Source organism: Phaseolus vulgaris, chromosome 6 (assembly GCF_000499845.2).
Source record: "Phaseolus vulgaris cultivar G19833 chromosome 6, P. vulgaris v2.0, whole genome shotgun sequence".
NCBI lineage: Eukaryota > Viridiplantae > Streptophyta > Magnoliopsida > Fabales > Fabaceae > Phaseolus > Phaseolus vulgaris.
In genome coordinates this window covers 4,215,297-4,359,475 of record NC_023754.2, presented here as the reverse complement: position 1 = coordinate 4,359,475, position 144,179 = coordinate 4,215,297, and the positions used below count along the sequence as shown (strand labels likewise).

Sequence of the window (144,179 nt, the reverse complement as noted above, 5' to 3'; positions counted from 1 at the left end):
ATTGTATTAACCCATGTATTTACTGGTCTATAAATGGAGTGGAGGATGAGTGCTGAATTTCACCAGCGTGCCTCATAAATTGGATCCAAGCATATTAGGTACCAAATTAAAGTTACATTCCATATTCAATTTTTATTATGTGTGTAATTAACATTAAATTGATTAACAAGCCATTGTTTGTCATACTTTTTTAGCCTCTCCCTATAGAGAATACGAAAGACAATGCAATGAAGACCTTTTAGGGGTGTTCAATTATAGATGGCACCACATTGATATAGTGAAATTACAATTTGGTCTATTTTAAAATGTACCTCATTCTCCCAAAAGTATGGACATGTTGCACAAATTTGACATGGGTGGAAGAGACGAAAAAAATTTGACTTACAAAGCTTGCTAAGTGAATTGACATATGAAACAACAAACGTGAACAATTTCTAAATAGTCAATACCTAAGGAGTTGGTAATAAATCATTAAAGGAAATTCAAACAACATTAATAAACTAAAATGCAGGACTTGAAACAACGTTATTTTTCACGTGTGACGATTTATTCATAGGGGCATATGTGATGTTATTATTTATGAATGAAGAAACATTCACTAGGACACACAATGTTACTTTTCACACATGAGGAACCATTCACCATGACACACATGGTTGTTATTAACAAATGACGAATCTTGTAACAAGTCACATTATCACTATTTTGAGATAAATGTGTTTTTATACTTTTGGTGAGATCTACAAAGTTAACTTTTTTGGAAAAATCTAGGTTGTTCATTTTGGAAGGGCATAAATACAAAATGCACACAATCTCTAAGTTTTAGAATTTAAAATGAAATGACCATATACAACTAACACAAATACACATTTTAATTCATCACATAATCATAATATGGTGGAATTAGGCATCACCAATACTTTAAATTTCTCAAATTCCTTCCTTGCAATAGTTTATTTTAGTGGTGAAATAATATAAAATAATGAAGAAAATTACTTTCAAGGTGTTACTCTTAAAATGTTTAGAATATTTTACGACTACCCCTTACAAATCTAAAGAGAGGAGTTTGTTGTGTACACATAAAAAAATTGTATTTTCAACAACTAAGTGATAAAAAAGGATGTACTTGTATATTATGTGACTATAAGAAGAAAAGGTTTTAACGGAGATTATTTAGCGGAGGTTAATATAATCCTAGGCATTGATTAAATTACCTGAGGTTTTTTTAACCTTCGTTAAGTTTCAAAGGTTATATTCTAAAACCTCAAAAAAATAATGGAGGTTTTTTTAACCTTCACTAAATTTCAAAGGTTTATTTTAAAACCTCAAAAAAATAATGCAGGTTTTTTTAACCTTCGTTAAATTCCAAAGGTTTATTTTAAAACCTCAACAAAAGAACATAGGGTTTTTTACCTTTGTTAAATTTAAAGGTTTATTCTAAAACCTTAGCAAAATAATGGAGTTTTTTTTAACCTTTGCAAAATTTCAAAAGTTTATTCTAAAACCTCAACAAAATAATAGAGATTTTTTTAACATTTATTAAGTTTCAAACGTTTATTTTAAAATCTCAATAAAATAACGAAGGTTTTTTAACCTTCGTTAATTTCTAAAGATTTAGTGTATTCAATAAAACACTCCAAAATTTTCAAACTTCAATAAAGAAATATAATTAAATCTATTTATAAATAAATAATTAAAAACTATATAATTTTAGTATATTTATATATTTTATAACTAAATTCTTTAAAATTTTAAAAGTGTAACATTACAAATAAGTTTTCTTTTGAAGTTTCAAAAATTTATTTTAAAAATTCAGCAAAATACTCTTGGATAATAAGTATGTCAAAACAACTAATTTTGGATAATAATTATTTCAACAATATTTGCATATGTCTTATGATTGACGGTAGTTGATTTATATAATTTTTAGTTTGTTTTGTTACGAGCTCATACTTCAAAAAAGCTGACTTATTTTGTTTTAGCTTTTGATGTACATATATTTTATGTGCAATTTTAGTTTTAGTTATAATTGTTAGTATTTAATTCTCATATTTTTGAAATATTTTAAATTAAGGTCTTTATTTTATAATGCATTCAATAATTAAATCATTGTGAAAGTGAGAAGTGACAAAGTTAATTTCTCTTCACAATATGTCCTTGCAATCTTTGAAGCCCTCATCATAGCCAAGAACACACATGGCTTTAAAGCCCACATCTTACAGATAATGTAATTATTTAGGATATATAAAAAAGTGGTAAACACTAGTTGTTGCCGAACTAGGTAACGATGGCTTGTGACATGAGTTAGGGCAGTAAGGTGATGGAAGAAACAATATTGGTGTAAGAAGAAAATAGTGCCTTATTTAGTGTTTTTTCTCCTTAGATATAATAGACATAAGTGTGGCTAAAATGTGATGTCTTGATAGACATAAGTGGTATTTTACGGCACCTTCCCCAGGATGGAAGACATAAGTGTTATTGTTTAGCGGGGGAAACTGCAACCTAGATAAATGACTTAATAGGGTTTTAACCCAGAATAATGTAAAAATAACCCTATTAAAACTATTTTTTCTTGTAATAGATGTTGATATATTACATATGATTGATTTGAAGTTCCAATTAAATTCTTTAAAAAATATTTAATAATATATTATATTTATAAGATATATGCAACATAATGGATTTACATCAAACAAACTTGTAACTACCTTATTACATTTCATCCTCGTTTCATTCATTTATAATATTATTAATTTTTATCTGTCATTGTTGTATTATCTTAACATTGCAGGAACACGAAACTTTGGTAGTTTTGTTTCATTGTCTAGTAAAAACCATAAAGATTTTCAAGAAACTTGCTAATATGTTATACCAATCTTTAGTCATCACAAAAATATGCTAGATGTGAGAAGAATCTTTGCTAATATACTTTACTTTAGTTACAGTAACGCAAGAGATTAAACAAAGCATAAACATATTCCTAATCAAGTTTTATTTTCCTTAACTAAGTTGTTCCAAACTTTGTGTAGGTTTATTTTGACAATTGCATAGTTAAAGTCACTAGTTTATAACCTTTCAAAAAAATTCCATATCTCTCATATGGACTCACATTTTAATAAAAATTTATTTATGATTTTACTTTTAGATTAAGGGTTATATGTGCATGTTATTGATCTTGCATTATTTTATAAATGTCATGATTTGGTGAATGAAATGGACCAAAATATTAAAGCTTGTTGGTGTTGTATCTCACTTGAATAAGCACAAAAAATAGAATCCACTAATCCCGTATAAAAGAAGAAAAAGAAAATAAAGAGGAAAGGGAAAGAATAAAAATATGAATTTCTATAATATATTAAAAAATGGAAAAATAAATAAAAGAGTATGGGTTTCATTATTTTTTAAATTTAGAAAATAATTATATCATTAGCAATTCTGAACTCTTATGAAAATTTTAATTTTTGATAAATAAAATGTGTTAAAATAATATAGTGAGTTTTATGAACATCACTATATATAAATCACTTAGATGGTTTTATACGGCAATAAAATATAAATGAGCGTATCATATTTCTTTACGTTGTGTTCCTAATTTCACCAAAATATTATCATTAAAAATTTATAAATATTCAAGACACTAAATTATACATTTTAAAATAAAAATATGAATTTTTTAAAATTAATAGAGTGATAAAAAATAATTTAACCTAAATTTTTCAATCAAGGGACACAACCCTATTTCAGTGAAAATAGTTTCAAACACGATTCCAAATATTCCTGTCAATATTTAAATCATATCCTTCTTTCAACTGTCGTCACATATTTTTGCACCACAATATTAACAAAGATTCATAGGTAAACCAATATAAAAAAAATTAAATTAATTTATTAAGTTAAAATTAATTTATATAAGTTTTATCTTATAAATTTAAAATTTCTAATTTATAAAAATTGTAACTATTAACTTGTGTGCAAATTAATTTTAATTTATAAAAGAATTTATTTCATATTTTTTAATTTTTTATAGAGAATGTCATTTGAATAAACTTAGAAATACAAAATTCATTACTCACCAAATATGAATAATCAACTTCTGAAATTTAAATTAAAAATAAAATTTTAGATATTTTATGTCTTTAGTGTTATATATATATATGTAAGGGTCTAGAAAATAACCTTAGAGTAGAAGTGGTATATTTTAAATGATACCTGAATATTTTATTATTAAAATGAAAATGACATATAAATAGAAAATTCACTTATTCAGGTTTCATTTTAAAAGAACCACCATCTTTGTAAAAGTTTCCTTTTTCCTTTCTATCCCTTCTCTTTAAGATTCCGATCTCCTCGCTTATCAGTTTGGCAATCGTAGTCTACCGATGGACTCCTGACAGCGAAGACTACAAGACGGCCCGATCAGAATCTCTTATATAGTAAGTTCAATTTTGTTCCTCTTTTTCCTTTTCTCTCCCTTCTCTCTAAGATTCTGAACTCCTTGCTTATCAGTTTGGTGATCGGAGTCTGCCATTGGACTCCTGGCAGTGAATCCTATAAGATTGCCCTATGCAAATCTCTGATAGAGTAAGTTCAATTTTTACCCTTCTCCGAGTCAAATTTTGAACTTGTAGGTCTATCTCAATCTAAGTGTATGCATGTGCCTCTTTTAGTTTTAGGATTAGTCTTTAGTAGATCAAAGTCTTAGAGATATAGTTAGATTTTTTATCAGGACTCTATGGTGCAGGTTAAGCTACTTTTAAAGATTTTGGTAGGTTTGGAGTTCTTCATGAGCATATGCTCAAGTAAAGGTAAGGGAAGCTAGTTTAAAATCTTCAATAGAACCCTAGGTTAGAAGATTTGAATGTGAGTGTGACGGGGTCACCAATTCCAGATTTTTGTTACAAGATTTCTTGTTCTGAGTAGATTGTAGTTTGATTGAAATTGAAAGTGTTGTGATTGAGAATTGGTTGTTTGATTTAAATGGTTTTGGAATTAGAAATCATATATATGTATAAATGGACATAATAACCCAATGATTCAATGAAAGTGATTGGATCATGCTGAATAGGAACTGTGAATGTAATGTGTAGATTTATAATTTATGAATTGAATGAGATATTGATTTATAATCTAATAGGTATATTAAGTTATGCAGAATTTTTCTGCATATTTTGCTCAAGCTAGCAAGTGCTAGCTCAAGCTAAAAAATTTGGGTGCTCTTTGGAGGATTTTAGCCAAGCTAGCGAATTTTAGCCCAAGCTAAAAATTTTGGGTGCTCTCTGGAGGATTTTAGCCCAAGCTAAAAATTTTGGGTGCTCTCTGGAGGATTTTAGCTCAAGCTAAAATTCTGGGTGCTCTCTGGTGGATTTTAGCTCAAGCTAGCGAATTCTAGCCCAAGCTAAAGTAAAATAAAATAAAAATAAAAATAAAATAATAAATAAAAATATTAAACTAATTTTTATTTGCTTTTAAAAAAATTATTTATTTATTTCTATATAGTTTTTCTTATAAAGTATGTAAACTTTTATTTCATGTATAGTTAATTGAAAATCTCTTTAATTAGACATTTATATGATTAGTCAATGAATTGTTGTGTATTTTGGATATTCTAAACATTGGTATGATTTGATTGTTTGATGGTCGATATTATGAGGTTCAAAATATGAATTCTAATCGAGACATGATATTTTCAGGAAACAAAATACAGTGTTAAGATTGTTTAGGATGTGCATTGACTAGGGATTCGTCTAGAAGGAGATATCCTGACTCTCCTGAGATAATGGAATCATATAGATGAAGTTATTGAGGTGGTGAGAGTCGAAGGAGGTTCATATGAATGGGTAAGTTGTTTGAAACATAATTAAATTGACCTGTTATATGAATTAACCCTGTCATACTAGGAGAGAGATGATATTGAGATTAATTATGCGCATAGCTGTGTGGATTTCACAGTGATGTAGTATGACAGGTGCAGATCTCTGAGTCTAAGTCAACGCACGAGTCTTCCGGAAGTAGAGTCAAATGTCTATGTGTTATGAGTCAGTAGAAGTCTGACATGTGAAAAGATGAATTATGAAATTTAATAGACACTCGATGATTTGAGAAATTGTATGAGACTTGATGAATTATGTTGATTAATTTGACATGAAATTATATAGAAATTTTTATATAGCTAGCTTACCCTGTTATTTGTTTGTGTTTATTTCTTTATCTGTGATGATCGTGTTTTACACGGGAGCAGATGAGATTGCAGGTAATAGAGCTCCTCAGTGAGAAACTTGAGTATTGGGTAGATTTACCTTTGAATGCTTTGTTTCTTTTGGTTTTTTTTTTACTTTTGATGTATATATTAACTCCCTATGAAGAGGGATATCTTTTTGAGATACAAATATGATAACCTAATATATGTTTACATGTTAATTAGATATTGCATGCATAATATATTAACAAATATGCGAAAAAAATAGGGATGTTACAAAATATATATATATATATATATATATATATATATGTGTATTTTTTTTTTGTATAGAAAATAATATTTATGTTTTAATTTTATTTTCTTAAAAGTGCTTATAAAAGTATTTATAAATTCTGGTTATTGCATCTACACTCCATATAATTGATGTTGCACTCTTATAAAAAATATTTTCTAATTTTACTTTTTAAAAATATGTATTTTAGATTATACATTTTAAAATATGTTTCTAAATATAGAATTAATATGAATCTAGCATGTATTAATGTATTTTGAAATATGTTTATAAATACGAAAATACATTCCAAAATATAAATTAGGAAATGTACACAAAACTTTAAAATAGGTTCTAGGTTATGGGAGCATTTTTGACATTTCAACCTCTAGGAGGTGCAGCTTCACCACTTCTATGGGAGGTGTAGTATCAAACTATATGGGTGCAGAATGCAATGGCCAGAATGTACCCAAGTCCTACACTATGTACCCAAGTCCAAGAATGGGTATCCATCACTTCACTCAAATTCAGCTTTTTCTTACTTTGATTTGTTAAACAAAATTGGATGGTGAAATTTGACTCATCTCATTAAACGGGTTTAATTTAAATATTTAAATTTAGTTTTTTTTTTAAAATAAAAATTACTCTTAAAATTTGAGCTATTTAACTTACTTATACTTAAATTATTTTTATATTTTATTTTAATACTATTTTTTTTTCTCATTATAATTTTCCATAAAGTTTAACAAAAGAATATATAAAAAAAAATTCGTAAAAATTCTTAATAGAATACATAAATACACTATTCAAAAGTTTTAACGTTGATTTTTTAAAACTCATTGGATTTAATTAAATAATTTAACCTAATAAAACTTAACTTGATCTATATGACTAAATAAACAAATATAAAAATCACTTAACTTATTTACATGTTAATTACAAGCCATTTGGGACATCCAACTTCAACTAAATATATCAAATGCATAGATAAAATTTTTAAATTAAGGTTGCCACATCCATATATATAATCATATAAGCATGATTAAACAAATCAATACCCTGCACGAATAGTGACTCACAAAATCTAAATAAGAAACACTAGTAATGCTTTGATAAGTTGGACTAAACGCGAGATTATTTACAATAGGTGACCATCAGTGCAAATAATGTGTCATAAATTCTTTGGATTAAAAAGTCACTGGAACATTTAATTGAAGCAAGCCCAAGAAGACTTGATGAAAGTCAATGGTGAAACTTCTCTGCAGTGAATAATGACTAATGACGCGTTCACAATAGCAAAAGTGAAAGCAATCAAACCATACCTCAATTGGATAGATTTCTCACTTGTATATGATTTAGCAAGAGTTTCAATGTTGTAATTCAATTTGCAAAACAAGAGAAGAAATGGCCCTTGGTATGGTGGGAGAGGCTCTTATCTCTGCTTGTATGGAGATCTTGATAGAAAGAATAGCTTCTCGAGAGTTTCGAGATTTCTTCTCCAGTACAAAGCTGGATATTTGTTTGTTGGATGAGTTGAAGATAAAGCTATTGGCAGTTAATGCTGTGCTCAATGATGCTGAGGAGAAGCAAATCACTGATCCTGCAGTGAAGAAATGGCTTGATGAGTTGAGAGATGTTGTCTTAGATGCAGAAGATTTGTTGGATGAAATCAATACACATGCTTTGAGCCGCACTTCTGAAGGAGGATCTAGAACATTTGCTACCAAGGTAAGATCCTTGCTTTCTTCTAGCTTTAAAAACTTCTATAAGGGTATGAATTCCAAGTTAGAGGCAATATCTAGAAGGCTAGAACATTTTGTAAGGCAAAAAGATATTCTTGGTTTGCAAAGTGTTATTAGGAGAGTCTCTTATAGAACAGTAACAGATTCATTGGTTGAGTCTGTTGTGGTTGCTAGAGAGAATGACAGGGAGAAGCTACTGAACATGCTTCTGTGTGATGATGGTGATGGCATGTCTAATGATATAGAAGTGATCACAGTATTGGGCATGGGGGGTCTGGGAAAAACAACCCTTGTTCAATGGCTTTATAATGATAGTGAAGTGCAGAAACATTTTGATTTTACAGCTTGGGCATGTGTGTCAGATGATTTTGATATTCTCATGGTAACGAAGAAAATTGTTGAATCTCTCACATCGGAAGATTGTCACATTACTAATCTTGATGTTCTTCGTGTTGAATTGAAGAATACCCTAAGAGATAAGAAATTTTTGCTTGTGCTTGATGACCTTTGGAATGAAAAGTATAACGATTGGCATCACCTAATAGCACCTTTTAGAAATGGGAGAAAGGGAAGTAAAATCATTGTAACAACCAGACAACAAAGAGTTGCACAGGTCACACATACATTTCCCACTTATGAGCTGAAACCTCTTAGTGATGAAAATTGCTGGCGCATACTGGCCAGACATGCATTTGGAAGTGAAGGTTACCACAATCATCCAATCCTAGAAGAAATTGGTAAAAAAATTGCAAAAAAATGTAATGGTCTGCCATTGGCAGCTAAAACATTGGGAGGCCTTTTGAGATCAAATGTAGATGTTGGGGAATGGAACAGAATTCTGAACAGCAATTTGTGGGCACATGATGATGTTTTACCAGCTTTGCGTATAAGTTATTTTCATCTTCCAGCACATTTGAAGAGATGTTTTGCTTACTGCTCTATTTTTCCAAAACAACATTTGTTGGACAGGAAGGAAATAGTTTTGTTATGGATGGCTGAAGGCTTTCTTCAACATGTTCATGAAGAGAAAGAAATGGAATCAATAGGTAACGACTGCTTCAATGAGTTATTATCTAGATCCTTGATTCAAAAAGACAATGCTGTTGCAGAGGAAAATTTTCGAATGCATGACCTCATCTATGATTTGGCTAAACTTGTGTCTGGAAGAAGTTCTTACCACTTTGATGGCAGTGAAATCCCAAGAACTGTTCGCCATTTATCATTTCTCAGAGAGATGTTTGATATCTCTGAAAAGTTTGAGGGCTTTTATGAGCTGAAGTGTTTGCGGACCTTTCTACCACGATTGTCATATCCATATGTACACTGTTACTTGACCAAAATGGTATCACATGGTTGGTTGCCAAAACTAAGATGTTTGAGAATACTTTCATTGTCTAAGTACACAAATATAACTGAGTTGCCTAATTCGATTGGCAATTTGTTGCACTTGAGGTATCTGGATCTTTCCTACACTTCAATTGAAAGCTTGCCCGATGAAACATTTATGCTTTACAATTTGCAAACTTTGATATTATCAAATTGTGAATCTCTTATTCAATTGCCTCAGCAGATAGGAAATCTGATTAACTTACGCCACCTTGACATCAGTGACACTAACTTGCCAGAGATGCCAACACAAATATGCAAATTACAACAACTCCGTACCTTGACAGTTTTTATTGTTGGAAGACAAAACGGACTAAGTATTAGAGATTTATCAAAATTTCCTTACCTTCAGGGCAAGCTTTCCATTATGAACCTGCAAAATGTTGTCAATCTTGTGGACGCTTTTCAGGCAAATTTACAGAAAAAAGAGCAGATTGAGGAGCTTATTCTAGGATGGGACAGTGATCCACAAGAACCGCAGTTTGAAAAAGATGTACTTCACAACTTGCAACCATCAACAAATTTGAAGAAACTCAATATCAAATATTATGGTGGCACTTCCTTTCCAAATTGGATTGGACATTTTTCATTTTCAAAGATCATAGTCCTTACTGTAAGTGATTGCAACAATTGCTTGTCACTTCCACCTTTTGGACAACTACCTTCGCTGAAGGAGCTTGTTATCAAAAGGATGAAAATGGTGAAGAAAGTTGGTCATGAGTTCTACGGTAGCAGTGTAGGCTCACAGTTGCTTCAGCCATTTCAATCACTAGAGAATCTGAAATTTGAAGATATGTCAGAGTGGCAGGAATGGCTACCATTTGAGAGTGAAGGCAGAAACTTTCCCTTTCCATGTCTTAAGACTTTGTACCTGTACAAGTGCCCCAAGCTAAAAGGAACCTTGCCAAGTCATCTACCTTCATTGACAAATGTGATTTTCTCAGAGTGCAACCAGCTGGTGACAAAATTATCTGATGTGCATTGGAATACATCAATTGAAGCAATACATATTAGAGAGGGACAAGAAACCTTGTTGTCTATGCTTGACAACTTCTCTTGTTGCGAACTATTGATTGAAAAGTGTGATAGCTTACAGTGTTTTCCCAGAATGATACTTAGTGCAAATTGTCTTCAAAAGTTGACTCTTTCAAATATCCCATCTTTGATTTCCTTCCCAGCTGATTGTTTGCCCACATTATTGCAATCACTTGACATTTGGCATTGTAGAAATTTAGAGTTCCTATCTCACAATACAAGGCCCAAATTCACATCACTTAAAACACTGAGAATATGGAATAGTTGCAGTTCCCTGACATCTTTTTCATTAGCTTGTTTCCCTGTCCTTCAAGAGCTTTATATCCGTTTTATTCCCAACTTGGAAGCAATTACTACTCAAGGGGGAGAAGCAGCTCCCAAATTAGTTGATTTTATTGTCACTGATTGTGAGAAACTTAGATCACTGCCAAATCAAATTGATCTCCCTTCCCTTGAACACTTGGACCTATCTGGCCTTCCCATGCTAGAATCATTGTCTCCAAGGTGTTTGCCTTCTTGTTTAAGATCACTTCATGTTGATGTTGGAATACTATCATCTATATCCAAACAAGAGTTAGGTTTGCTATTCCAACGCCTATCTTCTCTGTCACATCTTTTAGTCAAGGGTCTTGGTGATGAAGATCTTGTTAACAGGCTTTTGAAGGAGCAGTCCCTGCCTACTTCTCTAGAATATCTGTTCCTAAATAATTTCAGTGGCTTAAAGTTGTTGGAAGGAAAAGGGCTTCAAAGTCTCACTTCTCTCCAAATGCTTAACATATACAATTGTCCAAGTATTGAGTCCTTACCTGAGGATCAACTTCCATCATCTCTTCAAGTACTAAGTCTTAGGGAGTGCCCTTTACTGGAAGCAAGATATCAAAATCATAATGGGAAATACTGGTCTAAAATTGCTCACATTCCTGCAATCAAGATAAATGAAAAAGTCATAATATGAGTTATTGCATGAATAAGAGTCATCAATAGGTAAATAAATGCTTCAATTATTTTGAAAAAGTACGTTGTTAAACTGTTAATGTTACGCCACTTCTATTTTTATTTCTTTTGCTCCGAGAGAACGAAATTTGTCTGTCAAACTTGCTGACTGCTGACCACATAAATATTTATTGATGAATTGACCTTCTGTTTCAAACTAGTTTGGATTGTTGAATATAGAATGATAATACATTTACTTCAAATTTGTTTTTATTTATTAAATAGACCTTCAGAAATAAGCATTGTAACATGTTTAATTGGATATTTTTAAAGTACTGCTAAAGCACCTGATGAGAAGAAAAGTAAGTATTCTGAGATGACAAGTGTTGGTTGATAAAAAGGAAAAAGGTATCTCGCAGAAACTCTTATCCTTATAGAGTAGATTGCATAAATCCATTGCTAAAAGGATGGCTAAATGACAGGACTCGTGCAGAAAGATTATGGTATAGAGTAGTCTGACACAGACTAAGAAAATGGTATTAGGTTTTAAGTTTAGGGTTTACAAAACTGACTTAAAATCTCCAACATACCCTGTCACGTCGAGACATATAAATCTCGAACATGCAGTTAGATATAAGTGAGGTATAACAATGGCACGATAGTAAGTGTCACAAACTTTGTTGATACCATAATAAGATGTGAGTTTTAAGTTTAACTCATTCTCATAAAACTAGTTTAGTAAGATAAGGATTGTTCCATAATTATATACTATAAATTGGTTTTATATATAGTCAACATGGGATTTCTATGTTGTTTTTTCCCCTAATTATAGATAATACTATTATATATAATCTATGTTTTATCTTTTTTTTTCCCTAATTATAGGCACCGTCGAAAGTGTTGTTAATACACTCAGGATATGTGATTAGATGAAATGGATTGTAGTGTTGTGTCTCAATAATCTACTCTTTTTTTTTATGGATTACTGTGTACTTGTCGAACTTTAAAAGATTGTTTAGAAATGACATTTGTTTTTGTTTTCATAATGAGTACAGTTGGTAGCTGAGCCGAGAAAGTGGCGACACATTTCTTCATATTTGCTTGCTGTGATGGTGACCTTTTATACCGTAATTTGCTTCTCTAGTGCCTATTTCAATCTTCTTATCACATATATTAACTTAGGAAGTTTGTTTTGGCATGAAGTATTTGTAAAACTAGAATGTTATTATGATGATTTTGTAGTATCATCAAACCAAACCATTATATGCATATGAGAAACTAGATTTTGTATTAGACTTCTTGTTTATACTAGTGTTTTGTTATACCGTGTTGATTTGTATTGTTGGTTATTAATTCGGATTTTATTAGTTTTAAATTATTTACTGTTAGTATTTAATTAGTGGTCAGTTTACAAGGTTGTTGGTATTTCTATTTTATAGTTTCCAATAATTGTAATTTTATTATATATATTATTGAAGTAAATCAAGATGGATGTATCAGTTCAGTAGTTTTGCAATTTCGTGCAATTACGTTCAATCAGTTTCTACAACTTTTTGTTTTCTGTTATTTCCTTCAATTAATTTCTACAATTGGTATCAGAGTCAGTCTGTTATCATGAACTCTACCCAATTATCAGTCTTTATCCTTGATGGAAAAAATTACAATCATTGGTGTGTGCAGATGAAAGTTTTGTTTGATTATCATGAGTTATGCGATGTCATTGAGAGTAGAGTGTTTGCATTAGCTGATAATGCAACTGAGGCGCAACGAGTAGCGCATCGTGACCAGAAGAAGAAGGTCAAAAGGCTTTGTATCTCATTCATCAAGGGATGAATGACAAGACATTTGAGCAGATAGAAGGAGCAACAACTACAAGTGAGGCTTGAACCATTTTGTCAACCAATTATAAAGGTGATGATGACAAGATCAAGAGGGTGCGTCTTCAAACCCTAAGACGCCAATATGAACTGTTGCAGATGGAAACCACAGAGACTGTTGATGTCTATATAAATAAAGTTCTTGACAAATCAGATGAAGACCAATGGTGAAACACATTCGGGGCAGGCAAAGGTGGAGAAGATTTTGAGATCTTTAACTCCCAGATTTGAACATGTTGTTGTCGCAATTGAAGAGGCCAATGACATTTCAACAATGACAGTAAGGTTATTGTACGGTTCCCTACGAGCGCATGAGCAGCGGATGAATGACAATAAGATTGAAAAACCAATTGAACAGGCTTTACAAGCACAAACCTCAATTGGTAGCTCCTATCATAAACACGGTAGTTCACGAGGCAGAGGACAGGGACGTGGTGTTAGCTATTCCAACAAAGGTCGTGGTGGCCAGAATCATGGAGGCGCTGAGCAAAACAACACTGGTTCCAATCACAATCCAAGTTCAAATAAATCTTGGCGCGGAGGACGTGGTCGTGGAGGACAAAGAGGCATGTAGAATAAATAAAATGTAGAGTGTTATAACGACCATAAACACGACCATTATGCAAATGAGTGTAGATCAAAAGGTGCCAATTGTGCTCAAGAAAATAGTAATCATGAATAAAACGAAGAGGATCATGCAGTACTAATGACACTCACATCAAATGAAACTCCAAACAATCAGACTTGGTATTTGGATACAGGTTGCACGAATCATATGTGTGGCCAGAAGGAGCTATTTGTAGATTTGGATGACTCATTTCGCACAAAAGTGAAATTCGGTGATGGCAAGTTTGTTTCGGTGATTGGAAAATGACGAATTCTTATCACATTGAAGAATGATGATCACAGGTACATCTATGATGTTTTCTATGTACCTGATATGAAAAGTAATCTGTTGAGTATGGGACAGCTGGCCGAAATTGGTTACACGATGCACATATGCACATAGTTGAAAATCAAATCTCAATTTTTGATAAAAATGTAATTTGATTCTTAAAACTTTTTTATCAAAAAAATGCATGTTTCCAATAGATTTTCATATGGGTAATTTCAAGTGCTTGAATGCAATAGTGAATAATGAACCGTGGTTATGACATTTTTACGCTTTGGGCACTTAAATTTTCAGAGTTTGGAAAATCTCTCCAAACAAAATTTAGTGAATGGTTTACCCCATATTCATCACCTTGATCAATTGTGTGAGGCTTGCATTTTTGGAAAGAATCACATGATACCATTTGTTAAGGAGCTTTGGCGTGCGAAATTTCCTTTGAAGCTTGTTCATACAGATGTTTGTGGCCCGATGAACATATCATAAATTGGAGGTAATAAGTATTTTTTAACCTTTATTAATGATTTTTCAAGGAAAACCTAGATTTATCTATTGAAAAGAAAGGATGAGGTATTCCACTGCTTTAAAATATTTAAAGCATTTGTTGAAAGACAGAGTGACAGACTAATTAAGATGGTGCGTAGTGATGGAGGGGGTGAATACAAGTCTAATGAGTTCAAGAGGCACTGTGAAGAACTTGGGTTGCAGCATAACATAACATGTCCCTACACACCTCAACACAACGGAGTTGCCGAGAGAAAGAATAGAACAATCATGGACATGGCGAGGAGCATGCTTAAAGCGAAAGGTATGCCAAATTATTTTTGGGCTGAGGCCGTAACATGTGTGGTATATTTGATAAACAGATCACCCACTCGGAGTGTTCCTAACACAACTTCGATTGAGGTATGGAGTGGATTCAAACCCAAGGTGCAGCACTTGAAGGTATTTGGGTCAATTACTTATGCTCATGTCCCCAAGGAAACAATATTGAAGTTGGATGATAAGGTAGTGAAGACCATTTTCATTGGATATAAGCATGGGGGATACAAACTGTACAATCCAATGACAAAGAAGGTGATTGTTAGTCGTGATGTTACATTTGTCGAAGATGAGTAATGGCAATGGAATGCAGCAGTTGAAATGGATTCGAAAAAATGATATATTTATGTTTTGAACGATGATGTGGAAGATGAAGTCACTATTGAAGCACCTGCAGTTCAACCTGAAGTTGTAATTCAATTTGAAGTTGTAGCTCCAATTGCAACGATGATGGAGCGACCAAGAAGGCAGCAACGACAACATGTACATCTTCAAGATTACGAAGTAAATCTTGATGATAAAGTTGATGACAATGGAAAATTGGTTCACTTTGCTTTTCTTGCAGATTCAGAACCCATGAGATTTGCAGATGTCATCCAACACCCCAAATGGCAAGAGGCTATGAATGAAGAATTGATGGGGATTGAGAAAAATAATACATGGCAACTCACTGATCTTCCAAAAGGACACAAAGCAATTGATGTGAAGTGAGTGTACAAGATTAAAGTGAAAGCAAATAGTGAGATTGATAGATACAAGGCAAGGTTGGCGGCAAAGGGATTCGTGCAAAGAGAAGGCTATGATTATGAAGAAATACTTTCTCCTGTAGCCCAAATGGAAACAATGAGATTAATCGTTGCTTTAGCTGCACAAAGGCAATGGAAAATTCACCAAATGGACGTCAAGTCTGCATTTCTAAATGACCCACTTGATGAAAAGGTTTATGTAAAGTAGTCGTCGTGATATGATTCCAATAACATGATAGAGATATTTCAAAGACATGTTATGGATTCAACTTGAGTTGGAATATGATTAGGCACTTTCTAAGAATTGGATCAATGTGCTTAACATTCAAGAACTCTCCAAAACTCAAGAAACCAAGCCAAACTCACTTAGAAACCCATAATATGGCATATGAACCGATTAAAGCAAGAGAAAACACAATTGCACCGATTAAAACACAGAGAAACTCAACCTAAACCACAAGAACAGCAAGATAACAGAAACTACCAAACAAAAACACAAACAAAGCAATTTCTATCGATTAAAATGACTAGAAACATCAAAGACATGTTTTAGAGTTTGTTTGCAAATGGAAATGGATGAATAAGATGGAAAGAAGAAGGGAACTTATGTGGTTGGAGTCCTTGGAGAGGAGCACGCCACTTGAAGGATGCAAAGCTTCAAGATGAGTGTAGATGCCGCCACTTGAGGTTCCAAGAGTGCACTCAAGATAAAACTAGAATAGGAGAAGACACAAGTCTCTCAATCACTCACCAATTTGGGAGAATTTCTATACTCAAAATATCAAATCTGTATTTGAAGGACTCAAGCCCTCCTTTTATAGGAGAAGGACCGGTCAAGAGTTTACAAGAAGCTTACAAAGGAAGCTATCCAAGGTTGCCTTGCAACTCTTCCACTTCTAGCGCCTAAAGTGGAGAATGAAGGGATACCTTTCTAGACTATTCCTAAAGCTAATATCTAAAGATGCTTTACACAAGAGGTATCTTTAGGTTTCCCTCTTAGCACCTACCTAAACACTATTCTATATTATTTACAAATTTATACAAAAGAAACTATAAAGAGAGATATTAATTGAAGTCCATTCTTGAAAGCTTGTAGTCTTCTTTTGGCTTTAGGCTTGGTCCTCTCTTTATTTTAATTCTTCTTTAATTTTTTAGAAGACTAGAAGGAAGAACTTCAAATGTTTGGGTGAATGACCTCTTCCTCCATTAGTAAAATCCTCTCTTATTTGATCTCTATCACGTCGGGTTTCATACAATTTGGCAAAGAGGAGAAGGTGTACAGACTAACTAAGGCTTTATATGGTCTTAAACATGCACCAAGAGCTTGGAACAAAAGGATTGATTCATTTCTTCATGCCACTGGATTCAAAAAATGTGCATCAGATCATGGTCTTTATCTAAAGACTACTGATTATGGAGATTTGCTAATTTTATGTCTTTATGTTGATGATGTGATTTTTACCGGAAGTAATCTCAAAATGATTGGTGACTTCAAGCATATCATGATGAAGGAATTTGAGATGACTGATCTCGGTCTTATGTCCTACTTTTTGGGCATTGAAGTCATCCAAGGAGACAATGGAATCTTCATTCATCAGAGAAAATTTGTTGCTGAGTTTTTAAAGAAGTTTAAGATGGAGGATTCAAACTCAGCTAAGACTCCAATTGAAACTGGAAGAAGGAAGGTGATGGGCGAACTGTAAATGCAACATACTTTAAGCAGATTGTTGGGAGCCTTAGATATCTCATGTGTACTAGACCCGACATATGTTATGTTGTGGGATTGGTTAGTCGATACATGGAGTCACCTCGACAAGTTCATTTACAAGTTGTACAGATAATTATGTGCTACATCAAAGGTATTACAACTTTTGGTCTATTTTACTCTTCATCTAAGAAAATTGAGATCGTCAGATACTCAGACAGTGATTGGGGTGGAGATTCAGACGAGAGGAAGAGCACAAGTGGTCATTGTTTTATAATCGAAAAGACTGTTTACTTGTGGTCATCAAAGAAACAGTCAATTGTTGCATTATCTACTTGTGAAGTTGAGTATGTAGCAGCAGCAGCAAGTGCTTGTCAATCAGTTTGGCTCAGCAATATCATAACTCAAATTGGTTTTAATCTAGATGTTCCAATCAAGATTTATGTTGACAATGTCTCTACAATTAATCTTGCAAAGAATCCGGTTTTTCATCAAAAAAGTAAACATTGATATTCGATATCACTTCCTGCGAGACCAAGTTGGGAAGAACATGATCGAATTGGAATACTCCATATCAGAATATCAGATTGCAGATATTCTCACTAAGCCATTGAAGATCGATGCTTTCATCAAGTTAAGAGATTTGACATGAAGGTTGTTCCAAATCAAAATTAAGGGAGGATGTTAGTTATTAATTCAAATTTTATTAGTCTTAAATTATTTATCGTTAGTATGCATTAGTGGTCAGTTTACAGGGTTGTTAGTATTCCTATTTTATAACTTCCAATAATTGTAATTTTATTATATATATTATTGAAGTAAATCAAATGGATGTATTAGTTCAGCAGTTTTGAAATTTCGTGCAATTACGTTCAAGTTCAATCAGTTTTTATAACTCTTAGCCTTCTGTTATTTCATTCACTTAGTTTCTCCATGTATTACTCCAATTCTGAATCAATTTTGAAGTGTATTTTTTTTACTAGTATTATAGTTTTATAGTCTAGTAGGATGAACTTTTCCTTAAGCTCGATCCTGAAGAGAAAAATAAGAAAAAAAAATTGAAGGTAGATTCTCCACAAGTTAAAATTAGCTTACATTCAAACTAATTTCTATAATTATTTTTATATAGTTTTTTTTTAACTTGTATACAAATTAATTTTAACTTATGAAACGTGTTTTTTGACAAGTTTAAATTTGGAGTTAAATTTTTATGAGAAACTACAAAATAAAGCTTTTACAAAAGTAGCTTATATATAAACTAACTTTTTAGGTCATGAAAATACTTATTTTAATTTTTCTTCTTTTTTACATGGATTCATAAATAAGTTAATATAAACAAGAGTGTAAGTAATAGTTTGATGCTCAATTTATTATTGCTTTTATTTTATGTTCTACTTTTTCTAATTCTATTTCTAATGTAAGCTTGCTTGGATGACTTACTAAAATCTCTACGATTTATTTATTATGCAAATGCTAATGTCCTATGCTTCTCTCCAAGTTTTGGTAAAGTAGAAAATGACCCACATACATAATGGTAGTTAAACATAATTGTATTTTTTGCTCAAAAAAGTATGAGAGATTTGCTCTAATGGTGGAAAAGTGTTCATATTAGAACGTCTTTGAGATAAATTTTGTTTGAAGTTAAGATCTCTAGTGTATTGGTATTTAAGTCAAGATATGGATCATAATGAATAATGAAGATTGAACAAAATACTAAAATGAAAGTCTATTTCGGAATGTTGTTATCACATGTTGTGTGTAAGTGAATAAAACAATGAGTGAAAAGTAAATATGAGTAATGAGAGTGAATTGAAGTTAATCTCCCTATTGTGGGTATGCTATTATATAAGCTTATGTACCTTATTTTTTAGTCACTTACACGATATCTTTTATCATATTATGTCATATATGTTGAAGCTATGGTTTATATATTTGATGAATCAAATCATTCTCTTGAACATTTTGAAGATTGACAATGATCATGACTATAAATATTTCAGGAACATTTTGAAGATTGGCAATGATCATGACTATAAGTATTTCAGGTTGTATTGTGTTGATTATAAAATGAATGTAAGTTTTCTTTTTAACGATTTGATCCTGCATTGCAATCAAAAAAAATTTCCAAACATCATGAAATATCTAGGTTTAAAATTTGACAACAAAATTCAAATAACTTGTTCATAACAATTTTTCCAATCCAGTGCACTTGTGAACAAAGTTTCAGGAAAGGAAACCTATTGATACGACCCAAATCCACAGGAAGACGACCAAGGATGCCAACTATGAAGGGTCATCTCAACAATTAGGAGGTGGAGACATAAGAATAGGCCCATAAGAAGTCAATTAGGGTAGAAAGGAAAACCTAGATTCTAGAATGTATAGGATGGTGCGATTTTGACCAAAGTCAAGACCGCACCACTCTTCCCTTTCCCATTCTACCCTCTTTTCTTCTTTCCAAGGCTCCTAAATCTATAAATAGGGAGGCCTACCTCATGTATTGACAAGTTGGAATTAGAGTAAAGTTACAATACACAAATTGTGTTAGAGTGTGTGAGCATTGTCTCCCTAAATCTTTGTCTTATCTTGTGAGAAATTGAGAGCTCTCAAGTGGCGGCATTCACACTTATCTTGGAGCAAATCACCAATCCAAGTGGCGTGTTTCATCTTCTCAAATTCATCTCCTATGTTTCCTTTCACTCATCTTTTTCCATTCCATTTCCATTCCAATTTCAATTCCAAAATATGTATTGTTCTTCTTTTTGCTTCCTTGTTTTCAATTTGGTCCATATTCTTGCTCACCTTGTGTTTGCTTAAATTCTACACCTTATTTTGGCATTCATATTCACATATTAATTGTGTTTTCCTTTTGGCCTTATGGAAATGAACTTTCACATCTACTTAACACTTGTTAAGTTAATGTCCAGTGAGAAATTTCCTAAATCTAAGTAAAGTGTCACCAAACAAATAAACAATCCTAAAATCAACTCACATCATCTATAGAGATCAATGAAAATTGAACAAGACTTCAAGACATGATATGATTTGATGTATTAGGAAACCAGATATGAACTAAAGCAAGTCAGAGACACAAGTCACACAAACTGAAAAACATACTAAAGCTTATACAAAAATAAATCACATAACCAATTAATCAAACACCTAGCAGATTTCATTGAGGCATTTTATCAAATGCGTGGTAAAGTCAAGCCAAAAACACGAATTCATGACAAATTTGGACATTAACCTTATCTAAATTGATTTCACCAATTGAAATTGCAAGAAAACTCAAAAAAAAATTGAAAAACAACCAGCGCATGCAAAGGAAGCCTAGATCGTGACTGCTTTGGATGGTTCAAGGAATTTCAATGAATTTGAACCGTTTAATTTTTTTGAAACTTGATTTTAATTGGTCAAAATGAATTAAAAGACATCAAACACAAAAGAACAACACAAAACAAAAGAATTAAATGGTAAAAAAGTTGAATAACAAGCTAGAACTTAGTTGGACTATAGGCTTTGCTCATGATACCACTTGGTGAAGCTACCCAAACCCTAGCTTGCATTGCAAGTTAGGGTTATGGCTTGGGCTTTATCACCCAAGCTTCCTTAAATTCTAGCTTGCATAGCAAGTTAGGGTTTCTAGAAACTCTCCATGCACTTTCTTATCTCCTAGGGTTAGGGTTTATTCCTACTTTCTATTTGACTCGTAAATACAAGGTCAGAAAATGAAAACCTTATTTACAGTTTTATACAAAGAATTCATAATGGAAAAATGTATTCTTTTGTGTCTATGCTTTGAGCCTGAGATGCTTTGTTTGGATGAATCTTCATCACTTGATGCCCCAATCATCCTACTCTTATAAAAAATAACCTTTATTCTATTAATGTTTCTTTTTTTCAGAATGGGTGATCTAGAAAAACTCTGAATTATAGAATCTAGAAGGTATTTTCGAATTGAAAATATCTTTCGAATTCTATAATTCATAATGGGTTTCTTTAAAAAATTACATTTTGGATTATAGAATCCAGAAGGTATATCCAAATTATAGAATCTTGAAAGTATTTATGAATTCAAGAATACCTTTTGGATTTGGAAATACCTACTAGATTCTATAATCCATAATGTACTCTTTTAAAGAAAAAAAGATATTTTAGATTGTATGATCTGGAAGTAAATTATACAATACGGGAGGTGTAAATAGAAAAAGTTACACTTCCAAATTGTAGAATTAAGAATGTATATTTTTAAGGACAAAATGATCTTTTGTCTGACATATGGGGTACTAAGAGAAATTATGGAGGTGCGGAAAGAAACAGCCTTAACAAACCAACTCTATTAACATTCTTCTTAGGCAATTTCTTCCAGCACCCCTATATTTTTCTTCCTGCACCCCCACAAGGTTGCGCAAAGACAAAAGTGTCCCTGTATAAATTGTACATTTTTATTTCTTTTGTATTCCGGATTATGAAATCCGGTAAATTTTCGGATTGGCGCTTCCGGCAAATTTTTGGATTGGCGCATCCGGTAATCTCCCAGATTGATGCTTCCGGTAGTACATGAATGATAGTGTTAATCCAAAATAAAAAATGCAAAACATCCATAATTGAAAAAACCATTATGGATCCACCAATCCATAATTCAAAATATGTATTCTAGATTTAGAAATCCGTAATTGAAAAAAATCATTCCGGATCCACCAATCTGTAATAGAAATTAGACTTCCTGATTCAGCAATTCGAAAATCAATAATTTATGCAAACTTTGCTTCTGGAACATCCTCTCATCCGGAATGCAACATGATTCACTTCCAGATTGATGAATCCGTAGCACACTCCCAGATCCCGAAATTGTGGTCCTCACAACATTAACACAAATCCAACTTTTAGAATTGACATTTTTTCTCTTTTTAGGCGACTATTAAACCACTCTAACTTCAAATTTTCTCATAGTGAAAAGAGTTCACAAATGAAAAAAAAAAAAGACAATACCTTACAAACTTATTTTGTATTTGTGTTTATTATTAAAAACTTACCTTACAAACTTCAATTATCAAACTTACCGTACATTTGAAATTTGTTTCTGAACATATTTTTATTTCTTAAAAGCATGCGACTTGAGTAGAGAAATTCATAATCATAACGCAAGTACTTTGAAGGAAAAAAGAGAATGAGAAAATATTTTTAATTATCTTATTTTTTATTTTTTAAAAGACTTACTTTAGAAATAAATTTCTAAATATGATTAAGCATATTTGAAAGTCTGTTCTTGACGCATTTCTATTTCTTAAAAGTATCCCAATAAATGATTAAGAATGATATATAAACTACCATAACCCACATTACTTGAAAAGAGTATTTGAAGAAAATAGAAAAAGAAGAGAAAGGGAAAAATGTATCTATTTTTTTATTTTGCTTATTAATTAAAACTTCACAAATTTCAATTATCAAATTAACCATATATTTAAAATTTGTGTATGAACACATTTTTCTTAAAATTGCCAAGTATTTTTTATTTTTTTTTAAAACACTTGCTTTTACAAAATACTGTGTAAATATGATTAAGCATATTTGAAAGTTCGTTGCAGAACACAATTCTACTTCTTAAAAGCATGTACCAAATAGTAGAGGAATGATTGATAATCATAAGTCAAAGTACAGTTTGAAGGGGAAAGATAGAATGAGAAAATATCTTGAAGTATTTTTAAAGAACTTTATTTACAAACAATTATCAGAATCTGGTTGGAAAATAATCGTAAAATAATTTGCAATATTTTTAGAAACATATTTTAAAGTAAAGTAAGAAGCAGAATCAAAATTTTCTGACACTGATGAGATTTAGGGCTCTCGAAATTTTAGATTTTCACAAAAAGAATGGTAGGTAGCTGCAATCTCTCTTCGAAGTTAGGTTGAAGATGGAAGGTTTGGTTGCACACATGTGAGTTCATAACCTACTCTCTTAGATTGAGTCACTCACTTTCCATATTCACAAACATCTATCCTCAATCTTATAATTAATTCATGCACTACTCACCAAATTATTCAGAAATTATTTATCTTAGTCTTATTAAATTCTCAGTGTCTGGAAAACTGTGTTCTCAGACAATCCAAAACTATACTCATATCTTTTCTATAACTTATCATTATTTTATTGAGGTCCCCCGAGGAGAGAAATTGTTCTTGCATATATGTAATATTCTTAGAAACTTTTTAATAATTATAAAAAAATAAACAAAAGTATAAAACAAGATAAATTATGTGAAATAAGAATAGGAATGGGATGTTCTGAATAACTTTCATATATATTAATATATCTCTTTTAAAATGGTTTTAATAATAAACAACAATACACGTCTATCTCTCTCATGTGCTTCCGAACATATTCAATTTTATTAATTAACTTATTGTTATATATATTACTGAAAATTATTGTTTTTGGTGTTCTAAAATTCACCTTTAAGGTACATAGATATATAATAATTTTCATATATCAAGATTAAACTCTTAATTTAATAACGAATTTATTTAATCAATACTTTCTGCCACATAAACTTAGATGAGATATAGGTGTTTAGTTAACATAAAATGTGTGTAAAAAACTATGCATATTTATTTACCAAGAAAACTAGTAAAATTTTAATTTAACTTGAGTTTTTCTTACAAGAAAAATCTAAACTACTACATTGATTCACACTCTGTATTTTTTTTTTTCAGATTCACCATTCTCTAAATTCCAAATAAAATAAAAGTCATATAATTTTATTAATTACCTTCTTTTCTGTATTTAAATAAATCTATTTGAAGTTTCACAAATATAGAAGAAAGAAAAAGACTTGGCTAAAAACAATTAAAATCACATGTCTTGTTGTATTACTTATTTTTCTAATTTGTGTTTCATACGTGTGTGGGGGGAGGGTGCACCAGCATGGATAAATGGAACCAACTCTTATCATTATTTGGAAAATGTTGGTGGCAACGTGCCTTGCCAAACTCCACACATCATCATGTTATGTATATATCTCTCTCCCAGGCATCAAATTCACCACACTTAATTCATAGCCAATTAGTGTTAGATTTTACTCTTCACCACCATGGACACCTTGTTCCTTGTGAAGGAAATTGCAGCGTCAATTTTGATCTTCTTGGTGACCCTTTTGTCCATTCGCACAGTCTTGAAACGCCGTGATCGGAAGCTGCCGCCGGGGCCAAGAGGGTGGCCTGTGGTGGGTGCACTTCCTATGATGGGAAGCATGCCCCATGTGACATTGGCAAATATGGCAAAGAAATATGGATCCGTGATGTACCTGAAAATGGGTACTAACAACATGGTTGTGGCTTCTACTCCTGCTGCTGCTCGTGCCTTCCTCAAAACCCTTGATCAAAACTTCTCAAATCGACCTCCAAATGCAGGTGCAACACACTTGGCTTATGATGCACAGGTACAGAGATATAAACACCACCTTCTTCAATTTTATTTTATGTATCAACAATGATACCTTAAATATTTGATAAAAATAATTAAAAGAAAGATAAAAAAAAAGTAAGGTAGGTGAGTATATGCTTCTATGCTTTTTTGTTCCTTTTTCATATCTGACATATTTGGAATTTGTTCTGCTCTTGGATTCTCAGATTTAAAAGTGATTTTTCTGCTCTTCTAAACCGTGAAAACAGTTCAATTTTGCTTTCTAATTATAAGCAAGTTGTTTTTTTAATTAGTAAACTAGTTATTTTTTAATTGGGAAATTAATAAAAGTAAATTTGACCCATATCAATGATCCAAATCTATAAAACAACTATTTAAGCTTAGTTATGTATTTAGAGGTAGATTATTATTTTTTGTATAAAATAATATTTTGTGGATTTAAAAAAAATAACTTAATTCAATGATATTTCTTTACTTGAAGGTACTTTAATCCTTATACAATACCAAAATTATACTATTCTGACCTAATATGTTCTCATAGATACAAACATAATTTTTTAATTAAAAAGTATATATAATCATGTACACACTTGGATTAAGTTTGTTAGTTAGTCCACTTAATAATGGTTAGCATTTAATCATACGTACAATATCCTATTAAAAGTTATTTAAGAGTAAACTATAATGATAATTTATAAGATTTCTTTTAAAATCATATTTATATCTCTTGCTTTTTTTTTACTATTATAGTAATCTCTCATACTACCAAGGTGTGCAAGTATAATGTTTTTTAAACTTAGAAAAAAAAAACGTGCAATGTAAAAATCGGTGACGATGTAATAGTTTAAAAAACGAATGTTTGTTTAAAGTTTAAAGAAGTTGGGATTTGGACGTAATTTGAGAAAAGGTGAAGAGATGTAAATGGAAGTTACTCTTGTAGTAGATAAGTTAAATTGTTTTAAATATAAGGTTATGAGTTCTCCTATTTTTATTTTACAAAGTACATTTTTAAACCATGATTCATTCAAAAAAATCAGTTAATTTTCAAAATAATTACAAATTGTTTGATAACTTTGATACACTTAAATATGTATGAACAAACCTTTCTCTAAAAAATTTTAAATGAATTTTTTAAAAAGTTAAAATTTATATAATATAAGTTATTTTAAATATTTACATTTTATTATATATATATATATATATATAAATTAATTAATTTTAACTTAAAAAAATATTTTACTTTTCATCTTTATATTTTTAAAAAATCATAAAAGAATTACCCAAACATCCTTTTTAAAATAGTTTAAGAAATGAATTTCAATGATACACAAGTTTTTTCTCCTTGCAATTAGTTTTTTTATTAGGATGAATTTGTTACGTCTTATATATTAATTAAGTTAAATATTATTTTATAAAAAAAATACTAATATCTAAAATAGTTTATATTCTTAACATAAATTTATAAAATAATTTCTAAATTTATATCCAACATTAACAAATCATTTAAATTATTATAATTATCTTAAATTCTAAATTAGTCTTTCATTATAAATTAATGATTAATTTAAAATTTAAAATAATTAATAGTTAATTAAATATCAATTTAAAAATTATTTTATAAATTTTATTAATAAAAAAAATATTTTAAATGTCAATAATTTTTTAATCTATAAAATAGTATGTAAATTAATTATTTTTTATCTTTAAATTAATTTAATAACTTTCCGAAAATGATGTGTTTTGGGGTTAAAATAAAGAAGAATGGAAAATGAGAAGTAGAAAAAGTTAGAATTTGAATAAGAGAGTTGTAAAGTAAAAGTTGGTAGTTTGGATTGATGGTTGTTGACAGGATATGGTGTTTGCTGATTACGGATCAAGGTGGAAGCTGCTGAGGAAACTGAGCAACCTGCACATGCTGGGAGGAAAGGCTGTGGAAGAGTGGAGCAAGGTTCGAGATGAAGAGATGGTTCAGATGATTGGTACGCTGTACGAATGCAGCAAGAAGGGTGAAGCTGTGGTGGTGCCTGAAATCTTGACCTACTCCATGGCCAACATGATAGGGAAGGTTATACTGAGTCGTCGAGTGTTTGAGACGAAGGGTTCGGAGTCAAACGAGTTCAAGGACATGGTGGTGGAGCTCATGACTGTTGCAGGCTACTTCAACATCGGCGATTTCATACCCTTCTTGGCCAAATTGGACTTGCAAGGGATTGAGCGTGGGATGAAGCAGTTGCACAAGAAGTTTGATAGGTTGTTGACGAAGATGATTCAAGAGCATGTTGCTTCCAAGCACAAGAGAAACGATAAACCTGATTTCTTGGACATGGTCATGGCTCATTATGGCGAACAACAAGACGCTCATCACGACAAACTATCACTTATCAACATCAAAGCTCTGCTTTTGGTACGCATCACTCTAACATCTCTCTCTCTTATCACCTTCCACCACTTGTGTAAAACACAACTACTGTGTGTGGGATATAGGTTACATAAATGTCCCAGTTTATTAATTTTATTCTTTATTAATTAAAAAAAAAACTATACACTATGATGGCCACAAGTTATTAGTGAGTAAGAATACTAAAACAAGTGTGCTAGGGACATGCTTTTAAACATCTTAGTTATATGCCTACATCTTAGTTTTAAATATATTATTATTTTAATATTATTTTATATTATTTAATTATAAATTTACTTTTTATTATATATATATATATATATATATATTTACTTTTAAATTTTTTACATAAAAAATTGTGTGCAATTATGAGAGTTCTCGAACTATTTCTTTATGAGTAATTAATGCATCAGAAATTTTTGTCTCTGTGACGTATAATTTGTAGGTGAAAGAACTGATTGCAACGTCACCTTTTAAAGAGAGATATACGTACACTTTGCATTTTGAATGAAAAGTAACAGATACAAAATTAGAAATTTTCTTCATTAGAATACATAAAAGTATAGTCTTATTATTATTATTATTTCTTTTCTATGAAAAATTTCAAATCATGTCAATGTAATTTATACCAATACTTCCCTCATCATCATCGAAGTGTCTTGGAAAGAAAAAATCATTTACAAAAGTTGAGTCTAAATTTAAGTGAACAAAATTTCAGTATTCCTTAAATATAATAAACATATGATATCAACAAACTTTCAGTGGTCGAAACAATTAATGTTAATATGTTTTATATAATTTACCTAATTCTTTGACTAGCGTAGGAAGAAAAGTTGATAACAACATAGTTAAGTATTAAAGGACAAAGTAAGGGTTGTACATGTCGTACGTGAATTAAAATTACCCACGTCGAGTGTTTTCTGTGTACTAAATTCACATGATAGCCTTTAAATGCTCACTGTACGTTAAATGCTCACTATACAATAAATATGTTTAAAAAATATAGATTATTAAATTCAATTTATAATTATCTAAATTTATATTAATTTTAAGTTTATTTAAATAAATTTATCTCAAATCCAAATTCATATCCAATCTATATAATTAGATTTAGATTAGATATTAGATCGGATATATTTTAAAATTATTTAAAATAGATTTTGAGCTGAGTTAAATCAGACTCAGGTCGAACTAAGTTAGTCCAAACTTAGGTCTAGTCGAGTCGATCTGAATCTATGTCGAGTTAAATCGATTCAATCCAAGTCGAATCAATAAGACACGGGAACAGGTCCAACCAAATCGATCAAGATCCATATCGAATCGAATTGGTCCGACTGAGATCGAACTGATTCGACCCATGCATAGGTCAAGCCTAATCAGCCTTAACTCCTATCGAGCAAATCGATCTAAACTTAACTGATTCAACTCAGATCCAATATGAGCGGATTCTAGATACCATATGCTTACTATACATATGGTTCTTACCTTCAATTTTGTTTATTTTTATTAATTTTTCTCACCCTTCCACTTAAGAAAAGAATTAAAAATGAAAACCTTTATCTCTTCCAAAATTCTGCCCCTGGCTACCAAAACAGAGTGGAACCTCTTCTTAAAAGAAGAAATTGGACTCTCGGCAAATTAAATTGAAGAATTCTTCATACCTCTATGTGCATTTTCATATATATTTTTTTTAATTTCAATCCTATTACTATTCATTACAAGAAAATCATAAAATAAAAACTAATTTTATAAACAAAAAATAATTAGTTGCTATAGTGACTAAATTAGAGACCATTTTAGGAACTAAATAATTTTTTGGTTTCTAAATTAGTTTCTATTATTGTTAGATGATTTCTAAATTAGCAACCAAGGTTTTTGCTACCAAATTTAGAAACTAAATAATTGGTAATTAAAACCTTGGTAGCTAATTAGATATCAATTTAGAAACCATTTAACAATAATAAAAACTAATTTAGAAACCAAAAATTTATTTAGTCCCTAAAATGGTCTCTAATTTAGTCACTATAGCAACTAATTATTTATGTTTCTAAAATTAGTTTTTATTTCATGATTTCCTTGTAGTAATTATTATATTATAAGTATATATTAGTGTTTTTGTTTTGGTTGAAAGTAATAATGGTTTGTTCCTCATTTTTAAGTAGTCTTGGTTGTTTATGATGGTAGTAGATAATTGATGGTTGTTGATGATAAATATTGATGGTTTGAGATAAGTTTTATGGTGTTTTTACTGTTTGTTTTGTGTTTGCTTATTTTTTCTCATTTATTTTATATATATCAAATTGTACTATCAATAACATCTCTTATTATAATATATAATTCATATTGTATAATTCAAAATATATTTTAAAATTACATCTGGATTGTATAATTAAGAAGTTATTACTTCATTCAAAAATACCTTCTAAATTATACGTACAAAAGAATTACAAAACATAAAAAAAAAAAATCAAATACTCACTCAAAAAGAATGTGGTTGTATGAGTGTTGGGATTGGAGAAGAGATAAAAGGATGCGTGGATGTGAGGTTATGTAAAAATTAGTGTATTTAAAATTTTGAAAAAGGATAAAAATGAGTATTCACGTTTAATGTGAAAGTGTAGGAGGAAGCTTGAGAATTGAAGACAAAAACCTTTTAAGGTACGGAGGTGGGTGAGGAATTTGCCAACTAAATTTTAGTGGACAGTCGTCTTGAAGACCAAAAAGCATACCACAAACTTGTCCTTCAAAAAAGATTGAAAACAATTCCAGAATTAGACTTCCAAATTTGGCTTTCTAAGAGCCAAATTTTGATTGGGATATGCAATAAAGGAACATGAAAATGCAGGTGGAAATTTCACTTCCCACAACTAAATTCTCACTGTAAACATTAAAAAGTGTCAGTCTGAAAAATAAACTCAGTGGAAACAATTTCCAAAAAGATGTTACTGCGGGTAAAGTTTCACTTGGTGCATTTGGTAAAATGGTGTTCCAAGATTCTAGGAAAATATCTCTGTTTATAATAAATAAGTGGGATCATATTTTTTTATTAGATTTTACAAGCCTAATTTATTTCGATTAAATTGAGTGGATTGAGTAATATTATCTAAAATTTAGTATTAAAAAGAGAGATTTATGGAATAATAAAGTAAAGAATGTGGATGTTTGTGTGGAACAGAACCTATTCACAGCAGGAACTGACACATCTTCAAGCATCATAGAGTGGTCCTTGGCAGAGATGCTGAAGAATCCAAGCATCATGAAGAAGGCTCAGGAGGAAATGGACCAAGTGATAGGAAGGGAGCGTCGCCTTAAAGAATCCGACATTCCAAACCTTCCCTACTTCCCAAGCCATATGCAAAGAGACCTACAGAAAGCACCCTTCAACCCCTCTCAACCTCCCTCGAATCTCCAACCAACCATGCCAAGTTAACGGCTTTTACATCCCCAAGAACACTCGTTTGAGCGTCAACATCTGGGCCATAGGAAGAGACCCTCAAGTGTGGGAGAGGCCCTTGGAGTTTAAGCCAGAGAGGTTCTTGAGTGGGAAGAACAAAATGATCGAACCACGTGGGAATGACTTCGAGCTCATACCCTTTGGTGCTGGCCGAAGGATCTGCGCAGGGACCAGAATGGGGATTGTGTTAGTGCACTACATTTTGGGCACTTTGCTGCATTCCTTTGATTGGAAACTGCCACATGAAGTGGGGGACTTGAACATGGAAGAGACCTTTGGCCTTGCCTTGCAGAAAAAGGTTCCTCTTGCTGCTTTCGTTACTCCTAGGTTGAACCCTATTGCTTACATTCCTTAGATTATAGATATATAACATATATATAGCTACTCAATAAGTGTTTGTGTTGTTGCACAATCGTTGTTGTTGCTTCTCATGTTGTGTGTTTTTAATCTTTTGTGGTTTCTGATTTTTATTCCATGTATAAATGTGTAATTCAGTATATCTTGTTTTGGGTTAATTATGATTTATGTAATTCATGGTGGACTTTAGTCTTTTTAATTAACTTTATTCGTTTAGTGTTACTTTTTATACTTAACATTTTAATCAATAAAACTAAGAAAGGTTGAATATCGGGATCTTGATTAAGCCTACTATTGCAATCCTCTTCATGCGACTTCACCATTGACTAAGGCAAGCAAAGGAAATAGTTGAAAGTAAAACACAGAATTTCTCAAAGGAATCTTCATTTTTCATTCTCCATATCTCTTTTAATAGTCCCCAACATTTTTTCAGCTTGAACAAGATAATTTTGTTTTCTACCTTAGATTGACTCTTGGTTTGAGGATGTTCTATGGATCCGATCACGTGTCGAAATTCAATCTCAAACAAAATCTATCGAGACAAACAAAATCTTAGATTTCCAAGTGAAAACAGACCGATTATGTCAATGTCTCCACATTGGAAATGGTCATGGAAAACAATATGATGAAGCTCCTTCAATTTTGAATGAATGAGATTGTTTACTTTATAAATTTTGTTAACAAACTTTGTATTGTCACCACTTAAGATCGGTCAATAATAATACTTTTATACCTATTGTTGATCTTGTTATGAAGTTTAATACATATTTTTTGTTAACAGACTCCATAACCCAATCTACATTATCATTTCTAATTAATGCTTTGTAAGATAATTAGGTGCATAATATTGCTTATGACGTGGTTGTAGATGAACATCATTTTGCTTTTGCTTTTGAGTAGTACATTTTGAAAAAGTATTTATTGTATTGTCACCACTTAAGATCGGTCAATAATAATACTTTTATACCTATTGATCTTGTTATGTAGTTTAATATACATATTTTTTTTATAAGAGTGAGAGACTCCTTAACTCAATCCACATTATCATTTCTAATTAATGTTTTGTAAAATAATTAGTTGCATAATATTGCTTATGACGTGGTTGTAGATGATCATCTTTTTGCTTTTGCTGCCGAGTAGTACATTTTGGAAAAGTATTTATTGTTTATTATTATTTAGTTTATTTCTTTTTCATTTCAACAACAAAACTATATTATACTGTGTTCCTTATTCACCATATTTCATACCAACAAAATAACATTAGGATTTTATTTACCTTAAGAAAAGTCGCAAAGGGCAAATCACAACGTTATCAGTATCGGATCTTTTACTTAACTGTTGAAGGCATTACTTCAAAATTTAAATGAGGTTAAACCGATTTCAATAAAATATTAATGTTTGTATATGAACCGATATTAATAAAAAAGGATATTACACATAAATTTACAAATTACAATTTAAATTCCACTTAAAATATCATAAATCATAACATATAATAGAAATAAGTCGAAAGTAAATCTAATAAATTATATTTAAGTTCAATAATGACAAATAAAATCTAATGGCAACTACAAGTCTTTTATAACAAAAAAAACACAGACATTTTTTAATCAACTGGCTGAACTTTAAAAACTTCTGATTTTAGTTCATTCAATTCTGTCCTAATTCCAGTGAAGTCCAGTTTTTAAGAAAAATTGAAACGAATTCTAGACCGATTCAACCAGTTGAACTTTCCCAAACGATCTAGTTCTGAAAATTGTAGCAAAAAAATATAATTTATAAGTTAACTTAAATATATAAGTTGAAATTAAAAGTTTATAATTTATTTTATCGCAGAGCATCATCATTGGTGCAGAAAGGTAAAACTGATGGATTGTGCCTTTATGATGAAATTCTTTGATTGAATTTTGGAGAGGATTGGCGGAAGCTTCAGTGGAGGAGGCGTGCAAGGAGGCTCACATGGAGCTTGCGGTTTCTTTGGAGGTGCATGCTAAGTATGGAGAGTGATAAGTGAGGCCTAATCACTTGAGCTAGGTGGAGAGTTGAAGACTAAAGTGTTTATCCTAAAGAGGCAAGACAAGAGTGAGAATTGACTCAATATTTTGGCAGCAATTTCACTCATTCATTAATCTTGTAAAATGAGAGACAAGCACCTCAAATTATAGGAGAGAAGATTGAACATTTTGGAACCAAAATTAAAAAATTCAAAATAAAACTCTCCAATGAGAAGGTGTCATGTGGAGTCATGCTTTCCATGTTTAGCTCACACCTTCCATGTTAAATCCTCTCCACTCCTATGTTGCCATGTGGGCGTCCATGTGCTCCATGCCAAGGTGATTTTCGTTCTACAATATACTCTAGACGTTTTAGGGTTACATTGGGCTTAAAGAAGCCCAATTGTTACCCTAACTAGTCATTTTTAACCCTAACTAGTCATATTTTACTATTAGCCCAAATACAAGCCCAAAAACCTATGCTACTTGGCCCAAATATTCGGTCCAATTATTTTATGCTACTAGGCCCAATACATGGCCCATGAAATCATAAACAACTTTATACAATTTATTTAAGCTAAAGCTTGGCCCACAAATAATGTTGACCAGTCAGCAGAACCCAGTCTTCTTGTGTTCTTCTGGCCAAAGCTCTAGTTTATGTTTTGATGACTTGGAGGTCTTCTTGGATATGTTTGTACATTCCTTCACCCTATAGTTATCCTCTTGATTGGGCCTACAAAAATAAACAAAAGCCCAATTAGACCATATTTTCAATTAAATCAATAAATAACCTCTAGGTCTTCATCCTCCTTATTATGGGGTTGTGTGTGGTTGGACGATTTCCATAAAAAACGAATGCGGATATTTTACATTTATAAGAGCGGTTATATAGCCGCATTTGATGAACACATATTCTTAAATCGAAGAGATAAGAAGGCGACTATATAACCACATTTGTAAATCTCATTTATAAGTGCGGCTATTTCTGGTAGTCGCACTTGTATATGCTTCTGAATGAGGGTTTAGGGTTTAAGGGTAATTCATTTACCAGTGCGACTATTACCATAGTCGCATTCATAAATCTGTTTTACAAGGGAGGCTATTTAAGGCCTCTTACAATGGTAATCATCCATTGCATAACGTAATAGTCACACTCATAGCTTTCTGGTTGTTTATTACACTATAATTCAATAAAAAATAAAAGTTAGTATATTGATAAACAATGAAAAGAGAAAGAAAAAATTATAAACATTTAGCCTTATCCAGTTCAAATTTTGAAATTTGAATTGGATCGACCTTTTAGAATGTTATATCCACGCCATGAACTGGTTAATACAAAAAACCTTGTTTGTATATATGGTTAATTAGTAACATACAGAGTTAAGTTTATAGTGTACTTACCTATCAATGATATTCTTAAGACTTGTGGATGACTTCTTGTGTAGGGAACAAAACCACAAAGCATCCTAATCACTGATAAGACAAGTAACTTCTAATGACCCCTATATCATCCATGAAAAGAGTGAGTAAATGTTTAAAACATGAAATAGTGATAATTGACGACATATATAATTAAACTTACTCATTAATAAGTACATAAATAAATTTCTTTTCCCTCTTTTTTTCAGGGTGGTAGTGATGTATGATTGGGTCTCATTTTCCTTTGCTCCAATGGGATTAGTATATGCGGGATCTAAGAATCCATACACATTTTCCTTCCCCTCAATGATAGAAACACCATTCATAAACCTACAAGTAATTAGTTAAAGCATAATGAATACTAATTTAACATAAATTAAATTAAAATATAGGTAAAGACACTTACATCATAAAAGATTGAATTATATTTATATTGAACTCCTGATCCCCACCTACAAATTTTAATAAATCTGACATGTATATGTACAATGGCAACTTAGTGTTTGTTTCAAAAAACGCATGATCCTATGGAACTTCCAGAGGGTCTCGTCCCATTTGTTTAGCAACTACAACTAAGGAAGCTATAAGATCGTCAATCGAAACCTCATTCTACCTTTTCGGACTTGGTTTTCGACGAGGTTTGTACAAAATAAAGAACATTTGTTTTAAAATAGATGTAATATATAAATATAAATTAATATAATGAAATGAAATTATTACCGGAGGTTCTCGCGTAATTCGAATGAGGTGTCTGGGCCAGGCTACGAATGCCTGAAATGCTTCACCACAGTTGTTACCTCATCTAAAGGTAGTGGAACACGATCATCAGGTACTTGTACTCTTTTAACCGTTACCTTCGCCACATAAGAGAAACGTTATGTAAGGTGGTGACCTCTTCATAGACTTTTCCAATGGCCACCACTTGAGGAAGCATGTCGCCCTCTACCAGTAGCTCACATTGCCTTGTCCAGCCAATGATATCCTCCCCTGATGTTGTAGGAGTCGCACAACTCCCCTTTGTGCTCTTAGGAGCGAGACTAATAAGCGCCTGAACTGACGGCTCAACACAAAGTTGTTGTGATAGTAACTCCTGTCGCAACTCTAGCCACATCCTTTTAGCCTCCTTTCTTATCTCCTCCATTAATTCTTAACGTAGCTTACTCTTCAATTCTGCTTTGGTCTCTTGAGGGGAGGAGGATGAGTGTCGTGGTGCAACTCCAAAATATAGTTTAATTCCAACCCTTTGTCTAGCTGCACGAACACGACCACAGTGCTCAAGTTATCCAATTGCTTCAACCAGGATATCGCGATGACCTTCAGGAACAAAATTACCTTGGGAGCTCAAGGAATCCTGCAAGAGACCAAAATCATATTAGTTTTTAATATAATTAATGCTTTAAAATAAATGCAAAATATGATAAAAATAACTTACAATTTTTTTGCAGACTATCTCTGATTGAACAGAACTAAATGCACCCGACTTTTTAGTTCGGACCCTCTTCCATTTTACATGGCAAAAAGGTGGTGATGGAGGAGAAATGACCCCTGTTTCCAAATTCTCAGATGCAGTCCCCTGTCTAGATTGCTTCTTTTCCACCATCAGTGATTGCTCAAGCTTTCGATACCCCGAACGAGACAGTACGTGCGGGGTAACATTCTTTAAAGTTATCTCTTGAGCTTTCTTCCTGTCATAATTGAAATAAACAAAGTGAATTAAATAATATTAACTTATTAATTTTATATAAATAAAAATAGTTAAGTAACTTCACTTACCATCCAAGCTTCATTTTCACGGCTTTCTTCATGTCTCTTCATCAATATCTTTGTACTTTAAACAAGGACTTTCGCCTTTAAGCTTGCCAAAAATATATTTTGTCGTCAGTCTTGACTTAAAGTGACGAAATTTAAGTCCGATATTGGATATAATCTTTGATCGAAGTGGTTCCACATTAGGGATTTCAAAATTTGCCTGCAAAATAACATTACCAAATTAAAATTAATCTATGAATATTAAAAAGCATTATATGATAACAATAATGATGTAAAGTTTACCCGAACATCCTCTCAAAGCATGTTCTGATCGACCTTTGACACATCATCCCATGAATTAATCAAAATGGAGAGTCTCTCACGAGAAACAACTCCAAGATAGTTATTAAACTCATCTGCATTAGGACCAAAAGCCACTCCAGTAATGACGTCAATGTCAACATGTGTCGTCTTTCCAGAAAGACGTTTCAATGCGAGACGCTTCAATCTAGTAGGTCCTCTCCTGCCTCGTCCAAATTGGGATCTGATTAGAGTTTGATCGTCATCCATATATGTGTTAAAAAAATTAGGTAACAAACATTAGTTAATCTGCATCGAATTAAAATCATATAAAAAAAATACATAAAATTCTAAATGCGTATTATCAAAAATATTTCTAAATTTATTACCATAGTGGGTTGAATGTTCGTATATAAATTCCTTCATTGTGGTCTTTACGGGTTGCATGTACATCATCAAGTACATCGTCATCTTTATTAATTATCATTGGTGTGAATGAACGAGGATCACCATTTCCAATATCATCTATGACCTCCCCTTGTTTTATCCCGTGTAAAACGACATACCAATGTTCTGACGTAGGATCTTTCACGGAGAAAACCTGAGATGCTTGTTGAACCATTATAAATGGCTCATCTCGATACCCTATCTTTCGAAAGTTCACTAGTGTGAGTCCTAATTCATCAATTTTAACCCTACTTTTATTGTCAACCCATTTACACTTGAAAACTGGAACTAAAAACTTAGTATAGTCAACCTCTCATATCTCTTATATAAACCCATAGTATGCCATTGATCCAAGTACATGATTTGTATCTTTCAAAGTGGAAAATTGCATTGACTCGGCTTCACGAGTAACACTCAAATTTTGAATTGTACTCTTTTCATCATAGACTTCGTGTAAAATATACAATTATTCACTTCGTACGCTTTACAAGAAATGACATCAAACTTCAATCCAATAGCCAACCAGGTCAAGGTCTCTGATGTGGTTGAATCCTTTAACACCTCATCTTTAAACCAAGGCATGAAAGTTCTATTATGTTCCATCAAGACCCATTTCTCTGCTTGTCTTGGGTTATTTTCCTTCACAATGGCTTTATGATCTTTTATGTAAGGTATAACTTCATCTGTGTCATTCAATATATACAAATATGATTGTAAGACTTCTGATCAAGATTTGCTTACAATATTCACACCACGTAAACATTTAGACCTATTGGATTTTCTTTTGACATGTACTCTGAATAAAATTCAATACTTTCTTCAGCTATGTACCTTTCAATCATTGAAGCTTCTGGATGATAATGATTTTTCACATAACCTTTCAAAATTTTAATATACCGTTCATCAGGATACATCCATCTTAAATACACTGGTCCACACAATCTAACCTCTCTTACCAGATGCACAACTAGATGAACCTTATGTCAAAAAAAGATGGAGGAAAAAACATCTCCAATTCACACAAGATAACAACAATTTCATCTTGAAGTTCATCTATTTTTAATGGATCAATGACTTTACAACAGATGGAAGAGAAGAATGAGCACAGACAGGTTATGGTATGTCTAACATTTTTTGGTAAGATCCCACGAATAGTTACCGGCAGCAACTGTTGCATCAAGATGTGTCAATCATGAGACTTCAACCCAATTAACTTCAAATCTTGCATTGACACTAGGCTCTTCACATTTGAGGAATGTCCTTGTGGCACTTTCACACCCTTTAGACATTAACAAAAACTAATTTTTCATCTTTTGACATGGTGTAAGAGGTTGGGGGAAAATATTTACGCTTACCCATTTCTATGGGTGCCAACTCGCCTCGTATGTTAATCTCAATCAAATCTAAACAATCATTTAGACCATCCTTCGTCTTCCCGTTAATGTTAAGAAGTGTACCAATTAAGCTATCACATATATTCTTTTTAACATGCATTACATTTATATAATGTTTTATACCAGTACAGAAGATCAAAGAAGATTGATTTTTTCTTCCAAATGTTTGTCACAAATAACATTTTTTTTTACTTATCAAAGGTGTGGTTATGTTATTTACCTTTTCGTAAACCTCTACACACCAGTTAATGAAGTTGGTGGACCACTAGTCTCTTGGTGTCCACTAAAGGCTTTTTTTCAACCTCCGGTAAGGATGATGACTTCTAAGAAACCTCTGATGCCGAAGATATATTGTCTTCTTTCCATGTTTCAATTGTTGAGAAGTCGTGTCTTCTTCACATATTGGACATGCTTTATGACCCTTAACACTCTAACCTGATAAGTTATCATATGCTGCAAAGTCATTGATAGTGCAAAATAACATGGCATGCAACTTGAAAGTTTCATTAGCAAATCCGTCAAATACTTTAACACCCTAATCCCACTTTAACTTCAAATCTTCAATTACGGGACTTAGATAAACATCTATGTCATTCCCTGGCTGTTTCGAATCAGATATCATCATAGACAACATCATGTATTTTCGCTTCATGCACAATCCATGAGGTAAGTTGTAAATAACTAGTAAAACAAGCCATGAACTATGATTGGTACTCATATTACCAAACAAATTCATTCCGTTTGTAGCTAAACCAAGTCAGATATTTCTTGATTCTTTACCAAACTCTGGAAACTCATCATCAAATTTTTTCTATTGAATAGAATCGGTTGGATGTCGATACATGCGATCACATTTCCTCTCATCTGCATGCCATCTAAGATTCTTAGCATCGTTTGGGTTTGCAAACAAACGCTTCATCCTTGAAATAATTGAAAGATACCACATAACCTTCATTGGGGTCCATGCTTTTCTATATCTTCAATAGTATCATCATCTTTTTGTTTCAACTTATAACGTGATAACCCAAACCTCGGACAACTTTTCAACAATTCAAAATATTTTCGATATAATATACAATCATTAGGACATGCATGTATTTTTTTATACTCCATACCCATTGGACAAAAAATCTTTTTAGCCTCATAATTACGATTAGATAAAGTATTTCCCTCTGGAAGCATGTCCTTTAACAACTGAAGCAATTTCGTGAAGCTTTTATCAGTCCATCCATTTATTGCCTTCAAATTCATCAATCTTAACATCGCCAACAACCGTGTGAAGTTAGTTGATCCAGGATACAATGAAGTCTCTACATCTGCAAAAGACTCGGCTCCCACATCACGAATCATGTCCTCCAATCAATCATCATCATGTACTGCATCATCCATGGTGGACCCCACATTTTCTTTAGTTATGGAAACACGTGGTAAATTTAACAATTCACCATGTCATGTCCAAGTTGTATAAGATCGAAGAAACTCATCACATAGTACGTGCTCCCTCATTACCTTAACATCTAGTATCCTTCCACTCAAACAGTTAACGCACAAACACTTGATCTTTTCTCCATCATGACCACTACTAATCGTGTTACGTTGCGCAAATTGTAAAAATTCTACTACTCCTCTTTTATGCTCATCACTTATGCGAATAAAATTAATCCAATTTTGATCCATTATATTCTGAAATAGTCATTCAGGTGTTTTTTAATCAGTGTTCTATCTGATGCGTTTGCCGAGGGTCGAACACGCCGAACTCAATACCAGTACGTATCAATTGTCGAGGGTCGAACACCCTCAGACTCAATACAAACACGATAAATCTATTCTAAACTAACAACTAACATAATAAAAATATAAATTATAACAAATACTAAATAATATTAATTTTTTAAAAAATACAAATTATAATACATAAAAAAATCATAATATTATAAAAAAATCAAAAAATTTAAAACACCACCAACCAAGTGTGTGAAGGCAACGTTGGTGAAGAGTGGCATGGGAGCGCCAGCAACAGCGACGACAGCGGACACGACGACGAACGCGGAAGCAATGACGGAGCAAACCAAAAACCATAGAAGAATTGACGAAGGCAATGAAACATTACTTCGAGCAATGCAAGAAACCAAACAAAGTAAGAAAAATGAAAAATATTTATATACCATTAGTGAAGAAGAAAGAGAGCTTGAACAAACTTACAAAGGCACGAATATAAAATGAATTAAGCTACAAAAGAGATGAACACGAAGCGCAAATGCGAGCAGGAACAGTGCAAACGCGAAACGCAAAGAGAAGAAAAAAAATAAGAAAGCGTAAGTGACACGCTTCAGAAATTAGGACAAAAATGATTTATAAATGTGACTATTATAAATGAACTTAATTTTAAAAATGTCACCGCGTTTTTTAAGACTCCATCTGAACGTAAAGCACACTTAATAAACAGTATTTATTTTTGCAAAATTTAATAAACAATATTTGTTTTTACATTTTGCAGTGGTGCATGTAAATATACTAATGAAAGCTATAAGCAATTTTTGAAAGAATGAAACATTGAAATTCCCTAAAATAGCAATGGCTCATGCAAACCATAATTTAAAACACAACATGCGTCATTATTTCCTCTGCATATTAAACACACATAGTATTTAAATAGTACTTTCTACGTATTTTGCATTTCCTAATCGACAATTTCTTCCTCCCATAATTTATTTTCCCGCCCAATAATACACAAAATTGCCAATATACCCAACCATTCTCAATTCCAAACTATATTTTTTATTATCTAAAAATTTCATATATAATTTCTAAATATAGTTTCAAATCATATAATATAAAATATAATTTTAAAATTATAAAATCCAAAATATTACTCTAAATTATATAATTTAAAATATAATTCTAAACTAATAAATAAAATATAATTCTAATTTATATAATTTAAAATACAATTTTTAATACAAGAACCAAGAAAATATGATTCAAAAATTTTAATTTAGAATTCAAAATATAAAAAAGTTATGTAATCCACAAATATTTTAATGAAATAAAAAATAATTGTAGATTAATTAGTCTAGAAAGTGACAGTTATTGACGTGTAGATCTCTTGGTTACTTCAAGTCTCTTTGTTGATGCTCGGTCAATCAGGGAATTACCTACAAAAGGTACTTTTGGTTTAAAAGTCTATTCTAGTAAATGGTAAAAACATACCTTCTTCCACAAAGAGTTCTATTTATAGCAATGATTTATGGACCCTAATTGTGATAGATCAGAAATTAGTTATTAACTGACATGCATCATGGTTCCTTTCAGTCAATCCATTTCAATTGGTTTATCAAAGATATATCTCTTATATTTCGAATATGATTTAACTCATTCAACCCCAAACTAACCGTTGTTGCATGTTATTTATTGTCTTAATATGTTCTTTTACCAAGGTCGAGACTGACTCATGGTACAAATATAGTTCTTTCAAATTACCTTACACATAAACTAGTATTAAAAATAAATCCATAATATATTCTTAAATAGACTATTTCAAAATTTATCAATCAATATATGTTGAAATGACTTTGTATTTAAATAATAGATGTATTGTAATAAATGTATTGTAGGTATGGGATGAAAGAAGAAAGTATGAAAGAAGAGGATGAAAATGTGCCAACACTAGCGCTTTCATCATGTTTGATTTACCACTTTTACTTGCTTCCATCACACTCCCTGCTTCTTTCGCCATTCCTTCATTTCCCCTCAAACTCTTCTCCTTATCAATAACATATTGTTCATTGTTTTCCTTAATTTCTTTTGTCGGGTGAAATATGTGAGATCAAAATATATAATAACACTATATAAGGTTTACGATGCAACCTTTCAGCATGTCCTAACCCAAGAAGGGACCATCAACAAGAGTGGTATCAAAACTTGGGAATTTGCATAATAACAACATTGTAACAAGACAACGTCTAATTGTTTTTATTTTAATCAATGAACGGTAAACAGCAACATCCCAAAGAAACAAAAATTCCAACGTTACATAGTCACAACTAGCTCAAACAGAAGACACCATTTATTTCCTGGCTTACAAAAAAAAGATATCATCAAAAATTTGCACATTGCTTCTCTTGCCTTCATTGTAATATGTTGCTGGCAATGGGAAAAGTTGGAGTTACATCAACAGGTACCTAGGGTACACAATACAATATATACCGAATTAGTTTCTGTGTGCACAAACAGACTATATGAGCAGAATTAGGAGTATCTAACAAATATAATTATGAGATTTTACTAATACAATCAAGACCACTTAGCATAGTGTTTGTAATTTAATTTCCAGGTCCTCACAGTTTTTCTTTTTTCCTATATATTTATAGTCGAGATAGACAAGGCCATGCTATGTTTGAGTCATATAAGCTCCTAAATGACTATTGTAGTCATAGCTTGATACTCCACTTCCACACTAGATTTCGCCACGACATTCGATTTCTTGCTTTTCCATAAAACAAGGTTATCTTCAACAAATATGCAAAACCCAGAAATGGAGCTTCAAGGAATGGGGAACATGCCCAATCTGGATCAGAATATCTCACTATCATGCACCTAATGGTGAGATGGGACCAAAGAACAATGAAAAAAATAGGGCAATACTAAATGCAAAACGAACAAGGGACACACAAATCATCATAGATACAAAAAAAAACATGTTATTTATTAAGCTTTACAGAAAGGTACTTTGTTGTAATTCAACATATCTACAAGCTCATGTCACCCTTGTATAGGGCTACAAAAACGGTTATATGTTAGTGAGAAGTATATGACAATAGCTAACTAACAAAACAAAACACTTACAATGGACTACTGATTCACTAGGCAATGCACAATTGAATTATCAGACACTCCTATCTATAACTATCAGACGATGCACAATTGAGTTATCAAACACTCTTTCTAATAGACACATTTATAACTATCAGACGACCCTTCTAACTCACGACATCTACAATGCTAGCTATTATAAATAGGTTGGGACACCAAAATCTACAGACTCCACCTTGGACTGCAACTACTTTCTTCTGCAATTACTACCGACAATCCATGTCCAACAAGTCCAAGCAACATATGATCTTGCTCTTGGGAACAAGCTTTGCAAAGACATCTACGATTCTCCTTGGTGTCAATCTACTTCATTTCAATCTTATCCTTTGTGCGAAGGAACAATATGACATTAATATGCATTGCCTTACCATGCTAAATTTGATCCATGACCAAACATATTGCATTTAGACTATTGCAAAAGATGATTGTCTTCTCCTCAAGATACCCCAAATCACCTATTAGACCCTTCAATCATATCCCTCCATAGCTGCCTTCGCCAAAGCCATAGCCATTATTGATTGGAGAGTAGCTTTCAAACTGACTAAACACCTGGCAATCATGAAACCATAGCCTGTAATGGATACTCAAGCATCGAAGTCTGCAGCACGGTTAGAGAACTATTCCAATGTATATTGTGAATCACCCTTGAATATAATTCTAATGTCCCCAGTTCACTTCAGGTACATGATTCGTTTCATGGCCTGTTAATGCTCCTTCCAAGGTCTACTCACATACCTAGAGTAACTGCTTGGGCAAGGTCAAGTTTAGTTCACACTATTGCATACATCAAACTCCCCACTGCACTAGCACAAGGAACATGATAGGACTCCTAAACATTGACAAGATGCTTATAGACCTAATATACTTGAAAAATCTGAAAGGTCCAGAATATGGCAAGTTACACTAGGAGAAAGAGAGTGGGGCCCAATAGTGGAGAGAATGAAAAAGAGAATGGGGCCAGTAGTGGAGGGAATAAGAAAAAGAGTGAGGCCCAATAGTGGACGGAATGAGACAGAGAGTGGGGCAATAGTGGAGAGAATGAGAGTTAGTTACTTAATGGATGAGGTGGCATGAGGGACGTGCAGGGAGGAGTCCGTATTTGGGGAGAGAGGAAAGTAGAGAGAAGCATGCTAGATTATTGTCAAAAATATGTAGGAGAGTATTCTTTTCTCTAGGAGGAGTCTTGGATTCTGCTATTTTCCTTGATTGCTGAGCTAACTGATATTCTCAAATTAATAATATTATAACCTTTGATATTCCTTTTTTTATCATAAGGAACATGAGTAATGTATTCCTTCTCCTCATCAGAATGAGTAGTATTGAGCTCTAGGAGACATATAGATGCTATCAAAGATGTGTTCACGACTATATTATAATTTGGCTGTATCTCTAGTCAATGTGGACTCTTCAACAATATTAAATTAAAAATAAAGAAATAAACAATTATAAAAAGATTGGTTCAAACTAGTTTTTCTATAACAGCTTTTAACCAGATCTTGTTGATTTTGAGAGACCAGAATTTTTGAAGTTACCAGGCTAATCACCAGACTAGTTCTTAATTGAACCAGGTGATCTGCTCTGGTTTTCAAAACAGTGCAACTAACATAGTACTGTAGTTGATTTATACCTGAATATTCTCCAACTTTTTTAGAGCGACTTTCAGTGGTTCAGTCAACAAACAGTATTTCTGGAGAAGTAAACCAGCAGCCTCTTTATCACCTTTGGCTTGTATGGTGAGTATCTCACTGCTCAAGCTTTCAACTGCTCCTTCAATCTTGAGGAAGAAAAACTTAGTTAATATCACCCATCTCTAGCTCAAACAAACTCAAGATGGAGGGGACCAAGATGGAAACACTAATTTTAAGCCATAATACCTTGGTAAAATCAACAGAAATTGTGCCTTCAGAATTCCAGACAAAGGCTCCTTTCTCATATAACCAATTGAACTGCAATGCTTGTCCTTTTCTGACAGTATGCAGTAGATGTTAAATTACATGACAATAATAAACAAGATGAAACTAGAATGTAAAGCTAGCAGCGCACCCATGAGCTTCCTCTAAACCAAAACGTACGGAGCGGACGCATCCAGCAAGAAAAGAAACATACATTGACTTCAATAAACTTTCAGAAAGCAAATCCTGGTAAAATCATAGAGAAAATCGATGACATTAGCATCTGTTGTAAGCTCCAAAACAAAGATGTATACAAAATCTAAGAAGGCAAACACAAAACAAAACACTTAAAAAAACAACTTAGCAACCAAGTGATGAAGACAGACATAAAGCATAATTAATATTTCTACAAAAGGTGTAAAGCATATATAATGTGTGATCTTAACTAAATATATTAACTATACAGTTGCTTAACAGTTGTGTATATTGTCACTTGAAGAAAATCCGGTTGTCCTACCAAGCCCCAACATGGGAGTTTGCTGAAAGAAAGAGAAGTTTTGCACATTTGTGCTCTATAAGTTTGCATACAGTCATCTAGCTTAAGAATATAATGTAAGACTTATTGTCTAACACAATATTCAGGGGTTTGTTTCATAAAATTCAGAGATATTGAGTGCATAGTGAAGCTTATGGTTTCCCTTTTTGCTCCCCTTCCTTTTTTACAGGGTTTCTCATATTTAGGACAAACTCCTGAGTTTCCTGTAATGTATTTATTTTCCCTCAATAAATTCTTGTTTCATCCTGTGAGCAAATAAAAGAGTATAATAACTAACCTGGGAGATTAAAAACCTCAATGCCCAAAGGCCAACTATATCAGCTTTAGCTTCTTCCAGAGCTGAGTAAAATTCTTGTAATTCCTGCATCAAAAAGAAAAATATTCCAGTAATCATATACAAATAGATAGGTGCAATAAAGTATACACAGAATAATATTTTTCTAAGCTAGAGATGCTTCTCATTACTTGATTGATAGTATCCAATGATTACTGAATGCAAGAGAGTTGAAACATATACCATCTAATAAAAGACAGAGTAGTTAACTTCCCTGTGTTATACCATACTACTAAACTATAAATTAGCCAAACCAATCCCAAAGAGACTGTTAAGGCTCTAATGCTGATAGGTCACTTGATGATAGGTCACTTGATTCAAGCTCTAATGCTGAACAAGGAAAAGACTTCTTAGAATTTGAAACTAGGAACTAATTCAACCCCATAGAATGAGTTTGCATGGTGAAGACAACCTATGATTTATATTTTTCTTTAAATCATATCTCTATTTAATGTAAGACTAAATCAACACCTTTGAGGCTACAACAACGTCAGCCCTCAAAGAGGCCATAAATAAGGCAGCTAGGGCTGATTTCCAACAATCCCTCACAATTAAGACTGCAATATCCTAAGTCTCACATTATTCCATCGATCAAATGGGTTAACTTGTTATTCTCATGTAAACTATAGTAAACTCGTTCAAACTCATCTAAAATCACAAGGTCAGTGAGGATTTTGCGAGTTTAGTTGGATTTCATTTTGGGTGTTGATTTCATGGTTTTCTCTTATCTTCATTCATCTGTTATGAATGTCAAATGTGTTGTAATAGCAGAGGTGTGTAACAGGACAGCACCCTACAACTCATGAAGAACCAATAGTGTCATGCTGCGATGAAGATCGTGTGCAGCAAAGCAGTAAAAGTGAATTTCATGGCCGTTTCAGAAGCTCATTTTTTATATTTTGATTTATTTGTTTGGAAATTAGTTTGACGTAACAAGCTGAAAGCTTATTGAGCTTCAGCTTGGGTGGTAATGTTAGAATTGTTAGAAATATCTTATATCATCTTAGAATATTTTAGAGAATCTTAGAAGATCTCTTAGGATTTATTCCTATACATTTAATGATTAACTTCCTTATTTAATTAGGATATTTATAATTATAGGGATATCTTATTAGAATCAAATTTATTCAAACTAATTTATAAGCATATCAGATCATGTATAAAGGAATATAGTCTCCTATAATCATTTGTATATACTATAATTTGGCATCTATACGATCTAACCAACTATGGGTATCTGGACTACGAGAATGGTCAAAGGAAACACACACAAAGACATGACATGGCAGACTTAGCATTAGGGGAGAAGAAGGAAAGAAGGACAAAATGTGTTCAATTGGGAAAAAAAAACTTTCCAAACACGAGTGGACAACCTATTAATGAGATATGTAGACTGCTTCTCCTTAATAGATATAAGAAACAATTCCTTCTTTTTGCAATATCATTTTGTTGAGAATGTAATTTGTATGATTGTTATCAGTAAAATTATTTTCTTGTTCCCCTGCTTAGTACAAGTTTAAAATTCTTGTGAGGTTGATTTTAAGTTTAAAATTCACTTTCTAAGATAATTTATAAAGATTTACCTTTTCTTGCTATCTCAGTCAAGTGTTTTATCACCATGCAAGATATTATTAGTGCTCTTCAATTATTTACGATATTTTAACGATTATATGGAGTGACAAGAGTAGTCAGTACTACTCTCCCTCTCTATCTCACACACACTATTTCATCCCTCCGCTACCTTGCATTTTCTCACACTTTCCTAATGGTCCAACATTACTAAGTTTAGTCCTAAAAACAGCAAGCTTAAAATATATACTTATAGCATCATATCCAAGGCAAATCTTATTAAGTAAATGTAATAATAATATGACAATTAATTTAGTGCCTTGGACTAACACCACAGTCTGGCCAATCTGTCATTAAGTGTAATACAGAAGTTTTAGCAATCAAAGAAATTGATTAAGTGAGGTATATGTAACTAACCAATCTGACAGTAGACTTTTCGCCATTTGGAAGTGTTATGGTATGCGGTCCAATTCCATGGCAGCATTCATGGCAAATTGTGTGTGTAAAGAATGATTCAAAATCTACATGTTCTTGTTGCTCCTCTGCAACACAGGCAGCAGCTATAGGGAGAAGAATATGCTTGAACCTGTTAAGAATTTACAGGTTCTCCCAACATAAATAATCCATCTAAAAAAGATGTAATGAAAAAGTCGAATTCATAATTGTAAATTGTAACTTCAACAGACTATAAATTTAATGATCGGAAACATTACTTAGCCTCTGAAACATTCTTAAGCATGACCATTGATGATCCCCGGTCTTTTACAATACGCTCATCATTTGGTAGATTGAAAGCAAGAGTTTGTGGTCCCTTGACATCCTGAAACAATTCAAAAGTGTACAATTTCCAGTTTTAAGCATGAGTAACCCATTAAAATGGTGAATGCCTTTGGATTATTATCAGAAAGGATATGGAAAACTTTGCCCACCATAATAACTGCCTAAACCAGATATTACGTACTGTATTTTTAACCCATTAAAATTCAACAAGAACTACACAATTACTGCCAGAGAGAGAGAGACAGAGAGAAACTCAGACAATATTCAAATATTCCGACGGCTTACCCCTGCATTATATAGAAGTTGGATAACACGGATAGGTGCTGCCTTTACATCTTTAGATTTATATGCACTGTCCATAGGGAGATTTTGCTCCAGAAGCTTAACAGGAAGAAGTATTTGAGAATTGAGGTGTCAAATACACTTAATTTTTTAGAAAAAATAAAAACTACAAAACTTACTCACAAAAATGCTTCAAGTATAGTACCTGCAGATTATCTCCAAAGAGTTTCAATTGATCTGTTGCTTCATCGTCCCTGATTCCAATGTATGCTTCAAAGGTAGCCTAAAAGAATTACAAAGCAAATATTGATTCATTAATTCAAAGGTAAGTGTCATATGTCATTTCAAGTGGGATGCTAGAAAATTTCCAGTAAATTTAGACATTCAAATAATTTATATTCTTTATTCTTGATTTTGCAGAAGAATTTGGAGATTCAATCCAGAACACCATCCATATGCAATAGATAATTTGAGATATTCTTCAAACTTAATTGCCCCAGAACTTGATTTATTAAGCTCTCCGGCCAGTCAATGTTACTTTATGCTTACCTCAAAACAACTTTACAGACCATATATTTTATTCATTTGGATGCTTGCATAATTCCGCCAAGTATCACTTTTGTCAAATAACATATGGGGTATGTGAAAATGACAATGGTCACGGAAAGATATCTTACATATGATTGTCTTAATATCTTCCCTCAATGGATTCATCTAGTCAATCTCAAATTATGCAAGAATAGTTCAAACTATTAAGAACCTTTGAGACTACAAGGAACGCAACCACAAAAAATTTCTCTGCTAGAAAATCTGACAGTAAATACAGACATTCTTGGTAATGAATAGAATTTTTCTTTCAACAAGCTAGGCCAGATTTGTCAAACAATATTGAAAAGTGTTAAGAATAGTTTATTTTATCTTTTGAGAAACTTCATAAAAGTTGCATTTTGTTGTACCTAATTGTTGTTGAGGGTCCAAGGCGTGAGATCTCTCAAGTTAGTATGAGAGCGGGTTGATTCCGTTTTTCCTGTCATTGTTCAGTGAGGAAATGTTAAAGAGAGGGAGAGTTTATTCGAGCTTATCCTAAGTAGGTTTGTTGAACCTATTGTGTCACCCGCTATTGGACTACCCACAAATATCTAGTCCCACACTCGAGAAGTTCATTCCTCAAAATGAAGGGGTGTGTTGTAGATCACAAATAATCTAGAGATGTGGCCAAATTATAGTGTATAAGTGAGTAAATATCTCACTTTAAAAGTCGGTTTGAGGTTGAGTTATTTTAAAGTCAACTTTCTGAGAAAGGGTGTATTGTGAAAATAACAATTAAGCAGCTCTACACATTGTCTCTAACCTTGCGTTTCATGAAAGAACGAAATACGTAGGAATTGGTTGTTGTTTTGTTCGAGAAAAGTTGTTATCCAAGGAAATTTATACTATGTCTGATAGCTCTAATGATCAACTCATATATTTTGAAAAATATTCTTGAGAAGACTTCGGATTAAATTTATATGTTTAAAGTTTGGTACATACAACCTTTATTTTCCAACTTAAGGGAGAGTGTTATAGAATAATTTATATTAGCTTTTGAGCAACTATGTAAAAATTGTTTTTTGGTGTAGCTATTTGTCATCTAGCTTCCCAGTAGTAAACTTTATTTTGATTCTTTTTCTCTCTCTTTGTACTTTTGTTGCAACATTCCCATTTCTATCTCGCTTTGCCTTTGTCTATATGTACATACATGCATATATGCATACGTACATACATACATATCTATGTGTTATCTTTTGAGCAACTATGTAAAAGTTGTTTTTTGTTGTATCTATTGGTCATCTAGAGTCCTAGCAGTAAACTTTATTCTAATTCTTTATTTCTCTCTCTTCATACTTTTGTTGCAACATACACATCTTTACCTTGCTCTCTCCTTTACTACACACACATATATATGTATGTGTGTGTGCCCATGTGTGAGTGAATCTAGAGAGATTAAAGGAGATCTCTGGAGTAACTTTTCTCATATATTATTTCCCATGTAATAGTAATATGGGATAATTTTTAGAAGTGTTAGATATATGATTTGATATGATATGATTTGATAGGGAAATATCTTACCAAATATTTCCCACTATTAGATATTTATTTTTTCTATTATTATTGCATCTCTAATTCATTATAATTAAATATGCGTATATGTGTACCTAATACACAAAATTCATTATTTTCCTTCTCGGTTTCTCTCTTCTCAGCATGGTACCATAGCAATACCATCCTTCGTGACTTGTTTTGTCACTAATCCTTTCAAAAAGAAGTAAGAAATTTTGCAAAATGAAAAAACCATCTAAGTTTGTTCTTAAAATTCTTTATGAATAGGTATAGTCTACCTATGTATCGTTTTTGTTAACATATGGGTTTTGGTCTAGTCTCCTCATATTTTTTTTGTATTTTCTTTTTTTAATAATACTTTTTTCATGTGATGACAAATGATTGTTGTTACTTGAGGTGTCAGCCTAGCTGAGATGTCAAGTTGCATAGTGATGCCTAACATGAAAGCTTTTATAAAAAAAAAACCATCTAAGTCTAATATATTCATAGGACTTTAATTGTATACACTGCACAAAGCCTCATTGATAGGAATTACCTTATATCCAAAAAGTTTATCCTCATAAGTTTCATATGGCCCAATAGTGACATCTAACTTAGAGTCCTGCAAGAAAATAGAAAGTAAGAAACATTTTTTTATCCTAAAATTTATCACTATAAAAACACATAACAGTCAGAATACTAACATTCGGAATTTAGATAAACACTATTCGGCCCAGATCACTCACTGGTAAAAAAGCCTATCCATGAAAGCATAATTTTCAAGTAATTTGAATGGGTGTAAGACCATTTCATAATAAGTAAAGGCCAAAGTGTCATAATACTTTTTTACTATGTCTCCTTTTCTCCATATAAAACAAAATTATTTTGTCAAATTTAAATTCAAAATGATCCCCAAGGGACATTTTCTCTAGCGCACCAAAATTTCCAAGGGTCTTACTTGCTGATTTGCATGACACAACTAAAAACAGAACCATGCCCTGACATTTATTAAAAAGATTGGCAATGAGTTAAAACAATATAACATTAATAGTATTTATTCACAAAAAAATAAAAATTATCACCTTGTACTCAGATAAATCTTTGGATTTAGTCAGTCAGAAGCAGTTAAGATAAAAGTTGTGATGTTTTCTATTTTTTTTTTTTTTGGCAAAGTAAATTAACAAAATTTTGTACAGGACAGAAATGGAAATAAATAACAGTGAAAAGAGGAATAAATATCATAACACTACCATGAAAGTAGAGTAGTATGTTCATGTCTACATGCGTGACTAAGAATCCAGACACGTGAACTGGTGGAACTTTGATAAAATTAGCATTCTTTGAATAAACTTTCTCATTGAAGTTAAGAATACAGCTACATTGATTTTTAGTTAGAGAATATTTAAATACTGGAGTTCCATTTTTTTGCAAGATAGCAACTAGATACTATTCAGTATTATTTATAGGCCTCACCAACTTGCCTAGGACTTAATTTAAAATGGTAGTAGCACAAAAATAAATGACAGGATATGACTAACCAATTCCAACCAGGCTATATCTGAGTCATAATAATTATTTGAAAGAAAAGCATCAGCCTTGCTATGTAGCAGCCTCTTCAAACTACACCAGGAAAGAATGAGTTAACCAGCATTTGTTAGTATTTAGTGTCAGAATATTGATAGAATATGCAAGTTACACCTACTTCATGCGGCCACACATAATAAAAAGCTCAAAGAACAGTAAAAGAGAGTACAATAAGTAATTCATAGTAATGGTTAGTGTTAGATGTATTTTCATTATGTAATTTATTGTACAATTGATATATAATATGTTCCTTCGTTGGCTCATAACATAGAAAGATTTATTCATATGAATATCTATCTTATATTTCTACATGATCCTTGTCCTTCCGGTAGACCCACTTCCATCTGTGCCTCTCTTTTTTCAGAAAAGGTTTTTCTTTCCAATTACTGGCATCCTCTCATCATTGTGTCCTTTTTTCTAGTGTTTTCAGCCCTTCCTCTGCCGGCAATGTGAATGGTGACCCCACCGTCAGAGTTGCCTTGTCCAAGTAACCACTCCTGCCAGGCTCAGGGTAAACAGAGCACCTTATGCGCCTTCACACTCTTAGTTATTGTGTTTCAATAGTGATATATTAGACAGACCAGCCTTTGATACGCCCTTTGGAAGCTCTACTGGAGATGGATCCAGTTTTATTTTGTAATTGATTATTATCTATTTCAACATACTATGGTTCCTCTTGAAGCTGTTTGTTTTCTGATGAACACCAACTGTTTGGTGATTTACCTCTTTGATGATTTCATTCATGTTCAGCCTTTTTGGCCTGATTTATGGTTTAGCTTCTGCCTGATGGTGGTTAAGCATATATTTGCTTCTGGAATGTAGCTTCTCGCAAGTGGTGATTATGGTTAAGCATTGAGTTGTATTTTCTGCTTGGTTGTTAAGCTTTACTTGCCTAATTTGGCATGTCATAGTTGCTTTCTATAGTCGGATTCTTGACTTCGTTGGGGAATGTAGCAGAGACACTAGAATAAGTTCAAAACAACCTAGATGCAAGTCAAAGAGTTCTAAGTTATGCGCCTCAGCCACTGGCACTTTCTTCATCAGGTTTTTTTAGTCAATTTATTTTCAGCATGTTTTATTGTATTTCGCTTTGGTTTGAAACTTGAATTGTTCCATCCCATGTTCGAAGTGTTGTGCACATCTTCCATCTTGTGGAGGGCTGTTAGAGATATAAAATTTTGGTTACAGTTTGTTGAATTAGTTAGAAAATTAGTTAGGAGATTAGTTGTTTAATTAGCTATATAAGCCTCATTATACTCCTCGTAAAATTACTTTTAATAGTTATCAATACAATCATATATTCAGTTTTATATTTTTCTTTCCTCCTTTGCATCATGTTTTCTAACATTTAGCATAAAGCAGAACAATGAGCGCTTAATAATGAGAATATGGACAGAAAACATTACCTTGGCGAGTTGGTAATGTCCCCAGCTTTATGCAATAAATCAGCAGCTTTTGCAAGAAGAGACTGGTATTCTTCAGAGTAAGGAGTTATATATAGATCATGAGAACTTGATTTGTTATCAGACTGCTGAGAATCTAAAATAAATTCACTGTGCCTTTTAATAACACTGAAGAATCCTGTTGCTTCTTTCTGTTCATCCTTTTCTAGACTGTCCTTCCATAAATCAAACTCCTGCAAGAAAAAAGTGTTATCATTTTCAAATTTGCAAATGAATTCTTTTAACAGCGTATAGTAGGTGTAATAATACCATTTTGTCCATGTCAGGTGGGTAGAAATTAGCGCCAACAGGTTTCAACTGGGGAAATGCTGCTCTGTACTCCACACCCTTCCAATCTCTGACTGTCCTAGTTGCGTTAGAGAACAGCCTTATTGCTGAATCTGCAGTTGTCAAAAATGCCACATCTTCATCAAGACTAGACCTGCCAACAATTAATAGATTATAATTATACTATACAACATATCTGAACATAAAAGGGTCATTTTACAATAAGTGGGTTTTTCCATTCTACTGTGAAAATTATATGAACACAATTTGAAGTGCGTAAGGCGGATACATGTTCATATATCTGTCAAGAACATTTTCTGGCATTTGGTCCTAGCAATTTCAAGTCAAAACATATCTTTGAGGGTAAAAGAGCCCCTCAGATTAAGAAAATAGATTCTGCAGAAAAGTTTAAAACTAAAGTCGCAGCAAATGACCCAAATAAGTCCAGGAAGACAAAAGAAGTCTGTGTACGTGTCTACTGTATACACAATTCGTTGGCAGACTAAATTATCAAGAAAACACTTACCATGGGCTCTTGTTAATCTGATAATAGGACCATTTCAACTTATTTAACTCTGATGTATCACCATGCTCCTTCAACCAATCTCTAAGAGCTGGATTACTGTACCATGACTGATAAGAAAATAAATAGATAAACTTTAGCAATGTACATTATCATGTGATCATATCCATCTTCCTGGTTCTACTCAACCAATCACAGTTACAAAATTAGAATAACATTTGGAGAAAGAAATAAGTTACCCATCAAATTTCACAACATGATTAACAAAACCTAGTTATCAAGCATGTTGTGTGACATGTAATTACTTTTGTTGGACATCTCACATCAATTAGAAATGGTCAATTCATAATATATAAGTGGGTGCAAACCTCACCTTACAAGCCGGTTTTATAAGTTTGAGTTATACTTAAAATCTACTTCTTAAAATGATATTAAAGTCATTTAATATCGAACAGCTATCGGATCATCCATAAATATATAGTCTCATACACGAGTTGCCGAGTCTCAACGTGACGGGATGTGTTGAAGATCCTTTATCGATTAGAGAAAAGGTCAATTCAAGGTATATAAGAGGGTGCAAACCTCACCTTACAAGCCAATTTTGTAAAGTTGAGTTAGGCTTAAAGTTCACTTCTTAATAGCTTTCATAAGAAATTCTTAAGAACTTTCATAAGAAAAATTTTGCGTAGACAAAAGATTAAAAGTCAAAATTACCATTAAATTTTATACTTCATATGAGCAAGAATATTAAACAAATAGCATACAATAAAGAGACAAGATACAAAAACAAATGAATGCAAACACTATAAATGGATTGTAAACACAACCTGAAGAAGAAAAATTTCATCCATAACAGTTGCAGCCTTGACAACAAAACCCAAAGCCTCTCGGTCCAAATCTGAAAGCCCGGATAACTGCCAAAATGAAACATTAAACTTATTTTAAGGTTAAGTGAGAACCACAAATTTTAGGACAAACTCAACTGATAATGTTTTTAATAATCCAAGGAATGATAGACTTAACAAATAATGATATCATTACCTTCAACATTTATAGGAAAATGCTAGCAACACTCTCTAACACACTTTTTCTAAGACACCCCTAGTAATGGCTGAAATTGATTGAAAATCACATCTTGGTTGCTCAAACCTCTCACTGAATGAGTCTCACTCCTGGTTGCTCACACCTCTCAATGAACAAGTCTTAGTCCTGATTTAGAAGTGAAACCCACCCAAAAAAATTAATTTTTTTGTGGTGTTAGAAGGAGTATAAGAGAGTGTTGCTAGAATGCTCATACTCATAAATCACACTGATAATGAGTTTGGTTTGAATACAAGGATTCCGTGAGACCTTATTCTCCCCCTTTCCACCCAGTGTTATTGATATCAGATAACAGAACATATCGAGGACCCCAAAAACCCTTTATGAACTTATAAAAGAAACCATAACAGATTATTGTGGAAGCATTGCGGTCAAAAGAAATACAATATATACATATGGATAACTTATAAAAAAGTACAAAAATAATGAAAGAAACAATCATAACTAATAGTAATATTATGTCTAGAAATTCAATAATAACATCAAATCAAAACAACACAAGTTTCAAGTTCAAAACTTAAAATAACAACAAATCATAAAAGAAATTGTCTTATGTTTCTAATATTTTGGGTCCCACAATCAGAGACATGGACAAGTTCCCAAATGTGGCTGCATCCTAAAAGACTAAGACATCCCTCATTCAACCTTATCATATTCTTGTTCTCTCGATTGTTTACCAAAAAGTATGTTGAGTCTTTCAAATGTGATATTTGATAATTGTCAAAGCATCACGTGCATCATATCCCATTTGTGGTAAAAAAAGGTAATTTCCCATTTAACTTAATGCACTCTAATGTTTGGCAACATGTTTTAGAATTTATTTCTAGAGAAAAATGGTTTGTTACTTTTATTGCGATTATACCTGTGTCACATGGACATACATTGTGAAAAGTATATCTAAGGACTTTCAAATCTTTGTTAAGTTTTACAATGGTACTGAATGTGTGAATCATTAATTCTCCAAAATTTGTCTCATAATAGTATTTTTCATGAACTAACATGTATAAACATTCAACAACAAAACAAGTTGCAAAAAGGAAGAATCGTCATCTTCCTAGAAATAGGTTGAGTCCTCCTTTTCCCAATGTTTGTTCCTAAAACCAATTGAGGAGAAGTTGTGTTAAGTGTCGCATACTTGATCAACAAGTTACATACTCTTGTCTTTAAATGGTATTAGTCATATTAAGTCTCTATTATCTTTTGTTTCCTCTTATCGAATCTTTCGACGTGTTATTTTTTATCACTCATAATACTAATCGCAATAAATTAGATCCAAGATCTCTTAAATGTCTATTTATTAGCTATTCTTTTAATAAATAAAAAAAGAGGTATAAATGTTATCATTGTCAAAGTTATCGTGTATTTGTCATCATGGATGCCACCTTTATTAAAATAAATTTTTTGTTTGTTAGCCTTTCGCTCTAGGGAGAGAAAGCACTTAAAACGGAGGAGTTCTCCTTCATATCATTATCATATCTATTTTTGCAGGATGGTCAAGATCTAAGTGATAAAGCCCTCATAAATAAGACCGAACCAACCCATAGTGAGAAAGAAGACATTGGAAAAAATATCATAAAAGGAAACAACCTACTTTGATTCCGAAGTAAGAGTTGTCTAACTCGCATGTGAGGATCCATGAATATAACAATGAGGAGGCAAGCATTATTGAAAATTTACCCATTGCATTGAGAAAGAAAAAGATCATGCGCTAAAATATCTTATTTCTTAATATGTTTGCACTAATAATCTCTCTAATAAACTTTGAAGTTTTATTGCTACCATTAATGGCAAAGAAACTCCTACCACGGTTCAAAGAATCCATGAAAAGTGAGCATGGGACTCAAGCCATAAGAAAGGAGATAAATGCATTAGAAACTTGACATAGGAAATGCTTTGCAAATAAAGAAAGAGTTTTAGGGTTCAGATGAAAAGGATTGTTGAAAGGAAAAATGGGCACTTACTCGACCAAAATAGGGCTATTCAATTTCAACATAAGGTTCCTAAATCTTTTTGGGGAAAGGTCTTTTATTACGTGTTATCTAATTAATAGACTACCTTCTAGTCTTCTTTCTATTGTGACTACTTCAAATAAATCATTCCAAAATATTTGGCTGTATCATTTGTCCATGCCCATAGTGCTTCCAGAGGAAAACTTGATCCTACAGCCTTTAAATGTGTCTTTGTAGGATACTCAGCCACACAAGGGATATAAATGCTATCAGCCACCATCCAAAAAATTGTCTAGACATGTCACTTTCATTTAGCAACAAAGTTACTTTCACCTAGATAATCTAAAAGGAGAGACTATAAGAAAAGAAGATCATTCTCCTCTACTCCCTTTTGATTTTAGACTTAAACCAAAAACACCAGAATCAGGGACTGAAAACGAAACAGATTTCTGAGAAAGATGATCAACCCACTAAATCCACTCAAGATGCCGATGATGTAAGATTTGGAAAAATTATTGTTCATATTGCTGAAGAGAGTAACTTGTAACTTGGAAGAGTAAAAAAACAAAATGTGGTAGCAAGATACACTGCTGAAGCAAAGTTCCAAGCAATGGCACAAGGGATATATGAACTACTATGGTTGAAAATCATCTTGGAAGACTTAGGAATAAAGTGTGATGAACCAATAAGACTTTACTGCAATAATAAATATGCTATTAGAACAGCCCATAATTCGGTGCAACAAGATAGAACCAAGCACATTGAAATTGATCAGCATTTTATCAAAGAAAAATTGGATAGTGGTCAAATCTGCATTCCCTATGTCTCCTCTCAAGACAACCTTGTAATGGCAACAACATTGGAAGGATTGTTTCCAAGTTGGGAATGGAAGATGCATATCCACCAGTTTGAGGGGGAGTGTCAACAATCATATTTTATAATTAAAGTGTATAATGTAAATATCCCTGAATAATAGGGATCTTATTATATTAAGTTCTGTTATTATATTTCGAAAATTAGTTTTACAATCTTGTATATATATATATATATATATATGATGTACTCTTAGTAAATAAAATCATTATATTCTACCCTAATATTTGAGATGCATGATTCAAGAGAAAGACACATGCAAGCAATTGATAAAAATTCTTGAAGTCAAGCACAGGAAAGAAACTATAGTTAAGGAAAGAAGACACTTTGACGATAAAGATATATACTAATGTAGACTATTTAAGTTAACAGAAAATCTACCTCTAGGTACTATATGTTTCATGGGGAAAATCCGGTTAAGTACAGGAACAAAAAACAAAAAAGAGTATCTCATTCTAGTACAAAAGCTGAATTTCAAGTCCTTGCTCAAGGTGTGTGGATAATCTTGACAAATAGCAAACATTATCACTAAAGGACTTCCTCAAGGAATATTCCAAGATCTTGGAGGCAAGTTAGGATTGACTGGTATTCAATTAACAACTTGGGAAAGAGTATTGTAAATAGTGGATTATTAGGAAAAAAATATCCACAATATCTCTATAATGATTGGAAGAAAATATCTTGAGAATCTTCCAATTCATTTCACCATATTTTTATTTCCTTATTTGGTTGTTACAAATATAGGTGATGAGAATGTAATTAGTGTGATTGTTATCAACTAAATAATTTTTTGTTTCCCCACATCTAGCAATTACATGAAATAATAATATATTTCATTCTCCCTTTAGCCTATAAATCAATAAAATATTTGACAATTAATACTATACCCATTTCCAACTAATGCTTTGAGATGGGATTTTGTGCACAATGTGATATAGAAATCCCCTTTCATTTAGATCAAGATAATGTTCCACAAATAACAAAATCCAATTAAATTTATATATTTCGTAAATAGCTCAAGAAAGAAGAATCTAAGTAGACCCTAAAAAAATACAGAAACAATATAATGGTGCAAATGACCAAACAACATAAAAAATAGAATCGTAGAACATAGCCAAATACCAGACAGTTTTATTATAGTGCCACTATAAGGACTTTTTTATTCGGCATAATGAAATTAGTTCCAGGTTCAATCATCATTTGGCTAACTGTCAAATTTTGATATTCTTTTTGTGAGATCAAAATCAATGTTCCTTCCAACTACACAATTGGATAGTGCCAAAAGATCAGAACTGAGAGATAAACACTAGCTAAGACAATTACCATTGCAATACACTAAAGTATATAAGTGAAACATTCAAATAACATGGATAAAAAGATATTAGAGATACATTTTTATATATATTCATACGCCCCTGTCATTTCAAACAAACCAGTCTAGTTTTAGACATGAAGGGTGAGTTTGATTGTACTTTTTTAAATAAAAATAAACAGATTACAGTTTTTTTGTGTTTGTCTAATCTTATTTTTAAAAAATAAGAAATTTTCTACGTATTTTAATAAGCAAATCCCATCTTCATCTTAAATAAGTGATTAATTTAAAATTTGCTTATTTCAAAAACACTTATTTAAGTTTAACCAAACCTTCCCAAACTAAGATGCATTTTCATTCAAGAAGAAAAGATTAGAAATACAATACTTCAACAGTATAGTTTCCAAATTGACAAAAGGGAATGGGGGAGACAAATAGCTAAACAGTAGACAGATATAGGTCAGTACAATATAAGAACCAAAAACAAATAAAAATAATAACAACCTCTGCACTAAGGGAAACAGGAGCATAACGACTTATTTGCTTCTGTAGAGTCAAACTGCGTGCTACAGTATTTTCCTTGTACCTTCAACAAATATGTAAATGTATGGAATACCAAAATAAGTATATAATAATCATTGTCTACTTTAAAGATCATATAGTTGTCTTTAATAGAATATAATCAGAAGTATATTTAGAGTTAAGAAAGTTGAATTTTAAGACAGCCATGTGATTATATTATGGGGAATCTGCAGTTAAAAGGAAATATGTAGTTTGAGTTTGGAATGGAAACAACGACATGCTTATTCCTACATACTGGTTGCCAATTTTTTCTCTGGCATGGGATGGTTGGCACATTGGATCTTCACTTTGTACAAAGTTTTCTCTGTATATTTAAAATGATTTGGAAGAGATGACAAAATCATAATTTTGTCTACCTATGCTGTTTTTTGGTATATCTGCAGAGGAATACCCATTCTTGTGGCCACTCTTTACTGGGCCAAGCCAACATCTAAGACTTTGCCTGCCCCTAATAAAACAACTCTAAGCTATGAAAGTACAGACACTCTTATTGCAAGAGTTGTCAGAATGTTAGACACAATTCCAATATTGACACTTGCAAAACACATGTTATATTCTCCTCCCTAACATCTTCATATGGATGGAGATTTCAAGAACACTAGTATCATTAAAAAAGTTCAATTTTTTTTAAACAGTTGGAAAAGTAAGCTTAAATATAATCTGAAATATTACAAATAGTGTCTATTAGCATTTTTCTTCTCTAAAGCTCATTGTAAATTGGAAGGTGAAAATACAATATGCAAATATTGATTATTAATTTAGATTTTCTGTTATTACTTATGTTTGTTTTCATTTAAGTTTCTAACTCTATCATTAGACATGTCAAAATCTGTGCTTAATAGCCTAAGCCAGTAATCCACCTCACCAAACCACCAATTCAGATACCAACATGAAGCATCCATCCCAGTCAATCAAACCAAAGAACTTGACAACCCATCTTCCCCAAGAATAATAAACAAAAAATCCAAGTAATCAACACTCAAAAGGCAATCTAGCAAACAAGAAAAATTCCAAGCAGACAGGGGAAAATCCAATTCATGAAGGAAAAAGTCTAGTAGCAATCATGAGCTGGGTAACCCATACCCGAATAATTTATTAAACTTCCTAAAATGTATCAACAACAATCATGGTTTTGACTCGAATACCCACAAGTATGGGTTTACTTGCCAAGAAATTTGGGCATTAGTGTCTAGAGAGATAAGTGTCAAATTTCATCTCAAAATCAATTGGGATTGAGTGAAATTATCTAACAGATGTATAAACCGCACTCTAAGAATTGAGGCAAGCAATATGGGGCTTTCTAACACTCCTCTCCACATATGTCTGCCAAACTAGGCAAGCCTACCAATATAGGTTACCAAGATGAGTTATAGACTTTGATATTCTTAAACTTTAGGGAAGAGACGTGTTTCTGAAATAGCATAGGTGCTTTATTTATATTGAGAAAAAGGAAACAACACAACAAATAGAGTAAATTTGATGTCCTCTAATAACAAAGATATGGTACGGGAATAAATAGAAATATTCCTAATAATACATATAAATCTATATATTCTTGATTATATAGGATTGACTCCTTATTTCTATAATTATAACATTCCCCCTTAAATTGGAGCATATAGGTCATATGTGCCTAGCTTGCAGCAAATATAATCGATCATCAGTCCTCTTAGAGATTTGGTGAATATGTCAGCCAATTGTCCATTAGAGTTTACAAATCTACTGGTGATGTCTCCAAAGTCCAGTTTTTCTCTTATGAAATGACAATCTATCAAAAGTATGAGAAGATTGACTCATTGTAAAATAAATCCATCCAATAAAACTCTAGATTTCTGTTCATCTTGTTGTAGGGAAATCTCATAGACTATCTTCCTCTCCGTCTGAAACTGTATATAATTCACCATTTGAGTTTAATTTTATAGATCTTTGGGGTCCTTCACATATTCCATCCACCTATGGCTATTTGTACTATGTCTAATTTGTTCATGCCTTTTCAAGATTCACTTGGCTTTATCCTTTAAAACTTAAATCTGAAACCCGTACTGACTTATTTGTCCTCATACTCACCACCAAATGGAGTTGTTGAAAGAAAACACAAGCACATAACTGAGTTAGGATTAACCTTACTGCATGAGGCCTCTATTCCTCTAAAATTTTGGGACTTTGCCTTTAAGACTATTGTCTATTTAATAAATAGATTGTCCACTGCTCCATTGCAACTTAATTTCCCTTACATTGTCTCGTATAAATAGTAACCTGACTACAATTTTTTAAAGGTGTTTGGATGTGCTTTCTTTCCCTTTCTTAGACAGTATAACAGTCAAAAATTAGATTTTCAATCACAAGAATTTGTTTTCTTGGGCTATTTTACCTCTAAATGAAGGCTATATGTGTTTGTCAAAATTTGGTCACATTTATACCTCAAAACATGTTCTCTTTAATAAAATCAGGTTTCCTTAGTCTGATCTTTCTACTCAATCAATTGCTTGTGTTACCTTACCTCCAACTCTTAGTATTCAGTCTTACTCCTAATCTCCCCTCCAACTGAATCATTATTCATTATATCCAAGTCTACCAATATAGAAAATATGTCTCTCACTCAGTCTCAACTTCCTTTGACTCTAAAACCCTACCTACTGAATCTGAATCTCTGCCTGGGCCTTCTAATACTCAGAATTTGGTCTTCATAATCCTTGAATTCATCCTTCACTGTTTTTGACTGATAATGAACCTTGTAGTGTTAGACAGGCTATGAAATTCATAATATGAATCTGGATCAAAGAAAGAAATGTAAGCAGACACAAAATACTGATGAAGATCAAGAGAGAAACAACAATACCTTTAGCAATGATGTCCCACAAACACATTTGAATGACCAAGGGGAAAGTTTATCTTGACCCAGTGTGAGGATATGTACAACACGTGGTACAAAAACAAGTAAAATAAGACTATATAGAAGGGAAAGAGGAAAAAGAACGAAGTGGGGTACCCGATCATTAAGGATAACATGTTGTAAGGACAACATTACCAACAAAATGACAAGACAATGGCAAAGAAGAAGAGTTCAAGTAGTTTCAATAAAATATTTGCTTTTTCGTTCAGCTACTCTATTTTGTTGAGTCTAAGGACACAAAGTTTGATGAAGAATACCATTGGATGCCATGAACTACTGAAATTCATTAGATAGATATTCACAAGCACTGTCACTATGAAAAACACGTATGGATATAGATATATCAATTTGGGTTTTGATTTCTATGAAAAATCTTTGAAATATAGGAAACACTTTTGGTTGAATCTTCATTAACCAAATCCAAGTACATCTAGAATAATAATCAATGAAGGTAACAAAATATATAAAGCCAAAAGGGGTATAATACTGAAAGGATCCCAATAATCAGAATGAACTAAAGAAAAATGAGACAAAACTCATATTTTAAGTCTACCAGGAAAACCCTACCGAATATGTTTTCTTAATTGACATGACTCAATTCAAAGTTTTAAACTTGGCATCATCCTCTGCAATTTCGTCAACTCAGGATGTCGAATTGTGCATGAATCATCATTAGAGATATCATTGATGCACACATCAATGGTTATGGAGAGAGAGAGAGATAGTAAAGTTCATGTGACTCACATCCGACACCAATCGTCAAGGTCGATATCCGATTCTGCAAGGTATTATTTTTAGTGAAGGTGAGGATAATATCATAGGATTTGGTCAATCAAGTAACAAATAATAAATTAAAAGGGAAAATAGGAACATAAAGAACAGAGTTAACAATAAGAGATTGGGGCAGTTGGGTAGTATCAAAACCACAAGCTTGAGTCTGTGAAACATTGGCAGTACTTGTAGAAGGCAAAATGGCAGGCGCGGTAAAGGAGGAGAAAAGAGAATGATTACCAAAGACGTGATCAATTGCACAAGAGTCAATGATCCAAGGACCAAGAGAAAGAGATTGAGAGAGACAAAGTATATGAATTATTGTTGTGTGCCACCAAAATGGTGTTACTAGTGGATTGATGTGTCACAACCCAGTTGATAAAGTGTTCAAATGTTGTTGGAAATGGATCAACCGGTAATGTAAGAGCAACATGTGACTTAGCAATAGATGTCTAGGCAATATTGTGTGAACAACGGGGCTTCCATGCAGCTTCCAACACCTATCAATTATACAGTTTTGGACGATGTTTAGAACAACTTATGCAAGAGCGTCCAAAATTATTATCTATGATGCAAAGGCAATGTTTTCACCAGAAAACAAAGTATGTGTCTCTATGTTTATTTTCTAAGGAATACGAAGGAACGCAACTGATGTGGGAATCATAGCATTGTTCACTAGTGATCCCAAAATCTGATCAGAAGTAGTAGCACACTCTTGTGGCAAGCCATACAAGTCCAAGGTCATAAAGAACGTACGGTAGTTCTCATGTTCCTTCTTCACATTAGCAAACGGAGGAAGGAGCTCATTAAAATCGTGTAAGGTAACATGAAGTTGCCTAAGATAAGTAGGCATAGGGCACTTAAAACATCATTGAGCAAGTGTAAAAAATTTTGACACACACTATACAAATGCTATTTGTCATTAGTATAAAGGGCACAAACCTCACTTTAAATTGATGCACACATCTCATGAGCCGGATAATAGGTTTGAATGGATTAATTATACTACAAAGTTGAGCATCAATCTTTATCCATTGTTCATGATGTTATGTGGGAACATATTCAACTGTGGTAGTGAGTTGGGATTTGTACTACAACTCACTCATGGATAACAAAATTTCGGAAGCCAAAGTAATACTGACAATATGGTTAGAAAATATGGGAGAATCTATTCTAGAGGTTGATATATTATTAGAAGATTTTTTTTGGGAAGCTTGAGGAAAAAAATAATAAAAGAAAAACCTAAGACAAAAGTAGATCAGGCAACCAAACAAACTCATGCAATCGCCACAACAAGGGTAGGAGTGCAAAGAGTAGGTGACCTAGGTAAAGGTTGATCGCGTCAAGCGCCACCACACACGCCGTCATGCACTGATTAGAGATGCAACTGATGAGGAAGAAAAGTTGTGTGTGAGGGCATGTGGATGGGTGGTTCCCGATGGTGTTTGGATAGTTGTTAGATCACCTCAGCATGATCCCAACCCTGAGTTTGCCAAAGAAAATGGTAGTTGCCAGAATTTCGTCGAGAAACTTGTCGAAGGCAGTGCCAAAATAGTAAAAACAAACCTAGGAGAAAGGTTCGTAAAAAAATAATCCTCAAAAGATGGTGGATCTACCAACCCAACATAGTTTTTGAAAAGACTTTATATACCATGTCAAAATTTGTCCTAAAACCATTTGGCATAGGAATGGAAAAACAGGCCAAGTTTGGCGGGTCAGGCGGGGTGGGTTAATTTTTTGAACCCGCCAACCCGTATTGGCCCGGCCCGCTTAACTTGCCAACTCGGCAGGCAACAGGTGAGGCAAGCCTTTTTTTATTTTTGACACTTTTGAAGAGGGATCTCATGCTTTTGGAATAAAAATTGGTGGTGGTCAATGTTTTATATCGAACTGTATTTACATTAATTTCTTTACACATCATTTGATTCATTGAAATATTGTTGATATTTACTTTATTTTGTTAGGTATTAAATTTTCTTTCATTAGAATATTAAAATTTGATTTAATTTTATTGATCTTGTATTTTTATAGTCCAAAAAGTGATATCAATGATTATAACCAAGTAAATAGATCTAAAACAAACAAAAAACTACTAAAAATTACTAAAAAAAGAAAAAAAATTAAAAGTATTGAAAAGTGGTGAGGATGGTGACTATTTCCAACCCGCACAACTTTGGCAGGTCAACCTGCCCTGCCCAGATTTTGGCGGGCCGGGTTGGCCTGTTTTGTGGCATAAGCAAAGTTGTCAAACAAATATATAAGTTGCACTTCAAGAATTGAAGCAACCAATGTGGGACTTCACAACAATAGGCCTTTGCTTTTGTTGTTGTGAGCAAGCAACCCTTTCCCACACCCATGAACTACCAAAAATTCTTCTAACAACCTCAAACCAGCACAAGCCAACAAATGGGGAAGACTAAAGAGGACACAAAATACAAGGGAATTTTAATTTATCATATAGCTTTGCTTCACTCTCAATTCTTTTTTCTTTCCTTGTTTTCTTGTCTATTTTGAAGGACATCTCCTCTCCCTAGTTGTACTTCTCTTCTTTTCTATTGAACAAATTTTACTTTAAAAAGGGAGAAAATAGAAAGACATGACCATCTGAACTGTGAGTGAAGTACTATGCTGGTACAAGGAATTAAACAAGAATAATAATACTTTTTACAAGAGTTACTGCAGATTGAAAGAGGTTTTGTTTTGTATATAAGAATCTTTTATTCAAAACTTAATTATAGTATAGCTCTTTTCAATTATATCAAAGAGTTTACCATAATTTAAATAATAACATACCTCTTTTCGATTACATCAAAGAGTTGACCATATTGTCCATTTACATCATAAGGGACATAATCTGAATCTTCTTTGACTAGTAACCTTTTGTATTCTTCGTAAGAGATATATTTAACAGCTGACACCTCTGATTCCTGCCAATGAAAGAAGATTCACTCAAAAAAGATCAGGAATAATTAAGATAATATAAGTCATGCATGCACCTAGAAAAGACATAAAGGACATGAGAGCAATAGAATTAAATTAGCACATCAATTAAATATCTTTTGTCCACAATCAATCGTGGAGAGATAGCACATGCTGCCAACCCATTATTGACTTACAGACAACCACCCTGAGAATTATAATGCATCTAACGGAATTCAATCAACATACAGATAAAAAAAACATAAACAGAAGTAAAAATAACGAAAATATAATCAATGAAGCCACATGACTATGAATGTTCTATTGCATAATTCTTGTCATATAAAAATTGTCTGATTGAGCTTCACCAAAGATGTTAAACATTTATGTAACTGATGTTATAAATAATTTTTTTGGACTAGAATTTCATGGAGTTTACTTCTTTTAGCCAAACCTTCCTCCTACCAGATATTTAAAAGTAACTCCCATGTGCCAAAGAGTTAATTAAAATGAAACAATCAAACAAATAAACTATGTCCAACAGTTGAAAGATTACTCTAAATTCAATCACTAAGACGTGTTAAAAAACATAAATTGACATTAAACAATAATAGATACCAAGATATGACCAGAAAAACTCAAGTTCTCTCCCAGTATATAATTTCAGTAATTAGACTCATTTCACAGATTACAGAACAGAAACTTCAAAATAAAACTAAATCATTAAAAAAAGTATGCAATGATCACAAATGTTATACCTTTAAACTGAATTCTAGCACTTCTAAAACAAGCTAAATTTGTCAAATAATGAAAAGCCATAAAGGCTAGTTCCATAATCGAATAAAGGTTATGTAGTGTGTTTCTCAATGAGATCTAAAAAGTCCAATTTGAAACAACTTACACATCCTTACCTGAAGTGCAAAGGCTTCCAGAGGTATAGGATCAAGCGTTGTTACCAGATACACATCATTAAATTCGTTATTGATGTATTTTCCATCATTTATGACACTGCATTCCATATTTAAAGATAATATCAGCCAGTCCACAGATAAAATAGGAGAGAAATACATTAATTGAAGATAAAAACCCTATAAGCACAATAAAAGAAACACAAAACTAGCAGTCTCCTTCATATGCGGAAGAGACCCCACAATAGTCTAAACAAACCCTTAACTTGAAAGGAAAATCAGAGGGTGTTTACTTTTTCTTTCACTTCTAATTTTCAATTCATTTGTTTTCATTAATGGTATACAATAAATCGTCACCTTGTTCATATTCAGTTTTCAATCTTGTGAGAAGTAAACTAAAAAAGGAACTTTAGAAATAGAAAGCAGCATCAAAGCAATGTAGTAGCATCTATAAAATAATTCAAACATTAAATAAAAAAATAAAAAATAAAAACTTTAATATTTTGCCAAATACAGAAATACACCATACACTACTTACCTGTGCTGGAGGAAAATAAATATCAATTCAAATGCATCCTTCGGGAGGATTACGCCCAACTCTTCTTCAAGCTCCCTCCTGAAAAATCAGTCATACAACAACACCAGACTTGATTAGCAATACTGTCTCTTTCTGCTAACATTCTAAATAATCTTACTTTGGTGTTAATAATCGTAATTTAATGTATTCTGAAAATTGTTAGAGATCTCACATCAGCTAAGAATAAGGTGAGATTACAATATATAATGGGGTGTAATCCTCACTTTATAAACCAGTTTTGTAAAGTTGAGTTAGGCATAAATCCAATAAAGAGTTGCTTCAATTAAGTGCACGTACCCTATGGCCATTCACAAATCCAAACACGCTAAACGTCAGTAACTAAATTAGCTGCCAAAGACAATATAACTAAACCTACTTTTTCATTTCATCAAACACCAAATAGACTTCTCCTTTAGTCCACACAATACTAGGAGTCATTTGGTTAGAAAAGCATTTCCTGTTTTCACGTTGTTTTCTATTCTCTGAAATTTATACAGAAAAAAAGGTTAAATCAGAACAAAACCAAAACAGTATTCAATTTATATTTCACCGTTTCCTGTCCAAGTTCTTAAAACACGAAACAAACTGAAAAAAAAAAACACATAACAGAACGTTTTCCCCAACGACAAAACTGAAGTTCTCCAACGAGATTCGAAGTTTAGCACAGTAATACGCCACGACATTTAAAGAAATCGTATCCTACAGTGATTACCGAGATGAAACTCTTATTCTGATTTAAAAAACAGCAATACCAGAATGTTAAGGTATGCAAGTCCTGTGCTCTATACAACCAAACACGAAACGAAACGGTAATTTGACAGTGCAGAATACCTAGCAGTGATGAGCGACGAATCGCCGGCGGAAATGTGACCGGCGCTGGAGATGTCCCAAAGATCTGGCCACGAGTCCTTGCACGAGGCGCGGCGTTGCAGGAGCAGCTCCTGCGTCCGCTCCGCGAATACCCACACGTGAACGGCGCGGTGGTAGTCGCCGTCGCGATGCACATCTCCCCTGAACACAAACGCGCGCACACACAAATGCAAACCTTGTTATAACGAACGCGAACTTGAGGAACTGTGGAGAAAAACGATTGGGTTCGCAATTACCTGGGCCTCGAAACGCCGGTTTTGAGACCGGTTTTGGTGAGAACGTCTAGGTGTTCCACTGCTTGCTGCTGCATCTCAGAGTATTGTTGAACGAACTTTCAAGTAGGGGGAGTGAGGGAGTGAGCCAGGGAGTCAACTATAAATCGAAGGAACGTGGAATCGCAATGGCATCAGCAAAATGTACTTCTTCAATCTAATCATGTCTTTTTTTATTTCTTTTTCACACGAGTTCTTATAATTAGTGTTATAATATTAAGAGTCGGTTTATTTAAATATTTCTCTATACCTATATCTCTTACCTACCATTTTATTTCATTCCAATTTTATCCTTACATTTTATTTTATTATTTTAAAAATATATAAAAAGAAATATTTATTATTTTGTGACTTTTTTATTTTTAAAAACTAAATTTTAAATTTTAAATTTTAAATTTTTTAATTTTAAATTTTAAAATTTTAATTTATGAATTATGAAGTAATTATAAACATAATTGAAAATTGCAATCGTCTTCAATTTGATTATTGATTCATAGAGTAGTTTTGAAAGAGTCATCTTTTTATAATCTCTTCCAACTTTAAAACTAAACGAGTCACTCCTGTTTTGAGTCATTCTAGTTGTTGAGTTTTATGAGGTTATACATGTTATGGAGGAAACTCAAAAGATGGGGCTTGCTAATGTCTGGTTGGAATGTGATTCTGTTTTGGTTTGTGTTGCGTTTACTGCTAGGACAAATGTTCCTTGGATGTTTCGGATGCGATGAAATACTTGTCTTAATTACTATGAATAAATCAGGTTTAGAGTTACTAATATTTTTCGTGAAGGAAATGTGTGTGCTGATAAGTTGGTTAATTTAAGATTTATTCATAGAGAATCTTTTCATTGGTACAATAGGCTTCCATCTAGTCTATTCTTAGAATTCTTTATGAATAGGTATAGTCTACCTATGTATCGGTTTTGTTAGCATATGGATTTTGGTCTAGTCCCCCCATATTTTTGTATTTTCTTTCTTTTTTCTCTTTTTTTAATAATATTTTTTTCATATGATGGCAGATGATTGTTGTTGCTTGAGGTGTCAGCCTAGCTGAGATGTCAGGTTGCCTATGAGTATCATTTCCAACAGTTTGAATTTTCTATGAGGGAAACTTTGGTGCGCACTATTAGTAGTTCACATTATGATTGAAACAGAAGTAGCTCACACACACCACCATTCAAGATCTGCAACATCAAACTGGACTTTCCTATGTTTTATGGTTCAAATGTGTTTCAGTAGATATTCAAAGCTGAACAATTGTTTTGAATACTACGCAACACCAGATTTACAACGTTTGACTATAGTTGTCATCCACCTTAACAAAAATGTTGTTATGTGGTTTCAAATACTCGTTTCCATCTTGGCAAAGTTTCATTCCCTCCTTGGAGGTGGAATTTGGTCCCTTCTAATTTGAATGTGCACGATCTACACTATTTAATCTAATACAAAGGAATTCTATTGTTGAATATTATATGTAGCATTAGCAAATAGAATCACTAGAGACTTTGCAAACGTCTTGCTTGACTCTTTCATCAATGGGTTCAAGTTTGATATTCATAGAGACGTATGATCTCAAAGTCCTCACTCCTTATTAAAAGAACTATTTGTAGCCCGATTGTTTGAAGAGAAGCATACAACTACCTTCTCTTCACCCCTCACAATACTTGTCACCTCCCACTAGAAATCTACTAACCTATCTAGCCTCCTCCCTTCGCTCAGCCAAATCCAAATCCACCACCTCCTAAACCACCCAATATCCAAAGAATCTCCTTAGTTGAAACATAGTTACGACAAGAAATAAGCTTACGTTATACTTGTGATGCCAAGTTCACATCTAGACACAAATGCTCCAAAAAATAATACTTACACCTCTATTCTACAAATTTATAGGCTCAACAACCTGGCCTAGAATCCCCTAGTTCTTCTAATGAGGATAGTCCAGACAGTGAACTACAACATTATTTGTCATATAATACTTTAAAAGGATCCGCAAGGATAGGTATTATGAGATTCCACGGGTCCATCAATCATATAACTGTGCAAATCTTATTAGACAGTAGTCTCTCTTGCTAGAATATATAGCTTGAAACAAGACGATGGTGAATTTTTTCCGCAAAGTTTTCATGAAAATGGTGTTAGATTGAAAAGATCAATTAAATCAATCAATTGATTAACTTGTTCAACTAGTTATTAAAAGATTAACAAATCTGTAATTAAAATTTAAACTTGTTGATTTTATAAATCAATTAATTGTTTTATGCGCAAAACATTAAGAACACAATATATCACAAATTATCATAGTAAGGAAGAGAGAATTCACACAAAGGAATTATATTGGTTCACTCTTAACCAATAGCTACATCAAGTCTTCAGCACACCACTGAGAATTCACTAAGCAATCAAAACCAGATTACAAAACAGCAAGAGTATTGATCTTGAACCTTTCAAGAACACACAATACTCTCAACAACAACACAAATTTTAGAAACACTATCTCAAATTGTTTACAACACAATACAGTATAAAAGAATGAATTTATAATACACTTGGGCTTTTACACAATTGAAGAACAGATGAAAAGAATAACTCAAAATCCTACTTCACACCGTAGCGATGATCCAAGACTTCAAGAATGATTCTAAAAGCTCTTTGATTTTCTGTCTTAAAAAACATATTCTTTAATCTCTCTTCTTGTTTTCAAAATGATCATAAAGTTATCTTTATATAGACAAAAAATGGTTAAATTAGTTTGATTGTTTAATGGAATTTGTTTAAAGCATTTTGAAAAAGTTTGAAAATCATAACAACATTTTGTTAAAATTACTTAATTGATTTTTAAAATAAACTGATTGTTTTCATTTTCTGTTAAAATCTCAACATAAAAAACCACTTCATTTATTGAAATAACTGATTGTTTTTACTTAACAGAAAATACAAAAGAAAACAAATCTTTTTTTAAAATCCTTTTAAAAACCTTAAGTGTTTTTCAATCGATTGATACAATAAATCAATTTGTTGAAAAACTTGTTGTAGTCATCAGACTTAAACAAAAAATATTTCAACTAATTTAAAATACAAAACAACCAACTAAAATTAACACAGATTTGAAAAACAAAACTTTAAAAGAGATTTCAAACCATATGAACTTGGATCCTAATTAGATGCAAATTACAACACAAAATCTACCTAACTAGACACACTCAACAGTATATTCTTCAAGACAAATTTGGAAATCATCAAAGTCATCTTGTTCAACAGCTTTGACAATTTTTTGCAACCTCAAATTGCTCAACATTTAAAGATGTCAATAAAACTTATTCCTAGTTTCCAATGGTAATGCACTCTTGTGGAAGGATTAGTGAAAGAATTCATAGTTTTAGTGTATATCGATCTGTTTATTTCATGTCACGGGTGTTGATATAATATTGTGGGTTTTGTGGCCAACAACAACCTTGGCCTCACGTATTTTTGACACAGTACTCTCCAACTGAATTTTTTATTCAGGAAAGGCATTTATCACGGGGCATGGAGAAAAATCCACATTACCTACGCCAACATAGCATCATCACATTAGAATATTCTTGCACATCCAGGTTATAGCAAAATTATTTTCCATTCAGTTCCAACTTTCGAATGTTTCAAAAGAAGTAGAGTTGACCTTCCCTCCAGATATTCCACCTGAATTGGTAGTATATTACACACCTACAAGGAGGTGTTTAAGAAACCTTTAGATCTACCACCTAATTGCAACCAAAACCATGTGATATCCTTCATTCCAAGTAGCCAGCCAGTTAAAGTGAAACCATAGAAATACCTCCACAACCAAAAATTCCAAATTGAAAATATGGTTTTTGAAATGCTCCAGGAAGGTATTATAACTCCTAGTACTAGTTCTTTTTCCTCCCTTATTTTTTTGATTAAGAAGAAGGATAGAACATGGCACTTCTATACAGATTATCAGTCTTTGGATGTTATTACTGTAAAAAAAGAACTTCCTTATCCCCATAGTAGATGAACTATTAGATGAGTTACATAGTGCCGATTTTTTTTCTAAATATGATTTTCGATTGGGCTACCATCAAATCTTTGTATCTCATAAAGATAGATCCGAAACGACATTTAAAACTCATCACGGACATTTAAAAAAATGTTATGTCTTTTTGCCTCACTAATGCACCAACCACCTTCCAAGGTGTGATGAATCAACTCTTTCAAGGACTACTAAGAAATTTTGTACTAATGTTTTTTAAAGATATCCTAGTTTTCAGCTCTTTAGTATGGCAACATTTTCACTACCTGTCTGAGATTTTACAATTATTGCAACACAACCAACTTTATGTCAAGCTATCCAAATGTCAATTTGACTTAACTAAGATAGATTATCTAGGTCACACGGTATATGGTAATGGAGTTGCAATGGATCAATCAAAGGTACATGCAACATTGGATTTGCCTCTTCCACAAAATCTGAAACAACTAAGGGTAGGTCCAAACCAATTATCATAGAAGATTTATTAAGGGGTATGCTTGTATCGTTGCTCCTCTAACTCTTGAAGAAAGGTAATTCAAATGGGACCATGTAGCTATTGTTGTCTTTGAACATTTGAAGCAATTGATCTCAACAACCCCTATCCTAGCACTCTCAAACTTCTCATAGATCTTCATTATTGAAACAAATGCCTCGAGAAGTGGTATTGGGGCAATCTTGAGCCAACACCACCACCCTATTGCATATTTATGCAAGAAGCTATCTCCAATAATGCAAAAGCAATCGACATACACTAGATTATTGTATGCCATCATAATAGCCATTGTCAAATTCAAACATTATTTGTTAGGCCACGAGTTCATTTTCAAAACTAACAAAAAAAGCATCAAATGCTTATTGGACCAAACTATCCAAACACCACAACAACAAATCTGGCTCCATAAATTCCTTGGTTGTGACTTTTCCATTGCATACAAACTAGGAAAAAGAACGAAGGTATTGATGCTCTTTCTAGATCCTTCTGCATGGGTATAACATAGCCTAAGTGGGACTTTAATCCTTGCTAGCAACTGCAATTGAATCTGGCAATACTTATAAAGCGATTGTACAAGCATGTAATCAGGGTTAACCTCCCCATGCTAATTATTTTGTCCAAAACCAGTTGTTTCACTTGAAAAATGATTAGCTATCCCTCCCCAGGATAACATAATTCAACAGGTTTTGCATGAATTTCATGACTCCCCTATAAGAGCCCATGTTGGTGTTGCTCGAATAGTTTCTCAGATATCAGCATAATTCTTTTGGCATGGAATGTATAAAGACATAAAAAAACATGTTTAGCATTGTCTCACATGCTAGAGAGCCAACTCCAGCATAACCTTTCCCCAAGGGTTCTTACAACCGCTCATTATTCATGCCTAGATATGGTAAAATGTGGCTTTGGATTTCATTGTGGGACTTCCTCATTCACAAGGATTTACCATCATTATGGTCGTCACCGACAAATTGTCCAAATATGCTCACTTTTCCACTTTGAAAACTGATTATTCAAGCAAATAGATCGCAAAGGTTTTCATCAAGGTTACCGTGAAGCTCCATGGGTTTTCAAAATCCATAGTCTCAAATCATGATCGAGTATTCAATAGTCACTTTTAACAACACCTATTTGAACTAAGCGGCATTACATTAACGATGAGTTTATCTTACCATCCTCAAAGTGATGGTCAATTTGAGGCTTTTAATGCCTTGAGATGTATTTACGATGTTTTGTGAAAAATCCAAAAAGAAGGGCTCAAATTCTTAACATGGGCAGAACTATGGTACAACAATTCCTTCCTAATAGAGTTGCACTTGGCTCATTGATTTTCCTTTGATGATTCTTTGTTGATGGAGCTGAATTAGATGAAGAAGTTATGAATAAAATGAATGTGGACGATGGAATTGAAGTAGAATGTTGTGGGAGGCTCAAAGCTTAAGAGAGAAGGCTTAAAATCATTACTTATTTCAAAATTTAAAATCATGTAAAATACATTCCTATTTATAGGAGAGGAAGCTTGCCAAAGAAGCATAAACCCTAACCTTGGGTGCCTAAGAAGCTTATAAACCCTAACCTTAGGCACCATATAAAGCTTGCATAGCAAGCTAGGGTTTTTATCCTAACCTGGCACCCAAATCTTATACCCTAGCTTGGTGTCGAAGCTTCTAACCCTAACCACAACTTGACATTCAAACTAGATTTTCCTATGCGTTTCACTTCTCTATTAGGATTAGGTTATTTAACCTAAGATAAACTTGGCCCAAACACAAAGCCCAAAAGAAATCCTACACTACTTGGCCAAAATACAATACCCAATGTAAATGCCTACTCTACTCTTTACAATTATTTACAAGGCTACAAGGTTTGGACAAGGTCAATATTTTACTCTCCACAAGAGGAAAGCCTTTTGAAGTTCTTCTTTCTCCTTCATTCTTCTAGTCATGGCCCTTGTTAATGGTCCAATATGTGTTCTCTCAGATGGTCCTCCATCACCTCCAAACTAACATTGGAATAACACCATTTTGAGTTGTCTACAACTCTAACACTCCTACCATAACCAAGTATCAGTTAGATCACATTGATCTTCCATCCTTATAATATTTGTTGCACCAACATAATGAATTCAATCACAATTGAAGAAGAATCTATTAAAAGAAGAACTACACTGGACTTTCAAGTAGGTGAATTCATATTTGTCAATCATCAACCATATTGGCAATACTCAGTGCATGTTTGCAAGAACCAAAAGCTCAGCCTTCGATACTTTGGTCGATTTCCTATCATTTAGAGGACTCTCTTGGTTGCTTGTAAGTTGCAATTACCACCCGCTGGCAGAATACAACATGTTTTCCATGTTTCAAACTAGAAGAAATGTTACGAAGACCTTCAACAATCATTTGTGTCATTACCTCTTATCACAATTCTCGAAGGTCTACTCATATAACTGATGAGCATATATTTATTCACACTCAATAGCCTTAATCATAGATTATTGGACTATAATAATAAATAAATCCATTGTTTTAATTAATATTCTTATAATTGGGTTTATTTGGGCCTTATATATTATTATTGTTAATTTTGTGTTTTTAGGGTAAATGATCTGAAGCATCTACCCTTGTGAATGGGCCAAAAATGCAAAAGTCCAAGTTGCTTCTTTGAATCAAAACAGAAAACAAATTCTGAGGAGAAGAAAGAGAAAATAAAAGCTACAAGATTCCAGAAACAGAATTGGAAGCAAATCTTCTGCAAAATAAAAAGAATTATGGAAAGTGGAAACTGTTTACAAAATCTAAATTGCAATATTTTCCCAAAATCCTTGGAGCAGAAAAGCCTTATAAAAGGACACAAGCATCAAGTAGAAAGGGAGAGAGTTTCATAGGGTTTTCTTAGTTTCTTTTCTTATTTGTAATTCTTTTGCCTCCGCATGGAAAGCTAAACCTTTTGGTTGATTCCTTTGTGATTCCCCATTGAGTTATGAGGTTTTGATCAATAAAAGTTTCTATTTTTAATTCTCTATAGCAGTTGTTTTTATTGTCTAATCTCCTGGAAAACTAGTTTTTGTGAGAGGTTGTACTTGAACGCATGATTGAGAGTCTTCCTTATCTTAAACTTTGGTTTCTTAATTAGTTCGTATTGTTCTAATTAATTTCTTGGGCGCATGATTCAAGAGAGAGGAGATAAGCATTCCCATGGAGTATACGCATGGAACAAAGTGGGTATTGATTAAACCGGTAGACGCATGCTTTACTGGTGAGCTTCAGTTGAATTAGGTTTGGCGCATGTTCAATCTAGTTTAGCTCTGTTGAGGATTGAGAAAAGAATAATCTTTAGAGAGCCTGTGAAGAATTCATTGGTGGAAGAACTTGGGAGTCAATTTGCATTCTTTACTGATTCAAATCATCATTTATATTTTCTTGCTAAGCGATCGCAACCCCTATTTCTTTACCATTATTGCTAATTTTCATTGTTTGCAGATAGGTTTTGAATTCTATTCACTGAAATTACTATTGGATTCGTTGGGAGACGACTTGGGGTCATCTGACCACAACTATATTATCATCTCTCTAGTGTTAGACAAGTCTACGCTAGAATCATATTAATTTGACAGCAAAACGACAACTATCAATAACCAAAACACGTTTTAGCATCCCACGCAATATTACATTGTACAAAACACGTTTAACAACTCCTCAAGTGTAGGCCTCGATTCATCAAGCAATACGTAGTAAGATATCAATGTCATCACAAGGGACTATCTAATTAAAAATATAGGACGAGTTCAAAAGGGGGGTGAATGAACTTTTAAAAAATTTCTTTAGAATATGGTTTAGAATGAATTTCTTTAAGAAAAAAATAACAAATTAGAATATAAAACAACATATTGATAATTTTGTTAACCAGTAGAAATCATAAAATTTAACGAGTTAGATTTTATCAAGTCAAAAAATTAATCAATTAAATTTTTGAACATATCACTTACGGATTTGCATACAGAAATGTAAAAAAAAAAAAGACAAAGAAAATCACACAAAATTTTATACTAGTTCACTCTTCCTCAAGACTTATATATAGTTTCCCAGCTACACCAACTAAAACAAAAACAAAAATCTTTACAAAACAGGACTCACAAGTTTATCACTCTAGAATCCTACAAAAATGATCCAAACCACAAGCAATACCTTACTGATTTTGAGAAATCACAAACACTATCTAATTTCAATACAAGAACTTCAGAAACAAAAGAGTCAAGGAACAATTGTAGCTTGAGGGAAACCATCCAACCTCAAAATTTTTGGTTAATAAGATAGAAGAAGATGACACCTTAATGAAGAGATTGTAGAGTATTTTTCTTCTTCTTAGTCTTGCAAAAATTGTATAGATTTCTATGGACCACACAATCATACGATCGACAAGCTCGGGTTTTCAGAGAACCCAGGTAATCAAACAGTCTGTCTTGATGCTAATGTCGTAGTTTTGGAAGTATGGTCCGAGCCTTCGGGATGCGTGGAAGAGGGTCAACACGAACTTTTTTATCATTTGGTACCTTGTCTCTGTTAGAATTGATGGCTAAAACAAAAGGGGGGTGATTTTTTTATAAAAGCTTTTCACAAATATTTTATTAAGAATGAATCTTTATCAATCAATCACAGATAAACAACTAAGGAAGACAATTAAACAAAGATTCAGAAAACTGTTTCAGAATTTTCACCGGTTAAAAATACATTTTAACCGGTTGTTTATAGCAGCAGCAGAAAATAAATTTACACAAACAGTTATGAGAGTTAAGAGACAGGGAGATTCACACAAACAAATTATACTAGTTCACTCAACCCTGAACTACATCCATTCCTCAGAACAACCTATGAGTATTTCACTATATAATCAATCACAGATTACAACAACACACCACAAAGAGGTGACTTTGAATCCCACAAAGCCTACTCACCCTTTTTGCAACACTTCACACCTCAAGCTACAATCCCACTGTACAGGATTTTACAAACACGTCTTCGATATCATAATACAATTACAAGAAACTAAGTAAGGGTAGAAAACACCTGGAATTACAGAAAACCAGAAGCCCTATGACCAGTTCTTGCACCACAATAAAGCTTAAAAGCAATCTTGCTAAACTTAGAAAACTTCTTTCACAAATAGTTTGTAATTTCTCTTTTTGATCTCAAATCAGAGTGTGAAATTTCTGTATAAAACATTTGAAAGAAGGATATATTTATAGCATTTGAAATCTAGCCGTTTAAGGCAACATAAAAGAGTCAAATCAGTTTTGATCTCATTTAAAACAGTTAATACATGTTTTCAAAAAACTGTTATGACAACACACATTTAACCAGTTGAAACCACTATTTAACCGGTTGAATGAGTCAAGTAGTTACATAACCAATTCAAAAAACAGTTTCAAAACCTCATTGCCAACTAAGTGACAAACAACAGATTGTCTCGACAATTCAACCGGTTGTTTTCCCTTTGCATGGAAAAACACTTTGTTCTTTAAAAATGATTGATCAAGCTTTGTTTAGGAATCAAGGACTGATCTTAACAAAGATTCTAAACAACCTAATCCAAATCCAAACCCAAAAAGCAGCACAACTCCAATGATGGAGATCAAGAAGAAGAAGAGAATGAGGTTGAAGTTCAAGATTCTCAAAGACACATTAGCTCATTATCCTTTATATCTCAAAGGATTACAAGGAGAAAAGCTAAGGAGTTAGGTAGTAGGCTTCAAATGTTTTCTCTTTTTATAGTTTCTTTTGTATAAAATTGTAAAACATATAGAGTAGTGTTTAGGAAGGTGCTAAAGAGGGAAACCTAAGACACCTCCATTGTATAACACCTTTAGGTGCTAGTTTTAGGAAAGATCTAGAAAGGTGTCTCTTCACACTCCTTTAGGCGCTAGAATAGAAAGAGTTAGAAGGTAACCTTTCAAAGTTTCTCTTATAAGCTTTTCTTGTACTTGTGACAAGTCCTCCTCATTATAAAAGGAAGGCTTAGATCTTTTAAATAATAAGATTGATTTTGTGAGTAATGAACCTCTACCAAATTGGTGAGTGATTGAGAGAGACTTGTGTCTTCTTCTCTTCTAGTCTTATCTTGAGTGAATTCTTGGTCTCTCAAGTGGCGGCAACAACACTCATCTTGAAGCCAACCATCCTTCAAGTGGCATGCACATTTCCAAGAGCTCCAACCACATAAGTTTCCTTGTCCTTTTCATATTCTTCTTCCATTTCCATTCCAAAACAAACTTTAAAACATGTCTTTGTTGTCTCTTGTGTATTCAATCTGTAAAACTTGTTTAGTTTGTGTTTATGTTCGATAGTTTGCTTTAGTTTGCTGTTCTTATGATTTTAATTGTGTTTCTTGGAGTTTCAATCAATGCTTTTGTGTTTTCCTTTGTTTCAATCGATTCATATGTCCAAAAATGGGTTTTTGTGTGAGTTTGGCTTGGTTCTTGTGATTTGGTGAGTTCTTGAATGATTAAGAACATTGATCCAATTCTTAAAAAGTGTCTAATCATATTCCAACTCTAGTTGAATCCATCACATGTTCATATCATATTCCTACCATGTTCTTGGAATCATATCATGTGGTATCATGAGTCTTAGGTGTGTTCTTGTGTGTGTTTGAGTTGTTTTGGCACTTTTAATTCAAGAACTTTACATTCTTGTCTTTACCATTCTGTTTTTAGGTTTATTTTGGGCATTTCTTTCTGTTTTCTTGTTCTTAATACATTGTGTTTGTGTCATTTTGATTTTTGAATCTCTATAAGTTTTGTCAAAGTCATGTTTCTCCAAAAATGTTATCAATTCTATGTAGTCATTTTGTTGATGATTTTGGTTTCTTGATTTTTTTATTTGAGTGCAGTTTTATGTGTTTGTTTTCTTGATCCTTTGGTGCTTTTTCTTTTTAGATTTGGGTTCTTACTTGTATTTTATATCTATACAAGTTCTTGAAACATCAATTCAATTATGTCTTTTGAAGTTCTTAATTTTGTTTTTCATTCCAATCAGGTTTCCTCTGTTTTCTTGAAAATGTGCTGACTGTTTCGATTTATTACATTTTCTGTGATTACTGGAAAATTATGAAATTCTGGATTTGAGTTCTTGAGAGTGTTACAAAAAAATAGAAAAAAGAAGTGTATCAAAATTCCAAGTACAAAAAAAATGATAAATGAAATACGTCTAGTGTGTAATTCTGGCACAAAAAATACGGTAAACTGGCAGTAATTTTGCAAAATTTATCAAAATTAATTGGCGCACTATTTTTGTGTGATTCCAGTGCCATTGTTGAGATAAGATCTTGAAATTTCATTGGTTTAAATTTCATAATCCAGTTTGCTTTCTTCAGTTCCAGATAAATATGTAAATTCACGCAGAGTTTGCAAAAAATTCCAGTAGTTTTGTTTTTGTTTTTTTCATCTATTCTAGTACTTTTCTCTAGGTTCCTTTTGTGTGCTATCTTTTAATTGAGTACCTTATTTTTCTTGATTGTCTTTTCTTCACTATTCTTTGAGTTTGTCATATATCTTGTATTCCTTTTGCTATAGCCTTTTCTTGTTCTTTAAGTTTTGTGGTGTATTGGCTTTAAGAAAGAGTGGTTTGTTTTGACATATTTCATTTGAGAGTTACCAAAACCTCAAGAGCAGATTGGTTGAGGGAAGTATTCTTTCTTGGAGCAGATTTGGGTTACAAATTATAATATTTTTAAATTGTATTTTTCTAATATATAGAAACAAACTTATCTTTAAATTCCTTTGACTTAAAATTACAACATTTTTCTTAATAAGTGGTGAATAGAACATATTAGCATTTTTATTTATTTATATAAAAAGTTATCTGTGATATTCTTAATTTTGAAAATTATTTGTGAGCAATTGGCTATAGATAAAGAAAATAATTAACAATAGTTTTATAACTAAAATAAAAATATCAAAATCTTTTGATGAACAAATAAGCATATTAATACCTGAAAAACAAAATTGAATTAAATATTGTAGGAGGGATAGAATAGGGATGGGATCCTGATATGTTGATACCTTTTTGTCAACTAACACACATTTGACAAACTCCAGCTGGCATGACGTGGCATAAGCGGATGACGTGGCATAAGCGGATGACGTGGCATAAGCGGATGACGTGGCAATTGAAGTGAAAATCGTGTGGGCTCACAATTAATTTATTTGATTTATTTGGCATTTTGGCTTGTGCTGTTCCTTCTTCTCCCCTTTTCAAGTGGACGGTGCTCTTGGTGTTGGCGGTAGTGTCACCGTTCTCCAGTGATTATCGTTCCCTCTGTTCCCCATTGTAGCTTCCCCTTCAGTGTCATCTCGTTTGGTTGGGGTGTGTGTCGTAAGCAGTGGACTTTTCGTGAGACGCGGGGTTGTTGGTGACGGTCCGGGATGGTTTTTGGAAGGTTTGATGGCTGAGACATTAAGGGTAGCGAGATCGTGGAAGACGTTCAAGTAAAGGTAACATTTTTTTGTTGATGTAAAGATTGATGTTGTGTTGTTGGTTTTTTGTGGGTGAACTTCGGTGGTGGATTTGCATGGGGTGTGTGTGTTTCGTTGGGGGTGGCAGTTGTGGGTTTGATTGAATGGGTTTGGTTTGATTGTGTTTGCTAGATTTAGGGTTCTGTTTTGTTGGATTAGAGATAATGGAGTGTTATGAATGGAATGGGACGATTTTTATGAATGAGATTTGGTTATAAAATTTTTGGAACCATGTGTTTAATTATTACACAGTCTGTGGTTGTTGCATTATAATGGTTTGAAGCAACCCAAGAATGGAAAATCTAGCAATTTTGAATTTTAGTTGTCTCATTTGTCAATTCTTAGCAAATACATGTTGAATAACAATGAAGAACACCAACCGAATATTCCACCTGTCTAACTCCCTGACATTTCTCCTACGTAAATGTGCCACACTACAGTAATGAACTTGATATGTTTCCTGCATAATATGTGAAACAATTAATTGTGATCAAGAAATAGTTATGCTAAAGTTTCAAGAATTTCGAGTTTCTGACATTGCGGTTTTATACAAAATGTATATGGTGGTAAGAAAAAATTGAAGGGTGATGTTCCTGTTAGCGTGACCCTATGTTGCTGGTTGCAAGTTACTCTCTTAGTTTGTTCCGCTCTTCTTTCATTTGATTCATATCGTTTTGGTTGTTTGGTTGAATGGCTGAGTTTTGTAAGTTATATGGAAAAAAAATGTGGCAACTTAAATAGTATGATGAGTTTAAGGATTATTTTTTGTCATTAATATTTAGAGAAAAAAGACTTTGTTAGGAGAATTTTATGATGTCTTTTTGAGTCCTTTTTATTTTAAGAGAACTTACTCTTATTCAACACCGACAGAACTATTCTCCCTTTCAAGTTTTGTTTTATTTTTTGAAAAAAATATATTTTTCTTGAGTTTCTTGACATGTCTGTGCTTGATGATTTTGAGTATTCAAGTTTTTGATAGTTGAGTTCAATAATTAGTCTCAGTTCCTGTATTCTAGAGCCAACATATCTGCCCTGAGGAGGTTTTTCTCCCTTCAAAATCCAAACTATAATTGTTTTAGGTTTATATTATCACAATGTTTAGTTTCATTATTGCCAAAACTTGTTCTTTCCTCAGTAATTAATTAGTCCTCTTAACCTTCTTGTCCTTGTTTGGACATTCTTGTCTTTCTTTACTACATTCTAATTTGTTGATTTTTTCAAGAGCATCAACTACAACAAGAGAATCAATTCATTAAAAGGTGTCTCAACTTGCAATCTGTTTTGGTCATGCTAATGAAATAAGAAATTAGTTGCAGTCCCACATTACAAGATTGATTCACCTCTGTCAGAGTTTGAATATCTTCTCAGGATTAATTAATCATCTATGAGAATTGTGTGCAATTTATCCACTTTTCTTTTGGTATAATAGTAGACTTCGGAGCAGACTTAGTCAAACTCGCGAGTTCAAGTCAGCGAGTTGTGAAAAAAAGCCCCAAAACGGTGTGTTTCATTAAGATTTTAGGGTTTCTTTACCTGGTTCCATACTGTCATCTCATCTTCTGCACTGTGCCGCTCCTCGCTGCCGTGCCGCTTACCCTCCGATGAACACCCTAAACCCTTCGACAAAAAACTTAAACCCTCTGACTTTACATATCCGCGAACATGGTTTCTTCGTTCTAACACCGTCGCTTACCCTCCCACGTACATTCCATTCTAACACTCCCGCACCAGCAACCGCCCGATTCCAACACCGCCGTCATTACAAAGTCCAACATCTCGCGCCGTTCTCAAACCCTACTCCGGGGCGCTCTCTCAAAGCCAAATTTTATCCCTCTCAAAAACCTTCCCCAAAAATTACCCCAGCAATAATTTACAAATGTTACAAAATTATCCTTGCCAGATCACCATTCATGATTTTACAATAATAGACTTTGCCACATCACCATTCAGAGCCACGTGCACAGTGTCAATAGTGTGTAAGGCACAGAGGGTGTTAATAAACATTTTCCATAGGGATTCGAAGGAGAAACTCAGATTTTGATTTTGGGTAGTTGAGGCACATCCCTCTCTGCTTGGGTTTTCATTCTATGCTTCAATTGATCTCTCTCTTTCAGGTTCTCTCTCTACTTCTACAACTAATTGTTATCGATTGTAAGTTCATAGTTGCCTGTGGTGTGGTTTAGATGATTAATTGCTCTTTGAATTTGTTGGTTGAGGAACACATGAACCTTAATTTGATGAATTTAAGTAGATTTTGGAGGTTCCAATTTTCAAAACCTTGATGATTTGCATATCTAGAAAATAGGTTTTTTGAGATGCAGGAGATATTTTGGCATGTATTACTTCTTGTCTGCCTTTTACTATTTATGTGGATAATCTAACTGCAGAAATCTGCTAATTTTGGGTTTTTGTTTGTTTGAATATTTGAGTGAAATTAGGGTTTCCTTTCTGTCCTTGCCTAGGGTTGTAGAAGAAGCAGCTGGCATGTCTCTGTTTTTGGGAGAAGAGAAGGTGGTTGGGTTCTGTGAGGAGGGTGCTGGGGTGGCTGAATGGACAGTATTATATTGACGGGGTTGATTATCAACTCAGTTGAGGGTATTAGATTAATTGGTCAAAATGGTTCACTAGTAAACTTGTTGATCCACATGGACTGCAAAGGTGACATTATGACTAAAATTATGAATATTTATTATTATTATTATTATTATCACATATTTATTAAATGTCATGGTTCAGTGTTAAGTAATTCCGTTGGTGATTTCAAAAGCAAGGTTTCAATTCTTTTGGTGGGTAGTTTTGCATTTTCCTTAATTTAAGCAAGCCATTTTCCCATTGAGTAGCATGGGTTTTCGGTGGAGTACTTGTCAGTTTTGGTTCTACCCTCTTAACAGATAGTCTTTAAAGGGAGGGTTCTCCAAGTGCCTATCAGGTGTTCCTGTGCACTTTGGAATTTAGTGACTGAAATGACTAGAAGGCTGGAGTTGAAAGGGGCAAAACCCATATGAGGGTCTAACCAAGTCCAAGTGACTCTTAAAAGTTTTTTTTTTTATAATTTTTAACATATATTGTAACTTTTTTAAATAATTATATATATATATATATATATATATTATTACTACTTTGGTAGGATAATTTTAATTTGGTACTTTTTTATTTGAGAATAGCTTTTATCTTCCCAGGAATTTTAAGTTGAGAATGTTTGGTTTATTTTTAGAAAAATGACATTCCTGGGAACCTATGTTAGATAAAGACACAAATAACTCTAATATGGCCCAACCCACTACTTTGTAGTCCAGTCTTTGAAGCGGTACGGGGGAGCATTGAGAGACCGTGGAAACTCAAAACGACCTAAGAAGACACCAACACAATCCTGTACTCCATAGGCAGTTAAGAGGAGTTATTATAGGGTTCAGGGAAACATGTTGAAACAAGCAATTGGCAGAATTTGCAGAACCAGTGCTTATGCTTTTGAAGGAAACAGAGTTTTGCCTTGGATTCGTGTGGCTTCGTGCTTTTTCCACAATGGACAGGTAAAGTCTCTTATATCTCCTTTCAAAGCATGATTTAAATTATTTTTCTGTAGAATTTCCTTTTTGTCTGTTTAATAAATAGTAGAATTTGGTTTAATCTTGATACAAGTGTCCAACTTTGGGGGCAACTTCATTGGTTTATAAATAAGAAGACATTATTGAATACCACATTTGGGGGAAACCAGTTAAATATATGTCGAAAACAAATGATGATGAAACTCTTCATTTTCATGTTGTTTCAAGTAATATGATGTGATGGACATTACTCCTCTAAATGAAATAATTCCTTTCAAACGAAGAAGGAAATCCTGAAGCTTATAAAGTTGTAAGGGTTAAGTTTGCCAGTGATAATTAAATAATTTTTTTAGCTTTTAAATAGAGTTAGGAATGAGCCTAAGTTTAATAGAAGAAATAAAGTTTGGAAGGTATACTACAGGAGGAATAAAATTCAGTAATTTAGGTTTAGTATAACAGATGATATTATTGTGTGATATTAAAGGGTTCTCGTTTTAAATTGTAGTGCAGCAGTTAAAGATTGTGAGGGGCATTGGTTGATAGTGGGAAAAGGATTTATGTTACACAGCGGTTAGTTAGAGATTATTAAGCACTTGTGTGGATTCATTGATCCCACATATACATGTACTGTATCAAATCAACCATAGTTGTAAACTCTATAGAGTTTACAATCCTAGATAGATTAACTTGCTATTAAATTCTTTTTTGAGTAAATTTGGGTAAACTCGTGTTAACAATTTTGAGATCAAATGTAATTTCTGTCTAACTTTTACCTCCACAACGACTAATTTACTACTGGACTCAAATTATTTGAAGAAATTACGACTGAATTGTTTTCACATTAGGAACTTATGCTTTTATGAATTTATATATGATTTAGTCATCTATATTGTTTAATCTTATATAGTACTAATGTATTATGATACCTTATTATTGTGATTTGCTACTTTTCTTTATTACAAGGTGAAAATATTGAATTATTTTAATATTATCTTTTATATTAGGTTGGTTAAACTTGTACGAGTCGAATCTACTTGATTGAGTTTACTAAAGCTATGTGAATTTTTGTAAACTCTCTGGTTTGACAACTTTAATATCAACTACCTAGCATTGTTTTGCAGTGCATTATGTAACTATGCCTTTCAACAGGACACGTAGCACTTTATGTGCAAAGTTACCATACCAAGTAGCTAGTGTGAATTTTATCCAAATGAAACATAAAGTTTAACAGGCCTGAAATGCCAATTTGAGGTGAATCATTTGTGTAGTATTAATACTCATTTTTAGTTCATTTCTTTTGTACAGACGCACATGGCACCTAGAAGCTTTTTTGGGGTAGAGGATTTCCTTGATGATGACAATAGCAGACCTTACACATACCAAAAAGGGAAGAAGTCAAAGAATCCACACAAGCACATATCTTTCAAACAAAGAACGATTGCCTACATGGAGCCGTTTACACTTGATGTGTTTATCTCAAAACGCTTTGTATCAGCTTCACTCACTCACAGAATGACAAGCAAACAGGTTGCAGTTGCTGGTACCAACTCCAAGGACATAAAAGCTGTTCTCAGGTCTCGTTCAGACATACCAGCATGCATATCCATCGGTAAGATTTTATCTGAAAGAGCAAGAGAAGCTGATGTTTACACTGCTTCCTATACTCCAAGGGAAAGGGACAAGTTTGAAGGGAAAATCAGAGCTGTAGTTCAATCGCTTATTGATAATGGGATTGATGTCAAGGTTTATCTGGACTGAGTTGAGTCACTCAAGATTTTGTGGCTATCACTTTAATATCAATTGGTGATTACTGGTTTGGTCTCGTGGCTAGTTAAGGTTTATCAGTTACCATATATTGTTTTAATGGATAGGAAGATAGACAAACATGTTTCTTGTTAATGAAACTAAGACAATTCATGTTGCTATATTTTTGGGCTAGTAATTTGGGAAAATTATAACTAAGAATTATCTTTCAAATCCATGCATGCAATTGGATAACTCCTGGTTTAACTGTCACTGGAGGCTAAAGGGTTTGCACTTATTCAGCTGTGAACTAAATTGGGTCCTCACACTATTACAAGAATTTACTTCATCTTTTTGACATATTCAATATAGGTTGTATAGGGTTCAGAGTTCAATAGATATATAAATATTGATATTTATATAAAATATTTGTAGTTTTTAAAATTAACTAAAAAAAGTATAGAAAATGCATTTATATAAAATATATTAAATTAAATATTTTTTCAAAGATCCAAAATCACAAGAAATAATCACTAATTTCACATGCATTAAATAACATTTATGAATTTATAATATATTTTTTTGTTTTTTGTTCGCTTTATTTATTGCACAAAATATTATTAATTATATTTCAAAATTCAATTAAATTCAAATAACTTTTACAGTGTAATTTGTTTTCTTGAAGTTTGCATAGCACTATTTATGTACTTGATTATGAAAGCATATTGAGACAAAGGTGATTCAAGAAAACAAAGAGAATATTAAAAAAAATGACAAAAAAATTGAATATTTATTATATATTTCAAAATTTAAGTTATTAATTATGTATATAGTAATATTTTTAAGATTCATCAATTACAAGGATAATAAATATTTTTAATTACTAAATCAATGTCTATATAAAATAAATACTAACAAACTCATTTGAGTAAATTACACTTATTTATACTTTTTTTTAAATAATAATAAAATTTAATTACTCTTAAATATTTTAGTTTAATTAAGTTGAAAGTATTCATAAAATAAGCATGAGGTGTCCCTGTGACTACTTTTTTTTTCAAACAGAAGTACCACATCAATAATTACACAATGTTATTTTCTTGGAAAAAAATTTGATTTTGAAATATAATTTACTTTTATAGGAAAAATTTAAATGTTTAGGCCAAACATGCTATTTAGAGATATAATTTTGAAAAAAATATATTTGTAAATTAATAAAAATGTTTACACCACTACAAATTATAAATTATCATAACAAATATTCTTTGAAATTTTTATCCAACAATTTACTGATCATAAAAATTAGTTTATTATATTTTTCTCAAAAATCTAACTCAACGAATAATTATATCTAAATAATATAAACAATAACAATGTTTTTTACTAACATTTTTTATTACTAACATCTAAATAATATAATTATATCTAAATAATTATAAACAATAACAATAAGTATTACCAGTTCTAATATTTTAAATTGTATTTTCTAATATAAAAACGAATTAACTTATCTCCAAATTCCTTTTACTTAACACTACTTAATTAAGTACTGAACAGAATATAATAGCATTTTATTTACTTATATAAAAACAATTATATGTTGATATTCTTAATTTTGATAGTTATTGGTAGGAAAGTAACTATACATAAACAAAATAATTAATAATTTATTTATATATTTTTAGTATAATATTTTCATCTAGTTTATTTTTATAAAAAAATTATTAATATATTAATTTTGTTCTAGTTTTCATATTTTATTATAATTTTTTTAATAATATTTTTTTTTTATATAATGACACAATAATTGGTACTTGGAATCAGTATATTTGATATGTCAACATAAAATTATTTTTATATAACTAATAAAATAAAGATAGTGTCTTCTGGAAAACAAAATGAGTTAAATGTTTTAGGAGGGCATAGAATATAGGGATGGGAAGGAGAAACACAGGATTTTTGGATAGTTGAGAACGTTTCAATCGCCACCCATCCTCTCTGAGTTTTCACCCTCATTTGAAGGTTCTCTCTATTTTAAAACTAATTGTTATGGATTCCTGTGGTTTAGATGATTAATTGCTATTTGAATTTGTTAACATGAACCTTTGATGAATTTCACTAGATTTTGGAGGTTCCAATTTTCAAAACCGTGATGATTTGCATATCTAGAAAATAAGTTTTTGAGTTGCGGGAGATATTTTGGCAAGCTACCTGCAGAGCTTTCTGCTAATTTTGGATTTTTGTTTGTTTGAGTATTTGAGTGGAATTAGGGTTTCGTTTCTGTCCTTGCCTAGGGTGGTAGAAGAAGCAGCTGACATGTCTCTGTTTCTGGGGAAGAGAAGGTGGTTGAGTTCTGTGAGGTGGCATGTCTCTATTAAAAACTATGATTTTATTTTACATTTGTATTTCGTTTTTGTTTTTGAGAATTTATATACCTTCACTGTTTTCTCTCACACACTCCCACTCACCTAACACTCACATAATCTCACACTATTCTCGTTTCACCTTTCAACCTCCCCTCACTCCCAATGCATGTGCTCTTAATGCTATCTGTTTACATCTGTTTTGAATGGGCATACCCTTGCTATCTGTTTTGTAGGGATTAGTTAGAGTTCTTACTTGTGCTGCTCTATCACTGCACCATTTGGTACCAATTTCAAAAACAAAGTGAGACCCACTGATTTGTTTGATTTAGAATTATAAATTCGAAAAACACCATGCCACCCATTTTAATGCATGGGTACCATCTGTACAGTCCTCTTTATATTTGCATCGCATTTTTAAAAGTGAATGTTTTGATAAAATAAAAAATAAAACATAAGTAAAAATATAAAATCTAAAAATATTTTCAAAATTAAAAAATCAACCAAAAAATACTTTTTCTGATTTAAAAATATCAAGAGATTATTTTGACACCTCCCTTTTTTTCTTCTTCAATCTTAGCCTCTTAATTGAATTGCTGATGCTTTTTGTTACTGGTTTCAGTAACATTTACCATTTTGAAATTTGTGTAATTTAGTACTGTGTAATATGGGACAAAACAGGAAAAATAAGGAAACTAATCCTGCTGAAGGATCTAGTAAACCACAGCAGAAAAACAAGAATACTCCACGATCGGCTAAATCTAAAATTGATAAGAAAATCAAGGATGCTAAGTTAAAAGCCATGATAAATAAAGGTTTTCAACAGATTGGGAAAAAGAGAAGGCTTAGAAAGAACAAAAAAGTAATGGGCAATAGTGATGAACTGCCAAAAGACAAGAGTGAAGAGAATGAAAGGAATAACGAGAAGGCAGGTCAACATAGGAGCATCATTAATGAAAGAAGTCCTATTGAGAAGAGCCATCGGGCTGAAAATAATAAGATCATTAAGGTGGATAAGAGTGAACAGAAGCAGAAGAATACAGGGTCTGACCAAGGTGCTGGGAGTAGAATAAACAAAAATAATCATAGTGGTGCAGACAATACCAATTCCAGTGAAAAACAGAGACAAAAACTTGCTGGTTTCATCTTTATGTGTAGTGGGAAGACAAAACCTGACTGTTTCCACTATCGCGTCATGGGTGTTTCAGCTATTAAGAAAGACATTGTTCTAAGTATCAAGCCTGGAACTAAGCTTTTTCTTTATGATTTTGATCTGAGGCTGTTGTATGGGATTTAAAAAGCTTCATCTTCTGGTGGTATGAAACTCGAACCCCGAGCTTTTGGTGGTAGCTTTCCTGCTCAGGTTACTTGCTCTCATCTACTTTTCCTATCTAATTTGTCCCAATACTGTCTTTGTTTATTATGAGTCATGTGCTGATGGTGCAACCTTCAGGTGCGGTTCAATGTTGTTTCTGATTGTTTCCCACTACCAGAAAGCATTTTCAAGAAGGCGATCAAGGAAAATTACAATGATAAACACAAGTTTAAAACAGAACTTACTCCTCGACAAGTGAGAACCAAATATGCCTCTGGTGGGCTAGTTTCAGTTTCTTTTATTCTTCACCGTTGATATATTCAAATGTCACGTTTCAGGTTAGGAAGCTCACTGAACTTTTCCGACCAGTCGATGTTCGTTCAGGCTTGCAGCCTGTTTGCTCACCTCCAAAAGCAACATTTCGTGATAGGAAGACTCTTGATGATGTTAGGGGATTATGGTCCCATTTGCACAGGGAAGGTGATCCCCTAATTGAACGGCAAGAGGAAATTCCTCGTGATTTATTTCTTACTGAGAAGAGTTACCGAGCTTATGGTCTCCAAGGAGACCGAAGGAATGTGATACCATCCTCCCAAGTTAATCCTACACGGGATCCTTATGAGAGGGATTATGAAAGAGAACACCGTCATCATGTGGACCCTCTGTACAGTACAATTGCCCCTTCCCACAGAGAAAGTCTTCATGTAAATAATCGTCATTTGAATGAGAGTGAGCATCAGACCAATTTGCATGGTGGAATTTCTGAACATGCAGATGATCCTTATGACCCGTATCACTATGGTGCTTCACCAAGGGATCCTTGTTTTTCACCTAGAGAGGAAATCTCTTCAGGCTCTTATTTGGCAGGGGGAAGAACCTTGATTCAAAGTGAGAGTTTGCAAAGGAGAGAGGCTGTTCAAGATAGGCTTCACTCAACATATTCTGCTGCTGATGCTTTGTCTGAATACAATCGGATGCAGCACTATCAGGACAGTTTGGAAGCTTCTGCTGTGCCAGTTTCATCCCGTTACTCTTTTGCTGGTCCTTCATATTCACTTCGCTAAATCAAACAAGCACTTCTGAAATCTTCCTTTATAATCTGTTACTTAAGGCTAAAATCTATTATGGTGACTAAAACTCTGAATTGGAAAGTGTCATTTATTCACTGTGTTTGAGATTTGATGTGCAAAGTGACATTAATAGTTAATGACAATTTCCCTTGCAGACACCAGTTGCTTTGTAACTTTTCACAATTTGTCTTATGGCTTATTGGCATGTGCTGCTTCGGCAGATAGGAAGATAAACAAGCAACATTTGAAATGATTTTTTAAAGTCAGGATGTTATGCTTTGCAAGCATATAATTTCTGTAGGATATGTTTGGACACCCTGTATGAATGTGGATACCCTGTATAATTTTCAGTATTTTTGTCTTAAAAAATGTATTACTTTGCCAATGTGTTCATGACCAGAACGGTTGACAGGTAAATGGAGATTAGGTTTTAATGTTTTTAATCAGACCTAATGATTACACCTTCAGAAACACATTGCTTTTTAATGTTTAAATTTATGGAATTCACTTTTATATTATCAAAATTAAATTTCGAAATTGATGAGCGCAGGAAAAACATTTATGGGGTGCATGAAGAAACATTTCAATAAAAGATACCAAAAAAAATTCTCTATTTCCTTTTTATCAAACACTTTTAACATTCACTCTCTTGTGTACTTATTTTCATTTTTTCTATCGTCTGTATATATTTTTTGTCTCTATCAAATAGGGCAAAGGTGTCCAAATTTTGACATATTGGAGTCCAAAATAACATAATTAAGTTTTAAATTTTGTATAAATTTGAATATATTTAACTGAGTTCCAATTAAACAAGTTCTTTCTACTGATATTTAAAATTTATATATTTTTCAATTAAATTTTATTTATCTAATTTTTTTTCATGAAAAGTGACATGATCTCTACATGATTTCTTTGATTTTTAAAAAAATTTAAAAAATGAAATAATTCTTTCATAAAGATAATTAGTTCTATATACACTATACATTATATTCGTAGTGCAATAACTATAAAAAATAACAATGACCTCATCTCAACTATAATTAAATGTAAAGACTCAATTAAAAAATACAATTTTTTTGAACATTCAATAAAACAAAAAAATTTAATAAAAAATAATTAAATTTAATTAAATCTATTAAATATATGTTTGTATTACATTTAAAGATATACGTATATATATATATTTATTTTTATTTTTTTTAATTTATTATTATTATTATTATTATTTTCTTTTATTTTTTGAAATGTTAATATTATGATGAAAATATGCAATTTTGTCTCTTAGAGGAGTTATGCTATTCATTACCATTATAACTTTTTTAATGAGTAATATACATTTTTTGCCACATCAACATGTTAACTTCTTCCTCACCATTATACTTTTTAAAAGTTTTTATATATTCCTAATAACTCCCTTTTATTTGTTATTAGTATCATAACTCCTGTCCTACATAATAGGTCCAGGGACAGAATCCTTGTTAGGGGCCATTTTTATGTAACAAACACATTTATAAAATTTTATATAATCTACTTTTAAATGTCTATTATTTTATTAATTTTCTAAGATATTGATAGAAAGCATATTTAAATTGAAAGCAAATTAAATATATTTTTAAAAAACTTAAAATTAAAAATGTTTATCATCAGTTTCCCGTATCATAAAGAAAATATAACAAACATTGGAATTTATTCTTCTTCTTCTTCATAATAATAATAATAATTTTTATAGACATGTTTTACTATTTATGTTGTAAAAAATGAATTTTATTGCTCACTAAACAAAATATTTTCAAACTTTGTCACGAGAATAGTCACATACTGAAAATAAATATTAAAAAGTATTTAGTGCAACTCAGTATAAAGTTTATTTATCAAAAATTTACATTTTAAATTTACATAAAGTTTATTTATCTAACTAAAAAATATTATTATATATAATTTTGAAAAAGAAACATCCAAAATATCCTTCTCTACTTTAATAAGAGAAAACAATATTTTGGTTTAATAATGTTTTAACTTTATCCTCTTAAGTTCTCCAAAAAAATATTTTAATTTCTAAAGGAAATAAAGATTTTTTTTTATACTGCGTATTGGTGAGTTATTCATTAAACTAAAAAAAATGTGAATTTTATTTTATTTCGAACTTCGTATAGAATTACTAAGTATTACTTTTAAATACGATGAAAACGATTTAATTCGTTTATTTTTGAAACTAAAGTGACTAATTTATCAAATTAAAATAATAGCATAAAAAATCAAGTTTTGACAAAATTGTAAGAAACTAACAAGTAAACTTTTTGTATTCTTATATTTTATTATCTATTTTAGTCATGTTATTGGTACAGAATATTTATTGATTTTGGTAGATAATATTTTTTTTAGCAATAAGATTTAATAAGATTTTTCGTTTCGAATACGTTTTAATCTTTTAGTAATAATAACAGAACTTCAAGTTTTAGAAAAAAAAAATAAAAAAAATTCTGATTAATTCTTTATCCATAAAATGCTGAGAAGGGACCTGAAATATCAGGAATAAGAGATCTGAGGATAACTGAAAGGATGGTGAGCTTATGGACACAAATAGTCTGAGTTGGAACCAACACAAGATAGCAACTTTATTCCCTAACACTAGCCACTGAGGTAGGAGATTCACATATCAAATCCATGCACTGATCATCACTTATATGGGAAACGTACAGAAAATTGTATGTGTCTGACCTGAACATAGAGAAGATGTACCTTGTAGGCTTTAAGGTTGAGTGTCAATGAGCTGGAAGAAAAAAAAGTGATGTGAAATATGAGATCAGAATTCGAAGACATTGTAGGCACATCACAAACTAGAGTGTTACGTAACTTGTAGACTTAGGATTCAACCAATTTCGGCCCACCTCAAACTCAATCAAGTTGAGGCTACATTGAGCTGAGTCGACTTAGTCTCACCTTGGACCGAGTCGAGTTGGATCAACCTTGAATTGAATTAAGTCGGATCCATATCAGGTCGATTCGAGTCTTCTCGAATTAAGTCTTGCCGAGTCAGCTCAATGTTAGGTTGAGTCGTATTAGGTCCACATCAGATTATGTAGAGTTGGACCCATGTCGATCCGAAATGGACCCATGTCGATCCGAAAAGAGTTTTTCTCTCGCTAGGCTAAGTACAGTTGGGCTCACGTGACGCAAGTAAAGTTGTATTCATAGTATGTCGAGCTGAGCCCAAGTTGAATCGAGTCAAGTCTGATCCATGTTGAGTCGAATCAAGTCTAACTCATCTCAAACATAATGGAGTTGGACCACCTCAGACCTAATTAGGTTGGACCCACTTAGGCTGAGCTGGATTGGATCCACTGGGCCGAGTCGTTCAACCTCATCTTGCCGAGAAAATAAGGACTAATGTTAGTGTTATATCTTAATAATATCTCATTATTATTCTAAAGTTGTTACTTGATCCTCCAAAAGTTTTGTGTACGTGAACTTTCATTTGGTACCAGGGTTTTCAAATAGATATTTTTCTCAAAGTCCAGCATTTCTACAAGGAAAAATTTACCTTATAGTAAGAAGAAAATAATCACCATCATCACAAGTGGCTGAAATTATTTTGACTCAAGTGAAGAACAAAATGTGGTTGTTTGGTAGAGACAATGAAGGGGTGGTATGACATCTTAGTCAACCTTCTCAATTCAAGTGGTTCATTTTTAAAGTGAGATTATAAGTTTGACTTTAACTTTCACCAATTGAGATATTATTTGATAGTTTAGAACCATAAAATAATTTCTTCAACATACTTGCGTCTTCTATAAGCTATTTGTTAAAAGCAATAGTATCTTTTGAGCACTCAAATCGTTGTTTTCAACTCTTAATTGAACTAGTTTTAATTTGTGGGGTCCTCCTTAACTTAAGCACAAGAATATGGTGCATATTTTCTGTGACCAGAAAGTTTGGTTCTAATGGCAATTATGTTGAGTGAAGGAACTTCTTCATCTTCTGCTTTTGAACGTGGATGGACTTATGATGTGTTCTTGAGTTTCAGAGGTGAAGATACAAGGAGAAGCTTTATAGGCTTTCTATATCATGGTTGACGCCATAGTGGTATCAATGTTTTCATTGATGATGATAAGCTTAGGAGAGGGGAAAAGTTATCCCTTGCTCTTATTGCAGCCATTGAAGAGTTTAGGATTGCTATCATTGTGTTCTCTCAAAACTATGCATCTTCCACATGGTGTCTTGATGAGCTTGCAAAGATCCTTGAGTGTTACAAAACAAGAGGCCAACTTGTGTGGCCAGTTTTCTTTCATGTGGACCTTTCTGAGGTGCGTCATCAGAGAGGAAGTTTTGGAACAACAATGGCCAAGCACGAAGTCAGATTCAAGGGTAATTTGGAAAAGTTACAAAAGTGGAGGAGAGCATTGTTTGAAGCAGCCAATTTTTCAGGTTGGACCTTAGAAAATGGGTATGTAACTAATAATACTAAGTGATCCTGCCGGTAGACCTGAGTGCAAGAGTCTTGCCACGTCAAAGGTCTCTCCTCTTGATCAGCTTCGCACCACGTTAGCCTTTGCTCCTCACGCCCTAATTCCTCGCAAGAACCTGAAGAAAACAAAGTGGCGCCGCTGCGGCCGATTGCGCTCCGACGCTTAAGTCAGTGACGGAATCACCGAAAACTCAGAGAGAATATCTCAACTCAAGGAACCGTGCGCAGTGAATCTCAGTGTACTAGAAAGTATTCTAAAAAACGTACCTCAAAGTCTGTTAAGTGTTCCTTATATACCTGAGCATTTTCTCTCTCCTGACGGTTACACCTCTGGACACGTGGCTCGCATCCAGCTGTACACGTGTCGCTATCTGGAGCTCCCTCCACTTGAGCGTCACCTCTACTCTTCAAGCCATTCGACCAAGTTACCTATACAAGGAGTAACTTGGTGCACAACTTACCTTGGAGCGCGACCCCTTAAGTGGCGAATACGGGGTGTCACCTTGCACACCTTCTTTGTGGTCTCGCCTGCCGCTATCACGACGGGGCTTTTTGATGACGGCCGGTGATGACAGGAATTCTTTGAGCTGGCCGAAGATTTGTTCGCATTCCTCGTTCCAACTGAATTTCAAAGTTTTGCGGAGCGTTGTGGCTATCGGCCTGATCCGTTCGGCGAGGCGGGGGACGAATCTGGAAAATGCTGTCAGCCGGCCGAGTAGCTGTTGAATTTCTTTCAAGTTTTTCGGGCTTCTCATTTCCGTTATGGCCTTGCATTTGTCAGGGTTCGCTTCGATCCCTCTGTGGGTCAGCATAAAGTCGAGGAACTTGCCACCTTCTACGCCGAACGCACACTTCTCAGGGTTAAGGCGCATGTTGACCCTTCTCAGGGCGTCAAAAACTTCTTGTAGGTCTTTTATGTGTTGGCCGCACGAGTCGGATTTTACCACGATGTCGTCCACGTACACCTCCACGCTTCTGCCGATCATCCCTTTGAAGATCTTGTCCATGAGCCTCTGGTAGGTAGCCCCGACGTTTTTTAGGACGAACGACATTACCTTATAGAAATAGTTGGCGCCGTCCGTCGTAAAAGCCGTTTTGCCTCTATCGCTATGATGCATGCTGATCTGGTTGTAGCCGGAGTAGGCGTCTAAGAAGCTTAACATTTTGTGACCGGCCGCTCCGTCCACCAGCCGGTCGATGTTGGGAAGGGGATATGAGTATTTGGGGCACGCCTTGTTGAGGTCTTTATAATCTACACACATCCGCCATTTGCCGCTTGACTTTTTGACCATCACCACGTTGGCCAGCCAAGTGGAGTATCGTGCCTCGGCGATAAAGCCGACTTTTAGGAGCTTCTCGGCTTCGCTTCTGGCGGCCAGCCTCTTGTCCTCTCCGTAGTTTCTTTTCTTTTGTGCTACCGGGCGTGCTTCTTTATACACCGAAAGACGATGGGTGATGATGTCCGGATGGACGCCCGATACGTCGGCAGTCGTCCAGGCAAAGAGGTCTACGTTCCTCTTGAGAGTTCGGTGAACGAAATTCGCATCGGCGGCGGCCATTGCTGTGCCGATGCTCGTGTATCGGTCCTCCCCGTCGAGTTTGGCTTGGCGTAGCTCGTCCTTGGCTTCGAGTCTTGGCTCGATTTCCCTGGGATCCAGATCTGCCATGGTGATGCCTTTCTTTGGTTGCGGTGAGTACCGGTGGGGGCTTCTCCCACGGCCGGCAATCTTTCGCTTGGGTGAACGGCTGCCGCTGGGCCTCTGTTGTGTAGGTTCAACTCGCAGGCTTTCGGCGTAGCATTCTCGGGCGACCTTTTGATCTACGTGGATCGTCAGGATGTTGCCAGAGAGGGAAGGGAATTTCATTGCTAAGTGGGGCGTGGAGACGATCGCTCCGAGCTTGTTGAGGGACGACCTGCCGAGGAGGATGTTGTAGGACGTGTTGGCGTTTATGACCAGGTATCTGATCTTGAGGGTTTTGCTAGCCCCTTTAAGGCCGAACATTGTGTATAGCTCTATGTAACCCTTCGTTCCTACGCGTTCCCCCGAGAAGCCGACCACGTGGTCGTTGTAGGGCATCATTTCCTCCTCCGGGATTCTCATGGCTTTGAAGGTCTTCCAATATAGTATGTCAACCGAGCTTCCTTGGTCCACAAGGGTCTTCTTGATCGTAAAGTTATCGATATCGACCGATATCACCATGGGGTCGTCCTGTGTCGGGTCTATTCCCTTGAAATCTTCGTCTGTGAACGTGATTGGTGGCATCCTCGGCCGGGCGGAGACGAGGTTTACTTGGTGGATGGCGCGTAGGTGCGTCTTGCGTGCGCTGTTGGAACTGCCTCCGCCACCGAACCTTTCGGCTATGGAGTTAATTACCTCTCGGCCTCTGCGAATGTCGGCTTGTGGGGGGTCGTCCCTTCGTCCCTGTCGGTCTCCGCGCCTATCGCCCTCTCGTGGGCCTGGGGGGGGGGTCCGGTCTCTTCTCCTAGGCGTTTGCTCCTTGCATGGGGAGCGACGCGTTTCCCGGGTCCCATGCACAAAGCGTCTGAGATGCCCGGCTTGAATGAGTTCTTCTATTTTATCTTTCAGGGCTTGGCATTCTTCGGTAGAGTGGCCGGTATTCTTGTGGTACCGGCACCTTTTGCTGCGGTCGGCATTTTCTGGGCTCAAGGCCCTTCGGGGCAGTGGTATCAGCTCAGCGCTCAGGGCCTCTTGCAAAATTTTGCTCCTATCCGCATTCAGAGGTGTGTAGCGGGAGAAGCGGGGTCCTCGATTGTCCCTTTTTTGGTCTCGGCCGGTTCGTGACCTTCCTTGTCGTTCCTTGTCCTCCTTCTTTTCTCCGCTCGCCTCGGCCCGGGCGTTGTTCCTGAATTCGCGAAGTTCCTTTAGTTGCATGAATTTCGCCGCTCGGCGTCTAAGGTCATCGAGGTTGGTAGCAGGCTGCATACACAGGCTATCGGCAAACGGGCCGAGTCTGAGGGCGGTCAGCATGTGGTGCATCGCCACCTCGGACTGAGGTTGCGAATACTCATAGCGATTTTGCTGAATCGGTCGATGAACGTTCTGAGGGACTCTCCCTTCTCCTAGCGAATGCCGACCAGTGCTATGGATGTTAGATGGTGGGGGCGGCTTGTTGCGAACTGGACATCGAATTTCGCTATCAGGGTCTCGAAACAGTCTATAGAGTTTGCAGGGAGTTTGGTGAACCAGCTCAGAGCGCTTCCCTTTAGAGAGGTTGGGAAGACTCGGCAAAAGACTGCGTCGTCCGTGGTATACAGGCTCATATGGGTTGTGTATGCGTCCACGTGCTCATCTGGGTCGGTCGTTCCATCGTACCGATCCCTGTTGAAACCTTTCCATTTGTCCGGCAGGGGAGTATCCATAACGCGGTCAGTGAAGGGATGGCGCCGGTCCAGACCCGCCGGAGCGGTAGTGTTGATTGTTTTGCTGGGATGGGATTCTCCATCCATTTCCAGAGTGAAGTCATTTTTCGTGTCTTTCTCGGCCTGGAGGCCGACACCGGTGGCGTGGGACCTGTCGGCCTGATTGGTCATGGCGAGGGACGACACCCCCTCGACCAGCTTCTTCATTCGCTTGTTCTCTTCTTGGAGGCTTTTGATTTCCTCCTCGTTCTTCTTAGCGGCTTCCTCGTGCGCCTTCCTCATCTCTGCTAACTCCTTCTGAAGGGCCATCATCATTGCTGTTTGGTCTGCCTCGGTCATGCTTGCCATGCTGCGGGTTGATACCATCTACTGCTGTGGTTTCTTCTGGCTCTCTTCGGCCCCACGGTGGGCGCCAATTATTCTCGAACTAGGTTGGGGACTGGGAGAACTATTGTCTTCAGATGTCGCTCGGTCGGTCGTGTCTCACATTCCTCCTTCAGTCTTCTTCGCCGAACGGCTCCTCAGGCTGGTGGGGTACCTGCAAATGGCACTCCAATGCTCAAGTCAGTGGGGTATCGTATTCGGCTGGTTAGAATACTGTAGATAATGACGTACCTTCTTCCTTGGAATGCGTGATATTTATATTACCTTGATTGACCCTTGCTGTTGGGCCGGATTAGGGGGTTATTTAGCAATTAGGGTTGGATTAGGTCGTTTCCTAACCATGTGTTAACCTTTGCTAATTGGGTCAACCTTTGACTTGAGCACCTTGTGTCGATCGGCCACATACGACACGTGGTCGACCTCGTACCTTAAAGTAGGGTCTTAACGCATGGATTGACAACTGCATTTCAATCGGTTTGCATCATCCATTAACTGTCTGAAGCATACGTTGTGGGCTGTTTCTCTTTTTCTCGTAACCTAAGGTTTTCGTCCTTGATAACGTCTATCCCAGCGAACCCTTATTCCTTCGTTCTATCCTCTTCGTCCTCAATCGAGTCATTCTCTGCTGTTCTCATTTCATCCCTTTTCTTTCCTTTGCAGTTCCTGCGATGGCTCACACGAAGTCCACCGCTAATCCTCCTTCTTCATCGCGAAACCCTCCACCCAAAACTCGTAGGGTTGTCCCTGGGACAAATCCTCCACCAACACGCAACCCCTCACGAGCCTCTGGTGCTCCCTCCACACCTTGGGCCACCCCAGCCCTGCTGAAAGAGACGTCGTCAATAAATAATGAGTTGGGTGTGCTTCGCCTGAAGAAAGGAGATCAACCCGACCTTTCATTTCACAAGGAACATGATAACAAAGTGACCGTGCTGCCTTGCCTCCCGGGAGAACCGATCTGTGCGGACGATAAGGGGAACAACGACAAATTGTTCTGCTTTATCTATGCCACACTGTTCAAGAAAGTGAAACTTAGGTTTCCTTTTACTCGTTTCGAGAGAGAGCTACTGACCGAGCTCAACATCGCCCTTGCCCAGCTTCATCCCAACAGCTGGGCGTTCGTAAGGGCGTTCCAAATTCTTTGTGCGCACTTGGTGCTGCCGGCTTCGGTCGATGTCTTCCTCTTCCTATTTGAGGCAAAGAATCCCGGAGATCGCCCCTGGGTCAGCTTGAATGGGATTGCTGGGAGGTCAATCTTCTCAATCTTCCAGCAATCTTATAAAGACTGGAAGGGGAAGTTTGTCAAGGTGTGCCAGAACGATCAAGACCCCTCACTGCTTGACGGCTTCCCCCTGTATTGGGTAAACAAGGGAAACAAAGATTCCAAGGACAACTTCAGGAGACCAAGAAGTCCTGACAACATGGGGGAGTTAGAAAAAGATCATTGTCTCTTCTGGAAGAGTGTGGCTGCTGCCAACATCACCTTCCCCACTGCCTCAATAATTCCCTTCGAGTTCTTCGAGAGCCAACTCGAAATTCACATAGGTTAGCCCTTACCCCAACACCAAGACTCCCGCTTCGTGTTAAAACTGACTTAGCATTTTTACCATTATGTTTTTGGCATTCCATTTGATCATTCATCCATGTACTACTTGCGTTATCTCTGTATGAATATACTTGCATGTTCTGCTTCTGGCTTGGTTGCTCATATATCCTTTACCTTGTGCAGATAACATGTTGGGAAAAGGAAAACTGGCGGAATTGAGGGCGATCGCCCGATCCCACAAGCTTGCGGCGGGCTCCCAAACTGTGCCCAACTCGGTGGTGGAGATCGCCCAATCTGCCCCAGGCAAGACTCCTCCCCGAGGTCCAACTTCTTCTGGGGCACTACCCGCCCCAGAAAGGAAAAAGTTAGTTTTGAGGAAACCCAAAAGGAAGACTCCTCAGGTGGTGCAAGAGGAAGAACATGACGACGAAGATACCGAGGATGGTCTTATTACTAAGAGGACAAGGGTGGCCACCTCTACACCACCTGCACTTCCAACACCAACACCGCCCTCACCTCCAGCTCTGCTAGGACCAGTCCAAGCAACACCCCTGGCCGCCGCGCCCCCAGTAGTTGAAAGCAGCGGCCCTAACTACGTGGAAAACCCTCCAAGCGCCTCAACACCGTTTGTATCTGTTGGAGAGGGTCCTCCGTCGACCACATCCATCGCTGGGGCCGCATTAGGAGAAGATGAGGGCGCTCAGGTTTCGCCATATGTGAGTACTAGGAGATCGGGTGGTTAGAGACCGCCGGAAGGGGCACATCGCCGAAAGATCAGGAAAGCTTGCTTAAGGTTTCCAAGGGGCAGCAAGCGATAATATAGGCGTGTTGAACGGGACACCTGGCTGACCGAAGGGAAGTACATCGGGAAGTCTGTGTAGTCGCCGATCGTTGACTTGGCGTTCTCCGATCTCTAGTGTGTGTAACCGGCGGTCACCAGAGTTGCGTCATAGTCGCCATATGTGAGTACTAGGAGATCAGGTGGTTAGAGACCGCCGAAAGGGGCACATCGCCGAAAGATCAGGAAAGCTTGCTTAAGGTTTCCAAGGGGTACAAGTACGGGGGACTAGCGATATGCTTGTCACGCAGCAGTGGAGGATGAGGTTATCAGATGATCATTCCCTAGCCAGAGGTCGGGGCAAGGGAACAGTTTCCCAGAACATGCATGGTGTGCAAGTGAAGCAGATCGTGATAGCGGCAGGCGAGACCACAGAGAAGGTGTGCAAGGTGACACCCCGTACTCGCCACTTAAGGGCTCGCGCTCCAAGGTAAGCTGTGCACCAAGTTACTCCTTGTATAGGTAACTTGGTCGAATGGCTTGAAGAGTAGAGGTGACGCTCAAGTGGAGGGAGCTCCAGATAGCGACACGTGTACAGCTGGATGCGAGCCACGTGTCCAGAGGTGTAACCGTCAGGAAGAGAAAATGCTCAGGTATATAAGGAACACTTAACAGACTTTGAGGTACGTTTTTTAGAATACTTTCTAGTACACTGAGATTCACTGCGCACGGTTCCTTGAGTTGAGATATTCTCTCTGAGTTTTTGGTGATTCCGTCACTGACTTGAGCGTCGGAGCGCGATCGGCCGCAGCGGCGCCACTTTGTTTTCTTCAGGTTCTTGCGAGGAATTAGGCCATGAGGAGCAAAGGCTAACGTGGTGCGAAGCTGATCAAGAGGAGAGACCTTTGACGTGGCAAGACTCTTGCACTCAGGTCTACCGGCAGGATCACTAAGCATCTGTTTTATTCACCAGTTTTTCCTTTTTCTCATTCATGTGTTTCTTCTAATTGCTTAAAAATCAAGAATTGAATAATGTGTTTGATATACTAAATACTTCATTTTCATACAATAAAATCTTTCTATGTTTGTTTCTTTAAACTGTGTAATAAGAAAAGAGTACTCAATAGCATTTTTTTACCTTCATAGCTTTCAATTCCCTCACACATTGTGTTGGGGAACTTGTTACTTGTTTTGTCAAGTATGAATTTCAGCTTATCCAAGAGATCATTAAGGAGGCCTCTAGAAAGCTAAACCACACCATTTTGCACATTGCTGAATACCCAGTTGGAATAGAGACTCGCATATCAGAAGTGATGCCCCTTTTGCATATTGAACCAGGTGAAGATATTCGTGTCATTGGAATCCATGGACTTGGAGGCTTAGGTAAGACAACAATTGCAGGGGCGTTATATAACTTGATTGCAGACCAATTTGAAGCTACAAGTTTCCTTGCTGACACAAGAGAAAGTTCAAATCAAAGACAAGGCTTAGTGCAACTTCAAGAATCACTTCTTTTTTATACAGTTGAGGACAAGAACATCAAGTTGGGAAGCATTTACAAAGGAATCCCTATTATCAAGAAAAGGCTATGTTGCAAAAAAGTACTTTTGATCATTGATGATGTTGACAAGTTGGAGTAGCTTCAAGCACTAGCAGGAGGACGCGATTGGTTTGGTTTTGGAAGTGTGATAATTATAACAACAAGGGATAAACACTTGATGGCAGCTCATCAGGTTGACAAAACCTATGAAGTAAAGAAACTAAACCACGGTGAAGCTTTTGAACTGTTCACTTGGAGTGCCTTCAAAAGGAAGGCACCTGATGCAGGCTATTTGGAGATTTGTAACCGTGCGGTTCTCTATGCTGAGGGGCTTCCATTGGCTTTGAAAGTAATGGGGTCAAATTTGTTTGGTAAAACAGTGGCAGAGTGGAAATCGGCTCTGGGAAAATATGAAAAGATTCCCAGCAGAGAGGTTCAGAATGTACTAAGAGTAACCTATGATAATCTAGAAGAGAATGAGAAGGAAATTTTCCTTGATGTAGCACGCTTCTTCAAGGGGGAGACAATGGAGTATGTAGAGAAGACACTGCAAGCTTGTGGTTTTTATCCAACATTTGGCATCAGTGTACTTATTTATAGATCTCTTGTTAGTATTGATGAATATAACAGATTGAGAATTCATGATCTGATACAAGACATGGGTAGGGAAATCGTTAGAGAAGTTTCACCAATAGAGCTTGGGAAAAGAAGTAGATTGTGGCATCATGAAGATGTTTTTGAAGTACTTACTGAAAATACTGTAAGAGCCATGTGTGTGTTAGTTATTTTACATTCTTTCACAAACTTATGAAGTGTAATAGGCATGCATTACCAGTAAAAAGGTTTTTACATTATGAATCAATCTAGAGTCATTTTTAGTACAACTTTTTTAGATAGCTATTATAATAGTTAACAAACTTACCCTGATATGATGGTTTGTGATTAGAAGATGGTGTAGGTTTGATAAAGTGATTGGTTAAACTTTACAACATAATAACTGTCACATACTTGAATAAAAAAAATCTCAAGCTTAATGTAGTTTTATGCATGTTTTGGTTAAAGGGGACTTAAAGAATTCAAAGCATGATGGTGAACCTCCCTGATGACTATATGGTACACTTGAAAGATGATTCCTTGAAGATGATGAAAGATCTTAAAATTCTTACAGTTCGAAATGGACACTTTTTTGGAAGCCCCCAACATCTTCCAAACAACTTAAGGTTGCTGGACTGGATGAAATATCCTTCATCTTTGCCATCTAGTTTTCAACCAAAGAAACTTGTTGTACTAAACTTGTCATCAGGAAGTCGTTTTACAATGCAAGAGCCATTCAAGGTAAGGTTTCCTTTTGTCATGGTAGTATTTCTTTGTTTCTTTCTTCACATAACTTGCAATTATGCTAAACTAGCATTTTCTTTGCAGTATTTGGATTCCTTGACTTCTATGGACTTGAGTTCTTGTGAATTGTTGACAAAACTACCAGAAATTTCAAGAGCCCCTAATTTGACAGAACTAAATCTGGACTATTGTACAAATTTAGAAGAAGTTAATGAATTTGTTGGATTCCTTGAGAAACTTGTTGAGTTTAGGGCTTATGGACGCACCAAGCTTAAGGTTTTTCCAAGTGCCATCAGGTTGACATCATTGAGAAGTCTTATCCTTAATTGGTGCTCAAGCCTTCAAAATTTCCCTGCTATTTTGGGGAAAATGGATAACCTCATGTCCCTTTCTATAGAAGGCACATGTATAAAAGAGTTGCCTTCTTCCATTGGAAACCTTTATGGTCTTCAAGAATTAAGCATGACATCTTGCTTAAGCCTCAAGGAACTGCCTCACAACTTTGATATGCTCCAAAGTCTTACAAACCTTGATATGGATGGTTGTCCACAACTTCGAAACTTTTTGACAAAGTTGACAAATATGGGAGAATCTACCCATACCTTTGATAACATTCAGTCACTGAATCTTGAAAACTGTGGCCTTATAGATGAAGATCTTCCCGTAATTTTCAATAGTTTCCCAAAATTAGCATCAATAGTACTTTCAGGAAATAATTTTGTAGCTCTTCCAAGCTGCATACAAGAATGTCCTTGCTTGGAATTACTTCACTTCGACAACTGTAAGAAACTTCGAGAAATTCCAGCATTTCCTCCTAGCATGCAGTACATTAATGCAAGAAATTGTACATCATTGACTGCAGAGTCATCCAATTTATTATTGAACAAGGTTGGCATCTTTTTTCTTAAATCTTCCTGCTATTGCTTTAGTCACCACCCATTTTTACTTGAACTTTCTTGTGTAGGAAACTTTTGAGGGATGGGTATTACAGGTTATGGTGCCTGGAACAAGGGTTCCAGCATGGTTTGACCATGTCACAAAAGGAGAATATATGACATTTTGGGTGCGTGAAAAGTTTCCAGCTATTATCATATGCTTTGCTCTTGAGGTTGAGAGTGAGATGGAGAAGATTTTTAACCGTGAAATTCGATTTTATATAAATGGTGAGGAAGTTTATGAATTGGAAATTCCAAGAGGCTTTTCAGATATGGTGACAGATCATGTGTGGCTTTATGACTTGAGAACTCATTCATCCATCCACTGGCCTAGTCTTGATTCATATCAGATGGATGGCTGGAATCAGGTTGAGATTGCATGTGAGAAGATAAGTGGAGCATCAAATGTGACTGTGAGTTGGTGTGGAGTTCATGTGTTTAAGCAAGAAGCTAACATGAAGGACATACTACTTACAGATCCTGATGCAAATTCAGATTTAGAGAGTGAAAAAAAACACCAGGTCAACACAAGATTCCCAATATTGCAGAAGAGTAGATGATAACTGCTACACTTTCTATAACTTGGAGGGTTGTGAAACACCTGATATAGCTGGGAACTGATCAGAACCAAGATAAGAATTTATTGAATGAAAAGACATTGAATGGTGTTACCAAAGATTCAATGTTATCATTAACTCATGAAGATATTGGTGGTGTCAAGGGTAAGCCTGTAACCTATTGACAAAGCATGTTATGGGTAATCTAAAATCAAATTTATAGTACAAAATGTGACCTACTGTGAATATGACCTACTGTGAGCTGAGAATCACTTTTGCATATGACATTATCAACTCCCATGTCTCTGGCCAAAAGTAGTCATGCGATTAAAGCTTCATATTCAGCTTGATTGTTGGAAGTTTTGAATTCAAGCCTCAATGTTATCTCTATCATGAAATTTTCTGGTCCTTCAAGTACTATCCCTGCTCCACTTCCCTTCTTATTCGACGAGCCATCTACATGTAAAGTCCATACCTCTTGTTGTGTTATTGTTGGCAGTTGAATAATGAAGTCTGCAAGAGATTGTGCCTTAATTGCTCCTCTCGGTTCATATTTGATTCCAAACTCTGAAAGCTCCACTGACCATGCTACCATTCTACCTGCAAGTTCTGATTTTAGATATTGGATAATCGGTTCTCACAATTACCTGATGATTTTGAAAATATGGTTGAAGACGTCTTGCTGTGTACACAAGTGTTAAGGCTATTTTTTCAACCAGAGGGTACCTGGTTTCGGCATTTTGAAGGGATCTACTTACAAAGTATATTGGTTTTTGGTCTGGGTTCTGTTGGATCAAGGCTGCTCTTATAGCTTCGTGTGAGGTTGCTAAGTAGACTATGATGGGTTGAGCTATCATGGGTTTGACTAGGATGGGTGGTTCGGCTGTAATACTTTTTATTTGGGAAAAGGCACGCTCACATTGTTCATTCCACTCAAAACTTTCAGCTTTTTTCAACAATTTTACAATCGATTTTGTTCTCTCGGCTAGAACTAGTAAAAACCTTGCTAACGCATTTAACTTCCCAACCAGTCTTTGTACCTCCTTCAAATTTGTTGGACTTCTCATTTTCATTATTGCTTCACACTTATCAAGATTCGCTTCAATTCCTCTATTGGTTAGCATAAAGCCTAAAAATTTTCCTCGCCTCACACCGAAAACACATTTCTCAGGATTCAAGCATATGTTATACTTTCTTATTCGTGCAAAAACTTCTTCAAGATCTTTTACATGTCGTTGCACTTCACATGACTTAACAATCATGTCATCAACATAAACCTACATATTCTTTCCAATTTTTTCCCTAAACACCTTGTTCATCAACCTTTGATATGTGGCCCCAACATTTTTTAAACTAAAAGGCATAACTTTGTAACAATAGTTAGCCGTATCAATTGTAAAAGCCGTCTTAGAGATATATGGTTCATACATTTGTATTTGATTGTACCCCGAATAAGCATCAAGAAAACTCATAATCTCCTGGCCAGATGCTCCATCAACCAATCGGTCAATACTTGGTAGTGGATATGAATCTTTCAGACATACTTTATTCAAATCAGTGTAATCAGTACACATTCTCCATTTACCATTTGGTTTCTTAACAAGTACCACATTGGCTAACCATGTGGTATATTGAGTTTCTTGAATGAAACCAGCTTGCAATAACTTCTCGGTTTCTTCAATTGCTGCTTTTTGTCTTTCCTCCCCTAACTTTCTTCGTTTTTGTGCAACTGTAAGAAAAGGGAAAAATGGGCAGCCTTAGGGTTTGACTAAGTCAAACCCGCACCCTAGGCTTGTCCTTCTAGAAACTAGGTCAAAACTCTTTCCTAAAGGGCTAGGAACAAGCTAAAATGATAACTACACCCCCTGTTATGTTAAAGGCACCTTATTCTAGCCTATCTTTGCTATTTGGACCCCTAAAGTGAGTCCAAAATTATTTACGACATATTCTATATCTTAAAAAGACCAAAAGAAAGAACAATTGGTGTTCTTGTTTATGCCCATCTCCTCTGGTCGGGTCCATGAGATCCTTGGTGGGGTCTTGAATTGTTTGCTGAGATGACTGCTCGCCATGTGCTTTGTCTTTTGCTTCCTTGGTCATCTTCATAGCTACTTGGTTTGTATCAAATTGTCTTTTTCTCTTTTCCCCTCTGAAGTGAACCTTCATACTTACTTAACCACTTGGTTAAGTTTGTGTCCAGTGGAAATCTTCTTAGGGTTCTCACCATAATTGCTAACTCAAAAATCATAAACAAAGAGCAACCAATAAAATGTGTAATCCTAAAATCAACTCACATAAGTGCATTAGTGAGTTGAGCTTTCAACCTTAGAAAGGCTTGCTCATGTTTCTCTGTCCAACAAAATGGAGTGTCTTTCTTCACTAACTTATTAAGTGGTGAAGCTAGACTTGAGAAGTTAGGAACAAATCTTCTATAAAAACTAGGGGTGGAAAAACGGGGCGGGCCGGTCCGCAGCCCGCACCAAAAAACGCGAGGCGGGTTCCCTTTTCTGACCCGCCAACCCACTTAAGCCCGCCCCGCATAACCCGCGGCCCGTGCGGGCTTACGACGGGGCGGGGCGGGCTGACCCGCCAACTCGCTTATGTGAAAACTGATGTGTGTTGTGCATGTGCTGCTCTGCTGGTGCCCTTTTTTTTTTCTGCCAAATTCATTCACACGCATTCATTTTGAAACCCTAAAAAATACAAACAGCAAGCATCTGCAACCGCGACGCTGCAGTCGTGCCTCTCTTCCTCCACGAACACCACCGTTTGTTTTCGCTGTCCTCCACCGCCCCGCCAGTCGCTGCCATTCTTCCTCCACGAACACCATCGTCTATTTCCGCCGTCCTCCACCGCCAGTCGCTGCCATTCTTCCTCCGCGAACACCACCGTCAGTTTTCGTCCTTCTCCACCGCCAACACCAATCTGCGACCGTCGCCCTCCACCACCGTCAGTTTTCGTCGTCCTCCTCCGCCAACACCAATCTGCGACCGTCGCCCTCCACCACCGTCAGTTTTCGTTGTCCTCCACCGCCAACACCAATCTGCGACCGTCACCCTCCACCACCGTCAGTTTTCGTCGTCCTCCACCGCCAACACCAATCTGCGACCGTCGCCCTCCACCACCGTCTTCCTCCAGGTTCTATCTCTTCCTCCTTAACCTTCCACCATCTGCAACCGCCATTTTTACTCATGAGAATTTTTTTTTTCCATTACTTTTTTCTGCAGTTTTAGGATTTTAGTCATTCAAGATTTGTGGAGCAACAACTTGTTTGTATTTGTTATCGTATTGGCTTTGTAGGTGACAACTTTCTGCTTTGGGGTAATTTTTAAATTCTACATCATGCTGGTTATGTTGCATTTATCTCTTTGTATCTATGGTTATATTTAGTTAGGTTCTTATGTTTATGCTATTAATTAATTAGGATCTTAATTTTGAAATTGGAATGGCCGAAGAAGAGGATATTAATATTCCCGAATGTGAAAATGAAATTGAGAAAGATGATTTTGAAAACCAATCTGAAACTGTTGAAGGTGACAAAAAGAAAAGGGATAAGACTACCACCTCTGATTGTTGGAAGTACTTTACTAAGATTGGGGTGGATAAAGATGGAAAAGAAAGGGCAAGGTGCAATAGTTGCAATATAATATATCTAACTGGTGGAGGAAAATATGGCACTTCTTATTTAAATCGTCATATTATGAAATGTGATAAAAGAAAAACTGAAGATGTGGGTCAAATGATTTTAGATATGCAGGGAAAGTTGAAAGGAAAAAAGATAGATCAAGTTGTACATCGTGAATTGTTGTCTAATCTAATTATTAGACATAATTTGCCTTATAAATTTGTTGAGTATCCCGAACTTAGGACTTGGATAAGCTACTTGTGTCTTGATGCAATTATGATTTCTAGGAACACTGTTAAGGCTGATATTGGGAGAATGTATATCAAAGAAAAGACAGTGCTTAAGGAATTGCTTGTTTCTATTCCTAGTAGGATATGCTTAACTTCTGATTTATGGACATCTATTAATACTGAAGGTTTCATATCATTGACTGCTCATTTTGTTGACCTAAATTGGAAGTTAAATAGCAGGCTACTCAACTTTTGTCATATGCCGCCCCCCCGCCCCCCCCCCCCCCCCATACAGGTTTTGAGTTGTCTAAGAAAATTTATGATTTTTTACAAGATTGGGGATTAGAGAAAAAAATATTTTCTATCACTTTGGATAATGCTTCTACTAATGATGTTCTCCAAAATACTCTAAGAAGCCAACTTCTTTTACAAAACGGTTTGATATGTGGTGGTGAATTCTTTCATGTTTGTTTTTGTTGTACTTGCCCCATGTTACTAACTTATTACATCTATAATAGGAATTAAAAATGCGCAAGCTTCAAGTAGCTAATCAAAGTGGAAAAACACAACTTGACACTTATTTGAATGAGCCAACTTTGGATTTTGATTTTTTGGAGCATATGGATGTGTTAGAGTGGTGGAAAAATAATAGTCAACGTTTTTTGGATCTTGCTTTAATGGCTAGAGATTTGTTGAGTATTCCTATAACCACAGTTGCATCAGAATTTGCATTTAGCATTGGTTCTCGAATTCTTAACAAGTATAGGAATTCTCTTTTGCCTGAAAATGTGGAAGCAATTATTTGTACTTCTAGTTGGAAACATGGATTTTCTGAAGGTAATTTATTTATTTTAACCAATTCTATTGTTATTGTATTATTTTTGGAAGCATGGATTTTTTGAGGGTAAATTCATTCTTTCATTGTCATTGTTCAAATGTATGCAGATGATGGAAAAGATTATAATTATCAAAAAGTAGAAGATGAAAGCTCTTCTAAGGTTGCATCTAATGTTCTTGAAGTGGAAGAAGATGACATAATAGCAACTGCATAACAAGTGTTTGATGTGATAACTGCTCTTGATTGTTAATTGTTGCTTATTTATTCAGTGTTGTTTTTGAATTCATCAAATCTCTTGTAACTATTGATGATGTGTACTTGTTTTTTGGCCACCTTATATAATCAATTTCAGAATTTGTGAGGTGTATTTGTTTGTCATACTTTCTAGTACACCGCAGGTTTGATTAATTCATAATTTCATATTACATCTATATATAATATTTTATTTATAAAAGTTATGCGGGCCAGCCCGCACGCGGGGCGGGCCAACTCGGCCCGCATTTTGCGGGCCTATGCGGGGCAGGCAAAGCGGGGCGGGCCAGCCCGCTTTGCCACCCCTAATGAAAACTTGTTAAGCCATGGAAGCTCCTAACATCACCTACATTTTGTGGTGTTGGCCATTCTTGGATGGCTTTGATTTTCTCAAAGTCAACACGGACCCCATTTTTATTCTCATTTTCTTCACTTTTACTAATTTCTTCTTCTTGGTTACTATATTCATCTTTGTCCCTTAAGATCATAGTTCTTGAATTGGGAAATTGAGATGCTAAATGACCTCTACCAGGACACTTAAAACACTACATTTCTCTAGTTCGAGTGTGTGAGATGTGCTCATATTTAGATAGGTTCTAGGAAGGTTTTAAAGATGTTTCGTTCATATGTTCTACCCCCTTTGGAACTCACCCTTTTCATAAGGTATAAGGTATGAACTTTATTTTTTACTTGATTTTTTTCTCAAAATTTGTTTTTCAACTTTAATGCAAAGTTGAATCAAGTCATTTAAATATCTATATGGTAAATGCCCAACTTTGTCTCTTATCTCAAGATTGAGATCACTTAAGAACCTAGATATGGTGGTATTTTTTTCTTCCCTAATCCCTACCTTCATCATATATAACTCCATCTTTTGCCTATACTCCTCTACACTCATGTTCTTTTTTTTTGGGTCTTTGGAGCTTGTCCATCAACTAATAGTCATTCATTCTAAGACTCCTCTTAGCATGTGAGTCACTCGACCTAGAACTAGATGCATATGAAGATTTTTTTTGATTTTCTTATGTATTAATCTTTTTCTCTAACAATTTTCAACTCTTCTTCCAATATTGCAAGATAGGCATATCTTTCTTTTTTATCTTCCAAATTTTGAGTCTCGTGTTGCAATTGTCTAAGTGGTAGTGATTGGAAATCTCTAGCCAATTGTTTCAAAAAAGATTTTGTGGATTTTATATCTCATTCACTATAACTTGAAGAATGAGTAGACATGTTTAGAGTTATGTGATAAAAGTAATTCCCAAAGAGAAAGATAGATGGGGTGAAGTAGGTAATTTCCTAGGAAAGGGAGGTGGATCAGTAGGATCTCTTAAGTACCAAGCTTTTCCTCGCTAGATACTATCCCACAACACTTTCACAAACCTTTCTCTAAGCAATTTACTTAGAGCACAATCAAAGATGAAAACAAAAATTTTATGCAAGAAAAATGCAAAGCAATAAAACACTTGAAAGAAATTGCTAACTAGAAAACTTTTAAACTAGGTGTTTCCTAAGGTGAGGCTTCTTAGCATTTTGAACCTTGAAGACACACTCACCGACTAAAGCTAATTTAATCCACTCATTAATCAAAGTCTTGAAAATTACAACTCAAAGAAATACAAAGAAAATTAGGCCAACAATTTTTATGCACAAAAAATTAAATGCCTATTTTATGCATTCCTTAACTTGTAGCTCATTTTGGTATTTTGTGTATGTTTTTGTATGAGGTTGTTGATATCCCTTCCTTTTCCTCTTTAGGATATTCAACCTTAGGTATTCCTGTTTTACCTCTTTAGTAATGTAGCTTGCACCAAAAACAATTTAGCTCCACAACTCACCAAAGCACATTAGGTCACTTCCACCTAAAGAGGTCAAACAAATTCAACGCAACAAAACTCAAATTTAAAAATTAAGGACTACTTCAAATAGAATTGGTAATTGACATGACTTGAAAGAGTGGTCAAGAAATTGACAAGTAAAAAATTAAAGTTCACAAAAAAAGGTAGGACATAAAATGGAATATTAGAGAATGACACTAGAATAGATGAATAAAACCAAAACAACACTACATATTTTTTTTGTGTAAATTTTCTTTTAACTTGTTAAATTTATGCTGGAAAGATTACTTAAAATTTGAATTTGAAATTTTAACCATTCAAACTTCAATTTTTAACCTCAAAGTAGGCACTGGAATTTCATAAAAACAGTGTGCCAAATAATTGCAATAATTTTTTTCAAATTCATTGCCGATTCAAATTTTCAGAGTCATAATTTTTTTGCACTTTGTTCGCTTTTCATTTACCATTTTTTTTCTATTTTGAATTTTGATATACTTTTTTTTTCACTTTTTCTTAACACATCAAACTGCTCAAATCCAGAATTTCAGAATTTTTCACCAGCATAATTAATTTTGATAAACGTTTTCAGCCAGCACAGAAAATGTAAAACAGGGAAAACTTATACTGGAATTAAAAACAACATTGGAAACTTCAAAAGCATAATAGATTTGAATGGAAAATGAACTTGTATGGAACTAAAAAAAATTATGAACTCAAATCTGGAAAAATAAAAAGGCACCAAAGCTCAAATTCAGAATATAACTTGGAATCAAATTAAATCAAACAACCAACAACAACAATGAAAATTACTACATAGAATTGATGACAAATTGGATGAACATGACTTAGACATTACTTGAATTGATTCAAAAATTAAAATGACTCAACCACAAACATTTTGCATCGATTGAAATATCAAGAAGACTCAATTAAAATAAAAAACATAATAACATACTCAATAAAATCCTAAAATAATTGGAAAACCGGAATGCTTAAGAACAATTGAACAAAATTACCGAACAAATTTTTTCAAACAACATCATGAACTAAAATCAAAATTAAAAACAACAAGACATTTAATAAAATGATAAACAACATGGAATTGAAGAACACATCAAATAAAATGAAGAGAAGACACTTATCTCTTGAAGAACCAAAGCTCTAGATACCAAATGATGGTGTTGGCTTCATTAAGAATTGGTTTCTTGGATTTTTGATGAACTTGTGCGGAAGCTTGATGGAAGAAGCGGACAAGGATGGCTCGAATGGAGTTATAGTTTCCTTGAAGGTGCATGAGAAGTAGGGAGAGTGATTGGTTGGGCCATATCACTTGGAAAAGGTGAAGAAAAAGATCAAGGTGTCTATCCTACAAAGTCTAGACAAGGGAGTGAGAAAGCATGCAAACTTGACAACACTTCACTCATATATTTTATCTTAGTAAATCATGAGCCAAACACCTCAATTTATAGGAGACAAGGCTAAACATTTTGGAGCCAAAATTTGAAAATTCAAAATAAAACTCTCCAATGAGAAAGTGTCATGTGGAGTCATGCTTTCCATGTTGAGCTCACACCTTTCATGCAAAATCCTCTCCACTCCTAGGTTGCCATGTGGACGTCCATGTGCTCTATGCCAAGGTAATTTTTGTCCTCTAATATACCCTGAACATTTTACGGTTACATTGGGCTCAAAGAAGCCCAATTTTTACCTTAACTAGTCACTTTTAACCCTAAATAGACCTATTTTACTATTGGCCCAAATACAAAAACCTATGCTACTTAGCCCAAATATTTGGTCCAATTATTTTATGCTACTAGTCCCAATACATGACCCATGAAATCCTAAACAACTTTATACAATTTATTTAAGCTAAAGCTTGACCCAAAAATATTGTTGACTAGTCAGCCGAAACTCATTCTTCTTGTGTTCTTCTGACCAAAGCTCTAGTTTATGTTTTGATGATTTGGAGGTCTTCTTGGATATGTTTGTACATTCCTTCATCCTAGAGTTTTCCTCTTGATTGGGCCTTTAAAAATAAATCAAAGTCCAATTAGACCCATATTTGTAAATAAATCCATAAACAACCTTTAGGTCTTCATCCTCCTTATTATGTGGTTGTGTGTGGTTGGGGGCTCTGCCATCACTTAGACTATGTGTGTATTGTCAGATCATATTAATGCCTTATTAAATGTAAAGGAAGACTGCAAAGGGTTGTATCATTTTCTAGACGAAAAATACTTGTGTCTTACATGATCTATTGTTGAGCTAAGTTATTGTCTTACAAATGAAGCATGATCATGTTTGTACTTAGCTTAGCTGTTTTTAACACTTAATCAAAATCATACAATGTTGAACTTTTTCTATAACACTTTGTATGAGAGCCTTTTTAGATCTTATTGTCTTTATGTTGATACTTTTTTAATTGAGCTCCATTTTTTTAATGAGGGATAATCTTTAATTCTTAATTCCTTCTTTGAGATCTTCTAAAACCCCACTTATTCTTCTTTTTATTCGTTTTCATTAAAAAATATGTCATACCCCCTTTTCTTGAGAGACTTTATCATTGAATTTTAGAGCTTAGGTATCTGTACGAAAATAATTACAAGTATTATTTTTAAAGAAAATAAAATTGTTGCAAGTAGCATCAATTGTCCAATGGTGGAGGTCAAGTGGGTTAAGTCACAATTGAATCGTAATGCATGGTTTGCTACACTTTTAAGTTGAAAGAGTGTCGCTTTGACTATTAACTATAACTTTTGACCTAATAGTAAGCGTTTGATCAAGCAATTGATATTAGAGCCAAAGTCACGAGTTCAGTTCCCAATAAGGCAATTTTTTAGGGACATATTATTACAAGGGACCTAAATTGTCTTGTGGTAGACGCTACTACGCTCTTAAATAGAAAAAGTTAGGTTGTTACTATTAGGTATAACTTTTGTTTAGTAGTTGTTCTCGCCGGTTGACCTGGTCGCTGATCGACTTCAATCTCAAGTTCTGGCTCCGACTATCTCTGGTGGTATCCCTTCTTCCCTTTGGAATGCTGAACGACTCCATTGAGACAGAGGGGGCCCTACCTATTGATTGCACTCAGACGATCAAGTCAATACAGGGCTTATTGAAACAAGAAGTAACTAGTTTCAGTCTTAGAAATAGCCTACCTTTCTTGGGATCTCAAGTCCCTTTTATAGCCTACCTCTTCTAATAGCTTTCTATCACGAGAGTCTTATCTCACCTGAAAGCTTATGCATTAAAAAGATATTCTGTTTAGGGCACGCTCTCTTAGCGTCGCAGCTGAACATAATCTTTCCTTCAATGGAGTGCATCAAATCTTAACATAATAACCACCAGGGTATCAACTCATGTACCAACATCAGGGGTCCAATCTGTTTCACGTAGGCACCTTCGACGAGGCGCTTCGTACCACACATGCGACCTACTCATTGTTGTTGAATCAAGTGTGTTCAAGCTTTGAAGAATCCAAACCCTTTGAAGGATGATGAAAGGCTAGATGTGCTTGCTGTTGCTGAGCTGTCTTTAGATAGGATCTGGGGTAGATTAATTGTATATATCCAGTCTTGATTATATCCAAAGCATAGGCATTCTCAAACCTTTTTAATTGAAAAGTGTTTTTCAAACTAAGTGAAAAACAACTTGTTGTTTTGTCGAAACAACCGATTGTTTTATACTTAGGTGTTTTTAGAAAGGTTGAAAACTGTTTTTGATGGTTGACTTGCTGTCAAACCAGAACAACCGATTGATTCATGGAAACAACCGATTGTTTGTTTTGGGACCATAACAAAAAACTGTTTTGTGCTTTGACTGAGCATTAAATGATTTTCTAACTGTTTACGCTCCAGTTTTTAATGTTTTGACCAATCTTTAAATGCAATGAATAGTTTGTTAAGATTTTGTAACAAACAACAACTTTGATTTAATACAAACATATTTGATTTTTCATAGATTGAGCTTTTGAAAAAGTTGAGAATTGCTTAGAGATTGCATTGATCAAAGAGTGTGAGATAGGATTTTCATCTTGTATTGATTTCAGATCTTCTCTGTAACAAGTGTAATCCTTAATACTTTGAAAGAAACTTTGTGTGTATAGCTGAGAAGCGTTGTGTGTTCTTGAGGGGATCAAGATCAACATTCTTAGTGGTGTTGTGTTGGACCAAAGGAAGTGTGTGTCTTGAGAGGATCAATGTCACTTCTTTGGTTGTGTTGTAAGTGATCTAGGGTTGATTGCTTAGTGGATTCCCAGTGGTTTCTGGGAAGACTGGATGTAGCTCTGGGTTAAGAGTGAACCAGTATAAACCTTTGTGTGCATTCTCTCTATCCTTAATCTCTTTAAATTTAGTTTTTATATTTGTGAACTGGTATAAACAACCGATTGTTTCTACTAAACAACCGATTGTTTTTTTGGTGCTGTGTTTTTTGCTTTATGTTTTGGCAAACTGAATTTTGATTCAAGTGTTTTTTTTCGAAGTGTTTTCATTCTAGACTTAAAAGTTTGTGAAAACCCTCTTTAAACCATTCACCCCCTATAGTTTAAAGCCATACATTCTAACAATTGTGCCCTAACACACATGGGCTTAGGCTTATAGAGAATGTTTTACTTGTACTAGACCCGAATGCACTAAACGCACCCCTAGGCCCATTAACACTCGTCGCTAACCGACCAGGCCTTATACGCGAAGGATTATATTAAGTATATGAATGGGAGTCAATACACACATACCTGGAGCCCACTCACGTGGTCCATCAACTTGACCCGACGACCGAGCTGACCTGTTTAACGCAGATGCTAATGTCCGACCACCGAGCACTGAACTCTACATGCTCTGGTCCAATACACAAGCCCCCCAGGCTCGAGCTGAACTTGTTTCAGTGAAGAGACTAACTGCTCACCCGCGGTGACCTATGTGTCTTGTGAGTAGCGCGACACGCACAATGTCTTGTGGTGACATCTCACCACTGTCCACCACGAGCGTACACGTGGCCATCATCAACGGCTGGAAAGTGTTACCGCTTGCGCTTCCCTCATACGTTAATACTTCGAAAACTCAAATCTTTCTTTACTATTTCATTTCCCTTTGAAAGACTTTGTGCCTTTCTTCGAACGCTCTTATCCTTCTTCTTCAACCTAGACAGTCCTCGTCGCCTCAACTCGTCAACTGAATCAAGGTACGTCCTTTAACTCATGAATGTTTGATAACATCATTTTAACGCTTTTAGTCTGCTCATATCAACTGCACTGGGACTGTTTACATTTTTTGCGATTGTGATTGTTGTCTCTATTTTTGCTTCGTTGTTCCCTTTTTCGAATTGCATGCACTTCTTTTATATGAGCATTTGCCTGTGTCCATTTGTTTGCTTTTCTTGTTTTTAGATTCTCTGTATGATGGATTACAAAATCCTATATCCCTGGGCCCCTAGCAATTTGTTAGAAGAAAATTTTGAATACACCACCCATGAGAAGATAGTATTGTATAGGAAGGGTGAACATCCTAAGAAAAATTTCCTTTTTGGTAGGATGATAAGTATGTTAAGGTAGTGTCGTGTAGGGTAGACGAGCTGGTTTGCTGTGATGAATCGTCGGACCCAGAGGGTCCTTTATGCTTCTTCTACTCCACCAATTTTAAGAAGATTATCCTCTGCCTACCCTTATACCACTTTGAAAGAGCCCTCCTCACCGAAATTAATGTCGCCCCTGCCCAGCTACATCCAAATAGTTGGGCGTTTGTTCAGGGTTTCTCCATTCTCTACAGCCACTTTGGCCATCTGCCATCAGTGCAAGTCTTCCTACATTTTGTCGAAGCCAAACACCTGGGTTGCTAGTTGTGGGTTTACCCCAAAGAGAATGAGAGGTGTACCTCTTTTTCTCCAATCTCAAGGTGGTTTTTGACATTGTCGCCTTTATAAAGCATGAGTTCTCCCCGGTGGAACTCAAAGCATACATTGGTATCCTTCTTTCCCTTACTCTTGCTTTGCATGTGTGTTACTAAATTTTCTCTTGTTTTTCATGCAGACAGTATGCTACATACATTGAATAAGAGAGACTTGGCTGCCAGAGCTAAGTTGCTAAAAGTTGTTGCTCAAGCTCCTCCTGCCAAAGACTTGAAATTGAAGGCAGTGGCCGAAATGGCCCTCTCAGATGACGAGGATACCTACTTAAGGCCCGTCTTTAAGAGGAGACGAAAGGCTGCCTCTGTGCCTACTGTGCATTTAACCTCATATGGTTGGGCTCCCTTACCACAAGTCCCTCCACCTAACCCTTCCCTTCTCGCGATATTATGGTACAAGAGAGTAAGAGAGAGGACTTGCAAAAGGGAGGACTGTGGGATCCCTCCTTTGATGCCCCTTCCTTTCTTGAGAAGACCCTGCTTCCCACCAAGGCCAGAGAAGAACTGGACAGCTTGGAGGAGGACCAGTTGATGGGGCAAACAGTGAGGCAACTGGGGCAGTCCTTTCCAAGCTTAGGAGATGGAAGAATTCGGCCAAGAAGGAAGCCCTCAAAGTTGCTAAGCTCGTTCAACGAGTTAAGGAGCTTCAAACGACACAGCAAGAGACCAAGGCCCTCCTGACTGAGAAGTCCAAGGAGGCTTTGGAATTATCTGCAAAAAATGTCGAACTCCATGCTGAGGTGGATAGGTTGAAGGAAGAGCTGGCCAAAAAAGGCAAGGAACTGGTACAGAAGGATGAGCTCCTGGAGAAGACCAAGGAAGACCTGACAACTAATGCTGCCAACTTCTATATGATGGGTTTTGACGATGTCGTGGCCCAGGCCCCCTGCATCTACCCTGAGCTGGATTTCTCCCAACTTGGCTTGGACAAGATTGTGGTAGATGGGTGATTAGTAGATGGAGAGTAGCGGGGAGGGGTTTCCTTGTCATCACCCTCCTTTTGTAGCCCTATGAACTATTTCTAGATTTTGTACATATATGAATGTTTTCATTTATGCAACGTGCCCTTCTTTGCCATACACCGACTAGTATAGCGACAATGCATGCCTCTAATAAATATGATTATCATAACTTAACCAACTAATGACAATTCTTTTGATCACCTCGTGGCTATCATGACTTAATCAACTAATGATAAATCCCACCACACCAACATAACAGGGTAACTCACAATGTACTTCAATTAATTGATGGAACTAACCATCTTAACAAGGTAATGTACCAATTAAGTATGGCGAATCGTGGTGCTCTCAGCACTCTTGGCAAAGCTATCTGTGGGACGACCTGTACCTCTTGGTCGTAGGGGTTGTCTCACTCCACCTTCACCTTGGCAGAGCAAGACTTTCCCACTTTCCTTTCACACATCCCTCCTCGAGGCTAGGGATGACTCGTGTGGTTGACTTGGGTGCTGATTCTCCCTCAAGTCTACTCTCAACACCTTCATGGTGCCTTGTTATCCTACAGAGTTGATCTCGATTTCTCTCAATCGAGTACTTGAGCTTGGTGAGTTTCTCCCATGTCGAGGTGGGTTACTCTGTATACCCTTGACCGCATGCTCTCTTTTACTGTTAATTTGGCTCAGTACCTCCCAGACTCAAAATCTTACTGAGAAGAGAGCATACTGCCTTACAACACGTACTCAGGGCATCTAAGCTTGGAATCTTACCAAGACAGGAAGACTTCCCCGGTTTAGGCCAAACATTCCTAGCTATGGCAGATAAAACTTTTGAAACACCTGATCTTAGAGTCTTACTGAGACAAAGGTTGTCTTTTGTAGCTCAAACCAAACGATGGCAAGCTATAATTCAGGGTACCCGAGCTTAGAGTCTCACTAAGCCAAAGGTCCTCTCACCTGAATCGCTACGAGTCTCTATGTTCCCAATCTTGGAGTCTTACCAATGGGAGGTTACTTCAAATTCATTTAGGGTGCCTAAACTCAGAGCCTTACTGAGAATCGGGTTTCGCATCTGAACTACATAATTGTGGAGTCACCTAAGCCTTGGAATCTTACCAGAGGGATAGGTGACCTCGTCTGGTTTATCATTAGTACACGCAGTGCGCTTACTCGGATAACATATGGGTCAAGTTGCCTTCTTGGGTCTTAACAAAGTATAATGGCAAACATCTTTGATGAATAGTTTTTCATTGGGCAACCTCATTAAAAAACGTTGGTAAGGGAAAAAGAGTGTCCCCTTAATCATTTCACATTGTTCATAAATGAAATAATGTATTAACTGAAATCAAATTTGAGGTTGGCCCCATTCCACGTTCGGGGTATAGCTCCACTCTCCAGACTCTCGAGCCTGTACGCTCTGTTTCCGAGTGCCTCTACTACGCGGAATGGGCCGGTCCACTTGGGAGATAACTTGTTCTCCAACTGGTAGGGGTGAACCTTTTGCATCACTAGGTCGGCAACTTGGAACTACCGAGGTCTTAGCTTGGACCTTTGTTTCTGCTCCACCCTTCTCTTTAGGGCTTCAACTTTGACGCGTGCTTGCTTTCGCACCTCATCAAGTAAATCTAAGTTCACCTTTCTCCCTTCATTAGACTCCTCTATCACGAAGTTCTGGAATCGTGACGAGCTCTCCTGAATCTCCACAGGGATCATAGCGTCTGACCCATATAGCAATCTGAAAGGCGTTTCCTTCGTGGTGGATTGTGGAGTGGTGTGGTATGCCCACAAAATTCGAGGTACCTCATCAATCCATGTCCCCTTACCCTTCTTCAACCTTCTCTTCGGGCCTCTAAGCAAGACTCTGTTGGCGGACTCAACTTGTCTGTTTGTCTGAGGGTGCTCTACCGAGGCGAACACTTGCTTGATGTCGAGCTCTGTGCACAACTTGCGAATTGGGTGTCGTTGTTAGACACTAGGCGTTTTGGAATCCCAAAACGGCAGACAATGTTCTTCCACATGAAGTGCTGGACCCTGTGGGTAGTTATATGTGCCACTGGTTCAACTTCTACCCACTTGGTAAAGTATTCAATCGCCACCACCACTAGGTATTTCATCTGTTGAATCGCTAGTGGGAAGGGGCCTAAGATGCTTATTCCCCATGTGTGGAAAGGCCAGGGGATATGTATGGACCGCAACTTCTCCGATGCCAATCAGCATGCTTCTGACATTGATCTCATCGCTATGCGTACTTCATGCATTCTTCCCTCATGGTCGGCCAATAATACCCCACCCGAACAACCTTCAGGGAGAAAGCTCGTCTCCCGACATGACCCCCACAAATGCCTTCATGGAGCTCTGCCATGATGCGTGTACACTGATCCCCACTTACACAGGTGAGGATAGGATGTGTGTAGCCATGTCTAAACAGTTTTCCATCTACCAGGGTATACCCGTCTAAGTTCTTCTTAACTACTTTAGCCTCCGCGGGCTCTACTGGGAGCATCCCATCAACAAGGTAACGCCTATACGATGTCATCCAGGTTTCGCCTACGTCAACCTAACAGGCATCCAACAATTTCTCTCCCGACAAGCCATAGGCGCTCACCTTGGGCACCTTCAGCATTTCTTGCGTCAATGATCGGTGCCCTTTTTTTCCACCCTCCAAAGTCTCCACTTGTTGGACTTCTCCAGCACAACCTGCGGCAGTTCTGGGTGACTTCAGGGTTTCTTGAATGACTGATCTCTAGCGACCTCCCTTACCTGAGCTAGCGAGCTTGGCCAACAGGTCTGCTCGTGCATTTTGTTCCCTTGGGACATGCACTAATTCAAACGTAGGGAAGATCTCCTTCAAGAGCATGACATACTTCAAGTACGAGGACATATGTGGATCCTTGGTCTTGTACTCACTTGTTACCTGCCCGGTCACTAATAGCGAGTCGCTTTTCACCAACAAACTTCGAGCACCCAACTCCTTGGCCAACAACATCCCAGCTACCAGAGCCTCACACTCAGCCTGATTGTTATTGACCTTGAAAGCAAATCTGAGGGCTTACTCGATCAACAATCCATTTGGTTCTTCCAGGATTATACCAGTCTCACCACCCTGCTGGTTAAAAGAGCCCACGGAGAGAACCCATTGGAAATCCCAACCATCTACCTGAGGGGCTTCTGAGGACAGCTCCTCCACAAAGTCAGCATAAACTTGGCTCTTGATAGGTCCTCTAGGTTCATACTGCACATCAAACTCAGACAACTCGACTACCCAATGTACCATCTGACCTGCTACGTCAGGTGTCCGGAGGACCTTTCGTATGGGAAGGTCGGTCATGACAACCATTGTGAAGCTCTGGAAATAGTGACGAAGTCGTCGAGATGCAAATACGACTGATAGGGCTGCTTTCTCGATGGCCTGGTAGCGCACCTCGGGCCCCTTGCAACACCTTACTCACGAAGTATATCGGCTTCTGAACTTGCTCTTGTTCTTGTACCAGGACCGACTGATCGCTCGATCTATCACCGCGAAGTAGAGGCAGAGGAGAGTACCTAGTAACGGCTTGCAAAGAACAGGCGGGTAGGCCAAGTACTCCTTCAGCTTGAGAAACGCCTCCTCACACTCGCCAGTCCATACGAAGCGGTTATTATTTTTTAGACACTAGAAATAAGGATACCCCTTATCTCCTCCTGGTGACAAGAATCGAGACAGGGCAGCCATCTGCCTAGTCAATTGTTGTACCTCTTTTATAGTGGCAAGGCTTCTCATCCTTATGATTGTTGCGCACTTATCGGGGTTTGCTTATATTCCCAGCTCGGTGAGCAAGAACCCTAAGAATTTCCCTACCTCTACCCCGAATACACATTTTTAGAGATTCAATTTCAAGTCATACTTAGCTATTGTGGCCAATAGCTCCTCCAAGTCAGCAACATGTTGATCTCTCTCGGGCGAGGTGACGACCATGTCGTCCATGTACTCCTGCACATTTCGCCCTATCATAGGGGCGAGGTGATGTGAGTTGAATCAAGCATAAACACTTTAGGAACACAATAAGGGGGCTTAAGGACAGTTCAATGGAGGACATTGCCTTCCAAATGAAGAGCCAAACTCATAAGAATCATGAGTGTCATATCCTTATACACAAATATAGGGCGGAAATGGATAGGAAAGCAAGATCAACACATGAACACAAGTAGAAACACCGATTAAAAACAACAACTCACACATATGAACCGATTGAAAGGAGAATTAAGTGCTGAAAATAAAAGGAAACACAAAAGAAGCAAGAACAATCGGTGGAAAATGAAGAACAACACAAAAGGAACTAAAACAACCAATTGGAATTGCTAAAACATGATTCTAAATGGAAATGGAGTTGGAAGGAAGAAGAAACTTAATTGGATGAAGACTTGAAGAAGATGGACACGCCACTTGGAGATGATGATCCAAGATGAGTGCTAGTTGTCGTCACTTGAAGCCCTCCAAAGCTCACAAGATAAGACTTAGTGAAGGAGATCAAATCTCTCACAATTCTCTCTCAATTTGAGTAGAGTTTCCTTTCTTCAATTTCTAAATTCTGAATTTACAAGAGCATTGCCTCTCTATTTATAGTAGAAGAGGGCTGAAAATGAAAAGGCACAATTCAAAAACTAGACTATTCAAAATTGGAGCCAAAACAAGTCACACGAGAAGTGTGACTTGCTTTCCTAGTTTGGCTCCTCCTAAAACTATATCTACACCTACTCTTTTATGTCACATGGAAGGTGTGACTTTTTTTTGTACATTAGCACCCCTTATTTAATATCTACACCTTCCCTTAAAATTCTACTAAAGACTACAGAAAAGTATTTACACAAAGAGACATCCAATGATGCTCATTTCTTAAAGCCTTGGCCTTGCTCCTCATGGGTTGGGCTTGGGCTTCTTGGCTTGGCCTTCTTGGTCTTGGGCCTCATCTTTAGAAAAGACTAATAAGAAGAACTTAAGATGTTTTGGCCCTTGTCCATTCCTCTTATTAATGAGGTCTTTATTTGCTTGTTGAGATGACCCTTCAAGTGTAGCATCCTTGGTCATCTTCATGTATTTTCGATTCTCATCACGAGGATCCTATCCATCAACCTCTAGCAGGTCGCTCTAGCGTTCTTCAGCCCAAAGGGCATGACCTTGTAACAGTAACTGGAGAGCTCGGTCATGAACGCAGTCTTACTCTCGTCGCGAGGGTGCATACAAATCTGATTGTACCCCGAGAATGCGTCCAAGAAACTGAGAAGTCGGCAACCCGAGGCGTTGTCCACTAAGGTGTCGATGCTGGGCAGCGGATACCAATCCTTAGGGCTGTCCTTCTTCGGGTCGGTGAAGTCAACACACATCCTTCACTTTCCGTTGGCTTTCTTGACCAACACAACGTTTGCTAGCCACTCAGGGTACTGGATCTCCATTTTGTGGCCCGCACTGAGTAGCTTCTAGGTCTCTTCCCGAATAACCAAACATCTCTCATTGTTAAACTTCCTTCTCCTTTGAATTACGGGCCTGACCTTCGTGTCCATTGTGAGCCGGTGGCATAAGAAATTGTCAGGCATATCAGAGGCGAACCACGCGAAAGCGTTTAAGTGCTTGGCAATTACCTCGGCGATCTGATGCTACAACTCTTGGCCTAGTGATGTTCCGAGCGTGAACTTCTTTCCCACAATTTATTTTTCCTGAACCTCATCTACAGGCTCAGGTCGCCTTTTGCTGGCGATCTCTACACGAGTGATTCCCTCTGGCTCTTGTGGCTCGTTGAGGCCACCGCGCCTAACCTGTTCAAGGCAGGTCTACCCAAAAGTATGTTATAAGATGAGTTAACAACTAAGTACCTAATACTGGTAGTACAAGATGAGGTGCCATCTTAAAATGTCGTCCTTAACTCCACATGGCCCCTTGCTTCAACCTGGTCTTCAGCGAAACCAAATAGGCAACAGTCGTAAAAGATGGTTGGGTGACAACTGTAGTTTGTTGAAGGTCTCCCAGAACATCACGTCGACCGAGTTGCCCTGGTCAATGAGGACTCTGTGAACTCTTCTTCCCACTGTCACGACTGAGATCACCACTGGATCGTTCTCATGTGGGACTACATCTCTCAAATCATCCTTGGTGAAGTAGAGGTCAGGCTTGGTCGGCTGATCAGGCTCTCGTACCTCCATCGTCATCACCTCCCTCGCGTATCTCTTACACTAAGAGGCGGTACAACCTCCTCCCAAAAATCCTCCCGAGATTGTATTAATTTCTCCATGGACAATGATGTGAGTTGATCAAGAGATGATTCATGAATAGACACTTTCAAGAATTAGGATCAAGATTCACTAACAATTCAAGAACACAAATCAAGAACCCATAACCAAATTGAAACCCATTAAAGAAGATGAACCGAAGAGAACTATGAAACAAACCACTTTAAAACCAAATGGAAACCTATGAACTGATTGAAACTTCAATTGGAAGCACATGAACCGATTAGAACAACAAGAAAACAATTGCAACCAATCAAAAACAAGAAACAAACAAGTTCTACCGAATAGAAATTAAGAGCAACAACAAGACATGTTTTAGAGTTTTGATATGACATGGAAATGGAAGAAAAAGATGAAAGGAGAAACTTATGTGGTTGTAGACTTGGGAATGGTCGCGCCACTTGAAGGGTGAATTGGCTTCATGATGAGTGAAGAATGTCGTCACTTGAGAGTTCCCAAAACCCACAAGATAAGACTAGGAAAAGGAGAACAAGTCTCACAAAAACCCACTCAATTTTGAGGAGAGTAACCTTTCTTTCAAATTCAATCTAATGTTTTTTTACAATAGCCAATCACCTCTTTATATAGTGTAGAGGGTCGGTCATCTAAAGGGCAAAAGGAAATGAAAAGGCATGGGAAGGCAAAGGCATATGAAAATGCCACCCAACAAGTTACATTCTCCATGGAAAATGTGACTTTTGGTACTACTCTTCATAAGTCCTATACTTTTATTCATACTTCCTTTTTTATGTTCTATTTTAAATCTATTCTAAAGATATTACGAAAAAGATATTAATTGGGCTAGGGCCTCTTTTTGAGAAGACTAATAAGAAGAACTTCAAATGCTTTGGGCCTTGTCCATTTCTTCTATTGATGAAGTCTTTATTTGCTTGTTTTGATGACCCTTCAAGTATAGCATCCTTGGTCATCTTCATGTATTTTTGGGTCACATCAGACAGGCACCTTGGGCCTCTGGTCCGCTGATTGCAGATCATCCTTCAATGGGTCTTGGTTGCCTTCTAGGTATTCCTTCAAGAAACCATCCTTCACCAACCCTGCTAGCTGGTAGCCGAGAGCTATGCAGTGCTCCACATCATGGTCGTAGGCTTTGTGGAAATCACACCAGATCTCCTTGCGTGGCCCCAAATTCCTATAAGACTTTGGGGGGAACCTCAATTGGTCTGCCATGCCTGGCATAGCCAGTAGTTCCTTATAAGACATTTTGAACTTCGGTCGAAAAGCCAAATCATCATTCGCCCTCGACCTAGTTTGACTCTTTCTTGGCGCATAAGGTGCTCACAGAGTGTCTGACCTCTTCCCGGTCGCAGCCTCATGCACTCTCATTGGTTGGGTTTGACCGCTCTCTCTGGGTTTGGCCTACCTTGTGTACGAGCCCTCGTGCTTAACTGTCACAGCTTCCTCCGCGGTGATGTGGGCAACAACTTGTCGCCTGATCTCCCCAAAAGTCCTTGCCCGGTTTCTGATAAGTGAATCACTGAATGGCCCTGACATGATCTCCTGCCCAAAAGCATGGACCATCAAAGCCTCGTCCTGAGTTTGGAGTTTTACTACAAACGCCCCAAACCTGTTCAAGAAGTCCTTCAAAGGTTCTCCCTGGTGTTGTTTCACCCCGTAGAGGTCGAAAGGGATAGACAGTCGAGCTCAGTTGACTATGAACTGTTCCTTGAAGAAAATAGAAAATTGGTCGAAAGAAGTAATGTGGATGTTTGGGAGGCCGATGAACCACTACAGCGTTGTGCTTGTGAACGTGCCCATGAACAACTTACAGTGCATGAGTGCATGTCGTCTGTCCCCCCCGAGATCATCATTTGAGCGTTGAACGCTGTGAGATGGGCCTTTGGGTCTTCTGTTCCTGTGAAGACAATCTTGGGCATTATGAAGTTAGTCGGCATGACAACGTCCATGATCGCCTGTGAGAAAGGCATGGGGCGAGTCCTTTCTTGTGTCGTTGGGCTCCGTTCTCCCATGTAGCGCTCTCCTAGCCGTTGTAGGTCTCTGCGCAACTCCTCATTAGCTTTGCATAGTTCCTCGTTGCTTGCTGATGCATCTAGCTCCACTATGAACTGGTTTTGCCTAAGCACCTGTTCAACTCGAACCTCCACCATGAGCCTGTCCTGGTCAGCCTTGGATGCCGCCACCGTCTCTTGTAGGGCGTTAATCGTCTCCATGAGCTGTTGTATGGTGGGATTGTCGTTTCCTTCTGGTCCTGTCGAACCTTGCTTCGTATTCCTCATTTCATTAAAAAGCTTTAACACAACTGTGGGTGGGACCTAGTTTTATCGGGCCCTAAGGTGGGCGCCAAATGTTATCGTCGGTTGACTTGGTCGCCGGTCGACTTCAATCCCAAGTTCTGGCTCCGACTATCTCTGGTGGTATCCCTTCTTCCCTCTGGAATGTTGAGCGACTTTGTTGAGATAGAGGGGGCCCTACCTGTTGATTGCACTTCGCCGATCAAGTCAGTACATAGCTTATAGAAACAAGAAGTAACTAGTTTCAGTCTTAGAAACAACCTACCTTTACCTGGGATCTCAAGTCCCTTTTATAGCCTACCTCTTGTAGCAGCTTTCTATCATGAGAGTCTTATCTCAACTGAAAGCCTATGCATTAGAAAGATATTTTGTTTAGGGCACGCTCTGTTAGAGCCGTAGCTGAACAAAATATTTCCTTTACTAGAGTACATCAAATCTTAACAGAATAACCACTAGGGTACCAGCTCATGTACCAACATCAGGGGTCCAATCTGTTTCACGTAGGCACCTTCAGCGAGGCACTTCGTACCATGCATGCGACCTACTCATTATGCCCTAGCACACATGGGCTTAGGCTTATAGAGAATGTTTTACCTGTACTAGACCCAATGCACTAAACGCATCCCTAGGCCCATTAACACTCTTCGCTGACCGACCAGACCTTACATGAAGGATTACATTAAGTATATGAATGGGAGTCAATACACACATACATGGAGCCCACACATGTGGCCCATCAACTCGACCCGACGATCGAGCTGACCTGTTTAACGCAGACACTGATGCTCGACCACCAAGCACTGAGCTCTACACGCTCTGGTCCAATACAATAGTAAATGTTCAATCTAAATAAAACTACTACTAATATTTACATACTTGTTTACCTTTTATATTCCTATGTCAAATACAAACCAATGCATTCTTAATGCTATGAAATATTTTTCAAAATCTGTTGATTTACTAAACTTCTATTATTTTTAATTTTTTTTATTTGAGTTATAATGGGCAAAGGTTTTATACACACAATCTTTACAAAAATAAAAAAGATGTAATTTTTCCATAAAGTTTAGCACACATTGGGAGAATGTCCATATCAAAATACACAATATCCTTTTAGGCTAAGTACTAAAAAACATCTCTAGGCTATCCCCTTGAACTCTCCTAGAGTTTAAGCATGAGTTCTCAAGGTCTTTCCAAGCAAAGTACCAAAAGTCTCTCCAAGCTACACAACAATATGTTGTTTGATTAAAAGATTCACACTTAAAAGAGTGGATATGAAACTATGCACTCCTTGCTTCTAAAGAAAAGTTTACAACAATGAAGGATTACAATGTAAATCTCTCTTTGTCTATGTCGTTTGGAAGATAACTACAATTTAACCCACTTCAAGGCTTTCAAGACTTTTGTCAAGCTCATGAAGCTGGGTTATGTCTTGGAACCTTAATCTATTTAGCATGGTAATGCTTCCTTATATAGGCATTCAAAAAGGATCATTGTAGGTTGCGTACTTCAGAGCATTATGTGTCAAGACTATTTCAATGGTTCATGTTTCTTTTGTTAATATTCTCAGCTATGTTGTATGATGGGATGTGTAAACCATTCACTTTTTTTAGTTGAATTTTCTTTGTGTTCTTGCTGGTTGACCTCGATTGGACTGGACGGAGAGCTCCGCTTCTGATCTGTCTCCTTTTTCTGCTTTGGAACGTGGCTTCGTTGGGACAGATGAGACTCTACCTGTTGATCACACTCTGATGATTAAGTCAGTGAGAGCATTCAAAATAAGTAATAAGTTTCAGTCTAAAGTATCTAGAAATAGCGTACCTTTACCGGCGGTCTCAAGCCCCTTTTATAGTTATCCCTTTAATAACTTTCACTCACGAGAATATAATCTCAATATATAACAAAAAATATTCTGCCTACGGGCACCTTTACTCACGGTGCTAACAATAGAAGAGAATCCCGAGCACCTTTATTCACGAGTGCTCGCTACTTCTTTAACAACTTTATTAACATATATATTCAACTAACAACTTTATATTAACATATATATTTAACGAACGACTTTATATTAGCATATGACTAAACTTAATATTTTCTGTACTTTAATTATTCTTTACCGAACTTACCATTAAAAGTGGGTCAAACTCATGATTCGCCTTTTGATCCAAAATCAAGTTGACCATGCCTAAATGTTAGGACTGAGGTCCCGAGCATTCCTGTCCAATACACTTTGTATCACTAACAATACCAAAATGAACTTTCACACATTGATGAATTATACTTTCTGTTAGAATTTTTCTTGAAAAGAGTTCACAGCCAACTTGTAGAGACTAGATGGTGTGACATTGTAAAGATGCAATGATTCTTAATATTTAATATGTGCTTATTGACTAGTGAAGATCGTCTCGTGCTTCAAGCTTTTAAGACTTCGTCTATTCTTGTTTGATAGCGTTTAGCATAACATGCGTCTACTTTTCCTACATATGTATATTCTTAAAAAATGTCTAGTACTTTCATTCTTCTAGAGATTGTTCAAATATAATTATTTCAAAAAAATACTTCATGCTTTAATATTTTTGTCTTGTAGAAGTGACATCACTTGATAAGATCTTTTATTAGAGCAAAGTGTTGGCTCACTGCTTGATCATATCTTTACTTATATTTGGCAATCTTCACTTTAAAACTTTTCTTACATTTTGTCAATTGAATATATTTTGTCAACAACTTGTGTTTGATCTAATGTAATTTTATATTAATGTTTAATATCTATTTATACTATATGTTATAATCAAAATTTAGGTGTTAAAAGTAAGACCTGTGAAATTAAAACTTACATTTCACAAAGACTTAAATGAGACTTGAGTCATAGAGAGGAACCAAACTTCAACACGACATCAAGTGCAAGCCAAATATCTAGTGTGATTTTGGCCATAAGGAAGAGGGTGGAGTGCCCTTATTAGAGGGAAAAAAGTTCACCCTTGAGAACTTTTGGAATAAAGCACGTGTTGCACAAATAAATCAAGAATCTCGATTAAAATAATCCAAGTTTAACATTACATTAGTGCAAAAAATGAATTAACTTATTTGGTTACTTGAATTTGGAAAATTTTAAGAATTACAATTTGATTTTAACAGTTATGGGTGAACTATTTAATTATAAGACATAAATTAATATCACTTGTATATTAAATTATATAATTAGTTTTTATTCTTGTATAATAAATAATATGCAAGATAATTATAATTTTCAATTTAGTCGAATTATCAACCTTAACGATGTGCTCACAAACTTAAATTAAGTCAAATTTGATGTCAAAATAAACTTAAGTTAAATTCATGTTAAACTGAAATAAATTAAATTCGACTTATCTTTAATCTTACGTACAATGACTTCTTTATAATTGATAATATAAATGTTCTGGAATGGCTTTGTTTAAAACTTAAGCTTTAAAAATAATAAGAGAAAACATGTTTAAGAAAATAAAAGAAAAATTTACAAGTAAATAAAATTTTATTATAATAATTATTTAATATTTAAGAGAGAGAAGATAGACACTTTTTTTTAATAGAAGAAAGGAAAAAGCAAGTGAACCTCACTACTATATATGCTTTGTTATTAGGATATGGACAATTTTTCATTTCTCTTTTCGCAAAATTTCGGATCTCTTCACTTTCATTGAATCAAAACCCTAATTCCCCCAATTTCACTTTTCAACATCGAAAAACCTATCTCTCTCCTTCTGGCTCTAAGTTCCCAACGGTTTTCCCGTTCTACAGTTCGATCCTCAGGTGCTTTCTTCTTCTCCTTCTTCTTCCACTGTTTCTCAATTCTCTCCAAAGTTTTTTCGCTTTTAATCTCAAACATAATTATAAATTTTTTGCGTATTAAACTCTATTATCTGGTTTCAGTTGTTTAGGTTTTAGGTTTTATTTTTCTTTTGTTTTCGCAATTGTGGAATTTCGCGATTTGCATTCCGCATTCGGTGGCTGTTCGGATTTTTGGAATCGGAATTGTGGGGACGTGTTTGGATTTGGTCTAGGTTTGGTTTTGTTGTTGATGGATCTTTGGTCGGGATTTGCTGTGGATTTTGGTTTGTGTTGCTGATTTTGATTGTTCTGTATTGGGCGAACGTTGAGACTGACGAACAATAATGGCTCTAAGTAGAAGCATTGGATATGCTGTAGTTGATAATATGAATTTTTTCAGATTTTTCTGGGCTATATGGATGTGCTTGTTCTAATACGAGTATGTTGGTGGTTGAGTTTCTATGCAGCTGATTTTATGTGTTGCTGTATCAGATAATGCTATCTTTGTTGCAGTCATGTTACATTTTTAGGTGTCTCCCTTTCATTAGTATAGTACTGAAACTACTGTATTAATTAATTGCATATCGTTGCTTAAGTTGACTGTAATGATCTTTGCTTAAGTTGGAATATTTCTTCGTTTTTTAATTCTGGATGTAATTTACCGCAGTAGGAGTGTGCAATGCTTTTTTTTGCACAGATTGACTTGTTTTATCCTCCTAGTAAAAAGGATTGGAAGGTTACTAATAAGAATTAGTAAGAGTGGAAGGTTAGCTGTATGATTTGATTTAGTCTATCCAAATTTACATGGGGGCGTGATAAAATAGAATATTAATAAAATAATTATAATTCTGATTTTGTTTTTTTTTGTTTAAGTTACTTCGGGGAGGTCCACTAAAGACATGTAGTCCTATTCTGATTGCTAGTTTCCTCATTTCTATCATAACATTCTGTGCAAAGAATGGGAATATTGAGTTATGGTAGGACTAAGACTAACTGAAATGGCGCTGGGTTTTCTAAGGCCAAGCTGCAATGAATGTTGTTATTTATTGAACTTGACAAGTATGCTATATTTGTACCTTTGGTTGGTGACCGGTATTGTATATCTTTTATGGTGGTGGAATGTTAAGTATATGGGAATAACCTGTTGGAAACTTGATTCACTGCACTTAGGTTTCAAAGTAAGGGGAGAAATGTTTTGGTGGATCTTTGTTATGGATTCTTTATGTTCTGTTGAAAATTTCGATATTATTGTACCTGTACCTGATTGAAGTGCTGTAACTGTATCTGTGTGGAAAGTTATTTATTTTTTAGGAAATCTTCTATAGTCAGGGTGAATGGAAGGATATGTAGGGGATCTTGGTCTTAAGTGGACAAGGGAATTGGGCTGACTGGGGTAACCGACTGCTAGCTTGACCATGGGGTAAAATTGGAGGGAAATTCTGTTGTAAGCTATGGCGAAATATTAAGCAAGAGAATTAGTAGTGTCTGAGGAATGTCCTATGTTACTGTTTATTTTGAGTTCATGGCCTCTTGAATGTCCTATGTTACTGTATATTTTGAGTTCAGCTGAGTCATGTTTTGTTAGATTATCTGATTCCTGAACTATGTCAGTTTCCATCCTTTCTATACATGATTAAACAAATTATTGTAATATCCCCTGAGGTTTTGAATCACACTCTCCCCCGTTTTTTTTTTATCCTTGCCTCCCTTGTAAGGGGTGTAATTGTAATGTTTCTTAAAAAATTAAGGGGTGCATGTGTAATGTAAAAAGGGGTGTCAGTGTAATGTTTAAAAACAAAGGGGAGGTTTGTGTAGGATTTTAAAAAAGTTGGAGTGTAAGTGTAATTTAAAAAAAACTTCATGGGGTGTCACTGTTATTTACACAACAAATTATCTACTTTGTTTGGTGTAAGGGGCAAAGTGTGGGGAGATCCTTGTATTGTTTCGTTAGTTTTAAAATTTTAATTGTTTTAATTTTTCCTGATTAAAGCACTGTAGTTGCATCTGTTTGTGTAGTAATCACTATTAGATTCCATTCTTTCAATACTTCATTAAAACAATTATTGACTCTTGCTTTGCATCCTTGATTTTTTAAGTGGCAGCAATGCAATTTTCATGGTCTGTACTGTGCTTCTGTAGAGAGCATTACTTTTTGTCATCAAATAGATTTTGCATTGCATGAATCCTTTAATTCCCATTAAAATTTACAGAGATAGTCTGGATGAAGTTATTCCAGAGAAGGAAACTGCTGAGCAATGCAACAAGAACAAGAACATTTGAAAATCAATTTCTGAACTCAATCTGTGCATGTAACAGAATATTCAGGGGACAGAAAAGAAGTTTCTTCTGAAGGAAACTCCTTTTAAGGATAGATATAATCCATTTGGTTTTGTAGAATTATATTTTTTTTATTGGTTACTCTCCCTCCCTTTTTTCCCTCTGTAGTTTGTTATAGTTTAAACTGGGGCCTTTTGTCATCCTGTAATCCCTAAGCACTTGATTGTTTGCAAACAGATCCATACCCATGATGGTATTGATGTTAACAGACTGTTATCTAGTAGATTATTTTTTGTTAATCCCTATATTATTTCGGTAGTAATTTGTTAGTTCACCAGAAAACAATTTAATCTGATTATTTCGCTTTTATGTTTCAGGGACATATTTTCTACTAAAGAGATGTCTCCTTCCAAATCTAAGTCTAAAGAAAAAAAGGCAGGCAAAGAAGCTCAGAAGTCCGCTGCCAAGTCTTCAGGATCTGCTAATGCAGTAGCTGGTGTACCAGCTAGTGCATACAACCCTATATTAGGAACATTCCATACTTTGGAGATGCAACCAGCATCTACTTCCCAAGTACAATTGAATGGTCGTTTTCGGAATATAGATGAGACAGATGAACCTCCCGCTGGCTCAGTGGTAGCTGGTGTGGAGTATGATTCTGTTTCTAACAATGGTAGTTGGTCTGGTGAGTCAGAGGACCATAAAGAGAAATCTTCTAATCCTCCTGCTCGACTGGAGGCAGTACCAGGAGCTGATAATGACAAACGAGAGAAAATTCGCCAGAAGAATGAAAGGAAACATCAACGACAGAAGGAAAGGCGGGCACAAGAGTTGCATGATCGTAGCAGTGGATATATTATGTCAAGGAAACTCGAGGCACTTGCTCAACAGCTTGTGGCAATGGGGTTTTCTCACGAGCGTGCAACAGTAGCATTGATACTGAATGAAGGAAGGGTGGAGGAATCAGTAGCATGGCTGTTCGAAGGTGGTGAAGAAGCAGATAATCATAAAGATGCAAATATAGCCGGGAGTAATTTGAAAATTGATATATCAGAGGAACTTGCTCGGATTGCAGACCTAGAAATCAAGTATAGTTTCTCAAAACAGGAGGTTGAAAGAGCTGTTGTTGCTTGTGAGGGTGATCTTGATAAGGCTGCAGAGTCTTTGAGAGAATTGAAGCTGGAACGACCATCTGGCTCACCAAAGCCAGATGAAATTGGTGATCCTCCTTCATTTGGCAGTAAGCAGTCAGGAGTTCTGAATCAGAATGCTAGGCCACAGACTAAACCCATTCTTTCTCCAAATCAACTCAAAAAAGATGAAAAGGATTTTAACTATACCAAGCAAGCAGTTACTGGAGGATCTGTGGAATCCAGCAACAGACCTGTGCAGCCTCTTAAGAGAATCCAACCCAAGTCTGATTGGGCAAAGTCTCAACAAGCTTCTATACCAGCTGACAAGAGGTGGCCAAGTGCAGGATCTAATCCTTCAGTTTCTTACTCATTGGCATCACCATTGCAAGTGTCACCAACACCTGCTAAGACAGAGGCTTCTTATATGGCTGTTGGAGGTGATTATAAGAACCTTCAACCTGGTCCAGCTAGGGAGTCAGTAATTGTGATGCAGCGACCTCAAACTGTTAATACAAAGCAGATTCCAGCTGCCAGCTTGAGTTCTTCTCCTCCTGGAATAGCTGCCAGTTGGTATCCAGCTAACAGTGTAGAAGTCATGAGGTCCAATGGCTTTATGTCTCACCCTCCTAGCTCTAAAAGCCTCAGTTCAAACTATTTCAGTTCTAATCCAATGTATCACCAACTCCAGGGTCAGCCTCCTCAACAGTTTGTGGCTGGCAACAGCAGTTCAGTTGATCTGCAACAAACCAACCGAGGAAATAGCCCATGGAATAGAACAATGGCTGTGTCTCCAACGCTCGCTGCTGCTTCTTCTCTTGGACTCTTTTCTGGGCTAGGATCTGCAGCAACTTCAGGGTCAACTTCTCCAGTAGACTGGAGCACTGGTGGATCAATGCAATTTGATTATACCAATATAGACTGGTCCTTGGATAGAGGCTTATCTCCACCTAGGTCTAATGCATTGTTGCTAGGGCTTTCACCTTTTACAAAGAGTAGTGCTCTATACAGCTCAAATGCTTCTGGTGTGGTTCCTCAGCCAGCAATTAGATCGTTACCCTCTAATGGTAGCATTGTTCCCTTGCCTGGATTGCAAGATGGTGGAGTATCTTCTGCTGAAACATCAGGTTCTCGGGAATGGAGTTCTCCATTTGAAGGAAAAGATCTTTTTAGTTTACCGAGACAGTTTGTTTCTTCTCCCTCTCTGTAGAGTGGAGGGGAGAAATCAAATGAATAAAAAAAAGACCAAAAAATGTGTGGATTTGATGTTTGTTCTTATGATGCTATAGTTGATATGATGTTGGTGGTAAGATTTCTGTGAAAAACAGGCGTCTAATTTCACATGCACTGTACACTTCCACGTCGCATGCACAATTCACTTCCATACCCTAAACTTTTCACCGTCCAACCCAGATGAATTATACAAACCCGGATATTTTAGTGTTATGGTGCAGCCTCAAGGACACTGTATAAACTCGGTAGAGCCGACGAATGTCTGATAGCGTCTCAAATATTCCATTACTCTGCTCCCAGTCCTCGTCACAGTTTTGTGGCAGTGGTACATTTTTTAAAATGTTTAATTATTAAATTTATCACTTAATTATTATTATTTTGTGAATTTTATCACCTTTTTTTTTCATTTTACAAATCAACTTTTTATTTTTCATTTATTTAATGGATCTCTTATCCCAAAACGGATCAGTAAATTAAGTGAAAATGGATTTTTTTATGGTAAAATTCTGAAAGAGATTTAACTGGTAAAATAGTTTAATAAAATGTGTATTTAAGTTTTTTAGAGTCAAGGGCTATTCTTTTATATATTGAGTTTGGTTTGAAATTTGATCCAAGTCACGTTACACATTGGGATAAAATCTCTTAAAATTTGGTGGAATCAAGGAGTGATATTTGTATAATTTGGTGTTTTCTTGTATTTCGGACTACAAATTTTGTATTTCGGACTACATAATCTAAAATAAAATAAAAAATCACAAATATTAATTTTTGGATGTTGTAATGTTGTAATCCAGAAAGTCTCTACATTCTACATTTTGGAATTAAAGAAACGTCAAAAGAATACAAGGTAGTTTTAGTATTTTAAAAAGTATTGGATACAGGAAAAAGTTCACAATCATTCACAGACTAGGGAACACAATAGCATTATCACACTACATTTTCCTCACCAACAAATTCTACCACATCATCCAACATTTTAAATCCCTTTTCTGCAATTTTTGAGATGTTAGAGATATCTAATGAATAGAGAAACACATTTCTTTTAGGAATATTCACCAAAAAATTACAAATTGAACGATTTTTCTTGTTTGTCCATCTATAAGAGATAGTTGTACAACCTGCTCTCTTCCATTCATCCCTATACTCTTGAAGTTGTATATCAATTTTTTCAACTGCTTGTTTTAGAAGCTTCAATATGATATCATTATATAATTAAGGTTTATAGCCAACGTCATATCTACCAATCATGTCACACATTTTTGCAAAATCTGAATTTCTACTAACATTGAACAGGATGACACTTGCGTAGAAAATTCAACAATTTGAGCTTCAAATTTTTCTTTACACCTTTCTTGTATATTTGATTTAAAGTAGTTGGAACACCATCAATAGATTTACTTTTAAACATCTTGCTAGTGCTAGCACTTTGTTCACTCTCTTCTCCACCGTCAATTTGCTCAAGGCTATTCAACCTTCTTTTCTTCATTGAGGCATCTTTAGCTTCTAAGACAACTTTCAACATTAAAACTTTGATGGTATTCATACACAAGGTTCAGAGTCATATCTAGTTACGGCGAGATGATGTTTTTTGAATATGAAAATGCCTCCATTAAATGTCTTTGAGCAGTAATTACATTTCACTTTTTTCGTTCCCTGAAACATTAGTTTCATGCTTCCATCGAATATCTATTCTATTTCTTGCATAATTTTTACTTCTAGATGGTAGTGAAAATGTTGAAGTTGTACCACCATTACCAAGATTTAAACCACTTCCAGACATCTTACAATTTTTTTGTAGTTTTAAAACATCTAATCAATAAAAAATAATTTAATCCCGGCCTCAATCTTATTTCAGTCACACTCTCACTACAAGAAAATCATGAAATAGAAATCAATTTTTAGAGACAAAAAATAATTAGTTGCTATAGTGACTAAATTAGAGACCATTTTAGAGACTAAAAATTTTTTGGTTTCTAAATTAGTTTCTATTATTGTTAAATGGTTTCTAAATTAGTATCTAATTAGCAACCAAGGTTTTTGCTACCAAATTTAGAAACTAAATAATTGGTAGTTAAAACCTTGGTAGCTAATTAGATACCAATTTAGAAACCATTTAACATTAATAGAAACTAATTTAGAAACCAATTTTCTTTTTGGTTTCTAAAATTGTCTCTAATTTAGTTACTATAGCAACTAATTATTTTTTGCATCTAAGATTAGTTTCTATTCCATGTTTTTCTTGTAGTGTGTAAATAAAAAAATCCCCAAACCCAAGCTAAAAATAACCCTAAACCCAATCAACTTAAAAATTCCCAACCCAATTTAAAAATAACTCCCAACCCTAAATCTAACATTCCCCCTAATTAACCTATGAAACCCACGTCACAACCTACCTGAAAATGAAGAAGACACGAGACGACGAGGCACGACAATGCAAGGTGCGGCGACAACAATGCGATATGAGGAGCAACGAGCGACGGGACCTAAAGAGTGATGACGAAGAGCACATTGGCAACGATAAACACAAACAAGGTATGAAACAAACCCTAAATCCTAACACTAATCGAAACAAACATCTCTGTGTCGTTTTAGACTTTTTTAAGAACTCGTTGACTTGACCTCAAACTCACGAGTTTGCACCAAGTTTAGGGAGTCTATCCGAGTCTACACCGAGTGTGCCAAAAACAAGTTCACTCACAAGTTCACTCACTAGGCACCAGCAACCTCGTAATCGCAAATAGGTTCAAGGGTGAATACGTCAACTTTTGAAGTTTTAGACACATTTTTCCATCAAAATATTATTATTTTTATATATAAAAATTAACATGCACAAAATAAAATTAAAATTGAAAAAACCTACAAAATTAGTTTAACTATAAAAAAATCCATTATTTTGTTATCTTTGGAGTGTGATTGATCTAATTAGTAAAAATGTTAATACACTAAGAAACCATTGTTCACCTTTTGATTACTCCCACAAAACAAGTTCAATTATCAATAACATTAGGTTCATTTAGGGTATCAGATTTTACACAAATGTTGATTTAGTTTCTACTTTGAATCTAGTTTGTTCATATTTGAAGTAAATTTTTCTCCTGTCATTTGAAAAAAACTCAACTACTCACAAATCTCAATATTTCTCTATGAAATGATACAAATACAAATGTCTACAAGGTTTCTACATATTTCTTTCGCAATCTTTAGTTATCCAAACTATTTACTCTCAATTTGTTTCGGTGACGACTTTGAACTTAATATTCAATCTCTTGCATCATAATTTTTATTAATGAAGATGAGTTGGAACTGTTGAATGTGGATGGTCGAGCTCGTTGACGAATTAGCTTCTCTCTTAATGGGTTGTCGAACTTTGTTTGATGAAAATAGAAGGGTGATTCACTTGCATGAGATTCTCTAACGTTTAAGTTAGTAAGAACTTAAAGATATACGAGTATTTAATTAATTTGATGAATTTGAGTAAGTGTTTACTAGAGAGTAAAATTATATTTATAGACTTTTTGGTCTATAGAAATATCCAATAAGACAGTTACCAAAGATTGGGCAGAAATCAGTTTTCAAATATATTTGAATTATTTGAATTTATAGATAATTTGGCCGAATTATCTCTAGTGAGTATTATATTTTTAATATATTTTTAGTACGATATCCAATGAAAAAGTGTCATTAAACATGTTTGACATAAGTTAGACCAATGACTTGTTTTATATATCAACAAATATGACTAAATATCCTTCAAAGGCTAGATAGTAAAAACATAATAATCCAAAGCAACTAGGTCGAGAACCACTTGATCCATTGGATGACTTCTCATCTATTAAGCACTCATAAGATTAATTCTCATTAGATATTGCATCACCAAATAAACTCATTAATGAGGTTCATAATCACCAAGTAGAAGAACACTGTGGATTCCTATCCACACTTAGGAACCATAATGTAGTTTAGCTCAAAATCGCTCTAAAATAGTTGGATAATTAAATTTACTAGCATGCACGTGTCTTGCCTATATAACCCGGATTACATGCATATTAATGTTATTAAATAACAAGCACACATAATTGCTATTACAACTACAACATTTATTATATTTTGTTGTACGTTGAGAGAGAGTAATATAAGAATTTGAGTGAACTTTGGACGATATCAACGATTTAATTCGTTAAAGAGAGAATGAAATTTTCGTGTAGCAAAACAATAGTTTTTCAAATGAAGTGAAATTAAAAATCAAAGAAAAAAATGATAAGTTTTTAAGGTTACCTAATAAACCAATAGTTTACACAATTTAATTCGATAAAATTGAGGTTTACATTCCCTAAAATGCAATACACAGTTTAAAGAAAATCATAGAAAAAAAATGTGTAATTGAAGTTATAATGAAAAAGAAAGTACCTTAGATATTTGAGTAAATTTGAAGAAAATATTTATATAGTAAATAAAGAGAAGTTCTTCAAATAAAATGAAACAAATGACTAAAGAGAAAAAAAAATCAAATTACCTAATAAAATAAGAAGTAAGGATGTTTTAATAATTTAAAATGAAAATGAGTATGAGATAAAGAAGAGGACACTCTCATATCAAATTTAAAACATTAGATATTACATACATCCAATGAATAATGAATGTGAGAATTAAAATCAAGATAACTTTAAATAATCTCTAAGAGGATGTGTTTATTTATCATCTCTAATTAGATCATTATATTCCGGACTTTACATTAGTTTTTTTTTCTTTTTTATTACAATCTAAAAATGGTTATATGTTAAATATAATTAAATACTCTCATTTATTCTTTTATCAATATCATATATTTGCATTTAATGCTTTACTTTAATATATATTATTTTCGTACTATGATTTCTCATTTAGTTGTAGTAAATAGTAAATAATTAATTTTTAAGTTTTTCTTTTAATCATTAAACTCAGAGTAAACATTTTTTTTATAAGATACTTAAATTTAAGATTAAAATAAATTACAGAAGATATTTGTTAATTTCTTTTCCAATTCCTTTTTAAATTTATATAAACCTAACCGAAAACACACAATTGTGCAGAATATGATAAACATATTATCTCATAACTCTTACACAAGATCGCTCATTCCAACCTACTTTTGACAAGTCAAATTTAGAACAGACCAAAACACATCACTTACCAATCAGCATTGCATAGTTTCTTCATACATTCCCCATAAATGTAGAAAAGGTCAATTGTGCATTAGGTTAGACACATTTTTAATTATACAATTTAAAAATATATCTCCATAGTACAATCCAATAATTAATTAAATTGTACAATTTAAAAATAATTTTTAGATTATATAATTCAAAATATCTGCAATCCAAAACTATATTTCAATTATAAATGTATATTTTCAAATAAATAAAAAATTAAATTATATAATTCATAGTATGTTTTTAGATTATATAACTCAAAACTCTGATCCCATAAACAATTTAAATTTTTTTAATAAACTTTTAGATTGTATAATCCAAAATTCTAATCTCATAAATAATTTAGATTTTCAAATATTTCATGGTGAAGAAAGAGAAAACCATCATTAATATATATATATATATAAACAGTCCAATTCTTGATAGAAAGAAATAATTCATTAACCATTTATAACCTTTTGATAAATATTTGTGCATTTATATCGTAGGCAGTCTTCCCACCAAGCTAAGTATTCCAACTTGATAGCAAGGAGAAAATTATCCAAGTATCTTGTGCAAGTACAATATCAAAAATCAAACTTTCACCATAAACATATTCCAACATTAATTACATTAAATGG

The 144,179-nt window shown here is 34.9% G+C and overlaps 14 protein-coding genes across 26 annotated transcripts in view; 11 read left to right on the top strand and 3 right to left on the bottom strand.

Annotated features, from left to right (window-relative positions):
* Positions 1 to 7,651: 7,651 nt before the first annotated feature.
* On the top strand, positions 7,652 to 12,905 carry LOC137830973 (putative disease resistance RPP13-like protein 1). The gene is made up of 2 exons (XM_068638422.1): positions 7,652 to 11,617; positions 12,622 to 12,905. The coding sequence occupies exon 1, from the start codon at positions 7,875 to 7,877 to the stop codon at positions 11,586 to 11,588; it is 3,714 nt and encodes a 1,237-aa protein (XP_068494523.1). The 5' UTR covers positions 7,652 to 7,874; the 3' UTR covers positions 11,589 to 11,617; positions 12,622 to 12,905.
* A 4,793-nt stretch (positions 12,906 to 17,698) lies between these two features.
* LOC137833256 (secreted RxLR effector protein 161-like) lies at positions 17,699 to 18,115 on the top strand. The gene has a single exon (XM_068641617.1). It carries the CDS (start codon positions 17,699 to 17,701, stop codon positions 18,113 to 18,115), a length of 417 nt encoding a protein of 138 aa, XP_068497718.1.
* A 6,392-nt stretch (positions 18,116 to 24,507) lies between these two features.
* Positions 24,508 to 31,436, top strand: LOC137830972 (flavonoid 3',5'-hydroxylase 2-like). The gene is given in 4 exon segments (XM_068638421.1): positions 24,508 to 25,044; positions 26,878 to 27,432; positions 30,602 to 30,769; positions 30,771 to 31,436. Coding segments are annotated over 4 exon segments (1,536 nt in total). The 5' UTR covers positions 24,508 to 24,696; the 3' UTR covers positions 31,236 to 31,436.
* Positions 31,437 to 42,449: 11,013 nt separating this feature from the next.
* Positions 42,450 to 69,972, bottom strand: LOC137830971 (nudix hydrolase 3). The gene is made up of 21 exons (XM_068638420.1): positions 69,733 to 69,972; positions 69,458 to 69,637; positions 68,588 to 68,665; positions 68,053 to 68,149; positions 67,016 to 67,149; positions 60,481 to 60,562; positions 55,569 to 55,655; positions 54,745 to 54,851; positions 54,201 to 54,372; positions 53,895 to 54,124; positions 52,443 to 52,524; positions 51,461 to 51,526; positions 49,031 to 49,108; positions 48,829 to 48,924; positions 48,477 to 48,583; positions 48,181 to 48,349; positions 46,138 to 46,221; positions 45,456 to 45,550; positions 45,287 to 45,377; positions 45,040 to 45,186; positions 42,450 to 42,721 (listed from the first exon to the last, which is right to left on the bottom strand). Exons 1-21 carry the CDS (start codon positions 69,804 to 69,806, stop codon positions 42,668 to 42,670), a joined length of 2,310 nt encoding a protein of 769 aa, XP_068494521.1. The 5' UTR covers positions 69,807 to 69,972; the 3' UTR covers positions 42,450 to 42,667.
* Positions 69,973 to 82,335: 12,363 nt separating this feature from the next.
* On the top strand, positions 82,336 to 88,266 carry LOC137830969 (uncharacterized). Of its 5 annotated transcripts, none has more exons than XM_068638417.1 (4): positions 82,508 to 82,775; positions 85,259 to 85,454; positions 86,093 to 86,326; positions 87,647 to 88,266. In XM_068638417.1, the coding sequence occupies exons 3-4, from the start codon at positions 86,216 to 86,218 to the stop codon at positions 88,097 to 88,099; spliced, it is 564 nt and encodes a 187-aa protein (XP_068494518.1). In that variant the 5' UTR covers positions 82,508 to 82,775; positions 85,259 to 85,454; positions 86,093 to 86,215; the 3' UTR covers positions 88,100 to 88,266. The 5 variants fall into 5 exon arrangements, with proteins under 5 accessions (XP_068494517.1, XP_068494516.1, XP_068494519.1 ...); XM_068638419.1 differs by having other exon boundaries at positions 82,517 to 82,775; positions 86,088 to 86,326; XM_068638416.1 differs by lacking the exon at positions 85,259 to 85,454 and having other exon boundaries at positions 82,336 to 82,775; positions 86,088 to 86,326.
* A 1,677-nt stretch (positions 88,267 to 89,943) lies between these two features.
* Positions 89,944 to 92,993, top strand: LOC137830967 (uncharacterized). 9 transcript variants are annotated; one of them, XM_068638412.1, is made up of 6 exons: positions 89,971 to 90,106; positions 90,379 to 90,444; positions 90,684 to 90,751; positions 91,274 to 91,810; positions 91,901 to 92,017; positions 92,101 to 92,993. In XM_068638412.1, the coding sequence occupies exons 4-6, from the start codon at positions 91,766 to 91,768 to the stop codon at positions 92,824 to 92,826; spliced, it is 888 nt and encodes a 295-aa protein (XP_068494513.1). In that variant the 5' UTR covers positions 89,971 to 90,106; positions 90,379 to 90,444; positions 90,684 to 90,751; positions 91,274 to 91,765; the 3' UTR covers positions 92,827 to 92,993. The 9 variants fall into 9 exon arrangements, with proteins under 9 accessions (XP_068494506.1, XP_068494512.1, XP_068494513.1 ...); XM_068638413.1 differs by having other exon boundaries at positions 89,976 to 90,106; positions 90,355 to 90,444; XM_068638408.1 differs by having other exon boundaries at positions 89,976 to 90,106; positions 90,355 to 90,444; positions 91,129 to 91,810.
* Positions 91,115 to 91,744, top strand: LOC137833255 (DCD domain-containing protein NRP-A-like). Its single transcript, XM_068641616.1, has one exon. The coding sequence runs from the start codon at positions 91,115 to 91,117 to the stop codon at positions 91,742 to 91,744; it is 630 nt and encodes a 209-aa protein (XP_068497717.1).
* Positions 92,994 to 95,324: 2,331 nt separating the features above from the next.
* LOC137833254 (uncharacterized) lies at positions 95,325 to 101,027 on the bottom strand. The gene is made up of 3 exons (XM_068641614.1): positions 100,633 to 101,027; positions 97,759 to 100,552; positions 95,325 to 95,417 (listed from the first exon to the last, which is right to left on the bottom strand). Exons 1-3 carry the CDS (start codon positions 101,025 to 101,027, stop codon positions 95,325 to 95,327), a joined length of 3,282 nt encoding a protein of 1,093 aa, XP_068497715.1.
* A 4,078-nt stretch (positions 101,028 to 105,105) lies between these two features.
* LOC137833253 (disease resistance protein RUN1-like) lies at positions 105,106 to 105,738 on the top strand. Its single transcript, XM_068641613.1, has one exon. It carries the CDS (start codon positions 105,106 to 105,108, stop codon positions 105,736 to 105,738), a length of 633 nt encoding a protein of 210 aa, XP_068497714.1.
* Positions 105,374 to 108,750, top strand: LOC137830965 (disease resistance-like protein CSA1). The gene is made up of 3 exons (XM_068638404.1): positions 105,374 to 106,262; positions 106,350 to 107,153; positions 107,230 to 108,750. Exons 1-3 carry the CDS (start codon positions 106,011 to 106,013, stop codon positions 107,758 to 107,760), a joined length of 1,587 nt encoding a protein of 528 aa, XP_068494505.1. The 5' UTR covers positions 105,374 to 106,010; the 3' UTR covers positions 107,761 to 108,750.
* Positions 108,751 to 111,202: 2,452 nt separating this feature from the next.
* On the top strand, positions 111,203 to 111,849 carry LOC137833252 (zinc finger BED domain-containing protein RICESLEEPER 4-like). The gene is made up of 2 exons (XM_068641612.1): positions 111,203 to 111,797; positions 111,842 to 111,849. Exons 1-2 carry the CDS (start codon positions 111,203 to 111,205, stop codon positions 111,847 to 111,849), a joined length of 603 nt encoding a protein of 200 aa, XP_068497713.1.
* Positions 111,850 to 112,031: 182 nt separating this feature from the next.
* Positions 112,032 to 112,838, top strand: LOC137833027 (zinc finger BED domain-containing protein DAYSLEEPER-like). Its single transcript, XM_068641422.1, has 2 exons — positions 112,032 to 112,449; positions 112,558 to 112,838. Exons 1-2 carry the CDS (start codon positions 112,140 to 112,142, stop codon positions 112,662 to 112,664), a joined length of 417 nt encoding a protein of 138 aa, XP_068497523.1. The 5' UTR covers positions 112,032 to 112,139; the 3' UTR covers positions 112,665 to 112,838.
* A 20,720-nt stretch (positions 112,839 to 133,558) lies between these two features.
* LOC137830964 (uncharacterized) lies at positions 133,559 to 138,462 on the top strand. The gene is made up of 2 exons (XM_068638403.1): positions 133,559 to 133,712; positions 136,385 to 138,462. Exon 2 carries the CDS (start codon positions 136,407 to 136,409, stop codon positions 138,345 to 138,347), a length of 1,941 nt encoding a protein of 646 aa, XP_068494504.1. The 5' UTR covers positions 133,559 to 133,712; positions 136,385 to 136,406; the 3' UTR covers positions 138,348 to 138,462.
* Positions 138,463 to 144,125: 5,663 nt separating this feature from the next.
* LOC137830963 (4-diphosphocytidyl-2-C-methyl-D-erythritol kinase, chloroplastic) overlaps positions 144,126 to 144,179 on the bottom strand; it is a 5,547-nt gene continuing 5,493 nt past the window's right edge. The window contains exon 11 of the mRNA XM_068638402.1: positions 144,126 to 144,179. This exon is cut by the window's right edge and continues 371 nt beyond it. The gene's annotated coding sequence lies outside the window, so the exon portion shown is untranslated.

Coding starts and splice junctions, on each gene's coding strand:
- LOC137830973 (XM_068638422.1), top strand. CDS start 7,875: ATGGCCCTTGGTATGGTGGGAGAGGCTCTTATCTCTGCTTGTATGGAG.
- LOC137833027 (XM_068641422.1), top strand. CDS start 112,140: ATGCGCAAGCTTCAAGTAGCTAATCAAAGTGGAAAAACACAACTTGAC. Junction 112,450..112,557: donor GAAACATGGATTTTCTGAAG/GTAATTTATTTA, acceptor AAATGTATGCAG/ATGATGGAAAAGATTATAAT.
- LOC137830964 (XM_068638403.1), top strand. CDS start 136,407: ATGTCTCCTTCCAAATCTAAGTCTAAAGAAAAAAAGGCAGGCAAAGAA.
- LOC137833252 (XM_068641612.1), top strand. CDS start 111,203: ATGGCCGAAGAAGAGGATATTAATATTCCCGAATGTGAAAATGAAATT.
- LOC137830965 (XM_068638404.1), top strand. CDS start 106,011: ATGATGGTGAACCTCCCTGATGACTATATGGTACACTTGAAAGATGAT. Junction 106,263..106,349: donor CAATGCAAGAGCCATTCAAG/GTAAGGTTTCCT, acceptor TTTTCTTTGCAG/TATTTGGATTCCTTGACTTC. Junction 107,154..107,229: donor CCAATTTATTATTGAACAAG/GTTGGCATCTTT, acceptor TTTCTTGTGTAG/GAAACTTTTGAGGGATGGGT.
- LOC137830971 (XM_068638420.1), bottom strand. CDS start 69,806: ATGCAGCAGCAAGCAGTGGAACACCTAGACGTTCTCACCAAAACCGGT. Junction 55,656..60,480: donor CTGTTTCCCTTAGTGCAGAG/GTTGTTATTATT, acceptor TCATTTTGGCAG/TTATCCGGGCTTTCAGATTT. Junction 45,551..46,137: donor TGAGGTTTTTAATCTCCCAG/GTTAGTTATTAT, acceptor TGATTTTACCAG/GATTTGCTTTCTGAAAGTTT.
- LOC137833256 (XM_068641617.1), top strand. CDS start 17,699: ATGGAGTCACCTCGACAAGTTCATTTACAAGTTGTACAGATAATTATG.
- LOC137830967 (XM_068638405.1), top strand. CDS start 91,766: ATGAAACTCGAACCCCGAGCTTTTGGTGGTAGCTTTCCTGCTCAG. Junction 91,811..91,900: donor GTGGTAGCTTTCCTGCTCAG/GTTACTTGCTCT, acceptor TGCAACCTTCAG/GTGCGGTTCAATGTTGTTTC. Junction 92,018..92,100: donor CAGAACTTACTCCTCGACAA/GTGAGAACCAAA, acceptor GTCACGTTTCAG/GTTAGGAAGCTCACTGAACT.
- LOC137833254 (XM_068641614.1), bottom strand. CDS start 101,027: ATGGCAAGCATGACCGAGGCAGACCAAACAGCAATGATGATGGCCCTT. Junction 100,553..100,632: donor AAAGGTTTCAACAGGGATCG/GTACGATGGAAC, acceptor CGGACGACGCAG/TCTTTTGCCGAGTCTTCCCA. Junction 95,418..97,758: donor TTAAGGGGTCGCGCTCCAAG/GTAAGTTGTGCA, acceptor GTTCCAACTCAG/ACTATTTGTGTCCATAAGCT.
- LOC137830969 (XM_068638416.1), top strand. CDS start 86,216: ATGTTGAAACAAGCAATTGGCAGAATTTGCAGAACCAGTGCTTATGCT. Junction 86,327..87,646: donor GCTTTTTCCACAATGGACAG/GTAAAGTCTCTT, acceptor TCTTTTGTACAG/ACGCACATGGCACCTAGAAG.
- LOC137833255 (XM_068641616.1), top strand. CDS start 91,115: ATGGGACAAAACAGGAAAAATAAGGAAACTAATCCTGCTGAAGGATCT.
- LOC137833253 (XM_068641613.1), top strand. CDS start 105,106: ATGGCAGCTCATCAGGTTGACAAAACCTATGAAGTAAAGAAACTAAAC.